This window comes from Euleptes europaea, chromosome 13 (assembly GCF_029931775.1).
Source record: "Euleptes europaea isolate rEulEur1 chromosome 13, rEulEur1.hap1, whole genome shotgun sequence".
In the NCBI taxonomy this organism is placed as follows: domain Eukaryota; kingdom Metazoa; phylum Chordata; class Lepidosauria; order Squamata; family Sphaerodactylidae; genus Euleptes; species Euleptes europaea.
The window spans coordinates 41,868,098-41,987,969 of record NC_079324.1 but is presented as its reverse complement, the minus strand read 5'-3'; the positions used below and the strand labels follow the sequence as shown (position 1 = coordinate 41,987,969).

The 119,872-nt window shown below is 43.8% G+C and overlaps 3 protein-coding genes across 3 annotated transcripts; 2 read left to right on the top strand and 1 right to left on the bottom strand.

Annotated features, from left to right (window-relative positions):
• Positions 1 to 6,771: 6,771 nt before the first annotated feature.
• On the top strand, positions 6,772 to 16,560 carry UNC119B (unc-119 lipid binding chaperone B). The gene is made up of 5 exons (XM_056859584.1): positions 6,772 to 7,012; positions 9,684 to 9,797; positions 10,811 to 10,925; positions 12,942 to 13,114; positions 16,343 to 16,560. The coding sequence occupies exons 1-5, from the start codon at positions 6,811 to 6,813 to the stop codon at positions 16,453 to 16,455; spliced, it is 717 nt and encodes a 238-aa protein (XP_056715562.1). The 5' UTR covers positions 6,772 to 6,810; the 3' UTR covers positions 16,456 to 16,560.
• Positions 16,561 to 28,693: 12,133 nt separating this feature from the next.
• ACADS (acyl-CoA dehydrogenase short chain) lies at positions 28,694 to 38,606 on the top strand. The gene is made up of 9 exons (XM_056859393.1): positions 28,694 to 28,853; positions 32,185 to 32,334; positions 32,530 to 32,641; positions 34,353 to 34,504; positions 34,872 to 35,042; positions 36,708 to 36,845; positions 37,700 to 37,795; positions 37,987 to 38,043; positions 38,360 to 38,606. Exons 1-9 carry the CDS (start codon positions 28,707 to 28,709, stop codon positions 38,510 to 38,512), a joined length of 1,176 nt encoding a protein of 391 aa, XP_056715371.1. The 5' UTR covers positions 28,694 to 28,706; the 3' UTR covers positions 38,513 to 38,606.
• Positions 38,607 to 45,854: 7,248 nt separating this feature from the next.
• SPPL3 (signal peptide peptidase like 3) lies at positions 45,855 to 101,001 on the bottom strand. Its single transcript, XM_056859355.1, has 11 exons — positions 100,906 to 101,001; positions 64,751 to 64,828; positions 59,144 to 59,232; positions 57,944 to 58,063; positions 56,845 to 56,923; positions 55,469 to 55,581; positions 50,787 to 50,893; positions 49,673 to 49,836; positions 49,194 to 49,393; positions 46,709 to 46,818; positions 45,855 to 46,120 (listed from the first exon to the last, which is right to left on the bottom strand). Exons 1-11 carry the CDS (start codon positions 100,926 to 100,928, stop codon positions 46,049 to 46,051), a joined length of 1,155 nt encoding a protein of 384 aa, XP_056715333.1. The 5' UTR covers positions 100,929 to 101,001; the 3' UTR covers positions 45,855 to 46,048.
• Positions 101,002 to 119,872: the final 18,871 nt, after the last annotated feature.

Here is a 119,872-nt window from a genome sequence, read left to right as displayed (position 1 = left end):
AAAGCAGACTTGGCCTTTGAGCCTCCTTGGATGGAATAAAACGTGTGTGCTAGAACTGCTGGGGATGGGTGGGTAGATGGGCTTTTTGACACTTGTAACTAAAAACATGGTACTTCCTTTCTGTTATGAAAGAGAGAAGGTTCACCTTTGCTGGTTGGTGAGTTGATTTAAAAAATGTCTTTGGAGTCAGGGTTGTCATTAAAGTGGGATGAGCAAATTGACTTGGTTGAGTTGCTCTGACTGAGAAACGTTCTTTGCTTGGTCACTGTAATGGCAGCCACAAGCGGGCTCCTTTGTCATGCCATCTATAACAGGGATGCTTTTGTTTGTTGGGGTGGGGGGCTTTTTCACATGTTACTTTTAGCTTCCATTTTTTCCACAGTAGATTGACTCTTGGTCCATCTGCTGCTTAGTATCATGACGAAAACCCGATCAGTAAACCGCAGTGTGTGTGTGTGTGGGGAGGGGTCTATGATAGCAGATCAGTTGGTGAACTTTTCCTTGGGTAGCCTCTGATTTCCTTGAGCCAGAAGCCTTGCCACCTTTGGAACTGAAGAGACATCTCTGCCTGTAAGAGTGACAGGGGGACCTTGGCCACAGCTTTTCTCCCTGACTTCAGACCTCTTTGGGCTGCTTCTGGAACCTCAAGACTAAGTTTTGATGGCCCATGCCTGTTTCACTTTCAAAGGGTTGGATGCATATTGGCTGCCTACGCAAAATCGTTTTAATTGCAACATATATGGTGTTTAAAATAGTTCTTAAAAACTAGTTGCATCCCAAGAAAGGCAAACGGAAAGGTGGCCAGTAATTCTTGTGTCAGTAGAACATCCACAACACAGTGCAAAGTTGGGTCAACTGGGCATCCATTCCTAAATCTGCTAAGAGATTTTGGAATGTGTCTGGGGGCATTAGCTGTTGTCCTTGTGGTATGGGAGGAGCGATAAGTTTCAGCATGTCTGTAAGCAGCTTAAAACGTACAACTCAAGGATGTGATGATAGAAGGTCATTCAGGTGCTAAAAACTGGATGTGTGTAAGCCTGACCTGCTTCTGATCCCTTCCCAGGTACTGTGCTAGGGCATGTGGAGAATGAAGTTAGAACTCCATTGCCAGCAAAGGCATTAACCGGCCATCTATTCCTCTTCCCCCCCCCAACTTGGATTCACACTTCAAAGAAAAGCCTGTCTAAATGTGAACCCCTGCTGTGCTTTTGACCCCAAAATGATTTTTGGATTAAACAGGACACGATGTATGTCTTAACGCCCCCCGCCCCCCAATCCCACCTCTTAGCTTTCTCTTCCCTTTTTCCCCTTGGCTTTTGAACCTCATCTAACAGTCTGAGAAGCTGGTCAGAATTAGGTACTTTTAATTTAAGGTTGAGTTCCCTTATTATGGTACATTATGATCATTTGCCACTGTTCTTCCATCTCCTTTTTTTTCTTGCTAGCTCTACACTTTGCTTAAAGCAAGAGAGCATAGTGTTTGATGCTTTAGGTCCCAAAACTATGAAGAGTGGATTTGGAAGCCATTCAGCCATAGCAACTCTGGCTAGCTGACTTGGCCTACTTACTCTTCATAGCAGATAGGTGGTACGTATGTGTTCACAGGTATTTGTTCTTGTGGCCATGAGCATAGGTAAGATGCTTCATTTTTTTACTGCTGTTAGTGTTTTTCCTTTCTCGTTACATTTTGGTTGCTGTTTATTTAGAGGCTTGTTTCATAAGTAAATATGAGAAGATTGCCTGATGTCTCTGTTTAGAATTCCTTCTACTTGGGTCATCGTGTTTCCACAGTCAACGGATTAAAAACAAAGAAGTTTTGCAAGAACAGCCTTTCTTAGAACAGAAATGTTGCAGCCATTAGTGGCACATGGTGGAGTCTTGCAACCCTGGTTCTGTTAACCTACTTTCTCCAGCCCTGCATTTCCATGTTTTGAAGAGACTGATAGCTATTCACCACTTCATTGAATGAGCCTTGACTACACCACTTCAGAAGGTTGTGAATCGCTAAAGGAGAAGCGTGCTGTAAGGTAGCAGGCTTTGGACCTGAAGATGCATGGACCAGGTTGCTTCAGTGAGGAAGATGGCAGTTTTGCTCAGATTTGGTGGTGGAGACTGCAGAAATTGACTCTTGTAGGAAGAGCTGCCTTCTGCGAGGAAATGCTGTAACTTAATTGGCTTGTACTTCATGATAAATTGGAAGAAGGCACTGATAGTATCTGCTGATTCAAAAGTCACTTATTTCAGCAAGAGAATAGATTCTCCAGTACCTGTGGCTAGGTGGGGAATAATAGCTAGCTAACTTTCTTTATTCCGTGCATGTACCATTTCGTTCACTATATAGAGAAAGGCTTGGGTAGTTAACCTGGTCTGGAAGTCAGAGAGCCCAGTTTTATTCACACAAGGATGGTTCTAGTTTGCCTTTCTGCAGTTGTTTTGGTCATAATGAGAAATTCTGAAAGCTTCCTTCCTTCTCTAATGCTTTTTATGCCATAGGGAGCTGTCTCATTGGGAGTGGGAGGTACCTCATAGTGAAATGAGAGGAATGCCAAAGTGAATGTATGCATTTGTTGTGCCTTTTAATTTTTGGGTAGTAAGATAGCAACTTTTGCTTATAACGAAGCTTCTGTTTTAAGGAACTTTGTTTAAAAACTGTATCTGAGGGTGCAGGGAGCAGGAGCATTGTCCTCTTTGAGCTGAACATTTCCCCTCATTCACAGGTAGAAGGAAAACAGATTGCTTTATTTTGCCCGTTGTGCTGAAATGGTCACAATCCTAAAGCCGCTTGAGGGCTTAGGCCTCCATTCCTATGTGGCTAGAAAAAGCTGGCAAGAGCCTCCCAGTTTGCCGTCCACAAAGTACCTCTAACCTGACCTCCATAAGGGAAGGTCTCTTCCTGCACTTAACAAGTTATGTTTGTGGGAGACCTAAAAGCTCCATTGTGTGGGTGTGTGGGTGAGAGTTTTTGTCTCCTTATGATCTGTGAACAGGCATTGAATAAGACTACCTTAAGCTACAACTTGGACTTCATGCCAACTCAGGTTATCTGTGCATGCCAACTGGTCACCTTTTGCTGTACTGCTTGTACAAGAGCCTAATGCAGGTGATGGTCTCTGTAAGGTATTGGGGCATTGCCGCAACTCTGTGATTTTAAATTACTATCAGTACCCCCTTCCCAGTGCCCTGAATTTAATTATACATGTTGCCCTTTTGTGGAGATTTTTATCCTCCTGACCTCCACACTTTGCTTGCAAAAGGTCTGTCTGCCATTGGAGTAGATGAGTAACTGGGAGCATACCATTTCCATATTGTTTAAGGTCTATGCTCCAGTTGCTAAAGAAGTCTCTGTAGCTCAGACCTAAGCGCTCTGCAAATTGTAGAAAATAAAGAGGACACCACTGGATCTAGCAGCATGGTGGGAGTCTTGGAGATTATAAAAGATTATAAAGTCCAGAGCTTCTGGAGTTGGCCTGCTGCGGTGTGTATTTTGGCCAAGGAACATGTTCTTTACTAGATAGCTATCATGAGGGTCAGATAGAGCTAAAACCTGATGGATTCAGCTGGATGCAAATTAAAATAATTACTTGAACAGTCCAGTAGAGAAAAAATATTACTGGAGCCTGTAAGCTATTTTTCCCTAGAGGGGAAAAAGGAAGTTTTAGTAAATAGGCTATTGTACTGGGTCACAGAGGGAGTAATGGCAGAGGCTTTCTCTGTCTTCCTGATTCTAGCTGGCTATTAGAATAATTTTTTTTAGATGGAAATGCTTTTACATGGCGCAACACGCACTTTGTCTGGTCAACAAGGATCCTTAATACCATTGTTGATAGGACATTTTAGTGTGTTTGTTGTTCCTCTTCCCCAATAAGTGCTTTATTTTAACAAACTGAAGTGCTTTCCATTCTCCCAAGAAAGTTTGCATGACCAGGTACTATGTTTGCCTTGCAAACATTTATGGCGGAGGAAGAAATGTCTAGAGATGTTGCCACCAGCTTAAAGCAAGTTTCTCAGAACAGTTGTTCAGTTTGCTGTCCGTAAGCATTATGGTCTCCATGAATCTAACCCAGTGTTATAAATAGATTTTTAATGTAATCTTCAAGAAATTTTGGGTGCAGACTGGCCCATTCCCCACAGCAGGAGGGAAGATCTGTAGAACTGTCAGGAGAGGCTCATCGTGGAGGAATAGGCTTTTTAAAGCATAAACATGCCTCCTAACTTAGAATTGACTTTCCAGTTGATGCTGTGGAGTCAGTCTTAAGATTACTTCGCATTTTAAGAGTTTCAGTATCACAGGCTACACTGCAAATCTTGTTTGGGGGGGTTAAATTCAACATACAGCTTGAGTTGGAGAAAGGCACACATGTCTGAGAATCCAGGAATAGGTTGTCAGAATCATTCTCAGACCGAGGGCTGTTTTCATTATCCTCTTGGGCACAGGGTAACGTTCCGTGTTATGCTCCTGTCTTGTTAAATGTACACTTGGTCATGGTCATTTGGGTGCCTAGTTGAGGGATTTCAGATAAGAATCACTGACCCAACTTGTCTAGAAAAGAACCTGCTTCTCTTTTCCCCCCGTTCAAACTCCTAAGCATGCGGGGTCAGATTTTGACTCTATCAAGCTGGGGTTGGGGGCAGATAGGCAGCTTTGAACTGTTGCCCAATCATAACTTACTGTAATTACTGTGCATATTGCATTTCACTCGTCCCTCTTTGGATTCCTACCCTTTCTTACGTATGAAGCATTGATACTGTTTTCGGGCAGCTGATATCCTGGGCTATTAGGACAACTCTGAAGGTTCCAAGCCTAGGTTGGAATGAAACTGATTTCCTTACCAGTCTTTTTTTCCCATCAACTTCAGAGTTACTACATAGTTTTTGGAGGAGATGGTGTTTATAACTGTCATTTGCCTTGTGTCTTCAATGATTTGCAGCAGTTTTTTCTTATTGGTTGGTTTTTTTTAATCACAAGTGTAGGCAAAGGGTGAAAAGCACAGGTGGATTGGCTTTGCAAAATGATTTTCTTTCCCTTCCTGGGGAAGCAGAATGGATATTGGTGAGTTGTTCTGGGTTGATTTCTCCCCCCTCCCCCCATTTGGTACATTTATCTGCTCTTTTTATTATTTGGGGGAGGGGGTGACTCCCAGGATGGCTGGTTGAGGGAAATGTTCTGAAATCTACTGCCTGGCAGTTTTAACCAGCAGTGTGTTAAAAGAAATAAAGAAAATTATATTGTCAATCTAATGAACTGGTGCTTTCTTTAAGAGGAGTGTGCATGTCTTTTTCTCTTTCAAATAAGATTTTAATAGCTTGCAGCTGCTTGAAGCTGGAGGCTCAAACTGCACTGCAGTGGGTATTGCAGATTGCCAGACTTAATTTAAAGCCCCACCACCGCAGTACATCATCCAAGCAACTGTCTCTGCTAAAAACATAGCTTTATTGTTGTTGCTCCGTTTGTACTACTGAAGTTTAAAAAAATAATTTCATACTACAGTTCCAAAGTGGTTTTGTTTGGGTATATATGAGATTTCCATGTTAATGGGAGTGCTTGTGACGTTTTAGGGGGGAAGGTCATTTAATACACTATAGAAGGCTGGACTTACATGGCCTCAGCCAAGTAAGAAATGAATTAGATGTTCAGTCACCTGGCCAAACTTAACACATCAGTTATTTTCCCTGCCAGCCTTCTTATGTGGAAAGAAGCCGGGGCAATTCAGAGAGGCTCATTTTCACCTCCCTGTACTGTCCCTGAAATCCTGTACACTATGAATATTGTTTTATGTTGGTTCATCTATGAGCATCTTATATTTTCTTGCAGATGGTCCCTCTGTAGCACAGGCTTGGCGTGATGCTTTCAGCATCCACTACCACTAAGTTGTAGCTTACTCGTTTTCACAGGAGACACTCACATGGGTTATAGCCTGACCTAAAGTGGGTCTTGTTACCACTACCACTTTAAAAAAATCCTGGGCAATGATGTAGAAAGATGGCCATACGTTTTAAGGCCATTTTTGCATGTTGGGGTTTAAAAGTGGGCCAATGAATCTACAAAACGGGCGTCTCGTGGATTCATGTCACTTTTCACACCACTTGTAGGGAAGCTACTACAGGAGCTTTTGCGGAACTCTGCCTTGGCATAGGGTTGCCAACCTCCAGGCAGGGCTTGAAGCTTTCCCTTTATGACATTTCCTGGCTGCTGGGATCACTTCCCTTGGAGAAACGACTGCGTTGGGGTGTGGATTGTATAGCGTAAAACCTTCGCTGAGGTCCATCCCCAAACCCCAGCCCTTCCAGGCTCCATGCACAAAATATCCAGGTATTTCCCAACCGGGAGAGTACAGCTAAAGGCCTGGTAAAGCGGCCAGAAGCATTCACTTTGCTGCTCTCTCCATGCCATTCTGCAGAGAGCATTGCACCAGAGTGTTAATACTGGTTATTCTGCCGCTCCGTTACCAACGCAAAGAGAAGGCAGGTTCCGGTCTCGTCCCAACGAATGCTTTATTTAGCCCGCTTGAAGGTGCGTTTGGGGTTGGGGGAGGAGCTGCTGTGCGGGAAACCGAACGAGAAGACCCCGGGGGGGGGAGGCCGGAGAGCCCCCTCGGGCCCCGCCCCCAGCCGCTCGGGCCCCGCCCCCCCAGCCTCGCCGAAGCGCTTTCCCCGTTGCCCGGCAACGCACCCCTCCCGCGCTCGTCATGGCGGCCGCGCCTGGCCCCGCCCCTCGGCTCGCTGGCTCCCATAGCTACCGAAGGCGGCTGCTCGGGGAAGGTGGTGGCGGCGGCGGCGGCCATCTTGGCGGTGGCGGCGCCGGGGCCGGCGATGAGCGGCTCGAAGCCCAGGGTGGCGGCGCCGGGAGCCTCGGGGCCGCTGAGCCGGCTGCGCGGGCGGAGCGGCTCCGGGGACGTGGCCGTGGCGCCGCCGCCGCCGGTGCGAGCCGTCCTGCCCCGCACCGAGGCGGAGCTGCTGGCGCTGGAAGTGATCCGGCCCGATCACGTCCTGGGGCTCAGCCGCGTTACGGAGAGTGAGTAGCGCCTGCGAGGAGCGGGGCCCTCCTCTCGGGGCGGCGGCGGCGGCGGCGTTGCCGTTGGTGGGGGGCCTCTTTCCTTCTCGCGCCCCGCCCGGCCGCCCGCCCGGCCGGCCGGCCTCAGTTCCCCCCCTCAGGGCCTTGGAAATGGGCTGATGAGCATCTCTCGCGCCCTCATGAGCCGCGCTCTGAATGGTCCCTTGGAGGACTCGGGGGCTTTCTTGGCCCGGCACCCATCACGGGGCCCGCAGCATCCGCCCTTGTTTTGTCCTAGGTGATTCTTCTCACGGCTTCTCCCCCCTTTCTGCGCTGCGTGACGCGCCCATCTCCGGACCCAGGCGTCGGTTTCCTTTTCTTGTTATAATTTTTCATTATTTTTATACTAAGAAAAAACCACATTATAAAAAACAAAGAAAACAATCGCATAAAAAATACAAAAAGAGCACTTTTGCATCATTCAAAATTACCCCCTACCATATGAATTATAAAACACACCGTGCTCTGATACCCACCACCCACCTTAACAGTGTGTCCCACCACCAATAGACTTCCGGAGAAGTGTTTTGACAGCATTTAAAATTATCTTATACTATTGTTACTATAAAAAACATTACATTTTGTCTATAATTCGTTAACTATACTTGTAAAATTCATTTTCGCCAGTTTATCCCAAAATGCGATGGCCTTTAGCCATGTTTTTTTAAACTCTTCCATATCTTTACCATGTGAAGAATCTGTAAGTGTGGCCATCCGCATATACATCCACATTTTCTCTCTCCAGTCCTTGATTGAAGGTTTATTTATTTGCTTCCAGTTTTTTGCTATTATATCTCCGGACCCAGGCGTCGGTTTTCTTTTCTTTTCTTTTTATATTTTTTTTATTATTTTTATAATAAGAAAAAACCAAATTATAAAAAACAAAGAAAACAATAACATAAAAAATACAAAAAGAGCACTTATGCATCATTCAAAATTACCCCATACCATATGAATTATAAAACACACCTTGTTCTAATACCCACCTTAACAGTGTGTCCCACCACCAATAGGCTTCCGGAGAAGTGTTTTGACAGTATTTAAAATTATCTTATACTATTATTGCTATAAAAAAACATTACATTTTGTCTATAATTCGTTAACTATACTTGTAAAATTCATTTTTGCCAGTTTATCCCAAAATGCGATGGCCTTTAGCCATGTTTTTTTAAACTCCTCCATATCTTTACCATGTAAAGATTCTGTAAGTGTGGCCATCCGCATATACATCCACATTTTCTCTCTCCAGTCCTTGATTGAAGGTTTATTTATTTGCTTCCAGTTTTTTGCTATTATATCTCCGGACCCAGGCGTCGGTTTTCGATCACCCCCCCTTCTCTTTTCGTTTGGGTAATCAGAATTCTCCAAAGCAGCCCCAATAATCCATCTCGACGCAACGTTCTGCTGAACAATTCTGTAGGACCCCTGAGCATCACAGCTTCAACCTCGGCTGCTTTCACATTGCTCAGAAATCCATCCTTTTGAGACCCAAGCAGAAACTCTTATATACAACCATGGTGGGGCTCGGACTAATTCTCTTTTGGAACTGCTTAATTCCCAGGTACCCAAGTGTCAGTTTTGCCCTATTCTAAACAGTTGCCCCATGCAACACCCCTCCAAGCTTTCAGAACTGAAAAGTAGCTTGGGAACTTTGTTTTCTTCTGAAATAACTTTTAAAAATTACTTTAAGTAGTTAGGCTGAATCGAGGCTGGAGATCTCTGAATATGGACAGCCTAGCGCTCCAAAATTATTATTCACAATGGTTAGCAGACCAGCTGTGAACCAAAATTAAAAATCCCAGTTTAGTACTCCTAAACAAACTGCATTCCAACATTGCAACTAACTGTCATTAAATCAAACCATAATTTCTCAATGTCTGAATGTAGTATACAATATTAACCTCAGTCGGGTTTGGTGTGGTTTGTTGTTGTGGGCATAAAAAAGTTCAACATCTTATTTTGGTACTGTTGGCAATATTTTATATATGTAGCTGCCCTTCGTTGTACCACCACCCCGGAATAAAGAAGCTTTTGTGTTGGCTTCTGGTCAGAGCTTTGTCTGTAACCAACGCCTATGAGAATTTGGAGTAGACTAAATGACACAGCACCCAAACATTTCATTCTCCCGTGTGCACATAATGAGCACCCTAATATTGATTCTGAATAACCCTTTCGAGACCCCAGTAAACTGATAACTAGCATTTGCTTGCATTGTGCATGTGTGATAGGCTCTGTAAAACCAATTCCATTGTTACTTTGAATAGTCCTGCACCCCAGCTTCAGCTGTTAGTGTCTCTGTGCTGAATGGCTTCTGTACTTGTCCAGCCTTCACCTAGCAAACTGCTTCTCTCAGTCTCCCTAGGATCAGACATCAACTAATTTGGACAACTTCCTGTTCTCAGAACAGCACCCGTCACACCCATGGCAATGGGAGGTTCAGTAACTGTCCTTTCTGGCTTAGCTGTATTGTTGAAGAAAAGAAACTATCAATCAGCCACCTCTTTCACACTCAGTGATGGAAATCTGGCATTGCCCAGTATAAGTAGACTCTTCTTTTAAAACAAAACCACACCTGACTTTAATTGTATGTGTGTGGGCATCTGAATGCCAGTTTTCTTCTTTTTCCTTCTAGATTATTTGTGCAGACCTGAAGACAACATCTACAATATTGACTTCACCAAGTTCAAGATCCGGGACCTAGAAACTGGAACAGTGCTGTTTGAAATTGCCAAACCTTCTGCTTTAGGTAAGCCATCTGAAAAAATAAGCAACAGGAAAATTGTGTGGTGGTTCCAGTCTTATTGCCCTGAGTTGCCACTCTCCAGATATGTCCCAAGTCACTTTATTGTCTGAAGCCAGAAAATCTAAATGGTATCTCTTTGCCACCCCCTATTAACATGTGGCACAAACTACTGGGATGTTTTCTTCCACAAAACCTTTGAAGAGTTTTACCATGCCCTTGAACAGGCCTTGTCTATATTGGACTTGCACAGGAAAAGTTCCTGGAAAGTGTGTCCTGTGACTCAAAGCTTGTCTCCCGCTGTGCTGCCCAAGATCTGCCACATCTGAACATCTTCTTGTGGTAGGGTTGTCTCTGCACTATGTTATCACAGTAACTTAAGACCATTACTTCGTCTTGTGCAGGTTTTGCACAATATGGCATAAATGCTGATGTGCTAATCCCCCCCCCAAAACCAAGCTCTTTACCTATCTTCCTGCCCCACACCCCAGCTGACCTAAATCTGTCTCTGTTGTAGCTTAGCATTGCTTTGTCAGTGAGCTAATTAGCTGGAAAGGCTGGATTTGGTGGTGAGTGACTTGATTGGACAAGCTCCCCTCTCTCAAAAGTGCACTACTCAGACACTGTGCCTCAGACACTGAGCCAGCGTTGTGTAGTGGTTAAGAGCGGTGGTTTGGAGTGGTGGACTCTGATCTGGAGAACTGGGTTTGATTCCCCACTCCTCCACATGAGCAGCAGACGCTAATCTGGTGAACTGGGTTGGTTTCCCCACTCCTCCACATGAAGCTAGCTGGGTGACCTTGGGCTTGTCACTGTTCTTTCAGCCTCACCTACCTCACAGGGTGTCTGTTGTGGGGAGGGGAAGGGAAGGTGATTGTAAGCCAGGTTGATACTTCCTTAAGTGGTAGAGAAAGTCAGCATATAAAAGCCAACTCTTCTTCTTAAGGATGGGTATGCCTAAACCCCAAATGTTTGCATTATTATCTAATTGCTAACTCTTTAGTCATTGGTTCTTGCAGAACAAGAAGATGACGACGACAATGAAGACAGCGGAGAAGTTGACTCCAGCGCAGGGCGGTTTGTTCGCTACCAGTTCACTCCTGCCTTTCTGCGCCTCCGGACAGTTGGTGCAACGTGAGTAAAAGGGATGGGGGGAGACTGAGGCCACCTTTGCTGATGACTTCTGCCCCAGCCCTGCCATTGTAGTGAAGTAATTCTGAGTAGGCAAGGTGGGCAAATCCATAAAGAATCCTAGAGTTGGAAGGGGCTTTATACAGGCTTACTTCAGCTCCGTGTTTGATGCTGGGAATCCAGAACTAGAACATCCACAACAGTTGACTGTCCAACTTTGCTTAATGCGGCACAGAACAGCCTCCCTCCAATTGGTTCCAGTGTCAAACTGCTCTTTCTGTTAGGTAGCTTCTCCTAATGTTCAGCTTACTGTGCATCTACTCTCCTGTACCATAAGACCATTAGTTCTAGTCTCGTCCTTTGAAGCAGCAGAGATTAAGTCTTTGCTCTGTTCTCTATGACAGCTCTTCAGGTTTTGAAGAGTGCAGTCATGGCTCTTCCTCAGTCTTTTCTAGGCTAAACATTTTCCAGATGTTTTTTTTCCTTCAGTTCCTCATAGGACTCGTTTTCCAGATCCCTGACCATCTTAGTTGGCTTCGTCTGAACTTATTCCAGTTTGTCTACCAGCTTCCTAAAAAATGTTGCCCTGAACTGAACACAGTACTCCCGAGGAGGTCTGACTAGTGCAGAATGAAGTAGTCATTACTTCTTGTGACTTGAATGCCACTCATCTATCAAAGCAGCCTAAAATCACATTGACTTGTTTTTGCTGGTGCATCATACTGCCAATTCATGTTCAGTCTGTGATTGGGTGAAATCCCAAGATCCTTTTTATGCGTACCACACTAAGCCAAATAGTCTTCATCCTACATCTGTGTATTTGATTTTTCTTCCACCCAAATGCAGTACTTGGCATTTCTTCTCTGTTGAATTTCATTTAGTTTCAGCTGAAATTTACAACCTATTCAGGGTCATTTTGATTTTATTTCTCTCTTTTTTGTAACACCTTCACGTTTTACAAGAATTCTCTCCACCCCTTCATCCAGGTTATTAACAAAATTATTGAAGAGTATTGGGCTCAGGACAATAGCCCTACAGCACGCCAATGAAAACCTCCCTCCAGACTGAGCTGGGTTCAGGGGTGCTGTAAAAAAATCAATTCTGAAACTAGAAAAGCTGAATTCTGCCACCTGTATAAATGAAGCAAGGGTTCATAATTACTCTGATTTTGTATAATTTATTTTACATAACGTACGTAGTTAGTCATGGAGAGGGGCCAGAAACTATTCAGAGAATTGGACCCCTTTGGTCCAGTGATCACTAGAAATCTCACTCAGCCCTTTAAAGTTTCAGGGGGCATTGCCCATGTACTTTCAAGCATATCTTCATAACCATAAGAGCCAGAAACTTGCATTAACCCTGTTTAAATAAAAGAATGACATTCTTAGGAAGCCGTGTTCTGTGGCTTTCACCACTTGTTGCACCTTTTGGGCTCTCATGCACCATACACACAGCCCTGCCTATCATAGTTCAGCATGGATGTTACGAGTCAGCATAACCCTAGTGTCACCTTTCCTACCTTGGTGTTCTTCTCCTGCCTGTCCAAAAGAACAGCCCTGCTGGATCAGACCAAGGCCCATCAAGTCCAGCAGTCTGTTCACACAGTGGCCAACCAGGTGCTTCTAGGACAAGACAACTGCAGCAGCATTGTCCTGCCTGTGTTCCACAGCACCTAAGATAACAGGCATGCTCCTCTGATCATGGAGAGAATAGGTATGCATCGTGACTAGAATCCATTTTAACTAGTAGCCATGAATACCCCTCTCCTCCATGTCCATTCCCCTCTTAAAGCCTTCCAAGTTGGCACCCATCACCACATCCTGGGGCAGGAAGTTCCACAATTTAAATATGCGTTGTGTGAAGAAATACTTCCTTTTATCAGTTTTGAATCTCTCACCCTCCAGCTTCAGCAGATGACCTCGCCTTCTAGTATTATGAGAGAGGGAGAAAAGCTTTTCCCTGTCCTCTCTCTCCAAACCATGCATAATTTCCGTTTTTTGCATAATCCGTTCTTTGCAGTGTTGAGTTCACAGTGGGAGACAAGCCTGTATCAAACTTCCGCATGATTGAGAGGCACTACTTCAGAGACTGCCTGCTCAAGAACTTTGACTTTGATTTTGGCTTCTGCATCCCAAACAGCAGGAACACTTGTGAACACATCTATGAATTCCCTCAGCTTTCGGAGGACCTTAGTAAGTATTTTTCAATGGAGGTTTGGTTAAGGGGGTCCGTAGAGACAGAGGGTCCGTAGAGTCCCAAGATTCCGACAGTAGCTGGGAACCTTTGCAAACAGCATCATGTTAATAAACCATTCAACCAAGCCAAATTTCCAGAATACTTAGGTTTTAGGGGCTTGGAGAGGCCAATTTCTCCATTGATTGTCTCCCTCCTTTCACCGTCTCTCAGCTACTCTCAATGTGCTGAGGACGATAAGCATGCTCAGTCCTGGTCAGGCTGGGATTTTGCAGAGGGGATGTTTTTTAATTTATTAGCTAATTTTTGTGTGTGTTTACTTAGGAAATTCTGTGATCATGCAGAAAACCTCACTTTATCTGCAGGTGGGCCCATTTTGTGATAGGCTCCTCATCATGAAATTGAGTATTACAGGGGACAAGCTGGAGGCCTGTAGAGAATCAAATAGTGGGCTGGAAAGGAACTTCTGGGAATCCCTCATGTGTATGCATGCATACACATCCCTTCCTCTGCAGAATATTATAATCTTAGGGACTTGAGCAGGCCAATTTCCTCATGCTCCTCTTTGTTCTCTCCCCTACATTTGAATGTCAACTGCTGAAGCAAGCTCAGTTCTCATGATCAGGCCATTTTGGGCCGTTTCCCTCCCCCCACAGTGCTTTGTTAATCTACAAAGTCATATTTTTCTGAGTATCTGGGGAGTCCCCCAAGTGTTCAAAAATTGTATTAGTTCGTTCATCCTGTTTGGCTGTTTTTGTGATTGGCTTGAGCCGCCTACTGTATTATCACTGGGCAGAGGGCCGTGCTATGAGGCACTCATTCCCCAGACACTCCCATACACCACTGTTAGGGAGAAGTAATAAATACCCAGCTTCTGCATTCAGAGACTCCCCCTGCTCCCTGCCAAAGGCCTGTCTTCCCATTCTTCCCCCAGCCAGGCCACCCACAGCTCTCCCTCCCTCCTGGGGAGCTGTGCTGCCTGCTGGGTTCTGGGTCTACAAGGCTAGTAGACCGCTGATGGAGATGAAGAATGTGGTTAGGAGCAGGGGATGCTGAGTCATTTGCTCACGGGTTCACTTCCTGGTTTGGTTGCAGACTTGTGTAAATCCAAGCAAGTTGCTTGTGCTGCCTGCTGCAGCTTCCCCATTGTTACCCGCTCTGTGACTCCTTGAAGATAAAATGGAGACCCAATTTAATGAGTCCCAAATTTAAATGACCAGTCGGTGTGCAGTTTGATGTTACAGGCAAAAGAACAGTGGTGTCTGTGACAGATTGGGAGAGAGAAATTCCCCTTTCCCTGTTTCATCCAAGATTCCTTTGGCAAAATGGGAGCTGACTCCGTTTACATTTTGTACTTCCTCCTTCTCTCAGTTGCTCCAGATGTCCCTGTTAAGATCTCAACCATGCCTGCTGCTCTATCACTTCTCATTTTAATTTCCCGGAATAGGCAGTAAAATTAGGGCTGGTGGATGCATACTATGAGTCATTCATTCCCCAGCATCAAGTTTCCCTTTCCCCAAATCTCCCATGCTTCATTTGGGGTGGGGGAAGAGAAGTAACACATATCCTGCTTCTACAGTTTACCACTTGAGCTTAGAGCTAGGCATACTGCAGGCCCCAACCTGTCACTATATCTAATAGGAAATTGGCCCACCCCATCATGATAATGAAAGCAGCAAAACTGGGGCACCCACAAAGTAGCAGTTGCTACAGACTTCAGGGATTCCCAGGATATGCAGCAAAGTATGGCCCTAAATGAACCAAAAGGAAGGGGACCCCACCCCACACGCAAATGGCCTTGATGAAGAGCATGAAATGTTGAAGTTGAGAAAATCGGCCTTTTCAGACCTCTGAGAAAGAATCCTGAAGTTGGATATTGGGGGGTGGGGTGAGGTGAGGTGAGGTGGGATTTCAAAATTGTATCCCCTTCTCACTACAGTTCCTTGTGGGTAATCCTGCCTGTAACTATTTCTAATAGTAAACTGATCGCCCCCTGTGCAAGTGATAAAAGCATAAAAGCCAAGATACCCACCAACAAGGTTGGTGTCTTTACACATTTAGGAGATGCCCAGGAATGCAGAAAAATAAAACTGTAAATTATGTGGAAGCGTTGAACTCCCCCTGAAGGAGCAGGTTTGTAGCTCGGCCATCCAAGATGAGGGTGGTAGCAGCTAGATACAGGGCATTTTCTGTGGTGGCACCCTGCCTTTGGACAGCCCTCTTCCTTGAGAGCCAGCATGGTTTAGTGGTTAAAAGCGGTGGACTCTAATCTGGAGAACTGGGTTTGATTCCCCGCTGTTCCATATGCCGCCTGCTGAGTGACCTTGGGCTAGTCACAGTTCTCTCGGAACTCTCATCTACTTCACAAGGTGTCTGTTGTGAAGGGAGAAGGGAAGGCAATTGGAAGCTGCTTTGAGACGCCTTACGATAGAGAAAAGTAGGGTAGGCCAACTCTTCTTCTTGAGGCTTGCTTGGAGCCTGTTTTACCGTCTTTTAGGTGCTGGACCAAAACATCTATTTTTACCCAGGCTTTTAACTAGGGGTTTTCTCTTTCTAGCTTTGTAATGGTCTGCTTCTATTCTAAGGTCCGTTTTATGGATAATTTTATGCTGTTTATGCCCCTGGGCTGGTTTTAATGGGTTTTTATATTGATAATGTATTATTTTAACTGTGAGCCACCTCAAGTAGGGCTCTGAAGAGGTGGCATAGAAATTCCCTAGATAAATAAATTATCCAAAAGGAAAAATCCCTCAAAAACCATCCCACTGAGGACAGAAACTACTCCAGAAGGGTCGCAATGTGGAGAGCAGGTGAGAGGCAGGGGTGGGGTTTGCAGGGGAGTTAGCCGCTTGCTCCAAGCCCTTGAGAACTTAGAGTCTTGGAGGAGAATATCTTGGTGGAGGGGACTGTGATTCATTGTGGGCTCCTAGTTTGTGTGTTCCACTTTCATTTGCTGTCCCACTCGGTTGCTGGAAGTGATTCCTGCTTCCTTAGCATTAATTGACCCGGAGCCGCAATCTAGTTTGGGTTCTTTCCAGGGAGCCTAGGTAATCTAGCAAGTGTAAGTATGCAATTCAAAGAACACTTCTGAAGCAAGTAGGTTGGCTTTCTTCTCTTCTGGCAGCTGTAGGATTCAAGCCAAGCATGGGGCTAGTTTCAGTTGTTAGTTCCAGGGTATGGTTTGTTATTCTGTTGTACATAACGGACTCCTCTCCTACCCATCGCAGTCCGCCTAATGGTCGAACACCCCTATGAGACTCGCTCAGACAGCTTCTACTTTGTGGACAACAAGCTCATCATGCACAATAAGGCCGACTACGCGTACAACGGAGGGCAGTAGCTGTCACAACTGCATCCTTCAGACTTTGTGCTACTAATAGCTATTCTGGATGCGCAGAAGGAGAGCAGAAGAGCCGATTCCTGCTCCATCGCCTCTCATGAAACATCCTGCAGGACTCAAGACGTAAAATGAAGGGAGACCTGAAGCGACAGTAAAAGAGCTCTGCTTGCAACTCTGCCCTTCCCAGCAATGTTACTTCCTTGGCCTCTGGTTTCCAATGATACTTTAGTCAGGTGACAGGTCAGACCATGAAGTGTTAACTGATGTAGCAGTCCTTGTCATTGGACAGACTTGGCCTGTATTTCTTGTGTATTCTCCCACTCCCCCCCAAAAAAAGACCACTTTCTGTCCAGAGACCATTGGGGGCAGGTTCTGCAGTGTTAGGCTGCTGCCTTTTCCAGGTACTGAGTGAAAGTTAGATAGGAGTCTCCCTTTGAAGGGTTCTGGGGGCTGGTTAATAACATTGAGAGCACCAGCAGTTCAGCCTACATAGGTGATTGTGACTGCCTCACAATGTTCTTGATGCCCCAGCAGTTCTCAAAGACAAAATTAGGACAGGAACTTAAAGTGAGTTACTCCCCAGTTAAAAGGCGCGGGACTGTTTCTTCGGCGGTTGTGGCCTTGCACGTTCGTCGGGCACTCTTTGTGCACCTGCTTGCAAAGAGGATGCCCAGAGCCAGAGTGTCAGAGGGCCAGATTGGACTGCGGGGAGGGGCGGGTTCCATTTCCTGTTCTGACATGAAGCTCCCTGGGTGATCTTGGCACAGTCTCTGTTTTAGCCTAACCTACCTTACCGAGGCCCTTGCGAGCATAAAGGGAGTTGGGATGGGGAAAAGGCCTTTTGTGTCCAGGAAATGGGAGGGGGCAGAGCTAAGCATTGCCACCTCCCCAGCTTCCTATCCCATAGGACATTTTGCTCTGTCTTGCGGGGGGTGAGCAAAATGAGGTGTAAGAGTGTTATCAGGAGCTGCCTGAAGGACGTGCCAAGTGGACATTCAAGTCTTCCCAGGGCTTTCTCCTTTATCCACTGAAAAGGCAACAATTCCTGAAGAGGTGTTATCATAATAAATGGTGGTGTTAATCAGCCTGTGTTTACCTGGACCCGGGCTTCAGCTCGTGCCATTATCAGATTGGACTCTGGAGGCTTTCCTAGTATGGTGAGATGCAGCCTTTTTTACTTAGCTATGAAGTGAAAGTAAGAAATGAAGGGATCTCCCTCCCCCCCCCCCAAAAAACCCTCACAATTCTGAGTTTCTGCCTGTTCTTTCCCTGCTTGGTTGGTTCAGTGTATGGTTTAGGAAACTGATGAGTCCATTGCTATTGGAGATGCAGCTTATCCTGTACATTAGACGCGTGTAGCCTTTGGGCTACAAGCCAGTTAATGAGTACCTGGTCCTGGGGTAAAGAGGAGTGTGTCTCAGCAACTGGGAAAGGAGTCTGCTTCTCTGTTTGTGACTACTTGCCACTGTCTTTCTTGTCCCTGTCTTCTCTTCCCTGCCCTAGCCCATTCTTTCCTTGCTTTAAAGCAAAGATGGTATTTCCTGTGCCAGAGGAGAAGCTGTGTGTCGGAGTGTGCCATTTTTAAAGGCCCTCGATCAGCTGCTGATTATCCTGTGTGGTGATCTGTGTAAGAGACAATTTAAGTAAAATCGGGTGACCTTAGAAGAAAGTTGCAGGCACTCGAGTTTGTCCCTTTGTGGGGAAACCTCATTCCCTGGCATTAAATCCCTGCTGGGCTAGTGACAATCCAAAAATGGGACACTAGGGGGCGATGGAGTGGCCACTGAAGGAAGCGCAGGATGGCAATTGCATGGTCTCATGTTTAAAAGAGCAGATATTTTGAGCAACCAAACCTATAAAATAGTAGGGGATAATAAAAGTGGGCAAGCTTCAAATGGGCTCCTTAGTTCTTTTTTTAACTTGGATAATGAAGAGTATTTTTCATGTACCCCTCTCATTTCTTCAAAAAGCACTGGTGATTCAAAGCTTGGATCTCTTGTACGTCTCTTCCAGCTCGTCTCCTGAATTATACAGATTTTGTAGCATTCTGCCTGCTGTTTTCCACATAAAGGTGCCTTTTTCTCCCTGTCTCCAAGGCCACATAACAGAGGAACATTAAAGGAGCTCGATTCTTGTTCCACAGAAGATGGTGGAAACCCCTGCAATCAATGTGGTTGAACACCCAGTGCCTTTTAAACATCATTCTATGTATGGCTCAGGCTTGACCATGTAGCGGATCCTGTCCGCTTCCCTGTACCTTGGTTGCAGTCAGAAGGGTTATGTGGTAATCTGACCCAGGAGTAGGTACAGTCAGCAATAAAGTCTTGTCCGGGAAGTTTGTTTCAGTGACTCGCTCTGTGTACAATGTCATCTGTTCTCTTGAAAGTCGATGCTTTGCCCACCCCACCCCAGAAATCTAGCTGCTCTCTGTCTGCCTCATGTGAGAATAAGCTACCACCTCAGCAATAAGTACCAGGAGGGCTGGAAGGGAGCAGAGTGGCTTGTTGGATGCCAGCAGCGGCCTGCTGCTTTACTGGACCAAATGTTGATCGGGGACAAGGATGCTAGAAGTGATAACAAGCCTAGATGTGCCACTTGGTGTTGTCTGGGACACTTACTGAAGAAGGGTCATCCTCAGTTCATGTGATGTCCTGCTCTTGGTTAGTGGTCAGTTTGTGTATTTCTTTTTCTTTTGCTGCCCTTGATAAAGCTCCCCAGACCATATTTGTTGGGATCGGTAGGGCTGTTGTAGAAACATAATATTCCCTCCGAGAGGGCTGGCTGTCATTCTGCTACAGTAACGGCATTTGTGGATTGCTTGCTAAGGAGACAAAGGGTGTGCTTCTGCTATATTGAACAAGGAGGAAGCAGATATAATGAGAGCCTCCATCTAAGCATTTAAGCATATACTTTGAATAACTGGGCCAATCACTCAAGCAGCTACGAATCCTTCCAAATTTGCCCTGTTAAAACTAACTTAATACTTCCTACACACCCATTACATGGGTGACAGAGGAGTTATGATATCTGGTACCCTAGGCCTGCCTAGTAAATATGGACCAAAGTGTTTGTCTCCCTGACTTGATTTACAGTCATCACTTTCCACTTGTGTGTGTGTTTCTTCTTATCCCTGTGAAGGATGAAGGGAGAAGTGTGGTGCTTGTAGCGCACTTTGAGTGGAATACAAATTTGCTTCTCACAGGAATAACACACAACACTTGGAAGCTAGGAACATTAGCAGAAATTAATTGGAGAGGCACTGATTGGTACGTGGTAGGGGATTGTGGTCAGAGTATCATGGTTCCCATCAAGTGTCTGCCCTGGAGCATCAAACTATTAGGCTGGGTATTGGTCTCGTAATGTTTCTGACAGACTACTATTTCCATGTTCTTACACTCCTGGTTGGATGCCACTCAGCTCTGCATGTCTCAAATGTTGGATGCAGTCCTTGGAGAATATAAACAACCACGTTCAATAAAGGAGACCTAGGAACAAGGGGACAGCTGTTAGCAGTTCCCATTTGTGAAGCACCAGCAAATGCCATGGTCAATTGTGTGGACCTCTTCTGGTTTTCGTTACGAGTATCCTAAAAGCACATCAGACTCAGGCAAGGTATTTCATGTATTTCTCCGTGCTACTGGTTTTTTGGGGGCTTGCTTGTGATGACAGTATAAGACTGGTTATACAGTACTATTTATACAGTGACCAAATTGCCAGCAAGGGGGTGGGGGGACTAGTTGCAGTGCTGTCAGAATGGAGCCCCAGCACAGCTTTATGACTCTGAATCGGACATGGAAACAATTTCCCACTTGTCTCCTCTTGCAGCTAGCTTTCTGTTCTATGGTCTTTGACTGAGAGTGTGTCCATGTCTTGGTCTATGTTTTTCTCTGTGTCTCTAGCCCAGAGAAGAGTTCTAGGCATTGTTCCCTTTACATGTAGGAAGAATAGTAGCAAGTCCAGAAGAGTTCTCCCAAGTATATTTTTCTGTCAAGGTATTTTTCCAAAAAGAATGGCTGAAGTGTCAATGAAACTGTGATTTCCCCCTCTTCCAACTTCCCTCCCCATGATTGACCTGTTATCTTGTTTCTCTCCTGGACCATAGTAAACCGTAGCTGACTTATTTGTATAAAAGTTATTTTGTCACAAGCAATAGTAATTAAAAACCCCAACATTTACATTTGATTCTTGTCTTATTTATTTCATGTTCTTAGGGGCAGGAGATCTACGTACTGTGGTCTTAGAGATCAGAGAATTCTGAAAAAGGAGCCACTTAATTCCAGCCTACACACAGAAGGGCAATAAGTAGTTCAGATGTTCTACCTTGAAACATAGTGACTGCCGATAAGAGGTTACTAAGGAGTTCTTAGCTTTACATTCCTGTTTAAGACTGCACAGCAATAGTGCTGGACACACTTCCCATTCAGAAATGTTTGGTTGCTGAAGCCATGTGGAGTGAGGCCAGAGTGTGTTTCCTTCCCATCTGACTATCATGTGGGTGGTCAGGTGGGGAAAAAGCATACCATTGACTATGCTCGGCAGATGAAGGAGGACCCAAGGATATAGCCCTCCATATGCATTTCTAATGCAGCTACTTCGTGGTATCAATGCCTACAGTTCAGGGAAGTGCCAGCCCCCAGGTTTATGTTTTTTATCAATTCTTACCTGTTTCCAGCATACTAATATAATGGGGTGGGGCTGTGGCTCAGTGGCAGAGCATCTGCTTGGCCTGCAGAAGGTCCCAGGTTCAATCCCCTGCATCTCCAGTTAAAGGAACCAGGCAAGTAAGGTGATGTGAAAGACCCTCTGCCTGAGACCCTGGAGAGCTGCTGCTGGTCTGAGTAGACAATACTGACTTTGATGGACCAAGGACATGATTCGGTATAAGACAGCTTCATGTGTTCATGTGATAAGAGGTGAATTTAATAAATGTACTGGAGCACTCCAATATGGTTACTGGCTTCCACACCACTCCAATAACATATGAGTTTGTGCAAAGTCAGAATCGTAGAAGTCTTGCCAAATTAGGATCTGGCCTGGTTCATTTGGCTTGGCATGCAGGGCTGGTCCCTCCCCCCCTCCCAAGGGACAGAAGTGAGCCTCTGAGGAGCTGGCAGCATCCCTGGGCCTCAGCTGGCTCCCAATCTGGCTGGAGAAGTATGTTCCTTGTCCATTTCCCTCCTCTCTTATTCGCCAGCTTGCCAACACCTTCACCACAGGCAGATGTTGCAGGGGTTTTGGTGACCAGGTAGAAAAGCTTGTCTACCCTTCAACCAAATATTTCAAAAGGACATTAAAAACTCCTAGCTGGGTCTGAAAAGGTATGTGCATCATTTCAAATCAAACTATTTCAGCCTTTTTTTCCAAAGCTCTGCCAAAAACGTCCTCTCGTTAAGTGGGATGGGGGGCTGAGACACACTTGAATTTTTCCTGGGTCTTCAGACCTCTTGCATAGAAAATGTGGGAGGGGACCAGCAGCAAGACAACGTTCAACTGATAAGAGCAGGCATGTGAAGGACCCTCCTCATCTACCTCCAGACTCACTGTGGGCAGCTGATATTAAAAGTATGAGGGGGCCAATGAGGTCGACCTCCATTCCCATATCAAGTGGTTGGCTTCCTTCTTTAACAGCAGATGCTCACCCTAAAGCATTTCATTCCCAACGGTAAAATGTTTCATAGACATTTTTCTTCCAATGCTTCCTAAAACTTCCTTTTTTTCTGTTGGAAAAATTGGGGGAGGAGTCCTAGGGGAAAAATGGAAAGAAACCTCCCCCCGCCAGACCTCCACATATCTAAGCCTGACAAATGCCTCTGGAAGACTGGATGGGTATGCAACAACCCTCAGTTCTCTTTTTGTCCTTGATTATCTAAATAAACATGGCTTCTGTACATGGGAATTTTGTGTAGCTTTCCTGACATATGTGGTATTTGTGATCTGCTTGTTTAAAGTTCCCGCTAAGACCATCTTCCCAAAGGTGGTTTTATTGTGCAAGAAATGAGGTGTGGTGATTATGCATTCTGCAGCAATAAAGTTTCACTGGTGACCTGAGCTGCATTTTTGTTCATCTATGCTGAACTGCCTGCCAAGAACTGTATGGTGTGTGGCAGCTGGGTAGTGACTTGATTGGCGGTGACTGATATGAACACCAGAGTTTAATTGGAGCCAAGACTTGAACCTGAAATATGTATGGGAAAGGTAATAGGGGGAGCCTGCATGCAGGTGTGCAGGTACCTTTTAATGGCGTAAGAATAATCATCCACCAGATGAATTTCCTTCACAGAGCCTGCCCCATCTCAAATAGTGCTGTAGTGAGGCTGAGGTTCTTTTTTTTATGTTGGTGTCAGCTTGTTCTATGTTTTCAGACCCACCCAGTTCTGCCCCAAGATTCCTCCTGGCTCAAAGTGAGGTTCTTAAGATACTCTGGAGTAAGGTGGGCATAGAAATACTGTAAATAATATTGTCACTCTTTTTATGCTTGAGTCAATGGAGGGCAATTGCTTAATTAGTAGGCTTGCAAGCATAGCAAATAATTTAAATGTAACAAGGAAATCATGATTAGCATGAAATAAGTATTCAGTTCACAATTCAAAAGTGCTAAAATACACATAGATGTAGGGCCATATGGCTGTAGAAATTATGAGGAAATGACAGATAGTTGGCTTTTCTGCTTTTACATGGGACCCATAAAATACAGAAGGACTGAAGGTTTGCAGTAATCACCTTGTATGTAACTTTTGCTGATCTTGAGCTAATACACAGACTTGCAGTCACCTGTCTCCAGTGACCATGATCGTTTTTGGCAACCCTCAATTTTAGCATCTATCTATGCATGCAGTAAGCCGCTGACCACACCTACAGTATGGTTTTGATAGTGCCGGGTTTAAGGCAAGTTGAAAGGGGAGAACGCATGCATGCTTGGTCTCTCAGGAGTAGTGGGCTTTCTCTGATGAGTAGATACTAGTCAGGGCCTAGTGCTGGGTCGGGGACTCAATCTAAAGTGATTTATGTGGTCTTTTGCACATCTGCACAATTACTTTTCCCCCCTGGCACTTTAGCTGTTTTCCTCTGATGTGTTAACCAGAACATCTCTTCCTCACCCCAGATCAGGATGTTGATGAAATGTTCTCTCCATCTGGAACAATCTCCATAGCCTAAATCCCTGTGGTTCTGCCTCATTTCTCCTTCTACACAATCTGTAGTGTTGTGACCTTTTGCACACATGCAGCATTCATACACTAGCAGAGCAGGAAAGCATGTAGTTTAAGATTGTTAGGGCTGCTGGACTTTGCTCTCTCTCCCTGGCAACTAAAAGCCACTTTGAACAACAAGGATTTGTTCTGCTTCTGGAAGACCTCTATGTTTGGGCTGAGCAGGGCTTCCAGACAGATTTAGTATAGTTTTTGCTTTTTTTAGTTTTTGCTTTTTTTGGGAAAGAAAAAAATCAAGCTCAATCTAGAAGCTTTGTAGCAACGATGCCCAGGCCGGCATATTTACAAACTCCCATGGAATCAATCCTAGCTGAAAAGGTTCATCCTGAGAGACTAGCAGGGTGAATGCGAACAAGATAGGAAACAGTTTCTGGTTTTCTCCCTTCTCTAAACTGTTTCCTTTACAGATTATATCACTCAGCTCTTGTGGATATTGTTTCTATTAATTTATTTATGTATAAAATAATACAACATTAACAGCATCAGTAAACTTATATGTATAGTAGAGGCATTAGTTAGAAAACTGTATCAGAATTTAAATATTAGTAACTTGAACAACTAAAAAATCTGATTTCATAACATAAACCAAAATGGCAAAACCCAATCTCAGAATTCAAAAGGTACACAATATTAGTTACATCTTGGGATGTAGGCTTGATGTTTTATTTAATTCCTTTGGCACCAGGCCCTTCCTCCTCACATTATTTTCTTTCCCAGTAAGGTCAGGGCAACGTGTATGGTTTGCCCGCTCTCTTCCATTTTAATTTCACAACAATTTTGGCAGTTAGGTTAGGCTTAAAGGGAATGACAGGTCCAAAGGTCACCTAGTCAGGACCAAACTGTTAAACAAGGCAGGTGGGCTTAGGGGTCTCCGGAACTCGGGTTCCCCTGGAAATGTCTTCTAAAAAACCAATGTGTTAAAACGGACTCTGAACTGTGCCGTGGGTGAAAGCGGGACTCCCCCCCCCAGTTTTCCCACGCTGGGGGGAGTAAATTCAAAATCGGCAAAATAACTCCTCGCAGCATGGTTTTCAGGTGGGAAAACTGCTGGTGGGGGGCAGGAGCCATTACTCTTCCCCCGCAGCGCAGTTCGGAGCCCGTTTGGCCTTTCCTGCTGTGTGGGTGCGGGCAACCCGAGTTGGGTCTGGCATTCCCTGACCCAACTCTTTAAAAACAGTAAGGTACAATTTGGCCCTCATCAGCTTCATGGTTGAATGGGGATTTGGACCTGGCCAGGCCCAGTGGGGCCATTTCTGCAGGGGAGGTTTTGCCTTGGATTTGCCGCTGTCCAGATGCACATTTTCCCCACCCAAATTCTCGAAACTCAAAAAATAAACCCCCATGCAGAGTTCTGAGAATTCAGATGGGGAAAATTTGCATCTAGAGAGCAACACACCCAAGGCAAAACCTCCCATGCAGAAATATCCTGGATCATCCTGATCTTTGCACCGTGCAGTAGTAGAAAAAGGCAAGAGTCCAGTAGCACCTTAAAGACTAACAAAAATATTTTCTGGTAGGGTATGAGCTTTCGTGAGCTGTGGCTCACGAAAGCTCATACCCTACCAGAAAATATTTTTGTTAGTCTTTAAGGTGCTACTGGACTCTTGCCCTTTTCTACTACTGCAGACAGACTAACAGGGCTACCCACTGTGAATTATTTGCACCGTGCAGTGTGCAAATGGAATTGCTATCAAAAGGATTGAGTAGAGCAGGGAATCGAATTGCGAGATGGTCAGCACGGTTGCTTTCGTTTACTTATGAAATGGGATATAAGCCAGGAGCAGAAAATGTAACAGCTGATTGTTTATCTCGACTGCCCTTGCCATCTTCAGACACATTGTCAGAGGAGGGTATAGAAGTTGTCCTTCTACTCCCAAGGAGTGGCTAAGCAGCGCCAGTTTTCTCTCTTCAGACACCTCTGTGCCACTAATTGCAAGCAGGTAATTATCAAAGATACAAATCCACGAAGTAAAAGCAATTGGAGGCTTGTAAAAAAGGTGCTGGTGGATTCAAAGGCAAAAAGGCCATCCCATCCTCGTCGCCAATTTGTTATGTCTGCTGAATAACGCCTCCACGCTTAAGTTCCAAGTTTCTTTAAGGTTTCTTTATTTCAGTCTGATAAGCAACTTAAAAACACATCCAAACTGCTGCACACCTCTCCCACAATCGACATACTCTTCTATATAATTATCTTACACTTCTCTTAAAGAGACATGCACACGCCTATACCACACCGAGTCCGGTAGCCCCTGTGTAAATGGAGTTTCTTCACAATTTTCTTTTTAACAGTTAATTAATCGTTATCCTAAACTGAAATAGACTTGAAGTCTATTTGTGTCTGGGGAAAAAAAAAATTTAGGAGTTAGGAGGCGGGGACATCCGGAGCTTTTTAATAGTAATGAGGAGGTGGAGGAGGCAGGGCGGGGGGAGGGGACTCGGCTGACTGGCAGGCAGTCCGCGTCCCTTCCCTGGTATGGCGGCGGCTGCCCTCTCGGCGTGTCGGTGGGGCTCTGTAGGCAGAGGTGAGGAGGAAAAAAATCCCTCGCCCCCCCCTCCGGCGCTGTCTTTTGGTACGCGCCCAGCAGTCGCGCGGGGTTTGTCGACCAGCCTGGCGCGTACCAAGAGAGTAAAGCGGGGGGAGCTTCGGTTGCGGGGGACGTTTGTGGCGGAGGTAGCGGGATTCGAGCCCCTGAAGGGCGCGTAGTGGTGGGGTTGAACCTCACGTCGTGTAAGCTTGGCCTAAGGAGGATGGCCGCGCAGGAAGCATGGGGGCTTTGGGCCGTGGCTGGCGGGGAAAGATGTCAACCCATCCAGTGCTGCCCCAGGTGCTGTACAGTCAGGAACAGCAAAGCAGTTTGGAAGGACAGCACCGCCAGAAGTAGTGGGAAGAGCAGAGGAGGTGGGGGGGGGGGGGGGAAGCTGACTTCACACTTGGGCTTGGCGTTTGGCCTAAAGCCTGAAACACGTGTGTGTGTAATTCCCAGTGGGTCGCCGTGTTAGTCTGTCTGCAGTAGTAGAAAAGGGCAAGAGTCCAGGAGCACCTTAAAGACTAACAAGAATATTTTCTGGTAGGGTGTGAGCTTTCGTGAGCCACAGCTCACTTCTTCAGATGCACTGGCAGGCACACTCAAAGCTACAAGAGTCCAGTAGCACCTTAAAGACTAACAAAAATATTTTCTGGTAGGGTATGAGCTTTCGTGAGCCACAGCTCACTTCTTCAGATAGCTGAAGAAGTGAGCTGTGGCTCACGAAAGCTCATACCCTGCCAGAAAATATTTTTGTTAAGTCTTTAAGGTGCTACTGGACTCTTGCCCTTTTCTACTACTTAAGAATATTTTCTGGTAGGGTATGAGCTTTCTGAAGAAGTGATCTGCGGCTCACGAAAGCTCAAACCCTACCAGAAAATATTTTTGTTAGTCTTTAAGGTGCTACTGGACTCTTGCCCTTTTCTACTACTTAAGAATATTTTCTGGTAGGGTATGAGCTTTCTGAAGAAGTGAGCTGCGGCTCACGAAAGCTCAAACCCTACCGGAAAATATTTTTGTTAGTCTTTAAGGTGCTACTGGACTCTTGCCCTTTTCTACTACTTAAGAATATTTTCTGGTAGGGTATGAGCTTTCTGAAGAAGTGAGCTGCGGCTCACGAAAGCTCATACCCTACCAGAAAATATTCTTGTTAGTCTTTAAGGTGCTACTGGACTCTTGCCCTTTTCTACTACTTAAGAATATTTTCTGGTAGGGTATGAGCTTTCTGAAGAAGTGAGCTGCGGCTCACGAAAGCTCATACCCTACCAGAAAATATTCTTGTTAGTCTTTAAGGTGCTTCTGGACTCTTGCCCTTTTCTACTACTTAAGAATATTTTCTGGTAGGGTATGAGCTTTCTGAAGAAGTGAGCTGCGGCTCACGAAAGCTCATACCCTACCAGAAAATATTCTTGTTAGTCTTTAAGGTGCTACTGGACTCTTGCCCTTTTCTACATGTGTGTGTGTGTGTGTGTGTGTGTGTGTGTGTGTGTTAAGTGCCATCAAGTCGCTTCCGACTCATGGCGACCCTATGAATGAAAGTCCTCCGAAATGTCCTAACTTTGACAGCCTTGCTCAGGTCTTGCAAATTGAAGGCTGTGGTCCTGATTAAATATCTGTTCACTCCCATGTATACCGCTGGACATCATATCCTGGAGACAAACAAGTGTGCTTTGCTGGGTGAGATCAATGGGCCAACTTTCTTTTTTTTTATAGCAAAGGCAGCTTCTACTGTTTTCTCCTGAAACAGCTGCAGAAGGAGGTGGAACAGTTGGGGGGAGAAGTGCCCGGTGGGCTAGAGGAAATGGTAATGAGCAGGGGTAGACTGAGTGCATTCCTAAGTAGAGTTACTCCAGTCTAAGCCTATTCATTTAGACTGGAGTAGCTTTCCTTAGAAATACACTGTTTCGTGACACTCAAGTCCTGTGGTGTTCAGGTTTGGCTAGATTGGCCAGGAAGTAAGAAAGCAAGTTTCACTCTGTCGTGACCCCAGATGATGGGAGAGGTGAGAATTGTGAGAGGGACACAAGGTGCTCTTCACCTTTCTTCACCGTTGGCAAGGGATCTTTGGGTGTGTTGCTCTCTCAGGTTGCAAATCCTCTCCAAGCAATTGCCTTGCTTGTAAAACAGATGGGAGCTTTTCAGGCAATTCAGCTGTTGCCCCTGCTGTAAAGCAGAGTGATATTTCTGCAGTGGCTATGGTAAAGCAGGGTGTGTGTGTGACAAAGTGTAATGTTCTGGGAGTGAGGTAGTTAAGGATTTGCTACATGCTGTTTTGGCAGCTGCACTGGATGTGCCAACCGCTAGTTATTTTCTCTCATCTCTGTCTTTGGTTGAATGCTCAGGACTTTAATCTTGTCCTCTTGATGGAAAAACCAGAAGGGTTCAGATTGGGTAATTCTTTCAGGAGCCAGTGCTTGCAGGAAGCTTGCAAAGACCCCTTCCAACTTCAATAGAGGATTTATTTATTTTTTATCTCGTCCCATCATGATTTCCTTTTCCAGCTCGAACTTTCCAATGTATGCGACAGCTGTACACTGTATACCAGACCGTAGAATTGCCAGAGACTCACCAGATGCTCCGCCAGACATGCCGGGACTTCGCTGAAAAAGAACTGGCTCCCATTGCTGCTGAGCTGGACAAGGAGCACCGCTATCCCGCTGATCAGGTACAGACCACTTGCCGTGTAGACTTTATGTAGCATCCTGGAAGACTCTAAAGGACCTCTTGCAAACCAAGCGGGTTTACCAAGTAGACAAGTGTGTGTCTTGAGACTGAGCCAAATGTCCCGATTGCCTTTAGTATTGTTATATTTGGCAGGATCTGGATCTTAATGCTGCCCAAATCAAGCAAAAAAAAAATCATATTATTACTTACCGGTACATCCTTACCAAAGATGAGGTATGTTTACTTTTATTATTTATTTACATTATTTTTAGCCGAATTTTCTTCCAAAGAACTCTGGGCAACTTTTAAAAACCAAGCATTCTACACTTGAGACTAGACTACTTCAATGCACTCTATGTAGGCCTCCCCTTGTAATCAACTTTGGAGACTCATTTTTGTGCAAAACGCCACAGCTTGGTTATTATAAGGAGCTAAGCAGAGCATGTACGTTGCTCTCATTCTGTAGAGACTCCCATTGGCTACCCATTAGTTACTGGATTCAGTTCAAGATATTAACTATTACATATAAAACCCTTCATGGCCTTGGTTCATGATACCTGTGGGACTACAGTGAGGGGGGAAAGTATTTGATCCCCTGCTAAATTTGCCCATTTGCCCTCTGACGAAGAAATGACCAGTCCATAATTTTAATGGTAGGTTTATTGTACCTGTGAGAGACAGAATAACAACAGGAAAAACCCCAGAAACCCAGAAGACAAAAGCCAGAGATTGATGTGCATTATAATGAGTGAAATAAGTATTTGATCCCCTATCAACCAGCCGGGTTAGGGTTAGGGTTAGGGTTCTGCTGTCGACAGAAGCAATCAATCCATCAGATTCCAAACTAGCCACCATGACCAAGACCAAAGAGCTGTCCAAGGATGTCAGGGACAAGATTGTAGACCTGCACAAGGCTGGACTGGGCTACAAGGCTATTGCCAAGCAGCTTGGTGAGAAGGTGACAACCCTAACACTAACCCTAACTGTCAACCTCCCTTGGTCTGGGGCTCCATGCAAGATCTCATCTCGTGGAGTTGCAATGATCATGAGAACGGTGATGAAGCAGCCCAGAACTACCCGGGGGGAACTTGTCAATGATCTCAGGGCAGCTGGGACCATAGTCACCATGAAAACAGTTGGTAACACACTACGCTGTGAAGGACTGAGATCTTGCAGAGCCCGCAAGGTCCCCTTGCTCAAGACAGCACATGTACAGGCCCATCTGCAGTTTGCCAATGCACATCTGAATGACCCAGAGGAGAACTGGGTGAAATTGTTGTGGTCAGATGAGACCAAAATCGAGCTCTTTGGCATCAACTCAACTCGCCGTGTTTGGAGGAGGAGGAATACTGCCTACGACCCCAAGAACACCATCCCCACCGTCAAACATGGAGGGGGACATATTATGCTTTGGGGGTGTTTTTCTGCTAAGGGGACAGGACACCTTCACCGCATCGAAGGGACGATGGACGGGACCATGTATCGTCAAATTTTGGGTGAGCACCTCCTTCCCTCAGCCAGGGCATTGAAAATGGGTCGAGGATGGGTATTCCAGCATGACAATGACCCAAAACACACGGCCAAGGCAACAAAGGAGTGGCTCAAGAAGAAGCACATTAAGGTCCTGGAGTGGCCTAGCCAATCTCCAGACCTTAATCCCATCGAAAATCTGTGGAGGGACCTGAAGGTTCGAGTAGCTACACATCAGCCTCGAAATCTTACTGACTTGGAGAGGATCTGCAAAGAGGAGTGGGACAAAATACCTCCTGAGATGTGTGCAAATCTGGTGGCCACTTACAAGAAACGTCTGACCTCTGTAATTGCCAACAAGGGTTTTGCCACCAAGTACTAAGTCATCTTTTGCAAAGGGATCAAATACTTATTTCATTCATTATAATGCACATCAATCTCTGACTTCTGGGTTTCTGGGGGTTTTCCTGTTGTTATTCTGTCTCTCACAGCTACAATAGACCTACCATTAAAATTATGGACTGGTCATTTCTTCGTCAGAGGGCAAACGGGCAAATTCAGCAGGGGATCAAATACTTTTCCCCCTCACTGTACCTTTCCCTGTATGCTCCATTATGACAGCTTGGCTCATTGGAACAGGGCCTTCTCCAAGTGCCACTCTACGAATGGGCAAAGTCAACAACTGTCCATAAACGTGCATTCTCAGTCATATCCCCCACCTTATGAGATGGCCTGCCTGATGAGGTCAGGAAGGCTCCCATCCTCCTAGCTTTCTGCAAACTATGCAAAACTGAATTATTCAGGAGGGCTTTTTTACACATGTAATCAGAGCTGGTTCAAAAAGATGCTTTGGGACTGTGGACTATACTACTTTGTATAATACATACTGTCTGCTGCGTATGTATGATCTTGCAAAGTAATTTCTGCATCGTCTGACGTGTCATGTTAACGTTTATGCCTTGTTTCAGCTGCATGTTCAGATTTCTGCAATCCAAACCTTATTGCTGTGTTTGTTGGATGTTCCATTCTGTCGATTTTATTTGACTTAAACTGTACAAACCAAGTCTCAGTGAGAAAGTTGAACTATAAGAGCAGCTGACTTCAGCAACCTGTGTCAATGTGCATAATTTGATGCAAAATTCAGCTATTTGGTGCTTCTGTGTCTGAACCTCCTTGCCCTTCCTCGATGAACAGAAGCAAGAGAGTAAAGATATGCAAATTTTATTTTCTTGCTTCTATTCATCATGGGGAGGAGCAAGGAATCCCTGTGTGGGGTGCACTGAAACCTTTGCTCTTGGCTGCTTAATTAATCCCACTTGTGAGATGGTGCCATTCCTTGTGCCCATGTGTTTTCAGGACATCTGTTCACATCTGTAAGGGTTTGGATTTTTAAGTGAAAGTTGAGGTTCCCAGGAAGCTGAATTCTGCCATATTATGTGCTTTTCTGTGTGTGGAATTGCAGGCTGCATCCGGCCATGACTTTAACAAAAACAACAGTTCGTGCTTCACTTTAAATGTGATGTATAGAATGCTGCCGTGCGCAAAGGCTCAATAAATTGAATTTTAAAGTAAACAAATAATAATAAATTTTAAAGTCAACAGTGGCAAATAAATTTTGAAGTCAACAAAAAAAAATTGCATGCTGGCCATGTTTTATATTACTGCAAGATGTGTAATACTGCAATGGAGCAACTTGCTATGGTTCTCCTGAAGGAATAAACTGTTGTCCCTGCTGGAGAGCCATCTGATTTCTGCCAATTCCACCCAAAGCTCTTTAATGTGGTTTTTAATCTGGACATTGTTGCCACTTCAGTCTATCCTCTGTTAATGAGCTTTGTCACCTAATTGTTTTCTTCATCCAGATCAAGAAAATGGGAGGCCTTGGTCTGCTAGCTATGGATGTGCCGGAGAAATACATGGGAGCAGGACTTGATTACCTGGCGTATTCCATTGCCATAGAAGAAATCAGTCGGGGCTGCGCATCTACAGGTGTCATCATGAGCGTCAATAATGTAAGATGAGATTCTGCTGTGTGGGACACCCTGGGATTCTTTCCCTCGGCCTGGAGACTGGAACTTCCCTTATACGTTAAACAGTGCAGATAACTATTGTGCTGTAGGGAGAGTGGGATTTGTGGCACTCTTGTTGATGGCAGCTTATAATTTGAGAGGTGACCTGAAGCTCATATACCTTTTATTTGCCTTAAGTCCCTCTATTTAGGACCAATTCTAAAGTTTGGGTCTGAAGACCAGAAGCAGAAGTGGATTGCTCCCTTCACCAGTGGGGATAAAGTTGGTTGCTTTGCCCTCAGTGAACCAGGTAACTTGGGCATTCAGATTCTGAGCTGGATTATGACTTTGCTCTGGGGCAGAGAGGTTTGTGGGCTAGAGCTTTGTTCATGGGGGATAGTGTATCTTGAGAAGTCACAGAACTGCAGATGAAGAGGGTGGATGTGGACTGGGGTGTTAACAATAGACAGGGCTGTATTTATTCTTGCTAAAAAAAAAAACATAACTGCACCCAGGTAATCATTGTTCTGTCACCTTCTTGTGCTCAGTTTGATTATTTCCATTTTGCACAATTTATTCTGGTTTCCCTAGTCAAAGGGAAGAGAGCAAGGTGGTATTTAGGGCACAAAGGACCTGACTCCTGGAACTCTAATTCAGCCCATCTCTCAACAGCTATTGCCTTCACACTGAAACATACCATTGCAGACATAAAGACTAGGAACTTGTGTTTTTTTTATGAAAACCGAAATTGTCAGGTTGCTAAATTGTGTTGCCAGTTTCTTGTTCTGCTTATTTTCTGTGTTCATACAGAATACATCCCAACCTGATGACAAGCTCTCTAAGATTTTGCCATATTGCTCCAGTGGCTTTTTAACTCAGGATGGACATCGACTATTCGAATTGGACAGCCAAAACACTCAGCACAGGAGCTATTAATGATTACTGAGGCTTTTCAGAGCTGGCTGAGCCTGTTAGGACAGTCATTGGGGTGCAGGATAGCAGCGAGGGAGATGTGGGGGGACCAGCAGCAGAAACTGCTTGCGAGTGTTGATGAGCAGCAAAAGAAAGGAAGGGGACCAACAGCAGAGGCCTAGTCATGGAATCATAGAGTTGGAAGGGACCACCAGGGTCATCCAGTCCAACCCCCTGCACAATGCAGGAAATTCACAACTACCTCCCCCACACCCACAGTGCCCAGAAGATGGCCAAGATGCCCTCCCTCTCATGAACTGCCTAAGTTCATAGAATCAGCATTGCTGACAGATGACCATCTAGCCTCTACTTAAAAACCTCCAGAGAAGGCAGGCGCACCTATTTAGTGAAGAAACAATGCTTGCTGAGCCTTGTGCAAGCTCCTGCACTACGATCATGATAAGGTGATATGATAACCCCTTTCAAGTACTTGGAAGGGCTGTCATATAGAGGAGGGTGCCGAGTTGTTTTCTGTTGCCCCAGAAAGTCGGACCAGAACCATCGGGTTGAAATTAAATCAAAAGAGTTTCCGTCTAGACATTAGGAAGAATTTTCTAACAGAGTGGTTCCTCAGTGGAACAGGCTTCTTTGGGAGGGGGTAAGCTCTCCTTCCCTGGAGGTTTTTAAGAGGTTAGATGGCCATCTGTCAGCAATGCTGATTATATAACCTTAGGCAGATGATGAGAGGGAGGGCATCTTCTGGGCATGGAGTAGGGGTCACTGGGGGTGTGGGGAGGTAGTTGTGAATTTCCTTCATTGTGCAGTGGGTTTGACTAGATGACCCTGGTGGTCCCTTCCAGCTCTACGTGTCTATGATTCTATTCTATGATTCTATCAGGTTGCCTAAATGTAAGTGAACCAGGTTTCCTAACTGCGTTAAACACATGGCGCTTATAAGTTAAGTGCTTGCTGCAATCAATTGTTGCCAGTGGAAGTGCTGAGGCCAGCTGTGGGGGAATGATCTTGAGATGGGGGCATCACAGTCCCTGGCGAGCAAAAGAGCCAGGTCTGGCATGTTTGGTTTTTGTCTTGCATGGTGCCTTGCCAAGGAAACGGCAGCGATGCAGGAGCCGCTTCGACAGTTGCCCGGCTCGTTGGCAATGAATGGGTCATAAATGGCACCAAAGCCTGGATCACCAATGCCTGGGATGCCAGTGCGACTGTGGTGTTTGCCACCACAGACAAATCCCTGAAACATAAGGTGAGCACTCTAAATGGGTATTTGCTTGGCGGGAGCACTCCAGAGCTTCACAGTCATACGTGGGAGTTCAGAACAGAGCACCAAGAGTGAAAGAGGCTGGGCTGCGGGGAACTTGAGAGGGATCTGAGAAACATTCCCCTCATTACAGTAAATCTGCTCTGACTTTTCCTCTGCCTAGTGGCTGGTTCCGTCACTGCTCTGCCTGGGGGTGGGGTGGAGCGAAGTGAATGGTAGGATAAGCTAGTTTTCATGCATCTTTTTGTCCCTTTGAGTAGGCCTGCACAACTTGCTGCACTAAATTCAGAAAGCCAGCTTGTGTATATTGGATAGTGCTGTGAACTATACTGAAAGTTGTTGGTTTTTGCAGGGCATTAGTGCCTTCATTGTTCCAATGCCAACCCCGGGCTTGTCTCTGGGCAAGAAAGAAGACAAGTTGGGGATCAGAGCATCATCCACTGCCAATCTCATCTTTGAGGACTGTTGTATTCCCAAGGACAACATGCTGGGGGAGCAGGGAATGGGCTTCAAAATTGCCATGGTGAGTGAATTTATATCAAGGGATCAGGAAGTGCTGTTGAATGGCAACTTTCCTGTTTGATTATTGGCACCCAGGGTTGACCTCTCTCTCTACCCACCCAAGGGACAATGCAGGCCTGCTAGCTGAAAGCTATGATAGAACACCCTTTCAGACAGTAGGAACAGGTCTTTGAATATTTATTTAATTTGCTTCATTTATAGTCCACTTTTCCCAAAGTGGCTCACATTGTTATCCTCACAACAACCCTGTGAGGTAGGTTAGGCTGAGAGAGTGTGACTGGCCCAAGGTCACCCAGCAAGTTTCCATGGTAGTGTGGGGATTGGAACCTGGATCTACCAGATCCTAGTCTGACACTCTGACCACTATACCACTCTTAACTGCCTTTGAATACCACCCTTACTATAGCTATCCTCTCTCTGGCAGAATTCTGTCTTTAGGCATTCCTCCAAAGATCATAGTGATGACAAGGTGCTCAGTGGAATAGAGTGGGTGGAGAGAAAGAATATGTGGAGGCAGATGTGGCTTTGGAGGAAATTGCTGTTGGGTTTTGGTAGAGGCAGGAGATGGACAGGAAGAAGGGGGAGAAATAAGAAATCCCCTTAAGTGTTTGTTTCCAGAGATGCTTGGCTGCTTTATCCATTGGATTGCTCAGGCATCGCCTGCTCCCAAGCAGTAACCCCTGTATCTTTTAAACATTTCAGTTCTTCTGGGAAGTATATTGTGCAAACTCTTCCATAATTATTTGGGAACAAGAGATCAAAGAAACAAGGTAGAAAAATGGAAGTAGCTCTCTGTTGGGGCTGCAAGGCTATGATGAGGCACTGTGTCCTCCGAGAAGCTAAGAATGGGAGATGTCCTATCAGTGGCTGGTTTTAAGGTCCAAGGGTTGGGGTCGTGAACATGCATATGAAGCTGCCTTGTAATTAGGCTTGTCATTGGCCTGCCTGCCCTGGGCAAGCCCCCCACCCTCGGCCCCAGTCGCCCACTTGGGAGAAACTGCAGAATGGGAGAAAAAAAAATGGCCTCCATAGTGATGATTTAGAAATGACCCCTTGTATCTATGGTCCTTGCCATTTGGGAGGAAATCCTAGAGTGTCCTGTCACATCCTACCAAAACTCCACCCTCTCATGGCAGTGCCCTTAAGATTTCTCAGTATTTGCCGAGGCAATGTTGGCAACCCTAGTTGTAAGGAGTCAGACTGACCATTAGCCCATCAAGCTTAGTATTGTCTCTTCTCACTGACTTGATCTTCAGGGCATCAGGCTCAGAAAAGTTTTTCTTAACCCTGCTATTTGAGGTCCTTTAACTGGAGCTGCCAGGACTGAACCCAGAATCTTTGGCATGTAAATTATGTGCTCTGTCTGAGAATTCTAAGCATCCTCTTCAAATTACAGTTCCCAGGATTCTTCAGAGTGCAGCCATATCAATTAGTATGGTACAAAATAACACAAGTAGCACATATCTGTCCTGCATTTCTCCACTTCCATCATGATTTATTAGGAAGCAGGGCACCCCTGGTAACTATACTGATAATTGTTTGTTCTTACTGGCAATTTCAAATTCCCTCAGTAGTTTCCATTCCCATATGTTTTAGAACAAGTGGGCGTTGGGAGAACCATGAAAGATCATTCTCTCTCCTTTCCCTACTCCCCCTTGTTTTTCAGCAAACCTTGGACTGTGGCAGGATCGGAATTGCCTCACAGGCTCTGGGAGTAGCCCAGGCAGCTCTAGACTGTGCTGTGGATTACTCTGAAAAGAGGATGGCCTTTGGTGCTCCCATCACTAAGTTGCAGGCCATTCAGGTACTGTTGCTAGTTGTCTTGGGAGCCGCCACAAATACTGAAACATCTAAAATTTCTTTTTTTGGAGGTAGAGGGTTGTGGGGGAGGTGGTATGTTAAGAAACACTTTTCAAAGGCCAGTTGGATCATGAGGGCTCAGCACTGGAATTGGTTTACAAATTGAAAAGCGTGGTTCCTGGAGCTTTGTTACAGCGTATTGGCCATGGAGCAGGGACGTTATAGAAATTTGTCTCCCTGTCTGGTCAGACAATTTGGTACCCGAGTCAGATGATCCAAAAGGTGCCCCGTACCCTCCCATTAGTGAACATGGACCATAGTCCACTGGGAAGGTTGGGCTTTGCAAACCCTGCTGAAATGGAAGAACTGCACAAGCACACAAGACGGGGGAGCCATTCGGTCACGTTTTCAAAGAAGGACTTCCTGGTGGATTGTGCTCCATAGGGCAGGTGTTTGTTTTCCATTGACTCCCCACCCCCTTAATCTGACCTAGCTGCGTTAGTTGGGGTGCCTTAGAATCTGCATTTAGTTTTGTATCATACTCCCATGAACATAGGATTGGATCTAGTGCAAGCATAAATGAGAGAAAAAGACCACAGTGCCCACTTTTACCAAGTCACTTACCATATCCCCACTTGTGTTTCTACACTCGTTAAGATCTCGTACAACCAAGTTCTGGGCCCTGTAATATATAGGGAGGGAAGTGCTCAGTGTTGCACAAAATCTTCCGCAAGCAGGACAGCATGAAACCCATTTACGTTTCCACATCAGTCTGTCCAAGCCAGTATTTATTAGTGTGTGTTTTTTAAAAAAAAGTGCTTGAGGATAGCTGTAATTCGGACATCTGTCTGCCTGTAGTTCAAGTTGGCTGACATGGCCCTGGCGCTTGAGAGTGCCCGTCTGCTGACCTGGAGAGCAGCTATGTTGAAGGACAATGGGAAGCCCTTCACCAAGGTATTGTATTGTGTGTGTGTAGGGGGGGTGTTCTGTCAGGCATCCTAAAAAGTGATGCAAAGGGCAAGATGCTCAATGGATTTTGGGTCCCCTCTCCTGCAAGGCCCAGGGAAGTGGGGATAGCTTCTAGGGCAATGGGCTTTCCCCATCCCACAGCACTGCTGCCCCAGCTGTTCTTTTTTCAACAACAGGAAGCTGCAATGGCCAAGCTGGCTGCTTCTGAGGCGGCGACTGCCATTTCCCATCAGGTAAGCAGATTTGTGTTGGCAATGGCAGAAGAATTTTCCGGGGGGAACCCTTTCCCTGTTGCAGGTGTTCTGTTGGTTTATGAAGGATGAACAGAGCCCTCAGCCAAGGCTTTGGAGTGTTTCCATCATTCAGACTGGAAAAAAACACAATAGCTGCACTGAGCGGGGGAGACTTACATGACTATTTCAAACTTGTAGATCTGGTGGGAGTCGGGTTGGTCCCCTGGAAACCCTTTCCCCAATTGTGCAGTCTCTGCTTCCCCTTTTGCTTAAGCCCCAGGCTTACCTGGGTGACCGTTAAATGCTTTGCTTTCAGGCTATCCAGATACTGGGAGGGATGGGCTACGTGACAGAAATGCCAGCAGAACGGCACTACCGTGATGCTCGAATCACTGAGATCTACGAGGGAACCAGTGAGATACAGAGGCTGGTGATCGCAGGGCAACTGCTGAAGGAGTACCGAGGTTGAAGTCACAGGGCTGGGGAAGGGGAAGACTTGTGTTTAAGTGCCTCTTGGTAGTAGACTGTGCTTTGGGCAAAAACACTTGCCAGTTGGGTGCCAAAGAGCAAGCCCTCTCCTTTAGCCACTGACCTTTTATGGGATGGTGTAAATTCTTATGGGTCAGACGACTTGAGAAATTTTGATTGTTCTGAAATGGTAGGACATACACCTCTTAGGCTAACAGTGGCTAATCAGAGCGCCATGAGCCTTTTGAGAGGAGGCCAGGAGTTCATTAGGTGAGTCTGTTTGGCCTGATGTTCAAGGTGCCTCTTTACAGAAGTTGCACAGCATTTACTGGGATGGCTACTTTGTACTGCAGCAGAAAGCAAGGAAGGGAAAACCAGGAAGAGTGACTTGTTCATGTCAGATGATGGTCTGATTCTCTTTGCACTATTGTATTGAATGAATTTCTGACTTTTTAAATGACATCTGTGAGAAGTATCTGAGTTACTTCAGCTGCTTGAGGGAGGTGGCAGAGTTGTGACTTACAGAGCAGGGGAAAGAAAAATGTACTTTGTACTGTCCTTTCATTAGTTTATTTCTGGAATAAAAGGGGGTTAGGATGACGTTACTGATACTTTCTTCCAAGTGCCAAAGAACTCCTGAACTGCTACGATCAGAGCTTGGGTATTGAGAATGAGGTTGCATTGGGGGGGGGGGGGCTGCAGTATTTAGCCTCTACCTCTCTGTCTTAGCTGGTTCATTGGATTATTCAGTATGCTTAAACTGCAAACTGAGATTAGTGTGAAGGTACAGTTGCATTGTATATCAGGATTAACCCATTGTTAAACCAGAGCATCAACAATTTGCTGTTATATAAAGAATCCAATAGTTATTTTGTAGACTTTGCTGCTAGGCGGATCATTTTAGGATTTCACAGGGCAATTAACATACCTTTAAATTACTGGATTTCAAGGGGAATCACAGGACTGGCAAAATTAACAAAGGGAGCAAAGGAGTAGCAAAATGCATGTGCACTCACACACAGCCTGGATGGGTTGTAATCTTCCTTCAAACAAAGCTCTCTGTGCCAGCAGCTGAACTTTTGGATCTAAGACAGTATGAGGCCTTCAGCCTCTCTCAAGAAAAGAAAAGTAAGCTACCACCCTCCTTTCTGAAAATGTCAGGAAAGTCCACCATTGGCCTCAGGGACTGACAGTTTTCTATGGGGAAAAGTAATAATTGCAATTGAATATATGACACATATCTTGTTCACCAGTTGTAGCCCTCAACCATGCTAGCCAAATGGAACCTTACACAGGCAGAGGCAAATGATGATGCGGGCATTCAGAGGTAATCAAGGCAGGAGAGGCGTTGTCTTTGTGCCCTGCTTGTGAGCTTTCCTGAGACAGATGCCTGGCTGCAGCTGGAAACAGAATGCAAGAGTAGATGTATTTCCATGCCTGTTCCAGCACAGATTGTTTTTTGGGGGGGGGGGGGCACAGAATGCTTTACCTCTATTGGTGACAAAATATTGCATACCAAAAGTGGATCAAACAATCACAACCTATGCTATTTTCCAGTGAAAAATATTCCCCTTCCCCCTTTAAAAGACCTGCTATGGAGGGGAACCCTCCCATCTCAACAACTGTTCATATCCCTGTCCAGACTTAGAAAGAAAAACTTTTTATAACCTTAGCACTAAATCACTAAACTGCTTCCTAGATTATGCACGAACACTAGCCTCACTGACACCATGAAATGTGGCTTCCAGCAGAGTCCAGTACTTTTAATTTTTAAAAAGAGGACAGTTCAAGGCCTTGCAGGTGAAGATAACAGTGTACTGGGCAAAGGATGTGTCTTAGAGTAACATGAGCCAAGGCCTCATATATGGAGCACCAGTCCCTATTCCCCTATGCCCACAGAATTCCTACTACTGTCCTAAAAATCCCATTCATCCTTCCCATTGCATTTTGTGACTGGATGGAACACCTCGCTGAGAATTGTGACCCATTAAACCATTTCTCAAAGAAAAGGGACTTAGATTAAACCATCGTTTTCACAGTTAGTGATCGATATAATTTAGCTTGTAGGAAGTCGGGTGGAAAATGGGTTATGATCAGTCTCTAGACTCCCTCCCCCTCCCCCGTATCACTTTTCTCAGCATCAGCAAAGAGACAGGCAAGCTACACACAATGGCTGAATTTGCCAATATCGACACACTCTGGTTAGCCCAATTTATTTCCAAAAGTTTTGGTTTCTGGCACCTGAACGCAGCTATGTACAGTTAAAGCACATCAGGAAAAGGGAGAAAATATCCTCTAAGGCAACAGATAACCCTGCACCACTTACACCATTTAGGGGTGCTTCTTTTGTACAAGCAGAAATAATGGAAGATGCAACTAGCAAATAAGAGCTTCAGGGTAGTAATAACAGGAAAGATGTCAAAGCTACACAGTGCAGTCTGCATGTGTGTGTTAGGGTAGGAGAAGTACCATGAACTGGCAGTCAGTTTGCAGTGGGCTAAAATATGAATGTCTTTCAGCTATCCCTGCTGTGGCCAATGCTGCAGCCACCCGGTTGAGAACAGATGACTCCCCTTTGGAGGCAGATTTTTATTACAGGCCATTTCAATAGTTGCATGTACAGACCTCCTAAAGGAGACGGCCAGTGGGGAAAAACCAAAAAGCTCAATGGAAAACAGGACTGATCTGTGAATTTAACACTACAGGGATCTCAGTGACCCATGCTGCACTGGGCTGGGAATGGGGTGCGGACAGCAGGGTCAATAATAGATACAACAATCAATTCAGAGGGATTAAGCATGACCAGGCCTCCATCACAAGTGGCAGCACCTCCATGGCTAACAAAGGTGTTAGAAACAACTGCTATAGTGAATGACAGGACTGGAACCAGAAATCCCGATTCAATGGTATTTGGGAAACTGCTATCAACTATAGCTCTTCCTGTGCACTAGAGAGGGGGGTAATAATAAATCTGACTTATGGATGTAAACATTACTGAAACCAAAGTATTGAACATGCGGAAGTGCTCTATAAATGCTTACTGTTCACCAAATAAAACAGCTTCTCGCCAACAACCAGACCACCCAACAGCCACACAAACCCAGGAGAGGAACCTGCAAGAGACCGAGATGCCAACTTTGTCCCCATATACACTTGGGTAATACTGTTATGACACCTAGTAACATCAGCTACACCATCCTGGGCTCATCAACATACACATCATCCAATTTAATATATGCCACCATGTCTACATTTGACAAACATCTCTGCCTGTGTGAGAGAATAAATGAATACAAATTGGACAAAAGAAACCACAACATCCAGAAACCAGTGGGAGACAATTTTAATCTCCCTGGACATACTATTACAGACCTGAAAGTCGCTGTTCTACAAACAAACTTCAGTGGGAATATATGTGAGAATGCTGAATTATAACTCCTCAAGAAATTAAACACTATGTGTCATCCTGGCTTAAACAGACTTGGATTTCCTTACTACAATCTAATAGGTCTACAGGACTCACTTTTCCCCCTTGTAATCTTCCCCTTAAGTAGGAGTCCCATAAATCTGAAGAAGGGAACTGTGAAGCATTTAAGCCCATATTGAAATAAACATTAATCTTTAAAGTGTCTCTGGGCTTTTGTTTTATTTTGCTACAACAGACTAGCACAGCTGCTTCTTTGCAATCACTAGTTAAATGCGCTTAAAATTGTAACTTCAGCAAGCTCAGCCTTCAATGTACAGTGCTTCAAGTCTATCTCCCTTTTTCTGCTTAATGTTACATGTTGGAGAACATGAACTGTAGAACTGCTTCTTCCTACAGGGAAAATTCAAAGGAGAAGATGCTAGCTACCAATTTTAAGCAGTTAACGAAAAGCTAGTTTACAAATCAACACAACCCAGTAATAATTTGCTGGGAGTATAATATTTTGTCTCTCCCATCATTTTCCTTTTAGTGGCTGCTGGGAGAGCAATGAAGTGGCACAAAGCATTAAAAGAAATTCTGAGTGTCAATTACCTGTAATTTCCACTCTGTTGGTTTTGATTGGAAAAACCCAACCTACAAGCAGCAAATAAGTAGTTTGTAAGATGCCGGGGCGTTAATTATTATGGAATAAGCAGATCTAATTCCACTCCTACATAATCCACTTTGCAACTGCTGGTTTCTGTAATGATTACAAATGAGCTTGATTCAGCATCAACCGGGGGTGGGGGGGCTTTTTCGGCTTCCAGTACATATTACAGGTGTCACATGAACACATGGAGCTGCCTTATACTGAATCAGACCCTTGGTACATCAAAGACAGTATTGTCTACTCAGACCAGCAGCAGCTCTCCAGGGTCTCAGGCAGAGGTCTTTCACATCACCTACATGCCTAGTCCCTTTAACTGGAGTTGCCGGGGATTGAACCTGGGACCTTCTGCATGCCAAGCAGATGCTCGCCACTGAGCCACGGCCACTCCCCTTAATATCTAAAGGTGTCATAAAGGTTGCTTCTACCTCAAGTGATCCAGCCACATTTCAATGCATGCACTACATCCCACTCTCTGTTCTCAGAATTCTGGTTGCTGCAGATGATGGAGGAATGGGGGTAAGGGCACCCCAAATACCAAATTAATATTATCAGCCACAAAAGCTCTCCACAACTCAAACTGGATTTAAATCAATTGGGAAAGAATATCCATCATCCTCAGAAATACTATTAGTTTGCTGTCAAGCAGTTAAATCACACCAACATCCAAGGTGATAACATGAACAATAAATCTGACTACAGTGAATTTTAAATAAAAGCTCTTGTTATTTTTCCTCTTTCAGACAAGGTGTAGCTTGCATGGCAGCAAAAGACGACTATGAAAGACCCGGACAGCTAATGGCTTCTAGTGGTGGCTGCAATGCTCTACCCTTGCCATTGAAGCAAGTATTGTTTTACTCACCTCTACCCTCTGCCCCTCCACAACCCTTACCCCAAAGTTCCAAGACTTCAGGATCCATGTGCTATGCAAAATTAACAAAATTTAAATTGTGCAAGTTAAATAAGGGTGCAAATACCTGGATGTGGGAGACAGGCTTGGTTATTATGACTGTGCTCGCCTTTGTGCTTCTCTCTGGCTGCTGCAAGGACTCTCCTTTGCTGCGGTGCTCCTTTCCCTTGCACCGAGCACTTTCGCTTGCACGAGGCTCTTTGAAAAACAAGTCTTGCAAAAGCGCTAATGGCAGAGGAAGCGGGTCCTGCAGTGGAGGATAGCTTCCACAAGGGCCAGAGAGAAGCTCATGGGATTAGAGCTGGAGAGAGGAAGGACATGTTGATAGTCTTCTTCTTTCTAAAAAATCTTACCAAATTGGCCTACTTTGAAATGTACCCTATCAGACACCATAGATGAAACTTCTGAAGGAAACCTTTTTTTGTATTCATTTTTTTTTTGGTCAAATTTAACTCAGGTCAACTGAACAAATCTAACACAATTATTAATTTAATTCTGGTGCAACCTTCTGTTTGAATGACATTTCTCAAAAAAATTACACTTTTAAAAACTCATGTTTTGTCCACAGGAACAATGGACAGGAAAAGAAGTGTAATGCATTTCTGATTTAATTTAGTGTGGAGTGTTCTGAAGAAATCTATACAAATCAGCTTAACCCAGTCAACCAAATCTGTGTACAAACTTTTCAATTTACAGAGGTGCAAATGTATTGAAACCCCCAGAATCTTAAGAAATTGACACATTTTGACTTATTCTTCCAAGGGGGATATATTGGAGAATGTAGTTTTCAGCTTCTGGCCTTTTTGTCACTCGTCAAGGTTATTTCTAGTTAATAGAAATACTGGAACAATCCTGCTAGATTGGATCACAGGTCCCATCTTGCCCCATATCCTGTTTCCAACAGTAGCTGGCCAGGTGGCTCAGGGAAACTCAGAGAATGGGAAGACTAAAGCCTTCCCACAAAAGCGTATGGTAAACAGTAAGGAAAAGAAGGAAGTGCTAACTTTAACCAATCTGCTTGGACTACAAAGCCTCTGATTGTAGTGTCAAGAGAAGGCAGGTTGAAATTAAACATTTTTTAAAATGGGAGGTTTAGAAGCACAGGCCTTCAGGCCACGCTGCAAAAAAAGTTTTAAAAACTCCTTTCATTTTGGCAGGCAGACGAAGACTCTAAGAATTAATCTTTCACAGTTAAAAATAACATAACAAGGACAGTTTGTTTTTTTAAAAAGTCCACGTTTTAACAGACTCCCAGGTACAAAGCAGTCAGCACAAACTTTGACCAATCACAACAGCAGAGGACAGGGTTTTTTTTTCTTTTCTCTCTCTCTCTTTTTTTTAAAAGGGGCAGGGAATGGGGAAAAATACAGCACACTAATGAAATGCAAAAAAATTACAAAAAAATAGAAAATAGAAAAAATGTATTTACAAGTCATACATTACTATGATCCAAACGCACAAAGACAACAGCTGCTATAATACATGCATTGGGTCAAGAAGGGAGCTACTAAAAACCTGTAATGGAGAAGTTGTAAAAATACCCACAAACAAAAGGGGGGCAGGCGTGGGGAGAGGAGGTAAACGGCTTTAGCTTTTTTTTCTCCCTCCCCTAAGTTTGCTACATTGATTGAAATCAAATAATCCCCTAAATTCCAGGAGTACATTCAGTACAAAATACTACACTGGTTTTTAACTGAAGGTTCACTCATGGAAGGGAAGGGGGACAGACAGCAGCGTATTTGCAGATCCATATACAAGAAAGCCATAGTAAACTGCTCTACATGCTAAAATTACAGCAAGCCCCTGTCTGCTACAAAGCATGATCCTAGCAGGTTTTTCCGTTGCATTTATTCATATATATATAGGTCTATAATGTTGTGTGTGTTTGTGTGTGAGAGTGTATGTATGCATGTGCGTGTGTGTATGCGCGTGGGTATAAAAGTCGTGCCCTTGTTCACTGCAATATGACATCTGGGTGGAAATGTAACTTGTTACAACAAAGTCTTTATGTTGTTTACTGCAAGAAGTCACTCAATGTCTGTGGATTTAATAAGTCACCTCACACCACAGAAAATATTTAATAAATCAAAAAAAAAAAGTTATAGTGACAGAAAAACTTCTGTCTCAGTTCTCTTTGAAACTGAAGTCAGACAGAAAACTGGTCCCAAGGGAGTTCTCCAACAAACTCCGGTCTCTACGACCATTTTCTTTTTAGTGTTCACAAGTTCCTTAACGATTCTGCACCATTTTCGCTGTAAAGTCTGTCTCCTCCTCTCCAAGGAGGGTCAGCTGCAAATCCATAAAAGAGGAAGGGAAGAGGAATATGAAGAAGGTGGCCGCAGTTGCTAAGAAGCGTCCCCATTTCCACGCAAGAAGGGGGAGACCCCCTCCAGACCCCTCACTCTTGTCTCCTTCTGACACAGCATGTCCATTTGTACAAGTTCCACCAATGGGTTAATTCTCCCAAATACCAGCTCAGCTTCAGGAGATGACCAATCTGCAAGCCAAAAAAAGGACCAAAGGAAGGAGTTCTGGTCACTTTCTATCTGTTCCATCATACCTCCAAGAAACGTGAGCTGCTAGACTTGGAGTGGAATGGTTCAGACCACATGCGGCGCAGATCACCCTGGGAAAGGAAGAACAAAAAACATGTTCATTTATGAGGCCTCAGAAAAGTTAATTTCTCTAATCTCACAGGGCTAGTTACTACTATCTGCTGCAAAAATATCCAGAATAAGAAAAAGAAATGATTTGCCTTTCAAACAGGAGTGACAAAATGCACCCTTTCCCCACCTCAAATCAAGCACCAGCTACAGGGAAATAAGACAGGAAGCCTCAAAATCAGTTTTTTTGCCATGTGCTGAAAATTCTTCTTTACATAATTCATGCTCACATTGGGCAGGGAATCCACCAACAATCCTCTGACAGATCAGCTGGATGGCAACCAGAAAGAAAGCTAAGACCTCCCACTCTCTGGAGATGGCTAAATTGAAACTGGAAGCAAGGCCCCTGCCGCTACATTCCCCCAAGGGAAGGGCCAGTCCAAGACATCAACTGGCTGCAGCACACAATCCAAAAAGGTGCACCCAGAATCCCTTGCTGTGCCAGAGGATGCTGGGACACAGCTTCAATTCTGTGTGTCCAAAAACACATTGCTGTCCTATGCCCACCCCCTTGGGGGTGCGGTCAGATACTCATCCCTGTTTTCCCTCACCTTTAAGTAGGCCATGGTGAGGAGTGGCAATAAGGTGAAGGGTACCAAGTAGAGCAGTGCAGGCTGGGCTGCCCGGTGAATGCGAGAAGCGACTGTTGCCGTTAAAAGACCTACAAGACAAAAGAAAGTCAGGAAATTGTCAGGGCCTCCTGAAGTGATGGCACCAGAGGTGTCAGGAATTTGGTTTCATCATTTCTTTTCTTTCAAGCCCAGCCCCTCCATGGACCTTACAGACTGAAGAGGGACAAAGGGGATTCCAGAAACCAAGTCACCAAGATCAAAGGATTCCCAAGCAAACTGGCACCCAGCTGATCTCTTTGCTTCAATTTTTCACAATTTCCCTGCTTCTGTATTTCCAATATCAAGAAATGAGCATCCATGCTAAATTATTACAGTCATCTATGTAACATGGTTCACAAAGAATGCCAAACCAGAACTTGGTGAAACATGGAAGTCTAGAAGGGTAATTCTACTATATACACATCATGAGCTACTTAAAGTAATACCTAAAATAAAAAGGAAACTACACTTCAGAAAACTCTTGTCAACAGCAGAACGGACTAGAAGAATGAAGTATTCTCTCTTGGTCTTGTACTTTCAGTTATGGTAATGAATCCCTTGTCTGCTTTGCCATTTGCCAGCTCTGATCAAAGTTTTATGTGAATTACCCATATTTGATATTAGAAACTATTCTGTGACCAACCTCCTCCCCCACGTTGGCATGATTCCAACATTAATACCACCAGGACATCCTACTCAGGTACAGCCATTCAGTCTTCACACCAGGCCATCTCCGATTGACCTTTGCTGAAACCACTGACCAGCTAGTTGCCCTTAGGAAGGTTATTTCAGGGCTGTTTATATGAATTGTATATTTTTGGTGGGGAGGACAATGGATAGGACGGAATTTATTCATTCAAAATCCTGTCTGCGAAACTGGTTTCATTATTTTCATCAATATTCTGTCCAATTACGTAGAAGAAGTTTGTTTTTATATGCCAACTTTCTCTGCCACTTAAGGCAGAATCAAACCGGCTTACAATCACCGTCCCTTGCCCTCCCCACAACAGACACCCTGGGAGGTAGGTGGGGCTGAGAGAGGGTGACTCACCCAAGGTCACCCAGTTGGCTTCATGTGTAGGAGCGGGGAAACAAATCCAGTTCATCAGATTAGCCTCCGCCGCTCACATGGAGGAGTGGGGAATCAAACCCGGTTCTCCAGATTAGAGTCCACCGCTCCAAACCACTGCTCTTAACTACTACACCACGATGGCACATACGTACACAATTCCACTTAATTTATTTAGAACATTTTACACCACTTCATCCTATACTCAAAGTGGTCCTGCAAATTAAAACACACAACACCCCTGGCAAAATATCAACGTACACAGTAAGGCAACAACACCCAAAGTCCTCAACACTTGTTAGTCTCATGGAGGTCTCGCATTCTCTACAAAAACATGACACAGCTTTCCTCACCTCTTTCAAGCAAAACTAATCTAAAACTGGCCCACATCATTATTCAAAAATGCCTCTACCCAATACCAGAAGGGATTCTTTTCTATCCAAAGACCCAGAGAGGCATTAATAATTCCGGCCAACAGTCCAGTCAGTTTCTTATGGTGGGACTTAATTGACCATCACGGGCAAAGACAAATGTGCCTAAGCTGCCTTCCCAACCACAAGCATCTTGTCAAAATCTGTCAGAATGAGCAACCTGAGTTAATCCAAGGATCTGCGCCAAGCTGTTGCTTCCAACACTGCCAGTATTGTCACTGTATCTAAAATGGCAAGTACGCTGGACCAGATTCAAGCAATTCTGTCACCAAAGAATTGAGCAAAAGCATCACAGCAAGCACCAGATGGCTCACCCTCTGTTGGCTCAAGGCTCTCTCTCTCTCACACACACACACACACACAAAGCAGTTTGGCTGGATGTGATTCAGCTTGACACAAAGGTGGTAGTAAAAAAAGGCCTTTGCCACCCATCACTGCCACCTCATGGGCTCGTCCACAGACTTATGGCACATTAGAGAAACATCCAAGTCTGATTGATCAGTTTCCAGTTCCTCAGCTTTTCAGCGAACAGTAAGGCCAAGGCCCCACAAAACTGACAGCAAGGGAACAACCCAATCAATTGCCTCTGGTAACATTTCATACTCTGACAAGTGAAATCAACGGTGTCATTACTACCATCATCCAAACAATCCTCTGGAGAATTCCAGAATCCTGAAAGATCTCTTAAGTCTTGGGTAAGAGATCATGTTAACTGGTCAAGTGCCTCTACAGAGAAGGGCAACTAAATCCAGATGTACCTTCGGCAGCTAATGATCCACCCTCATCAGTGGCCACATCTCAACATCCCCGACCAGATCGCCAATGTCTCGCTCAGTACGTGGCCTTTTTCATGTGCTAACTCCATGGTTGCCATGGTGACTACAGAGTGGATCAGACAAGGGGGACCCAGGACCCTCCCCCTTACCTACAAAGTATCCAATGAGTGTGCAGTGAAAATAGGAGACTTTTTGCATGCGACCAGAGATGTTGCCTGGTCCTGGTGCACCACAGGAGTCACTGTTGGCTTGTTTCTTGTAGTTGTCATAGCGCAGCACAAAGCACAGCAGGAGGCCCGGCATCACAATATCACCGATTCCCAGCATGGAGAAGTGGCTGCCTGTGGAACTGAGAAATAAGGAGCGACATTTATAGGGAGCACAACACTGCATGCTGCAAAGGCCCCAGCAGCTCTCTCCCTCCAACCCCAATATTCACATCCTTTGAACTGTCGAGGCTAATCAGTGGGCCCAAAGCAGATTTCAAGCTGGTAAAGATGGAAATTCTATAGCTGCCCCCCTGCAGGTGCCCATGATCACTTTTAAATGACGGTGTTTGCCACAGAAGGTGAAAAGAGAGGGAATTCTCAGCAACATGTTATGCTAAAAAACACAAACACAGCCATACCTTGGAAAGACAAGTTTGCCAGGCAGTGACAAGCGAGGGACATCTCGACCTACATTTGGTCCAAGGTGCAGTTTCCGGGATAAAACATCTAGGGGGTTATCAGCAGGTTGTGTGGCCACTTTCACCATAACGTTGCTGTTGAAGATATAGGCAGAGAAGAAGACCTGGAAAAGAGGACATGGTAAGGACATCTTTTGATATTCCCCCGTTGCCCACGACTTGTACATAATGGAGAAATGACTGAGGGATCACAAAGAATCATGGAAGGCGATATGACATTTCCCCAATCAGTTGATATGACTCAGGATTGGCAAAATCTACTTGCTTTGCCAGATTCTGCCAGTGTCAAACAACTGATTAGTCTTAACACTGATCCCAGAAGGGAAGATGTGGATGCTACATTCCAAGAAAAGGAAATGTGAGTGAGAGTGGTCTGTCCTTGAAGGGCATGTGGATCAATCTGCATGTCAGAAAGATGATGCACAGACATGGATCCTGTGGCCTCTCCAAGAATCCCTAGGGGACGCAAAGAAGGAGAGACAGGGAAACAGAAAAGCAGAAGCCACGTGCACCAAGTGGAAAGAGACCATCTAAAGCAGCCCTTTTCCCCACCTCACCTCCCAGAGAAACTCTGGCTCAGGAGCATCCACATCCTTACTTGGATGTTTTCGACTTTGCTCCTAGTGAATGCCAGCAGACTAGATCTAGGAGACTGCAGTGGCCACACCAGTGATGAGACCTATGCTTGTTTTTCCTGCCTTTCAGCTCTTGGGGCAGACGGAGATGGTACCTTTTTGAGGTATGATCTGGCTTACCCTTTCCCGGAATACAGGAACACGTCAGAACCTGAAACTGGTTTCCCAAATGATATGACATTGGGAAAGTCATAAAATAATACAGAAAGCAAGGGGAAAGGATGCAAGTGAACTTCACGAGAAAAAAAAGGCTTTTTAAAAAGTTATGAAATACAGCAACAAAATGGGTTATAAACCTGCAGGTCCATTACACGACCAAAGACATTATTTCAAGATACTACAGGTGATGCCAAGCTCCAAGGCCATAAAAGCACGTTTTGCATCTGGTAAGAAGAATATTTAAATAGCTGAAAACTCACCCAAAAGACATCATAAATTAATAGTCCTGAGAGCAGCAGACAGGAAACCTTGAGGCTCGGCAACCGGACAAAGGCAATCATGGCGACACAGAGGCCCATAGCCAGAGCTACAAGACAGAAATATAAGTGCTCAATCACTATTAAAGAACTGTGAAGCAGCAAAGGGTTACAGACTACTGTACCATATCTGTATTATTTTGGAGAATGAAAGTGACAGTGAGACTATCACTCCTGCAGACACCTTCTTGGATACACAGCCCTATGTGCCTAGGGCTGCAGGTGCTGGGTATCGCAACAGTAAACTTTGTCATCAAAATAGTTCAATTAACTTCAGTGAGTTAAGTTCTAGACTTTTTTTGGACAAGGAACAAACAAGGAACAAACACAGGAGAGCTAGGGATTGGTTTCTCTCTGAACCATGAGGGGTTTTCAATATTTGAGAAGTGACATTGTCAAGATGTCCAATACAATGGCAGAGAAAACCCACACTCACTCAACTAAACTGCAGCTAAAATGGAACACAGGGAACGTGAATATAGTCATGACTGAAACTGTACTGATGTCCCAGTGCCTACAATGGCATTTTTACAAGACTACACAAGTAATTCTGACGCGAGATATAGGGGATGTCCGAGAGAACTTGAAGACAAACAGCAATGCCAAAAATGCCAGTTCCTCACAGTTGAGAATGGTACACCTTATTCCTAAATTAAACATTTTGGGGGGAGAGGGGTAGAAATCAACTTCCTTCCCATCCTTTCAGTTGACAAGAAACAATGCAATGGTAACATAAAGAGTAAATCAAGAGTAAAGACTGAACAGCAGATAAGCTGTGAACCAACAAAAACTCGGCAGATAAGATATCCTGGTTCAAGTCTCCTCTTGGTCTTAAGCATGCCGATCGCTCCAATTCAACCCCCAAACCTGCAATATGACTGCAGGAAATATGACTTAACTTATCGGATGATGGCCATACTCATTACATATAAAAACTGTGAACACACTAAAGATCTATATAAAATCTTTTGATCACTACTGTTTGGTTGCACACAAGACTTTCACCACAAATACACACATTAGGAAAATCACACCGTGTGTCAATTTCACTGTGCACACCGCCTAAGAGATTGAAATTCCCATGTTAGAAAGTACATAGTTTCTCCTCACAGATTCATCCACAGGGATTGTGGTGGTGCTAAATCAAACTGTCAGGAATGCCTGGAGATAAGCCAAGATACTGGTGTTCTCAGTCTCCTCCTTCTTGGAGTTAGTGGTTTGTTTTCATTCCACCTCTTTGCTCTCTTTCAATATGCTTGTGTAGAAATACCGAATTACAGAGCACAAATGTCTCTGTGTGGGGCAGTTAGCTTTCATTCAAAACGTGATGAGCTCAGTCAACCTTGCTTGTGAGATCAGAAATGATCACACACAAGACAATTACTCAAGGCTTCAATAATTCAGAACTGGCAAGTAAAACACTTAATTGTTGGTGTATCCAGTGAAGGCCGAAGCACCAGAGAAAAGGGCGTGGTCTTAGCCACTTACTACACAAACTTCATTGTCTTTCAATGAAGCAGAACAGCAAACAGACAAGAAAATGCTGTCCTTTCAAGAGCTTTAGCTCAAAATCTGTGCTAATATTAGCTCAGACCTGTTTATCTTGAGAGAGGATTCAATTTTACCACAAGCCTGGGAAAATTAACTTATTTTTCTGGAGATTAATACTTCATTTCATAAGGTCACAAAAGTTTTCCTTGAGACAGTAAACAGTAAAAAAAAGGGGGGGGAGAATAAACCCTTAATTGTCATTAATACAATTTCTGTGAACAGAGCCTCAGTACTTTCAAAATTAGTTTGAAACCTCATTCTCCTCCTCGGTAACCTCCTCAAGATAATGTTCTCCTTCTCAAACCCACCACCACCACCAATTTGGCAAGCAAGACATTGCACTGCAATCTATGCAACCAACATAGTTCCCATATATTTCAACAGAGTGGTCCCCCAGCAGGGGATCGTAGCCCCCTGAGGGTTACGGTCAAGCTCCTTATCTACTCATGAAGAGTGACATGGTGGGAGGAGTGTCAATGCCAACAGGATTTGCTCAACCACTTTGGGGATGGGAGTCAGCCGCCATTACCAGTAACTCCATTGTTAAAGTGTCCCTGCAAAAAAACAAAACCAAAAAACAAAAACCCTCTGCTGACAAGGGTTATACTATTATTACTTGTTATTATTTGGTTATTTATAGTCCACCTTTCTTGCTGAGACTCAAGGCGGTTTACATAGTGTAAATCAAGTACAGTCAACAGGATGGGGCATCCAATGAGCAATACAATACAATTTGGACTACAGAAATCTGAAAACAAACCAAGCAGAAACAAAGCATGAGCTTTTAATCACGATGTATTAAGTGGTGCAGAAACTATCTAGTCCGGAGCATACCGATATTGTTAAATAGCAATACAGTGGTGTAGGTCACAATCCCTATCAATGCAACTTTCTAACCATTTCATTACAGTACAGATTTACCTGTGCAAAAAGCCCTCCTGAATAATTCCATATTGCATTGTTTGTAGGAATTCCTAGCCTTGTTAGGGAGGTCATTTCGTAAGGTGGGGGCCACAACAGAGAAGGTACGAGAAGGGTGGTTATCACTTTTGCCCATTTGCAGTATAGGACCTGAGAAGGCCCTGCTGGGATGAGCAAAGTTGGTATGGCAGAGAATAGGGAGAAAAGCGATCCTGCAGAGGGCCCAAGGTCCTGAAGAACTTTGTATGTAATAGACGATACCTTGAATTGAGGCCGGTAACAAATGGGCAGCCAATGGAGTGAACGCAGAATGGGAGTGAGGTGCCTGTTCCACCGAGCTCCTGATGATTACCTAGATGCAGTGTTTTGAACTAACTGGAGTCTCTGAATAGACACTGAGAGAAGACTGACATAGAGCGCATTACAGTAGTCTAGTCTGAATGTTACCATGGCATGGATCCAGGTTGCCAGATTGGCCAAGTCAAGGTAGGGGGACCATCTTCCAAGTTGGAAGCATTTTTCGCAGCTGCATTAACTTTCTTCTTCGGCAGTAATGCTGGATCCAGTATGATCCCAACTGAGAGAGCATTAGCTGAACCCCGTCAAAAATGGAAACCACAAGTCCCTTCAAGACATCCGCCTTCCCAACCAGCATCACTTCTGTCTTGTCTATATAATTTGCTCAAGTGCTCAACTGAGAATTGATACACTGAATATAGGGATACAGCGTTACTGGATATTAACAATGCACACTCAAATGTTTACACAGGAATGGTATACTACTAGATATTCATAAGGAGGCTGTTCATCACCCATCAGACCAGAAAAGCAAGAACAATAACTAATGAAGAGACACCATTTCTTTTCCTACTCATAGAAAGCAAATCCTTTTGTGGCTTGAAAAAATAAACAGCCTATCCACAACAGATCGGCTGATTGTTATATCTATCATATCTGCTATGACTATTTGACATACCTGGTTCATTAGCCCTTCCCCCCAACAGCTCAAGCAGAATACCACACTTAAGGATAAACCCTCCCGTAGAGTCAAGTAACTAATCCTGCCCCCTAATCCTTGCTCTACTGTGCCACTGGGAGAAGGAAAGCGGTACTAAAATCCCTGTTCACAAACTAGGCAGAGTTTCTGCTCCACAGGGTATCCTTTCCTCTTGCAGACAGCCAGAAGTTATATAAGGAGCTCTTAAAACCCTTTTGCATCTTGCAATTTCCTGCAAAGCCTGATAGTCCCGCTGGGGGCAGAAGGGAAGAGGAAGTATGTACTCAACACACTTGCAATTCACACAAGAGGAGGGAGGGGCAGTGGCTCAGTGGCCAAGCCTCTGCTTCGCATTGTAGAAGGTCCCAGGTTCAATCACCAGCATCTCCAGTTAAAAGGACCAGGCAGTGATGTGAAAGACCTCTAACCCAAGACCTCGGGGAGCTGCTGCCGGTCTGGGTAGACAATGCTTACCTTGATACACCAAGGGTCTGATTCAGTATAAGGCATCTTTGTGTGATCGCTCTTCACACTTGGGTTTATCTGGCCACAACACCACTGAGGTGGGCAGCCACATGCCTAACCAACCATGTAGAGGTATACTCACAACAGAACAGGCAGTCACATTCTCTTTCAAACTTTAGGGTGTACACTTATTCCTAAAAGTGTGTTATATTGTAACATACAAAATAGCCCTTCGCAGGAGTATCTAATTTATATGCCAGAAATCCACCTTCTGTATGAGTTCTATCTGAACCTGCCACCTGACTGGAAGGAAGCAAACTCACAGCAGTCACTCGGCTGAGGGTGGATAATGCCACTCCAGGATTCATCAGAATCAAATAAATGATCCAATCTCAACCCGCGCAGAGATGCAGCAGAAGGAATCTTATTTAGAAAATGCATACGCATCCTCTCCAGAGACCTGCTCAAGATTGCCAGGGATGTTTTCTTTGAGCACACTGAAGGCTTTCATTCATACATTCTTCTGGCAGCACACTTATACTTTAGGATATTTATTTCAATTTAGAACTTACCACATTATGCAATATGCTCTGCTCTGGGAAATGCAGTTGATTCTGAGCAGATTTAGCAACCCATTTTCTCCTACTCAGTCATAGGACCAAACACCACAATTCACACATCTGCCACTTACCATCCATGAGAAGCCAATGCCCAGTTAAGACCCAGATAAGGACAAGCATAACAGAGAGAGAGAAGGAGAGCAGCTCAGCAGCAGTGAAACGTCCACAGCAGCCAAAGGAAATCCTGGGGAGGAAAAAAATCAAACAATGCGAGCTGGAAGATTTAAGGGGCTCTGTTAAATGAAAGGGGGGGGACATAATACACAGAATCTCTAAATCTTATCTAGAAAAGACTCAAAAACTTTAGAGCACATAATGCAGAAGTGACAAGGCCTTTATCACTGGAAAAAATACTATCCAATCTAAACCCATTCATTTCAGTGGGCTTAGACTGGAGTAGCTCTGCACTGGATTGCACTCTAAAGCTTAAAGTTCTTCTCACTTATTACTGGTCTGCCAAGATTCTAAAGGTAGAGGAAAAAAAGGGTTTAGTTTGATTGTCCTTGGGCCTTCTGTTAAAAAGGGCTCCAGCATTTGTGCCAACTTACAATATGGCCTTCAGCTCACAAGGAGAACTTATTTTAGAGTGCAGCATTACATCTAAGTTTGGCAATGGTTCCACGGTCACTGGAGTACTGGAAATACCTGAATGTCTGAAAGAGCTAATGACCTAGGTTCAGCTTTACAAGCTCTCTCCCCACCACACAATGGAATTTCAACTAAAAGGATGCCCAAACTTGTTTATAGAGAAGCATCACTATTATGCCTTCAATCTGATGGCATTGTAATAATATGTTCCCCAGGCTGAAACAGGTAATAGGTGAAACTTGTGTCTGGCTAGCAAAGTCACAAAGTTCTAACACTAAAGGAGCACAAAAAAGCAGGCAAACAAGTGAGCTGCATTCTGTCCGTCTTCTGTTGTACTATGCATGGTGGAAATCACGGATCTCAGGTGGCATGCCTACCATGAGACAAGGGGAAGCGGCTGTCCCAGGCAGTGGTTTCTGCACATCACTAAAGGCAATGCAATGGGAAACAGACAATCCACATGGCCAACATCTGCTGGGACGTTCTCAGCAACGCTCCTGAAACAAAGAGGAACTAGACAAGAGCGCTAACACCCCTATCATACTTCAGAAGTGTTTGTGCCAGAGAGCAGATTGTGCCCCATGTTGATCAGCCAGAGAGTTTTGACTCTTCAGACAACCAGAATGCCTCAAGAATGGCTTCAGCCAGCCTGGACTAGAGCTCACAGATGTAAGCAGAAGTACGCTCCACTGGTCCTACTTTGCATAGTAAAACAGAAACGCAAAAAGCAATGGCCTGACTCACTCGTGTTTCCTCTGCCTGAACTTGCTTTCAGAGCCAAAGCTGTACAACCACCACAGCCCTAGCTTTTTGAAACAAGAGAGTCTTTGCAGTACACAGAAGAAAAGAAACTCCTTACTTGTTTTGAGGTGAACAGGGTCGTGTTAAATACTGGCACATTGGGAGCAGAAGGAAAGCAAAGGCTATTGTTGCAAGGACTAGAGAAGTGGAGAGGGGAAAAAACCAGAATTAGTACAGATCTACTTTCAGTATTGCAAGAACACCAGAGAAAATTAAAATATTAACATTAAGCAGCACCAGTTGCGAAACCTTTTGCTTTATGCAATTTGCTGAGTTACATCTGTGGCTCACATGAATCGTCATTGGTAAATTATAATCATGGACTGAATAAGAAATATACAGGACATTTCAGGCAGCACTAGAACACCAAATACCTCACAACATTTAAGTCTAGCTATGAAGCTGTTCTGAAATGCCAAATTTTTGCGACGGAGCCAACAATACAGTACGCCAAGTTGCAGGGAATTTGATTTCCATGCACACAGTTTTAGTGCTTGCAAATATTTTTCGTGATACAAGTCTAAACACAGCAACACAATGAGCGCAATCTTCTGTGTTCCTGTGTGACTCCTATTCATTTAAGTGCAACTTGTACAGCATCCTAGAGGACTCTGCTCCTTGTCTGAGTTACCTGTCCCTGCTTTACACAGACCACCTATGTTAAGAGGGTCAAACCTGAAATTTAAATCCTCCAGTTCATGGAGAAATGCCAATCTATGCAAAGGATTACACACAGACAAAGCTTCCACACTAACCAGAGAAGCAAACTCAGACTTTGCTGAAACCAATTTATGTTAAAGAGGTCAGTTGATCTCCCTTCAATAGATCCAATCCTAAAATACTAATTAGAGAACAGAACACTTACACCACACAGGTGCACTATTATGATCATCACCCAATTAGAGGAATCTTATAGCCCAACACTTTGATGCATATTCAGTACAACCAAAGGTTGGATTCTTCATGGCCACAATTTTGTCATTTACCTTGAGGAATATTTAAATTTGTTCCAGGGTATTTTTTTAAATTTAACATCTAAAATTGCTGATGAGTTTTTGTCATCCTCACAACATAAAAAAATAACTTTTGCAACCTGACTTACAACAACAATCCTAGTCCTTATGCAAGACCAGTAAGTGTTAAGAGAAGACAGTTACCTGCTGTGCATATGGTAAAGACAACTTGAACTGAATCAAAAAAGAAGAACATTACTAGGAGAGACACAGATGCACCAATTGGAAGGAACAGCGCCTGTGTTGAATCAATAGTCTGGATACCTGCAGAATGTAAACAAAAGAAAACACTTATTTTGGGGCATTTTGTGACAGACAGGCACATTTTTTCTTGGTGTCCTTTACTCTTAGGACAAAGCACCACACTGGACATCAGATCTGACAGTTTTCTGACCCTAAACTCAGAAAAATGGGAGTGGATTCAGAGCAAGGCAGGGCAAGGGAGGGATTACCTCCCTCTCCCCCAACACTGCTCTCCCTGATCAAAGTCACCAACCACCTGCAGTCAGCCCCAATCGGGAAAAACAACAAGCAACCTGCCTTTATCTGCTTCTGTTCCTAAATGCAGTTCAGGGTGCAGTAGTTTTAAGACAACATGGGTAAATAAAGGATTAACCCCTTCCCTTGCACAGTACAGCAGTCTCCTAATAACCACACCGTTGCTTTTTAAAGTTGTCCAACCTCCCCCCACCCCCAATAGCCAGGAGATTTAACCAATGGACTCTAACTTTAGTCTGGCTCTTTACTTTAGAGTTCTGCTTTCTTTAAAACAGATCTAAGCAATGTTGAGTATATTTCACCAAAACTGTAAAATGTTTATGTTCAGGTCGGTTTTTCATTTCTATCTGTTAAAGAGTGCTTTCTTTCTTTTAAAAAGATAAACATCCACTTACATGCCTATTGTCAACTACTGCATGCCTGCAGGGTGGGCTACAAAGTTAAGTAAATGTTTATCCCTGTTTAGAATTGCTTCTTAAGCCAGTTTCAAACACACTTCAGACTGCAGGCACCAATGACAGAATAACGTCTCCAGAGAATTTCACCTAGCTAAAGTTAAATCGTTTTTATTAGCATACACACTGCTTAAATTTCAGGGCAACCTTTTTTTTAAAAAGGTAAGGCAAAAGGAATGACCAGAATTTGCAGCAAAGAACTGGCTGCAATATAGAAGAAGCACAAGCCTATGTTGGTTTCACAGCTATATTTCAATGGGATTTGTGCAGGAGTACCCTGTTAATTCAGTGTCATGGAGGAGCAGGCCATCTATGGTCACAAGCCTGCCTGACAGATAAGCCCCAAGTACTGCATCCCTCTTTACTAACCGAGCACTTCTCTTAGACTTACTGTTATTTGTGCTGTTGCCATTGAAAGGCCCAGCTGAGCCGCTGCTGTCCTTTTCCTTGTCTTGATTCTCAAAGTCCATATTAAGGGACCTGTGGGCAACAACAAAAAGTACATAAATTGTTCAAGTTTCTAATTAACAGAATAGTTTAGCGGATCAGTGTATCATCCTTTAATCAACACTTTGTACACTATATCGTACTACTATAAGGTGGCCCAAATGATATCGTAGGTAAGCAACGGGGGGGGGGGGTTGTTACTGTTGTTTTTGGACACAAAGGCACCTAGGCCACATTGCAATCAAGCAAGCAATCTCTTCTTTCGTTTAAATGTAGCTTTCCATCAACCATGAGATGAAACTGTGCGCAAAAAGAGAGCAGAATATAGAAGTGGAGCATACAGATCAACATTTTCACCCAGACAGAAAAAATTGGGTCCACATGGTACAAATTAGGGGACTAAATTGAAGAAATGAACATTTTAAACAATACACATTCAGCAGTCAAGAGAACACAGCAAGGCATATGCATGCACAAGTGGGACCTTCATCTTAGCAAGCACAGATGAGAATTGACCTCTTGTCCAGACCCCAGCCAAGCCAGGACAACCCCCTGCCTGCAAGATCTAAAAGAGAGGTTAGGTCATAAATGCAGCACAGGTTTGATTTCAAGGAATTCATTATTATTATGGCCTCCCTCAGCTCTTGCTAATATACTTTCACATTGGGACTCAAACAAAAGGTAAAAGCACTAGATGTGACTCTTGCATGTCCAAAGGCAAGTTGGATTGCTATTGTAGAAGCTAGTTTGTTGTCTTTAATTGGCAACCAACTAAAACATCAACATTACAGTCCAGGAAACAAAGTGTCTTCCAAGTGAAAGCAGATGGATGACAGAGGGTGTGAGCTCAAGCTGAACAAATCCAAGGGCAAAATCTAACGGCATGAATCAAAACTCTCTGGAGGCCAGTTCTACAGCCCATTATCTGGTCAGTGGCACATGGGCCCTTTAAGTTTTAAAGGGCCATTATTTCCTATGGGGTAAACCTGGTGCCTGGATTTCTGCTGTTACTAACTCTGCCCATTTGCTGCTCGGTATTTGCTACTGCACCAGCAAGAGTCATTCTACAACTGTCACAACAACTGTTATTTAATAAGCTCCAATACACCTTCCTGAGCCCTAGAGCAGGCTCCGCCGGGTTATGAAACAGCTTCCTATGAGCAAATAGACTTTCATTCAGAGCAGTGAATGTTTTTGTCCCTGGTGAAATGCTCTCAGAAATCTCTTTACTCAAGAATATTGGGAGAATAAGAGCTGTTATAAATACTACATATAGACAAGAATTCTGCATCCAGACACTAACACTGAACCTCACAGCCTAGAATTCTGCCCTTCTAAGTAGTGTCAGTTGGATTCTGGGAGGTCCCAATGAATGCTAGGATGTCATGTACATGACTTTCTCATTCAAGGAAACAATTTTGCTTGTGTACACTCTGCTGGGCCTGTTCCTGGGGCCTATTACATTGTCCTATACTTTCTCTTCTAGATTACCCGTCACATGTGTGTTCAAAGGCCCTTCCTCGCTCTGTTTGAAAGATCACTTGGCCATGACCACCATCTTCTGACATGCTGTCCTTATTATAAAAAAAATCCTGAAAGGACTACTCAAGTCACCACCCATCTAGCTTCCTCTTCCATCTTAACATGGAGTCTCCAACAGGTTCTTGCATAGCTGAATGGCCAAGCCATATGATCCACTAGCGGCATGTACATTTAGCCTTTTGTCGTTCAAATTTGCCTTCCTTGCGGCCATAATGTCATTTAGCAGAATCAGTCAGTTCTGTTAAGTCATACCATACCTCAAGGAGGGCACAGACACAAAAGTCTCCTTCTGATGTTGCCCCTCAAGAAACTGATTCTAAGCATGGGGTGACAGATGATTCTGCCTAATCCCCTTTCAAAGCTATTTAAGGCAGCAGCCGTCAATGCACTGTGCAGCAGTGAATTCCATAAGATGATTATACACACTGTGTGTAGAAGTACTATTTCTTTTTTCAATGTTAAATTTACTACACAATTTTAAATTGATATATATTAAATGCTATATTTTTATTTTATAGTGTTAGCTGCCTTGGATAGAATTTGGAGAGTACAAGTCATAAATAAATAAATAGGGTGCCTCCAAGTTCTACTGTTATGAGACAGGAAGAAATTTTTCTCTACAAACCTTCTCCATACCATGCATACTTTTATGATCCTCTATCATAGTTCCCCTTTTCTCATCTTTTCTCTAAACTGAAGAGCTTCTAACTCTTTAGCATTTCCTTTTAAGGAAGGTATTCCAACCACTTCAACATTTTGGTTCACCTTTTCTACCCCTTTTCCAAATCTAAAAATATCTTTTAAAAAAATGGGCAACTAAACTGTACACAGTATTCCAACTGTGGCTAAACTACAGATCTATACAAGGGCATTATTATATTGGCAATTTTATTTTCAGTCCTTTCTTTAGTAATCCCTAGCACAGGCCCTATTTTATTCTGACATGACCTTCCTTCCCAAGGTTGTTGGCAGATTAGACCTTAATCAGGACCTCATACTACCTAGGAATGTGAATTTCATTTAATAAAGCAACCACTTTTATAATTTAATCATTAACAAGCTCACAATCTATTCCACACATGTGCCATTATCTCTGTTACTGATTTTTGTTAATTTTTCTCAACATGTTACCATACCCTGGTGTCAGTCTTGTTCATAGACATTTAATGGTAAGGTCAGCAACACAGAAAACCCCTTGGAAAACATTTCAAATGTTTACACCAGCATATAACTGGTAAACAAATCTGTATGTTTGGTTGTTTAAATGTTTAACATTTTACACCCCCAACCCTACCCATATTGTCCCCAACATCTCCAGGAACACAGAGCTTACTTTACACTCACTGGATAGTCAAAGAGCCCTGGCCTTCTATAGCTGGACAGGTTTTTATATGCCAACTTTCTCTGCCACTTAAGGGAGAATCAAACCGGCTTACAATCACCTTCCCTTCCCCTCCCCACAACAGACACCCTGTGAGGTAGGTGAGTCTGAGAGAGCTCTAAGAGAGCTGTGACTAGCTCAAGGTCACCCAGGTGGCTTCATGTGTAGGAGTGGGGAAACAAATCCAGTTCACCAGATTAGCGTCCGCCCCTCATGTGGAGGAGTGGAGAATCAAACCTGGTTCTCCAGAGTCCACCGCTCTTAACCACTACACCACAGTGGAACAAGAAAGTCACTATCCAGTGACTTCCCAGAGTGTGGCACTCTGGATCACAACTCTCATCAGGTTGATCCAGCAACTTTCCCTGCCTACAATCATAGTACCTTTCATTGCCAACCTTGGCCTTCTCTAGAGAAATCCTGATACGGAAGTTCTATTGGTCAGATACCTTGAATCCACCTTTAGCTTCCGTCAGGCACTATGTATTCAGTGTGCATACCCCCATCAAGGTTGTCTCTTTTTAATCCACTGCTCACAATTTTTTTTACTTTCTGCTCCATATGTATACAAATCTTGCTGACTGAGAATCTACTTCATGCACCTAGGGTATGTTTTATTTATTTATTTACATTATTTATAGTCTGCCTTTCTCACAGGGACTCAAGGCAGATTACACATAGTGAGTAAGGACAATTGACAAAATGGGACATTAAATAACTAAAGCATTAGGACACTAGAAGCCTGGAACTACCAAAAAACCCAGAAGCATAGCATAAGTATTAACAGGATGCATTAAGTGGTACAGAAATTACATAATAGGATCCTACTTACAATACACTATATACAGAAGTAAAGACCACTAGTCCCAATCATTTATCAAAGTAAGCTTGTGAATCATTTTGTACTTTGCAGTTTTATTACCTGTCCTCTTGAATAGTTCAGTTTTGCATAGTTTGAAGAAGGCTAGGAGAATGGGAGCTTTCCTGGCCAACTTGGACAGGCCATTCTACAAGCATACATCCCCTTGGAGGACAGAGTCCGTTGAATGTGGAGATGTATGATGTGAGGTGGTCCAAACTTTATTTTGGGGAGTAGAGTGCATGCAACTATTTCAGTTCCTTATTCAAATGTTCTTTGCAATACACTGAAAACTGCCCCCCTCCATTCAACTGCACAGCTGATCACTTGAAGAACATTACTAAGAGGTATGTAGCCTGTCTTTTCTGGAAGATTCAGTATTTCCTTGGTACAAATGCCCCCATTGATTTCCACTTCATTTAATGTCATGCCCCCTCAAAAGCTTGCAAACAGCAACACAAATTTTGAATTCAAATATTATAGGCAGAAGACAGATGCTACATTCCACAAATCGTGCAACTAAGAGATTGGTTTTTTACTCTCCAGACATGCACACGTGTTCTTTTTCTACACTGCAGCTCCTTTGTACTAGAAAAAGTATGTATGTATGTATGTATGTATGTATGTATGTATAAATAAATAAATAAATAAATAAATAAATAGGAATAGCCAGCTGTCCTTTATATTTGGTCTTCCCCTTGCAAACGTGAGCTTAAACTGAAGATGGGAATGTGTTGGTCTCAGAAAATGAGGAACAAAGTACACTACTTAGAGTTGAACCCCTAAAGGTTCATCAATAGCATCCATAAACCAAATTTATCAAGAAATTACCCAAAGGCGTAACTTTATAAATTCTGGCAGGATACTTTCAACTTGTATTTCAAAACCTGCTGTATACTGAAAGGTTACTCAGAGGACTGAGGGCTTTTGCGCTGATTCAATGTTGGTCTCGAGCTCCTAAGAACTGCTGAACAAATACTAACTCCCAGAAACAGGAGAGCTGCAGCAATCCTTGGTTACTTTGAATAGCCCACCTTGGGCAGAAAGGCAGCATCTACATTTAAAAAAAAATGCACAGAAAAACAGACAGAAACATCTAAGTGTGCCACAGAAGATGAATTTTCAGAAAATTATCCAACGCCTTTCAACCTTGCTGCTCTTTTAAGGATGGAAAGAAAAAATACTTTTCTAATTGTAAAAAGTAAATACGTTTTTAAAAACCAGAAAAGTAAACACACAGATGGATAATTGCAAGTTGCCATTGGCAAACAAGTTTTTATGCTTTTAGTACCTTTTTAAAAAAATACTGCTGTTGTAAGTCACAATCATGAACTACTGTTTCTATCACTACGTCCCCTTTGCCCTTCTAAGACGGTCAGTACTTTACAATTTCAAGGTTTGGAGTAATAAGCAGTCACAATCCTTACCCCTTCTTCTTCCTGTAGGCTCGTTTTTGTATAACACAGTACCAATATAAAAGTGGTGGCACTGTTGTACACATGATGATTTTTTTTTAATTGCAGGTATATATGCAAGCAGTGAATGCCAGTGTAATGTGGTGTCAGATAAGGAGTAGGCAGGCCTGGGTTAGTATCTCCAAATGGGTGCCCTTAGGTCTATCACTCTCTCTTAGCTTTACCTACCTTATAAAGCCATTGTGAGGATAACATAAAAGAAAGATAAGCCAGGCATGCTGCTCTGAGCTCCTTGGAGGAAGGGTTGGATAAAAATAAGAGAAAGACACGACAGACAGAACAAAATATTCTTACCTGAAGCTGCCATAAACTATGAGGAGAATGGAAATTAGGAACGTAGACACTTGACTGGAATCCACAAGGGAATAAGCCCTGAATGAGAAACAAGAGAGATACAGAATATTATAGCAGAGCAGCCTTCCATTAAATCCATATCATAAATCTTTGTCCAGTTCTACAATTATTAAAAAATGTTCATTAAATCAACAGGGTAACTCTTCCTAATGCTTTAGCAATGAACAGAGTATAACACTGATTAATCCCCCCCCAAATGTGTAAAAATTACATTTTAAGATACCACACACTCAACTGATTCATTTTCTTAATGCAACCATTTATAAAACTTGATTACCAAAGAAAGATACCCCAGCAGCATTCTGCATGCACACAGCAGATCACTTTGTTTTATTTCAAATAAGCAAAACCATCACTGTGTCAGATGATCCAGGACTTGAACTAGGAACCTTATGGCCTGAGGCTAGGACCTGGGCAAGCAATCTCTCCAGGTGAATAGAATAAGCAACAGTCTTGCAGTTAGCAGACAGCAGGCAGAGTAGGCCTTCAAGGTGGCTGGCGTGCTGTCCTCAGGTAGTCCACAAAGCACAACTTTGAGTTTGCTGTATATATACTTATCCTCCAGTGTTACTTCAAACTGACACTGACTGAAGTGGGAGATGCGTAAGTTCTTCTTACCCCAAATCTCTGATCACTGGGAATGGTGAAATACTGAACAACAGGCACTGTACCAAAGCTAAAAGGCCAAGCATCTGATCTATAGGCCATCAACTCATACCAAATTTAATTGATCAGGCAAACAAATTTTAAACAAATAGGTAAACCTACTTAAATTTGCTTATCATTAAAACTTCAACATGTGTCTTTTTCAGATGGGAAGGAAATACAAGAAGTTATCACCATGCAATGATAACTTATCACTGCTTGCTAAAAGTGAAGGTTCTTTTAAAACATTTTTCACTACATTTAAAATTAACACACCCAAACCAAAATAGTCTCAAAAACCTATGCCCTTAACTTGTAGCCCCAGCAATTAAAACATGTCCTCATCGATCCCATCCACCGATCCAGGCTGTGGCCCTTGTTGCCCTAGCCCCTCACTTCCATCTCCTGTCACATGAACACATGAAGCTGCCTTATACTGAATCAGACCCTTGGTCCATCGAAGTCAGTATTGTCTACTCAGACCAGCAGCAGCTCTCCAGGGTCTCAGCCGGAGGTCTTTCACATCACCTACTTGCCTGGTTCCTTTAACTGGAGATGCCGGGGATTGAACCTGGGACCTTCTGCATGCCAAGGAGATGCTCTACCACTGAGCCACGGCCCCTCCCCTGTCATCTCCTCCCACCCCCACCCCCAACAGTCAATAAATTTAGACTGCACACTTTTCTTGGAGCAAAGATCCTTCTTTTGCTTATATTACTATGTAAATCACTAGGTACACTGATTGTGCTGAAGAACAAACTATTGCTGGGAATCTGAACTCTGCGTTTGCAACTTTCCTTAGCACGAGTTTCTAGATGACTGTTTTCCCCATAAACACTAAAAACCACTGTCCTCCCAAGCCATTGTTCCCAATACAGCTTTGTATAAGCAGCCCTAACATGGAGACTTATAAATCACATCAGCACAGCTTCTGACATAAGGCTGCCTGCCAGTTAAATCGAGGTATCTAGGACTTAGGTTATGTGGATTAACCTTCTTTCACATGCATAATGCAATAAGATATCCCCATGGCCCAGATGAGCTCAAACGTGAAGGCTAAGCTTCTTTTGCACAACACAATGTGAAAAAAGAGTTTCAGTTTTAAACACTGAAATACCTTCTGCCTGAATTGCCAATGCTAAGGCTTGCCAAAGCGACTCACTCATTCAGTGACAGGTGGATTCCAAACAAGCAAACAGCAAATTTAAAAAACTGCATGTCTTCCTCTTGTGCACGTGTACATACACTGAGCAATGATGGAAACGCAGCAATTCACTGTACATTAGGCATTCAGGAAAAAAGTAATGAAGAGACCCTCAAATATTGGGAAAAATATATGCTAAGACATTTGATTTAGAAAGCACAGTGGTACAGCTACTCCACAGATGTGGTTCAGTGCAGGAGCAGCCTAATAACCTTATTTTCTCTATAAAAGGGTAAATGGTTAGGTTCTGCCTGTCACCAGTGGGAAGGCACAGCCATCTGTAAAAAGAGAAAAGAGCTAGCTCAATTGATGCTATAATGACCAAGGGGACTGGGCTGTTCATGAACTGAAAGGGCTGGTGAAATGCATTGAAGAGCAGGACAATAAAGCATTCTTGCTTCCTCTAAGGAGATGTTCAAAGAGAGACTAGGAACACTGCAACTGTGACAAACCCGGGAAAGCCACACTACTGTCTGTGTGAAGAAGCCTCCTATAAAATATTCTGCAGTTTTTACTACCTTGCACCCGCTAATCAAAGAACTTTGCTGGGTACTGACACACCATTCGAACACCAGATACCTCGTCAAGCTTCTGAGACTTTATCAGGCCTTCTCCACACTTTCAAATATACCTTCACAGCCACGAGAACTAGAACACTGGGAGTGTTTTTAAATTAAAGGGATTTACTGTAAATTTACAACAGCTATTGGAGCATACCAGAGAATTGCAGAAGAAAATTTGTTTGTGTGTTAGAGATTATAGGAAAGTGTTTGATTGTGTAGATCATGAAAAGATATGGGTGGTTATTAAAGAAATGGGTGTACCACAGTATCTGATTGCAGCAATGTGCCAGAAAAGAATGCATATTATCTCCCTATCTGTTCAATCTATAAGTAAAGCATATCATAATAAATTGGATTCAATATGGATTAAGGTGGAGTGAAAACTGATGGCAGGAACATTAACAATTTGAGATACGCAGATGACACCACACTACTGGCAGAAAATACTGAAGACTTGAAATGATAATTGATGGTTAAGGAAGGAAGTGCTATAAGCTTTATGTGGATAGTAATTTTTTAAACCAACATTAAGGAATCTAGTCTGGCTCATGAGTCTCTTCTTAACTCCTTTTCATTGCTCTCTGGATACAAATTAAATGTAGAAAAAACAGTTCTACTACCTTCATCGATGCTATGGATGCCACTGATACACCAAGCTGGATATTGAAGATGAATATAGGCCTATAAAACCTATGTGGGTATAACGATATCCACAATAATATTATTAATTTGACTTATCTTTAAGCCAGTGATATATGGCATTAAACAAAAGCTTAGATCATGGAAATTTAATCTATCCATCTTGGGTCGTATTAATGCCCTTCGATATGTTAATATTGAAACTGAATTATTACTGAATATCCCTTATGTTGTTAGTGACAAAATCTTAAAAGAGTGGAAGGAATCTTTAACGAATTTGGAGATCTAAGAAACCCAACATACATTAGACAGTTGCTCAGGCTAAAGGGTTCTTTAGTATCCATGATACTAAAGTGTATCATGATGCTGCTAAGCTAATTTCAGTTTGCAGGTGGTTGAATATAGACAGCATGTCATCAGAACTGGTAACTAAACAAACTGAGGATCAAAGGCCACCTAAAACTTTGCTTTGGGCTTACGAAGAGACAAGGAGGAGAGTTTACAATAATGATAATCTTTTAATTAATAACTTTTATTTATAGGATAGATACAAAAGAAAGCTTTTCCTGATATCTCGCCTCTACCATTAGCAGCCAGAGATTTAGACAAACATCAAATGTTTCAACTTGCTACCTTGAGTAAATGGGAAATATTCAATATAGATTGTTATAAAAACTTGGTGTCATATATCATGGTTCGAGTATTTGCAGATGAAAACTTTTTGGGGGCAAAAAGACTTACATCTGATATCCCCTTAAAGCAAATGAATGAATTTGAAAACTTAAATTTTTGCCGTATCAGAAACACTTTCTCTCAAAGTTGTATAATTTGATTATTAATATTGCACCTACTGCTACAAGTAATCTTACTTGTAAGTGGGCTCAGAGTCTAGGCCCGTGTTGGCGAACCTATGGCACGGGTGCCACTTCCGGCACGCGTAGCCCTTTCTGCCGGCACTCACGGTTCCTCCAATCCGCTGGCCTCTCCGGCTCTGCCCCACCCCGGATGGGGGAGGCTGTAGCCCAGGGGTGGGGAACCTCCAACATCATTGGCGGTGGCCCCCGGACTCTCCCACAGAAGCTGCCGCCATTGCTGCCGCTGGAGCGTGCGCGGCCAGCCAGGCGGGTGGGAGAGCGGGGAACAGAAGCCGAGCGCCCACACTCGGCATGGCTGGCGGCTTCTCCGGCGCCGTCTGGGCCTGTGCAGGCGGAGGGGCATGGCTGGTCGGTGGGTGCGAAGGAGGCGCCCTCTGCCCCACCCTGCTCGCCTCTCACAAGCCTGCCACCGCGCCCCACCGAGTGGCAAATCCAAGGCAAAACCTCCCATGCATAAATGGCCTCTTTCTTTTTCTGTCTCCCTCTGTCCTTTTCTTTCTCTCCCTTGCTCCATTTCTTTCTCCCTTTCTCTCTCTTTTTCTTTCTTTCTCTCCCTCCCTTCCTTCCCTTTCCCCCTCCCTTCCCTTCTTTCCTTCCTTCCTTCTTTCCCTCCAGCGGCTTCTCCAGCACCCTCTGGGTCTGTGCGGGCGGAGGGGCGTGCAGTCCTATTCCACCTTTGAAGTGCCCACAAGCTATCCTCCAAACACCTTTCCATTTGTCTTGATATGTAGAGAGAAAACACTAAGGAACTAGTTGCCAATCTCCATGTACTAGCTGGAGATCTGCTATTACAGGTGATCTCCAACCAATAGAGATCAGTTCCCCTGGAAAAAATTACCACTTTGGCAATTGGACTCTATGGCACTGAAGTCCTTCCCCAAACCCTGCCCTCCTCAGGCGCCACCCCAAAAACCTCGCACTCATGGCGAAGAGGAACTTGGCAACCCTAGCCTCTCCCTCTGGGCCCCCTCTGGGGGTGGTATTCAGGTTAAATTGCCGCATTGGCACTCGGCAATAAATAAGTGGGTTTTTGGTTGCAGTTTGGGCACTCGGTCTCTAAAAGGTTCGCCATCACTGGTCTAGGCTATGAAAATGAAGATGATGTCTAGAATTTTGCTTTGTCTAGACTAGAGTGTGTTTTCTGTCTCTTTGAACTTCAAAGAAACTAACTTTAAAATCATTTATCATTTATATCTTACACCAAAAGATCATTAAGTGTAAGGGAGTGTCTCTAAAGATCAGTACAGTTCCTTGATTTTACTTGAATAAGTGTAAGGGAGTGTCTCTAAAGATCAGTACAGTTCCTTGATTTCCTGTTAAGAATTTAACACTTGCACCTACTTGTACCGGGTGTACACTGAAAATCAGCTGAAGAAAGTTTAGTCTTACCAAGGATGATGTGCACAATTGTTAACTGATTATGCCTTTGATAAGTTCAGCCTAGAGATGTGAGGGTCCAGGAAAAATGTGGGCATCCTCCAGTCCCCAGCCCCCAACAACTGACAGCTTTTTTCCAATTATGGGAAGCACTGAAAATATTCCAGTCAAATTATTTCTCTTTGGAAGGAATGGAATGCTTTTCAAAACAAGATTTTATTATATCAAAAAGTCTAGTATATTTTTAGGCAAGACAATCTCGAGCACTAGACAATTCATGTGTGCACATAATCATGCAACATTAAGGATATGTTTATTGTTTAAAGGTGACTCTGATCACAGTAAATATGCTGTAATGTATATAACAATACACTAATGAAGAGTTCAGTGGGGGGTTTAAAACTTTTTTATTTTTATATTATGGGGTACAGAAAAAAGGGGGGAGGGGGAAAATAAAAAAATAAATCAAGGTATGTCCAAAATGTGTCAATAACCAAGCTTATTAAATAATTTACATTCTCATCACTTCATCAGTTGATCTAAGCAATAAAAGCATTCGAGTTCAGTGTTTTTGATGTGACTGTACCAGACTGTATCCTGTCCAAATCCACATTTTCTTTTTGTTTACTATAACTTCACCGCTCTACTTGCAGTCTGCAGAATGAGGAAGGTGTTTTGAATAGGGAGCACAAACAGTACCAATCTTTTGTCTATTTACCTGCCAGTATGACTGCTCTTGCTGTCAAAAGGGTGAGGTGGAATCACCTTGAATAAACTGAGCTAAAATGGCACACCCAAAGATCTCATCAGGAGTGCCAGAGAGCTCTAAAGGTAAAAGGTAAAGGTAGTCCCCTGTGCAAGCACCAGGTCATTACTGACCCATAGGGTGACATCACGACATTTACTAGGCAAACTATGTTTACAGGGTGGTTTGCCATTGCCCTCACCAGTCATCTACATTTTACCTCCACTCAAATTCCCCCTTCTCTTCCACCCCAACTTATGTGTCCTCTTAGTGGAGATCAATGGGGGCAAGAAGAGGCACCCAAGAGGACAGAAAATACTTAAGCATCACTTTCAATTTCTTCCTCTCTGCACAGTGCACTCAGGGAAGGGTAGTACACATAAAGTCTGATAGTGTCAGACATGCAGACTGTGAAGGGGGGGAGAGAAAAAAGACGGAGACAATGCAAGTATTCCCTCTCCTTTCACACGCCTCGGGTCACCACCTCAGCATGCCACAACAAGGCAAATAAACTGGGGTGGAGCAGAATAAGGGAGGGGGAATTCTGCTCAGATTTACCATAGGAGCCAAAGAATAATCTGACAGCTGTGATGCTCACCACACTTTGAAAGTGGACTTTCTGAGCTGCTGGAGCCTGCATTCCAAACCAAAAGAGTATGAACTTCATTAGCATCTCCACCTGCAGGCTGTTTTTTTCTTGGATACAGTTAGGAATAGTTTTGTGAAGCCCTATGAGCCCCCACCCCCAGTTTCAAACTGAAAATGTTTCGGGGGAAACCCTTTAGTTAAGCTCTACCATCCATTGCTGGTGGCTGGGATTCCTGGTCTGATCCAACAAGGCACTATTTAAGGTGCTCAAGAAAGAGCCTCCACTTGAAATCACTTAACGCAAATTAGTTCTGCTTTGCCTGTTAAGTGATCTTGAGCACCTACACTTGGTTCTGTGAAGTTAACATATATTAGTAAGACTACAGGGAGTCTGGGGGAAGTAGACTAAGCAAGATCGAAATCAGCCTGCCTCTCATGTTACAGTATTGTGTTCAGCCACTCTGTCTAAACTGTTCTGTGATATTAACAGATTTATAATGTAGGGCACTCCACCACCACCCATCCCTTAACTTGTAAGCACTTGCCTATAAAATGTGCCACTAATGTGTTAAAACACAGAACAGTTAAGCAACTACAAGGGAAGTTCACAATGTGATGCTGTATCCTTTGAGGAGACTACTGGGTGAATGGTTGTTTGCTAATGGCTGAGGGGGACAAGGCATGCAGCCCCCACTGAGGGCATGCCCAGAAACACACAACAAGTACTGTTCTATAACAGCTCTGGGTGTCAGCCTTCCATCTTTTACAAAGACTGCATTCTTGTCTACACAACAAGCCAGCAGTCAGCTTTCTAGCCTGTCACAGGCAGCTCTACAGATCCTTACCTACAGAACAATTCCAGGAATGACTCTGCTGTTCATACTCAATACATAGCTCCAAACATTAAGCAGAAGTATGGAAGTATGTCCTTCCAGCCTGTCGCAACAGAACTGGTTAATTTCTCTATCTTTAGCAGGGAAGAAGACAAAATACCTTGCTAAATCAAACAGTTTTCCACTAGGGAAAAAAGTCTAGAATCAAAATGAAATCATACCATAGCCTGGCATTAGTAAGCCATCCGTGGCACACTGTTGGCCTGAACTATCTCTCCCCTGCATGTTGTGGTGGTTAAGGTGTTGGACTAGGACCTGGAAACCCAGGTTCAAATCCTCACTCACGCCACGGAAGCTTGCTGGATGACCTTGAGCCGGTCACACACTCTCAGCCTTGACCCTGGCTAGTATTTGAATGGGAGATCTCCAAGAGATACCAGGGTCATGACACAGAAGCAGGCAATGGCAAACCACCTCTGAACATTTCTTACCTAGAAAACCATACGGGGTCGCCATAAGTCAGCTGTGACTTAACAGTTAAAAAAAATGTATACAGGTACAGCAAGTGTCAGTCCTGGGCCAACTCTCGTCCCTACCAGTACCAACCCCCATTTCCCAATCCTAAAAGGGAGGATTAGAAATGTACAAATGAGGAAGAAAAGGTAATCTCCCCATCACTGAACATTTCAGTGTTTTGAGCTGCAAGCGTTATTGTCTCCTGCTAACAGGAACTTTTAGCACATACATCTGGTTTGCGCCAGTAACTGTGACCACAAGTGTGACCATGATTGTGGCTACTATGCAAGACCTGTACTTTGCCTCCAATTGCAAAAAGACCAGTTTGACAATCGCCTCTAAACCTGCAGATTGATAATATAAAGATCTAGCTAACACATCTGTGAGGACCAGTTTTAATTGGTGGAGCTGACAAGTTTGTCTTTTTGTAATCCCCTTTCCTCAGGGCACCATCAATATCATCCTATTTTATTCTCACAAGAATCCTGTGTAGTGGGCTGGGACAAGACAAATTTGGAAATAGGTCCACATAAGTCACTAGCCCGAAACAATTTTAAGCAGCCTTCCTGTTTACATAAACGGTGCTAGTAGGAATAAGGAACTAATTTATGTGACGTTTCGCCGCAGCTGCTGGCGAAACGTCAGGAAAGAAAATACCAAGACCACGGTTACACAGCCCGGATAACCTACGAGAACCAATGAACTCTGACCGTGAAAGCCTTCGACAATAATTTATATAAAGCTTTCCCAGCCCATCACCTAAAGATGGAATAAGACAAAATGCACTTAAGGCTCTGGAATAACCAATCCGTGATTAGAATCTCTATTGTTTTATGCATATCTTGGAGGATTTTATCCCTTTATACCAGTTTTTAAATCTCCACTACATTTTTACCTTTTGTACTATCGGTCCATAACTATTTATGTATGTATTTAATTTCAATTTTTTAGGACATTTGATGGTCTATGACTGCAAATAAAGTCTGAAGGAAGGAAGATGGATTCTTACTTGCCAAAGTGACCAGACAACTGGTTGTTGACAAGCCTGGCCTAAAAGATTGGACATCCTTGGGTGTCACTATGAGCTTCAGGGCTAAGCAGGGATTAGAACCCAAGTCTCCTATCTTTAAATACATCATGACCTACTGTAGCATACCTAATATAAAAATGAAAGACAAAATATTCCCCCCTAAAAAATCTCCTAACAAGGAATAACAGTTGGTCAATCAAATTGCAAGTTATTTCAAAAGCAACCCCTGTACTGAGATTTTGCAAATTTAATTTGGTTGAAAGATGGACAAATTAATCTGTTCAACAGATTTGGTGTGTGTTTGTTTTTTACTCTCTTTGCGCCTTCCACAGAGAGAGAGTGGAAGTATCGATACATGGGAACCATCAGTTCTGAATTTTCCAGGAGCAGGAAAGCACATATCATCTGAACTACCACAGCGTGGGGGAAGGGAAGTGGGAGAAAAGAGGGGTCAGACACAGATAAGAAATAGTAATGATGTTTCACCAGAACATGCACTAGAAGGCAGTGACCTCAACATCCTGTTACACACATACACACCCTCCAAACATGTTGTTACCCAGACTTATGGTATTTGGGAGGCAGAGTGAATACTACAAAGACATTTATAGTGCGATATGCAGTTTTAATCTCAGCAATGTTTCTTTAATTAGCCACATTACCTAACAGGATCAACACTGCTCCTTCTGACATGTGCCGTGTTCTCAGACTTCTAGAGACCAACAGTCAAGTTTATTTCATCTTTCCTGAGATTTTTTTTAATGATCTGAACACAATTGGATTATGAAAACAGTTCTAAACAGCTGATTGGCCCCAGCAACAAAAGCTCCATTTTATATGAAGCTTTTGAAGACATCAATGAAATCAACAGTGGAATCTATGCCACCTATAGTGATAGCTATATAGCTTTCCATTTTCAAAGCACTTCACATAATTATGACAAAATCATTAAGCGGGTCAGTATTATCATTTCAGTGTTGAAGATGTGGGGGAGGCACTGAAATGAAAGAGTGACTTGCTAAAGCCCCCTTGTAAGTTCGTAGCAGAGGCGAATTCATAGCAGAGGCGAGATTCAGAGTTCCTGACTTTTAACTCTTGTCTCTTAGCCATTATGCGACACCAGCTCTCTATGTAAAATAAAAAGTCATTTAGATTTAGGAAAGTTATTTGAACCCAAGAATTACATCCACACAAGTCAAAAATATTTCCTTTTAGAGTTCCTAAATCTCTGACCTAGTTCTAATGAAACAAAATGCACTACTGCCATAAACATAATGAGGCGGAACAGTCTTCATGCAAATCACACCATCACTATATGAAGTAATTGTATTGTTCAAAAGTGGTTGCCTGAGTGGGAATACAAAGAACCATCCCTGCTACAATAATGCAAGACATTATTCCATGACACCTGTAAAACACATGAAGCTGACTTATACTGAATCAGACCCTTGGTCCATCAAAGTCAGTACTGTCTACTCAGACTGGCAGCGGCTCTCCAGGGTCTCAGGCAGAGGTCTTTCACATCACCTAACTGGAGATGCCGGGGATTGATACTGGGACCTTCTGCATGCCAAGCAAAGGCTCTACCACTGAGCCACAGTCCCTCCCAAAGTCATGTTATGCAAACCAAATCTGAACTGTGTCAACTGCATGCCAAGTTTAGGTGAATGACCCATTTTTAATTGCAGCCAATGTTAGGAGAGCATGAAAACTGAGAAGTGTTAGAGAAGTTTATATTACATATTTTACAAGAGGTCAGAGTACCAAACTAGGACCAGGAAGACCCAGGCTCAAATCCCTTCTCTGCCATGAAGTGCTCTGGATGACCTTTGGCAAGTTATTCTCTCAGTCTAATATGTCCCTTAGGGTTGTCATCAGGATAAAATAGAAGAAACCTAGGACAAAACATAGGGTAAAAATGTAATAGATGAATAGTCTCTGCTCAGAATAAAGCAAAGGACTAATTTGTTTATTTTGCATAGGAACACTGGACCATCTAACTTTGTTTCACCAGAGCACAGAGGATGGAAGCTAGACTGCAGGGATTCATGTTGGAGGATAAGAGCAAGAGTCCAGTAACACCTTAAAGACTAACAAAATTTCTGGCAGGGTATGAGCTTTCATGAGTCACAGCTCACTTCTTCAGAATGCAGGTACTCATCGTGATCTATGTTGGAGGATAAGAAAGCTTGGTCTGCAAGAATAAGCAGCATACTCTAGCAGTACAGATTTGCAGGGAAATCTGGCTGCGGTACGAGAGGAAGGAAGAATGGGTCAAGAAACACAGAATCACAGAGTTGGAAGGGACCACCAGGGTCATCTAGTCTAATCCCCTGCAGAATGCAGAAAACTTACAACTACCTCCCCTTCACACCCCCAAGTGACCCCTGCTCTATGCCCAGGAAATGGTAAAAAGCCCTCCAGGATCCTTGGCCAATCTGGCCTGGAGGAAAGTTGCTTCCTGACCCCTCAAGTGGCATTACCCCAGGGAAGCATGTAAGAAAGGGCCACAAAAACCAAGCATTGGCACAACCCTTCCTGCCCTCCCTCTCATATCTGCCTAAGTTCACAGAATCAGCATTGGTGACAGATGGCCATCTAGCTTCTTACTTAAAAACCTCCAGGGAATATAGCCTTGGTTACTCACCGTGAGGGCTTATTCTCCTCTGAGGTGAAGGGCATCCTGAGCTGTGGGTTGTTTTCCTCTCCATCCGGGTAGGCAGGACCAGTGGCGTAGCGTGGGGGGTGCAGGGGGGGCCGGCCGCACCGGGCGCAACATCTGGGGGGGCGCACTCGCAGCTCTCTGCCCCTGCCTGGCTCACTCACTCACTCTCTCTCACTGCAGTGAAGACGTCTTCCAACCATTCATAAGCCGCGGTATCCAAAAAACCCTTTCAAAGCGGTGTTTTTTGTATAACATTTTCAAACTCTCAGCAGGCCTCCAGGGGGCGGGAAAGCCGCGGCCCCGCTCCCCAACTCACGGCAGGGCCGCCTCAGGCATTAATCTCCCTCCCCCTCGCCGCTGAGGCAGGGCCGCACGGCGGAGCCCACAGCGTCGGCCTCACCCGGCCCAGCCCACCTTGGGGGTGGGACTCAGCAGCTCCTCCCTGCCGGGCCAGCGGAAGGGGGGGGGGAGTTTCAGAGGAGGCTGGAGGGCGGCGGCCGTCTTGTTTGTGGCGAGCAGAGGCGGCGGGGAAGGAGGGGTGGGGGGCGAAGGCGAGACAAAGCTGAAGGGCGCGGGGCGGCGCTGGGCCCTGAGAGAGGCGCCGGTCCCGCGAGGGCCGTCCCACCGGCCCGGGAGCGCCGCCTGCAACAGGTTCCTGGGCACGCGAGGCCGCCGCACTCCTCCAGGCCTCGGCCGTTGGTCTCCGCCTCGGTCCCGGGTGGTGGGAGCCGGCGCCACCCGCCTCAATGCGGTTCGGGGCGAAGATGATGCCGGTAAGTGGCCTCTGGGTTGCCATAAGTCGGCTGCGACTTGACGGCACTTTACACACACACACACACACACATTGTTAGAGAAACCACTTGTGGATTAGAATTTGATGCTTAGTGAGAATTGCCTCCTGGACTTTTCTTTTTCAAACTCATCTTCCACTTATTACTAATTGGTGAATTTGAATTGTATACAGTTAATTTAGTTTTGCAGCATGGGCCAATTTACTATACATCTTTGCCTCCTGTGGCCAGGATGTGCACAGAGGTGTATAGCAAGCATCATATCAGTAAACAGTAAATATATGTTTTGGGCATATGAAAATGAATGGGGGGGGGTACATGAAGTCCCAAAAGGAAGCCAGTGGCTGCTTTCCACCTAAACAACACAGGAGGAGTATGGCCCAAAGACAAGCAGGCATAAGGTTTGTATTGCATCTTCCAAACACCTCTTAAACACAAATTATTAAGTACAGAGGTATTTGCAAGTCCCACAGCTGCTTGGTATACCGAAGGCCCCAGGTTCAGTCATTTTACTTTAATTACATCAGCACAAACAATACATGTGCTTAGGGGGTAAGGGTTTCTTTAACTAATCTAGTGGAAGAGACTCGAGTGCTAAAATCCACGGGTTAGGGGGCGCAAATTACTTGCCTTGCCCCGGGTGCTGACAACCCACGCTACGCCACTGGGCAGGACTGAAAAAACTTTTGACTTCCTGTATCCCTTAGCAGGAAAACAGCCTGAGGAAGCCAGTTACCGTCTATACTAGCTACGTTAACAGTAACAAGAACAAACTTTCAAACAAACCTTGATATAACTTATAAATGTATTCGAACCAACAAAGGAGGAAATGGATATCCTAAGGTTTATGGGTAATCAGATTGTAGACACTTAACTGAGAGTTGGTATGTGGAACTACCTGCATTTTGTTTACATAGGAAAGTGACGTCTAATCTGAGGTGTCTATTTGATTCATTATAAGAAGGGAGGGGCAGGATGCCCTTCGCCTCAGAGGAGAATAAGCCCTCACGGTGAGTAACCAAGTAGGTTGATGTGAAGCGTCGTCTCCTGTTGTGACCAGCGCCCTTGGGCTATCTGGCCACCTAGAGTGGCCCCCCAGCCTGAGAGGCTGGCGTCTGTGAATATTTGGATAGGATCTTTGTGAATGTATTGTGTGGACTTGCGGAGGTTCGAAGGGTTGGACCACCAGCGAAGGCTTGGGGGGAATAGAAATTCTTTTGATCTTTTTCCTTGTAATGTCTAGTTGGTGAGGATGTAGAAGCCACTGTAATGGGCGGGAGTGGAACCGTGCCCATGGAACTATTGCAATGCAAGACACCATATGACCCAACAGGGCCACTAGGGACATGAGCATAGCGGTCTTTGACTTGGCTGTATTGTGAGCCAAGGATGTCAGTTTGTTTATCCTTTCCTGAGGAAGAGATAAGGAATTGTTTTTTGAATTGATTTTGGCTCCCAGATGCATCATCGATTGTGATGGGCGCAATGAGCTCTTGTGGAAATTTATAAGATACCCATGTTCCTGGAGGATCTGGATTACCCTTTCTGTGTGTGCGCAAGATAGGGCTGGTGTTGGAGCACAGATCAGGATGTCATCCAGGTACGGGTGTACCTGGATTCCCCCCTGTCTGAGGCTTGCAATGATGGTTACCAATATCTTTGTGAAGACCCTCGGAGCAGAGGTCAGACCGAATGGTAGGGCCCTGAATTGGTAGTGTTTGTTTCCATAGGCGAATCTGAGGAAGGGTCTGTGTAATGGGTGGATTGGAATGTGGAGGTGAGCCTCCGTGAGGTTCACCGCCATCATGAAGGTGCCAGGGAGTAGAGATTCCACTATTGATTTTACCGTTTCCATACGGAAATGTCTGTGAGCCACTCTCTTGTTGATGTATTTTAAATCGAGGATGGCCCTCCAGTCCCCATTTTTCTTCGGGACTGTGAAGAAAATGGAATATACTCCCTGGCCCTTCTGATGGCTGGGCACAGGCTCTATAGCTTCGATGTGGGTCAGATGCTGAATGGCTGTTAGTGTCCTTGAGTGTTTCCCTTTCTTGAAGGAAACTGGGAAACATATGAAACGGTCCCTTGGCTGGGAAGAGAACTCCAGAAGGTAACCACTGGCTATAATTTGTGAGACCCATTTGTCCGGCTTGGACATGGCCCATCTTGTTGTAAACTCCTGTAGTCTCCCCCCCACCTGAATGTGACTGGCATCACTGAGGGGTATTTTTTGTGAATCGTTCTCCTTTTTCCGATCTGGGCTGGAACCCCTGTGGTCTGGAGAACCTGCCTCCCCTGCGAAAAGATCTGGTATTGCCCCAGGATCCCCAAGAACCTCTCCTATACTCGGTTCTGAATCTAGGAGAGAACTTGGAGGAACGAAAGGAAAGATATGAGGAGGGGCGATGATCCTTTTTGATTTGCATAGGGAGAACTTGTTTTTTGTCTTTTGTTTCTACGAGTATACTGTCGAGTTTCTCGCCAAATAGGCATCCCTCCTTAATAGGGTATGCCATGAGGGTAGTTTTAGCCTTAAAGTCGGCCGGCCAGGCCCTAAGCCAAAGGCCCCTTCTAATTGAAGTAACTGATGCCATTGATCTTGCCACTGAAGACATGGTATTGAGAGAAGCATCAGCCATTAAGGTTATGGCATTGTGAACCCTTTCAAGGCCCCCTATGACCCTGAGATTATCTTCTGGAACGAGTTGAATAATCTTTTTTATCCACAAGTAGGAGGCCCTGGCGAAAATGGAAGTAGTGGCGCTGGCCTGGATAGCCATAGCCGATCCTCATGAGCCTTTCTTGGTCCAACTTTCGGTCAAGTTGGTCTCTCAATGAACCCACTCCGTCTTCTGGGACCAAACCGGGTGACTGTAGGTCCAGGACTGGGGCGTCTACCAGGGGGAGTTTGAGCATTGCCATAGCGTGTGGTACCAGATTGTATAGTTTCCTGATGTTAGATGGCAGTTGCCTATTAGGTACTGGGCGTTCCCATTTATCTCTGACTGCATTAATAAAGAACTCTGGAAATGGAACGGAATTAGTGGTTGGCTTTGGTCTAGGAAAGCATTCCTTGACACCTTTTTTCCATTTGGACTTGGGTTCATCAGGCTGATCTGTATCCTCATTAAGATCAAGGGCAAGAATAGCCTTGGACAAAAGGGCCTGATAATCCTCCCCCGAGAACAGTCTGTTATGTTGGTCTGTCTCCTGAGGGGGATCGTCATCCGAATCAAATTAACCCTCCTCTTTTTCTTCCTCCTCATAGTCAACGGAAAGAGTTAGGGGATTTAGAGTTTTCTACTTGAGTATCCCTATTCTCAGAAAACTTAGCCTTCATGGCAGCTTTAGTGGGCCATGCAGTATTTCTCATGTTAGTGGGCGTATTGGGATCATAAACTGCATCAGCAGAAGCATTGGGTTGATTAGAATGAGTTAAAGGGTTAGGGTTAATCCCGTAGGGGCCCAATCCCATGGGGGGAGGAAGGCGAGCCTGAAAGGATTGAAAGGCCTGCCACTGACGTTGTAGGGCATAGTTAATCAATTCGTCAGCATTCTGCCATGAAATAAAATGGCTGCCCTCCGCCGCCTGTGTATGGGGGGAGTTGCCAACTCCCGTCGGGAATGATCCCATTGCCGCCTGATTACCAGTTCCCGTCGAGGAGGATGCAGACGCCGCCGCGACCTCTGACGATTCCTGCACTCTGTAGACTAGCGCTGAAGTTTTTGGGGAGAATCGGGTGATTTACGCCCGGCCTTCAGCCCGGCGCAGAACTTGCCGCCGCGCCTCCTCTTTCTAGTGCCCGGCTGCAGTGGCGCGGTTTTTTGCGCCTTTTTGATCTTGGTCTGAGCAGCGGATGTTTCGGCTGAGAGGGTCTCTCCCGGTTTGGCTGAACTCCCTAATGGTCCACCTGAATGGCCGTTGGAAGAACCGGAGCCCGTGGGAATGGCTTGGACCAATCCCCTTTGATAATCCTTCTCTGAAAGAAGGTCGTCTTCTCTCACTAAAATGGCGTTGGCCATTTTGAAAATCTACCCTAGGTACCGTCGCAGGGAAGGAAGGACGAGGGAATGGGGAGAGAAGGTAGGAGAGGGCTGAAGAAATTATGACCAAAGGGAAGGGAAGACACACAAAGGGTGGAAGACACCTGAGACAGGTAAATCTAGTTCTAAAATAATCCTACTAGAGTCTTGGCACGGAGCTGTGCGAAGTTGCCTGCTCTACCTGGATAGGCAGGATGGAAACTGGCTTCCTCAGGCTGTTTTCCCGCTAAGGGATACAGGAAGTCAAAAGTTTTTTCAGTCCTGCCTACCCGGATGGAGAGGGAAACAGCCCACAGCTCAGGATGCCCTTGCCTCAGTGGAGAATGAGAGCCCACTACCTCCCTCAGGAAGCCTGTTCCACTGAGGAACTATTAGAAAGTTCTTCTAATGTTGAGCTGAAAACTCTTGATTTAATTTCAACCCGTTGGTTTTAGTCCGACCTTCTGGGGCAACTGAAAACAACTCCACACCATCCTCTCTATGACAGCCCTTCAAGTATTTGAAGATGGTTATTATCTCACCTCTCAGTCGTTTCCTCTCCAGGCTAAACAAATCCAGCTCCTTCAACCTTTTCTTATAGGACATGGTCTCCAAACCCCTCACCATCTTCATTGCCCTCCTCTGGACACGTTCCAGCTTGTCTATATCCTTCTTAAATTGTGGTGACCAAACTGAACACAGTATTCTAGGTGAGGTCTAACCAGAGCAGACTAAAATGATACCATCACTTCGCGTGATCTGGTCACTATACTTCTGTTGATACATCCCAGAATCGCATTTGCCTTTTTAGCTATCACACTGCTGACTCATGTTCAGTGTATGGTCTACTAAGACCCCTAGATCCTTTTTGCACATACTACTGCCAAGACAAGTCTCTCCCATCCTGTAATTATGCATTTGATTTTTCCTACCTAAATGCAGATTTATCTCCATTGAAAGACTCATCAAGCAAGTAACAGCAAAAACAAAAACAAAAAGCTAGCATTCCAAATGAAGTTCAGTCACTCATGTTTCCTACTAAGTGGAATGTTAGGATTAAAAATCCTCCTATAATTGGAGAGAATGAACCTCACGTCTGAGTCAGACTTGAATGTTCCACATTTTGCTTGCTACCCTCCTCTTTTAGAGATGGTTCAAATATAATGGCATTATGCTGCGATTCTTATTTGGAAAATATTCTGATGCATGCAAATAAACTGGGATCTGATTCAACATCTTTGATTTATATTCAGTAAAGAAAATATGCCATGTTAATTTTAAATGCTGTATGAATCTCTGTGTTTCCAATTGCCAAAAATAGTTAATTTTATTAAACAAAACATTTTTAGAAATGAAAAAATATTCATGGAAAATAGAGCCAAATATCAATGGCACTACTTGAAAAGCCTTGTGCTTCCACATTCCCTTTTTCATTACATGGTTGAAGCCAGTACGTAATTAGCAATTTAGTGCAAACCATAGACTGCTGTTACATTTGAAAATATTAAACTATAGTTGATGCTCCCCTACCAACACAGGATGATTTCAAGCTACAGTTTGAATTTGGTTTGCAATCTCAGTTTGGAGAGGTAGTGCAAGCCATAGTTTTCCAGCTACAGCTTGTGTAAAATCTCAAGTCACTAACTGACGAGCATGTGATAGGAGGAAAGAGTGTGCAAGCACAGGGCTCATCCTCGCATGATTTGGCACTGTCTAAACCAAGGGTGGGGAACGTCAGGCCCGGGGGCCGTTTAAGGCCTGTGAAATCATTTGGTCTGGCCCTTTGTGGGTCCTGGCAGATCTCTAGCTCAGAAGGATCTAAGACTGGCAATCCGCCCACTCCCGTGGACATGAATAGCCTCTATTCAAGGCGGATGTGAGTTTGTCTTGCCGAGAAAAGGAACCTTTTCCCCCCATGCAGAAGAGTCGTTAGCTATGGAGCTGTTGGGACAGCCCAAGAAACTGTGTTAACCCTTTCCCACCCGGGCTATGGAGAAATGTATTCCCTCTGTACTACAAGAGGGCTGGGGGTGGAAGTGGTGACAATGGAGGGGTTAAAGGGGGCAGGGCCAGAATGCGCAGGGGGCACGAGTTCTTAGCCAGTGTATCCTCATTTCATCCCTGCAGGTGGAGGTACCAGGAGCCGGCTATAGAATCTGGCCCCGACCATGCGGAGCAGGAGCAACTCTGACGCGTGGCTGGACAGCTACGCCTGCCTGGTACATCAGACCATCCTGTGCAACCAGGTGGGCGAGTGTGCCGGTTGGATGCCGCCTGCTTGCCCGTGCTGGGGGGGGGGGTCATCTGGGGCAGCTGCCTGCTTCGGGCTTGGTTGGCTAATTTTTAAGTTGATGGTTTTGTATGGCCCAATGAATGATGTTATAAATATCCAAATGGCCCTTGGCAGAAAAAAGATTCCCCACCCCTGGTCTAAACCATTCTTATAGTAAAATTTTGTTCAGATAGCTGAACGCAGCAACTCAGTTGCTGTGCCTGTCAAAACTTCTACTTCTAACCTTCCAACATAATCCTGCTTTAAATTATGAGCAATTTAATAATTACTCTTTTGAGTAAAAAAAACTTTCAGTGCAGCTACCACAGTTTTATGACCTTAAACATGAAGAATGTATACATTTAGGCACTACTAACATTCACACCCTGTTCAGACTTAAAAAATATAGGCTTGCATAGCCATGTGACTTCCATCTTCTCAATAACTGCACGGTCAACGTTTTGAGTGTTTGAGACAACCACAATTGACAGCTGGCATTCTATGACTCTCTAGATCTTTGGTTGGAAGGGAAAGATAGGATGCTACCACTCCCTCTACCATCTCAAAACTTACAAGATTTGCAAGGGTTAAAGTTTGTCACCTGCCAAGCAGCAAGCTGGTTTAAGGGCAGCTGCATATAATGAATGTTCTTTGCAGGGAGGGAAGGCAGAAGGAGGTTAGTGGGGGAAATAATATTTAGCGTTTAGGCAGTGATTCACGACATTTGGCCTTCTTTTCATACATTACTTCAGTAACAACCCTGTACAGAGAAGCCAGAATTACTCCACTATTGCTGGCCAAAGCTGTGAGAAAGTTGCTTGCCAAGCCCATTTAATGAGTTTATGGCAGAAGCAAAACCAGGTACCTTGTGAGTTCACACACATTTAGCCACTACACGACACCTGCTCTGCAGCAGAATATGAAAGAAGCTATGAGGCATCCCACCAAAAAACCTACAATGACAATTACATCAAATATAGACCAAAATGGGCAGAATGTATCAGCGTTCCAACAGCCTATTCCAGGGGTCCTCAAACTTTTTAAACAGGGGGTCAGTTCACTGTCCCTCAAACACTGTTGGGGGCCGGCCGCCCCCCCCCAAAAAAAACAGGAAGGCAGCCAGGCGCCCAGGCAAAGAAAAGTTAACTTGCGGCAGGAGGACGTGCCGCCCCTCCCCCAGGTGCCTCTCCATGGCCGACACTCCCCCCTTCGCTGGGCTGAGAGACCCCCCGCCGCCGCCGAGCGCCCTCCTTTCCCACCTCCTGGAGCGGGAGGCGGGCTGGGCTGGCCCCCTGCTTGGCAAAGAGCACCTGAGGGGATGGGCAAGGGAGGAGGCCGGCCGGAGACGGGGGCCTCTCAGCCCTCCCCTCCCCGGAGGCATCACTACCCAAGCCCCCCGCGCTCACTCGCCCGCTCGCCTCGCTCCTGCTTGGCTTGCAAGCAGACGGGGATGTTCTTCTTCCAGCCCGGCATGGCTCCTTTAGGGCTGCAGCGGCTGCTGCGGCAGGAGGAGCGGCGGCGGCAAAGGGCACATTGCAGTCCGAGGCGGCGGCTCCCGTTCCCCAAGCCGCCCACGCGCCTGGGGAAAGGAAGGCGGCGGCTCTTCAGGGCAGCCGTGGCGGGGAAGGCGCAGAGGCGGCGGCGGCTCCTGTGTCGGCGCGGGTGTCGCCACTCCGCTGCTGCCGACGCTTTATACGGCAAACGGCCGCCTTAGTTTGGGGAAGGGACGGGCGTGGCAGCGGCGGCTCCGGAGGGAGGAGGGGGCCGGATCCAGGACCCTAACGACCGGATGCGGCCCATGGGCCGTAGTTTGAGGACCCCTGGCCTATTCGATGGTGGCATGTCACAACTATATCACACAGTGTAACTGGCTGGGGCTCAAGAAACCTCATGATGCAGAATCGATAGCCTTCTGTGATGCTGCAGCTGCTGGAATCCCCATCACACATCCCTAGCATTTCAGCGCTTTATGCCTGCGGTAAGGAAGATCTTTTATCATTAATTCTGTGTTTTCCAGAGTTCAAAGGCTACTCATATCAATGTTAGCTACCAGCTGAAAGAGATGATCTGCTGGTTTAGTGGATAAGGGTGTGGTGTTCTGAAAAATTCCTCGTAAGCAATGCCAACCCAGGGCTGAAGGTTGCTTGCATCACAACTGCTTCCTCTCGCTTTCTATTCTTGGACTTTGCCTGGTACCTTCACAGTTTTCATTTTATGTTTAGCCTCTCATTCTAAACCTACAGTTTTCAGCATAAGATCCGTGGACTGCACAGGGAACACAACTCAAATCACCTATCACACAACAAACACCCAATCTCCTAACACAGTGTGATATGACTTCCTTGGTATTTTCCGCTCAGTCCAACAAAGGATTCCAAGTTTTCCTTTTTTACAAAATGTGCAAAGTAGTCAGTCCTGCTCACAAGGTAGAAAGTTTTCCAGAGAGAGACGAGTGTGTACATACACACACTTGGAGACAGAATGTCTAACATCTTATCACCTTACATTTGAATTACAGCAATCTTTCTGGATTTAGTCATGGCAGCTGTATGGAAAATGCAACCAATAAAGAGAGATACACAATTTTTGACTGGTCATAGTCACCATTAGACGTAGTGTGGCATAGTGGTTAAGAGTGGCGGATTCTAATCTGGAGAACAGGGTATGATTCCCACTCCTCCACATGAAGCCTGCTGGGTGATCTTGGGCTAGTCATAGTTCTCTCAGAACTCTCAGCCCCAACTACCTCACAAGGTGTCTGTTGTGGGGAGGGGAAGGAAAGGCGATTGTAAGCCGCTTTGAGACTCCTAAAGGTAGAGAAAAGCGGGGTATAAAAACCAACTCTTCTTCGGTACATATAGATACCTCAGAGAGGGCTCAGTATCTCTCTTCACACAAGACAATGAAGATGTTCTGATGTAGTGATAATCCCTCTCACTGAATTCAAAGCACGGTAAGAAGAGAAAGGCTGCCTCCCCTTTCCCTATGTTCTCTGTGCATGACCAGACAAGTTGACAGAAAACCAGAGTTCATTTCTCTGAAATCTCCACAGGGCATAAATAACAAGGAGAAGTTGGACTCCAAAAAGGTTTGTGGTTGCTGCAGTGACCACATTCATGGAATGTTCAACATATACATAAGACAAGTTTGTACTTTCAGCAACAGAGGCTGTTGACATCACATCACCTCTGCCTGACTTTTATCCTTGGACAACTCATGAGATTCAGTGTGATGCAGTAGCGCAACACTGGGATGTAGAAGACCTGGGTTCAAGGCCCCTCTTTGCCAATGAGGTTTACTGGGTGACCTTTGGCCATCATTCTCAAACCTCAAATGCTTTCTCTAACTTTATTTTTTTTTAAAAAAATTTCAATACAGGGGTACAGAAATAGAAGGGGGAGGGGAATAGTAAAAAACAAACAAACACCGAAGTATATATTGACAGTGCTCAAGCTCACCACATTCATCATGACCCCAGATTACTAAGAATAGTAAAATTAAGCTAATCAACCTCAATATCCATTTAATACAATTATTAATAAAAAATTATGTACTGCTGTTGCCTCTGGGAAAAATAAGTCTTACTTGTCTACTTTGGCTTTCTCTAACTTTAGATTACTGCAGGCAACAGCCATTTCACATGATGTTTCTGCCGGACATGCCTTCCCTTAAAAGGAAAAAAAAAGTACTGCAGGTGCACAACACAAGACAAGCATTTGTCATTTTTACCTACACAAAAACAGTATTTATATATGAAAATTGCCAGGTATGAAACACTCACATAGGATACTGCTTGAGGATGACCCAATCTTCTAGACCTCAGCCTCTCAAAAACAGGTCCCAAGTCTTCCCTTTCTAGTTGCTGTCTAAGCATTGTAGTTAACTTTAGATTACTAACAACTTTGAAGCCATACAACTAATCACTGGGCTGAATCCAGCGATCCAATAGTGAGTGCACTGGTGGACGTGGATTTTTACCGCATTCTACCCCACCCCATAATCCCTTTCACTGGAAAATTTATTCCCAGGGTTGCAGGAGCCACTTGGCTAATTGCTCTCCTCCTTCTTTCATCAGTGGGTCTGTCCTAGTGGCGGGGATTTCACTCCTTCCCTCAACCTGACCGCAGCTGCCTAACCCAAGTGACTGCTTGCCAATGCAAATCCAGTGAACCTGGGAATTAATTTTCCAAGGATCTCAAGGGTGAATCCAGCCTTGTATCACTGGGAATCAAAACTCTAATGCATGTGAAGAATGTCTAGCCATACCACTGACTGGTATAGCACAACAGCCACTAATAAAAGACAACTGCTAACTGGACCTGGGAGTAGAAATGTACGTTTTCCAAAAAATTTAAAGCCACTGGAAAAGAAGCATTCTTGCATTTCAACCCCATTAAATATTTTCATACTAGCATTAACAAAATTACCTTTTTGAGATATTTTTCTATTAAGCAGACTTCGAATTTTAAAAGCCTTCCACCGTGCATTAGAAAATCTGAAAGAGGTGCCATTCCCTTAGTCACACCCTAGAAATGCCAATTCCTTCAACCACCTCTTATTACAACTACTTCATTTTATGGGCAACTTTAAATAACTATATCAATTTTTGGACTTTAGCTGTGATTATTCAAGACAAAAGATCCCAAAACACACGTGCAATTATAGGATACAAGAAGGGGGCCTAAGGAGCTGAGGTCCCACCACTGTCCCTTGCTTTTTCACCTCTTTCTCTACCTAGCTGCACATTTTTAAAAAATATATTTTTCAAACAAAATATATAAATATAAACATCAAATTATTACATTTTACTGGAAATGACTTCATGATTACAATCCAATTAGCACCTTCTTTGAATTACAGTTTTCTATTTTCTAAATATATTTGCATATCTGACAATGCATTTCTCACTTACATTCTATTATTTTAATTGGTTAACAGCTGTAGAATCAAGGAATACTTTCAATTTTTCATAAAACTTAAAGGTTGATCGGTTATGCACTAAAGACGTTAATTTAGCCATGGTTGCTATTTTGTTTGTCCACTCAATTACATCTGGATAGTCCTCTCCTTTCCACTAACTGCACGTTTTCCTCATTCTCCCCAACCCTGTAATCTGTGTATTCTCTCACCACCACCACCCATATTTGTGTGGCTGTCTGCTGATGAGCAGGGTGTAGACAAAATCACTTTCTCTTCCCTCAGCACATGATTTCATTTTGTTCACCCTCAGAACTGTAACCTGACCATGTTGCTGTTAGTCCACACGGGTCCTATGATCCTGGGAATAAAATTCCCCAGAAGGAAAGGACTGCTAGGGAGAAGAGAATGTGAGAATAATCTATTACAGTCAGCACTTTCCATTGACAGTTCACTGGATCCAAAGCACGGCTTTTTAAGTCTGTGCTTTTAAATGCGTTTTCACCTCTCTCCCACCCACCACAGAAACAGCAAGAAGTTTTGCAGAGAACTTTTAGCTCAATGTCAGCTAGGCAATGGGATACCAAAATCTACTGAGAAAAAAATAGTTCTCTGAAGCTGGAATGAAAGAACACAGTCCTCTCATGCAAACATGAGATACACCGCAGGCTAAAGGCTAAAAGAATAAATTAATTAGGATTTAATTTGCAATATAAATGATATGGCGCCAACTTACTACTTAAAGTTTATTATTCATTTAATTTGTTTCTACCCCGCCTTTCTTCCCAACGGGGACCCAAAGCAGCTTACACCATTCTCCTCTCCTCTATTTTATCCTCACAATAACGCTGTGAGGTAGGCTAGGCTGAGAGTGAATGACTGTCCCAAGGTCATCCAGAAAACTTCCATGGCACAAATGGGGATTCAAACCTGGGTCTCCCAGATGCTAGTCCAACACTCTTAACCATTACACCACACTGACCCTCAATGCCTACAAATGCCTACAAATGTAGTATATTCCAGTTATTTAATAAACCAAGTTTCCATTAACAAGTAGTGTTGAAGCAAGACAAGTATGCAGGGATGCACACCAGCAGTTTAAAACGTTGTTTTGCTTACTCTTCACCAATCACCACATTTTGAATTAAAGTTATGATGCAGTGATGCTGCTTAGAAAGCTTTAAAACAAAATTCAGTTCCTTATTCACTTTTGATGTCGTAACACTGAATGAGCATGAGAAAGCACGGGAATGTTATGGTTGAAGAAGAAGACTTTGCTGAGTGTGCACATGCTCAAAATACATTTGTAAGAACATGCAACTTTTCCCCCTTGCATTTTTAGTTTGACTATACTAGACTGCAGAAGGAGCAGAAATGCAGCTCACTGAATGACCTTGGGCCAGTAAATCCCTCTCAGCCTAACCTATCTCACAGGATTGCTGTTGAGAGGATAAAATCCAGGAAAGGAAGGACGATGTTGTAAGAGCCCTGGGTCCCCATGGGGGGAGTAAACATTGCAGTAAAAGTTATACTGTCCATGTGTTTAATGCCATCGGGTCCATGTATTTCAGGGTCCCCAACCTTTTTGAGCCTTTAGGCACCTTTGGAATTCTGACACAGCGTGGTGGGTGCAGCTACAAAATGGCTGCCACAGAATGGCTGCTGCAGGAGGTAGAGCCAGCCACAAAATGGCTGCCACAGTTTATTTTCAGTCACACAACCAAGACCCTTGTCTGGGGTTGGCAGCGGCTCCAAAGAAACGTTTTTAAAAGCTGCACAGGCCATCAAATCTTCAACGGCCCATCAGAAGTCTTGCTGGTCTAATGCCCCACCTGGCCCTACCCACTTTCAAAAATACTTGGTGGGCACCAGGAAAGGTGTCGGCAGGTGCCATGGCACCCATAAGCACCATGTTGGGGACCCATGATGAATTTAATATTATCCTAACTAACCACAGACGTTCTGTTTCTTCTTATCCCCCTCAGCGTCAGGAAATGTAATAAATGGAGGCAACGTTCAAGATATACTTCAGAGGTGCCGGAAAGCCCTTGAATTTCTGAAGCAAACTTGTCTGCTAGCATTATATCCTATATTCCTTAATATCCCATAACGTAATCCTGTACTGAGAAAAGCCTTTATGTTTCTATTGTGCAGCTATCTGTGCAGCTGATAAGAGAAAAAAAAAGCCTTTCATGTGAGCTGGGAAACTCTTTCCAAACAGTTCAACGCTTGGATTAGCTGGTACAATGTAATTTCTTTTCCATAAAACCATATTCTTGACCAGAATCTCTGGATTGTATAGCACGACCAACATTGACGAAACAAGGCTCCTTTCTCATTATATTTTCTCCAACACTTATCTGAACCTGAGCTTATTATGTGTTTGAGCCTTACTGGGCTAAGATACCATCTGCTCATTAACTTAAAAGCTTGTTCCCTTATATTAACACACAAAGACTTTAAACAGAGCACGGACCAAACTGTTGGAAAAAATGAAGAAAAAGTTTTAGTCCAAGTTAAAGTCCCCAATAATTTATACAGCGTGGGCATACCTCCTTTGAAATAAAAATGTCTATGCCTAATTTCCCCCCTCAAGTAAATGGTCTAAGAATTCAGGTTTTGATTAATTTTGAACATACAAAATGTTAGAGCTGAAGGTATTTGAACATTGGTATACAACAGTTGAAGTGTATTGTGTATAGCTTCATTCGTTAAGAAAAGTCTTTAAAATCTACTAATATATTTTTAAAAATTGATTTAGATTACATTAGAGTTCCTCCATGTCTCAAATGAGCTTTCTAAGGATTAGGAAGTGGGAGACTGGCAATTTGAGGGCCCCATGTTTTGTTATTCATTTGCCCCATATCAACAATACGTTATCAGGAAATGGGTTTTGCTTAGCCGCTGTGAGGTAGGAACTCAAATTTTTCCGTACCTCTCATTTTCAATGTCTATCTACAATCTGAGGACTCTCCACGCAATCTGATGGATACTAGTATTTATCCTAGCTTTTTTTTTACTATTTTGTTATTTATTTACAACATTTATATCCTATCTTTCTGCCCTTACAACGGCCACCAAGGTGGCTAACAATTTAAAATGTTATAGAATTACCTTATAGAACCATTAAAATGAACACCCCTCCCAAACATACCTCACTAAAACAACTTTAAAAAGAGTTAGAAAATAGACTTAAAATACATAAAAACAGTTAAAATACAAACAAAACATTAAAAGATTGGTTAGGAAGGAGGGATCATTGAGGGCATGCCAAACAAAACAAAAAAGTCTTCACCTGATGGCAGAAGATGGCAACAGAAAGGTACATGCAAATCTCCCTGGGGAGAGAGTTCCAGAGCTTTGGTGCAACAACTAAGAAGGCTCTCTCCCAATGGCGGCATAACATACTTTGAGGTCACAGCTTTCCTTTCAGGAAAAAAGGCCCTCCCTCTTTATAGATGCTCTGAAACTTGACTGATATGTTCCTAGAAAAAATGCTCCTTGACTATGCAAGGACCCTCTCACTAAAAATGTGTTGGTTAAATCCATTCATAATGGAGTAGTTTTATCTTTGTTTGTTTCTCCTTGTACCATGATTACATCTGTTTTACCTTGGGTAAGAAATCTAGCTCCCTGTTTGAGCAGGTACTTTGGCCATGTAAAGCTAATATCCTGAAGTCAAGAGGTGTCATGTTCAAACAGCGTGAGTTTATAGTCAAGGTATCTACTATATAATCAGACCTGTCTTTCCCTCTGTAGCAAACTCCTACCACAAAGAATGAAAAAAATAACACCTCTCATCGCCTCCCTCGTCCAATCAAAAGCCAGCAGGTCCAATTACAGGGTCTATCTGAGCCCAGGAGGAACTCCAAAGAGTTATATTCTTCCTATTTGGAAGCCAACTGAGAGGACTGAGTCTACACCCAACCCAACTGTTCTAAAGAAAAGCAAGAGATGAACCAGCACAACAGCTAAGGTGCTTGCTTCTCTCTGTGTTGGTGAAAGGATTGGCTTCATGTCTTCCATTTGTGTTTCAGGTTGCATGTAAACAGAACAATTTCCCATTTTCAATTATTTGGAAGGCTTTCCCAGAAACAGTGTTGCTGGGCTGGATTCAGAATGACATCTATTCAAAGCATAAGTTGTGACTTTTGAGGCTGATTCTATGGAATCAGCATGTGGTATTAGAAGCTTCACCAAGAAGGTCTATTTATTTAAAGATCCACTTATTTATTTGCACCTTTCTCAGGTTCTGTGATTGAACACATCTGCTCTCTTATTTTAAAAACCTCTGAAGAAGGATTCTGCAAAAGCCTTGCATTTTACATTCTTGATCAAGAGCAACACTTGTTTCAAAACTCTGTTTCAGTGATGCATAAAATTTTACTATCACGTCTCTGGGATGTGCCAATGATTTTATCTATGAATGGTCAGGTTTAATAGGCTGTTTCTTCAACTCCATTACCTGACTCAGCCAGTCCACCAGAAAATTTTTCCATATCTTATTCAGCTGCACTACCACTGAGCCCCAGAAATGCAGGTTGTTCCACTGAGACCTATTTTCCAAGCATTCAGCTGTCAACTGCCACTCCTCTTCTGCATTCTACCCATAAAGTGCTTTCCACAAAGATGAAATCTCACCCTGAAGGATGAACTAAGCTCTACTGCTACCTGTGCAGTTTTTACCATCTCATCAAGGTTGCATTAATATCCTCCACCTACCCTGAAAGTAGATTTTCTGATCTAATTTAATCCAGAGCTCAGTGTGGTGCTCTTTAATCCCTCCAAGAGGTTTTGTAGCTCCTCTTCGGTGATTGACACTGGCTGCGTACCAACTGTGGCACTGTCTTCCATATTATTTTCCTCTTGGTTGCTGTTTCCCACCATTGATTCTTCAGGAGTCAGAGGGCTTTTTACAAAACAAATCTTTCTGTTTGAATTAAGAAGACGTTTTAAGCCTTTCTTTGGCTGATTCACCTATTTAATAGCTTCACTTTTCAGCTGTACTGATGCTAAAAATTAGGAGGAATGGAGACATTCGCTCACAAGTTCTAAGTGTCCCCCAAATTTTAATTTTAAACAAAATAAGTTATCTTAAGGAGACCTTTAAAATAACATGGTAATACATTACCTGAATATAATAAAGACATACGAAGGCACCCCCCATTTTCTGATAGTATATACGGAGCAATCAGGGCCTTTTCTGCAGCTGCACTCCATTTATTTTATTATAGCTCAAGATAGCTTATGAACTCCCTTCTGAGACAGAAAGCTTTCTAACGCCATTTAAATGCTCAAGGTGGCTTATGAACTCCCTCCTGAGACAGAAAGCTTTTTAATGCCTTTTAGATGTTAGGCAAAGTCTACTCTGTTCACCAGGGCTCCCCCCCCCCTTTCTTCCTTTCCTGCCCTTGCTCACTTCATGGTAATTTGGTGGTTGTGCTGTTCCAGGCCTAATTTTAAGCTCCTTTTTCAGTTCTGAATTAGAATTTTTTAACATGTTTTAGCATATTGTTTGAATGCTTTGTTTTGTTGTTTGTGCACTGCATGGATTCCATGTCAGGAAAAACAGATTAGAAATTTGTAAGAAGTGAATTAAATAAACAGCAATAGAGAAATGTAAAATTCATGCACAATAGGATTCTCGAGACGGAGCCATCTTCCCCTCACCAAATAAGACCAGTGACGTGAGCTTTCTGGGGAAATTTCAATTAGAAAATTTTCTGAGCAAATTTAAATCAATAATTTAAATATTTAAACAATGTTAGCAAAATTTAAATAATGTTAGCAAAAGAAGGCAAATACTCCCTGCAAGGGGGGGGCATTGACCAAGCTTCCCACATATAGACCATGTAACATGATTGATTTGCAGAACAACAGTCCTGATAACTATAGATAAACAGACTATATTTACATACAGCCACATCACTTGATAAGACATCTAGAGGAGGATTCTCATAGATCAATTAGATTGTGGGGATGAGTGTTCCCCCCTTTATCATCAAGCTGTTATAGGAAGAAGTTATTTTGTTTTAATGATGTTTCCCTCAGTGTGGTTTTAAGGGTCAAAATGCTTTGCTGCATTCCCCTTTCAAACTTTCTTTACCACAAAAGCAGACTGAATGCACATGACTGTGTGCAAAGATCTATGAAGTGGAACAGATAGTAGGTTGAGGGGGACACAGAATTTAGAGTAAGAGTACAAGGCCAAGTTCAAAAAGTATGTTGGATTTGCTGCTGTTATCAAGCTAGGGAATCCCAAAGTATTTCATGTACTTTAACCATGCCTTCTCTTAATATTCAATAACACTCTACGTTGTAACAAAAAATCCATAAATTGTTACCTGTAAAACTTCATCTATGTCAACAATAACCCTTCAAATATCTTGATTACATCAATTTCCTCTAAAGAAAATTGCCATATTATTGCATAACTGCACAATCCTGAAGATACTAAAGACCAGTTTTTTTAACACCAACTTCACAAGTAGGCAGGAGGTGCTGTGTAGTTCTTCTCTCCTGATTCTTTTACACTGCAGCTAATAAAGGCAGGAAAGCTAACTTGCTAGACCAACAGAATACTTTGGAGGCAGAAATTCTCAACACCTATTAATAAAACCTGACACCGCGTCACTTCCCAGATGTAATGTTAATACAACCAGCCTCCCTGAGCATTTTGACATATTTTAAACCCTGACTGGACTGCACCACATGGACTAACACAGCGCAAAAGCTTTCCATGCCAAGAACATTTTCCATTACAAGAAAGAGTTATGCCTAGCAAATGGAAGGAACTTAAGAACAATGAAACACTACTATCCATATGGGGGGAGGGGGAACACATTCATACCCCACTACACACACCAAGACTGCTTTAATAAGTATTAATTATTCCTTCCCAGAAATAAATGCATGGAAGTAATTAACGTTATGGAAGCAAAAAGAGACATTTAAAGCAAAAAAAAGGGAAATGGTCAGATTTAAAAGTAGATTGTTACCTCATTTGTCACAGTGTACAGAACTGAAGTCCTGAATCATTTATGCATTGTTGCACAGAAAAGACAGACAGGCAAATATTGGTGAAAGCGAAGCTCAAGTTTCTTCTGAGACATGCTTTGCCTAAAGTCTCATCAATACAAAAAGAATTAAAGCTCTATTCATCTATTATGTATTTAGAAGCAACGTAAATCCCAGCTAACCAACTTCTCTCAACTTGCAGTGAGTAGGCAAGAGTGAACCCTCCAGGGATTAAACATTCATGACTAGCTTTAGCATATTAAAACCCAAAGCACCCTGTTAGCCCCACTTTTAAAAAAAACCTCAAAACATTTGAGATGACTTAAAAAAATAGCACCAGCACCATCCTAAGCAGTTACACCTCCTTGACTTTGATGGACTTAGAAGGGTGTGACCCTGTTCTGGACTGCACAGTAAGAGTACTAGTTAAACCAGTGGAGAAATATCTGATAAAATTCAACAACTCAATTCAACAGAATTTATTACTTATTGAAAAACCTATATCTAAAAACTAGTGTGAACTTAAACAATTAAAGGAATACGAAACATCAGTTGAACTATACTAAAAACAAAAAGACATCTGCACAGCATAAATTAATTACAATTCAAAGTCACCTACCAGTGCAAACACAGTTACTGCATCGTTGTAGTCAGCTAAGCACCAATTCAGTCACACAGATTAGGGGTGTACACCTTGCATATATACAGTACACATTATACAGGACGTGGTTACACATTCATTTCTCCACATATAGATACAGCAGAGTTGGGATTGGCTCATATACACATTTAACGTTTCTAGGATGCGGTATCAGTCCAAAAGCTCTCAAGGCAGCTCAAAAAAATCTACTAAAACACCATCCAAAGATGACAAAGGAGACTTATGTAGCTGCTTCAAACAAGAGCTATACCCTTTTAGTATAACATATATGAAATGACCTGCCATTGCAATTGGGACAAGAAGAGAGTAATTCGGGGGTCTGGATCTCTAAAAGGGGGTGAAAAAGTGCCTAGAAACTGATTTTGAAGAGGCTGGTATAGTAATCCCCAACATAGCACCCACTAAGGTGTTTAATAGCACTTGTTTGTTTCTTAAGTCTTGGGGATAAAAACTAAAGAAACTTCAATTCAACAGAAACAAACAGGGAGCTTCAAGTTGCTTTCTAACCGCTAACTACCTAGCAAAGAACTGATGCCATCCCAGGCAGACCCGTCACAATCACTCAACTTGGCAAAAGTCATGGACTGTCTTATGATGCTTGGCTTGGAAATCGCTTCCTCTGGTTGTGCAGAAAATACATCCTTCCCTTGGAAGTGTGATCTGATTTAGCATATTTATTTTGACTTATATTTAGTAAACAAAACTCCAGCGTTAACTTCATTTCTCAGTACCAACAAAGAGCCCCAGGGCGCAGAGTGGTAAGCTGCAGTACTGCAGTCAAAGCTCTGCTCACGACCTGAGCTCGATCCTGACGGAAGTTGATTTCAGGTAACTGGCTCAAGGTTGACTCAGCCATCCATCCTTCCGAGGTCGGCAAAATGAGTGCCCAGCTTGCTGGGGGTAAAGTGTAGATGACTGGGGAAGGCATTGGCAAACCATCCTGTAAATACAGTCTGCCTAGTAAACATGATGTGACGCCATCCCATGGGTCAGTAATGACCTGGTGCTTGCACCTTTATCCTTTTACTAACAAATATTTGGTCTGAACTCTTTGGGGGGGGAAGTAATCAGTTTCGGTTTAAATGTTATATTTAACCAAGCTAAAAGATTTATATGGTAATTATGTTATTGGACTAGTATTTGCAAAAATGTAAAGACAATATAGCATGTGCTTTCCTTGCATTGTATAATCAACAAACAAAAAACCAAAGCCAGTGCAAACGCTGACACCCTTATTTCAGCATACCCAAAGAACTGTACACGACAGGCTCCATATGTGTTGTCCACTCATCTATTTCAACAGAATTTCATTCTCTGCCAATGGAGGTCACTGGGACACCTCAGGTTCACAGTAACTCCTCAGCATCACTCAAATTACTTTTTTAATCCCTATCAGATTGGCGATTGCAATATACCTTCCACAATGTGAGAGGAGGAAAGACTTTTGGCTTTGGTTTGACTTGTACAGCCAGATAGAAGAAGTAATAACCTGATTTTTAAACATTTAGATTATGTGTATTTGTGCTTTAACCCCCCTGCCCACAATGATAAATCAATAAGACATCTATGTATTACACAATTTCTGGGGATCTTCATCTGAAAAACATTCGTTACAATTTTGAAACTGCCCAGCTTGCATGATACTGTGTTGACAACAATATCCACCCACAGTTATTAATTTTATTAAACAATAAAATCATTAGAAAAGGAAAAATTCCCCCTGGGAAAAATATAAAGCACTGAAAAATGTTCCACCCCACATCTGTGAACAGCATTCTTCCAAGAGTAATAAGGATCACTCCCATTTCTCTAACACCTATGCTAAGTGCCTTAATTGAATTCTCCTTGCCACATCATAAATAATCTCCTCCTCCCAGCACCACTGCACAGGTATAATATACTGCATATTGAACAAGTCATATTTTCAAAAGCAAGCTAAGCACTAAAGGTACAGTGTTTTTTCCACAGAGCCATGTGGTATTATACTAACCCCTACGGCACCCTCAGACTCAAAACAGTATTTTGCACCAAGACATGCTCCTCTATGGTTCGCCACTCTAACTTGTACAGTAATGGATGCTCTCACATTCTGACATTTATTCTATGGAATGCTATATAGGCCTAGTGTGCCAACTTAAATGGCATCTGTATGGGGCCTCGAACTGGTGACATCCTTTCAAAAACAGGATACACTGGCTAGTCCTGGCCTGTAAAATCTTTCTACTGATCACTTTGCTTGGCAAAAAACATCAAAACAATAAATAAAACATGAGACAGTATATAAAGCCATGTTGTCTGTTCAAGCAAGTCTCAGAGGACCTTGAAATAAGGAATGTCTACTGTGTCCTCACCATTCTCTTCTACTCTACTTCTAAGGCTGAGGGACTTGCCCACAGCTGCCAATATAACCGTAAAGCTAGGAAGTGGCACCCTAACACTACCTCTGGGTTAGAACCTAGAATTTCCCCCATGCCTCTGATCTCTTTAAAATTGAGTTTGCAACTCTAAATACTGACCTGTGAGGTCCACGAAACTCAGTGGGACTCATTGCTTAAACATAGAGATGGATTATGAGATCTCTTGATGGAATTTAATGTGGAATGGTCAACTCATAAGCTTCAAGCAAATACAGCTCCTCTTCTCAGTACCTCTTAATTCTGAGTTTCTTTAAAACTGAAAGCATCAGAAGGAAGAGTGTTGGATCAAGATCCTATTAAGAGCATGTTTTGAGGAATACCACCGCTGGATGCTGAGAGGCACCAAAGGGCAACTATTCCTACATTTCCTTGCTTCAGAATTTCCAGAGGCTTCTGGCTGGCCACTGCTGCCAGCACAACACTAGAGTAAGTAGACCTTTATTTTAGCACAGTATCTAAATGCATGATTCTATGAAGTTCTTAGTTCAAATATCATCTCAGCTACAACTCATTAGGCAACTATTTCAGGCACTATTTCAACCTCATGTGTAATACTGGGATAATTCCAAACCCAGCTTCATTTAATTTAGGATAAGAACTATTTGGATCCCAAGGCAGGGTTGCAAGACATGATACAACAGCCCTGCGAAAGCTAAGGAGGTCCAGGCCTTGAACAGGATACCATCTTGGTTCTGATTTATACTTGGATGGGATACCATCCTGAGTTCCACAGAGGAAGAAACATAAAATATAAACATAATAAATCCCTTATAGGACTTTTGTGAAAATCATAAATATACTTTATGAGCACTAAAAAAAGCTTTATAAATGTGAAGAGTTATTTATCCAAAGAGATGGGGGTGCATGTGTTTGTATACATCTATACTGATTGATCAATGACTGGCTGCAATCCACTGGGCACTATCTTCAAAGCTTTACTGAAACCTGCAGAACTTACATCCAAATTAACATGCACATAATGTGTGCTCAGTCATTTTTTTCTTCATTTTCCAACATGCCCTCTACCTCCAAAATATGTATTTCAGAGATCTACATGGGATTGGCGGCATTTTTAAAAAACCTCTGAGTTCTCCTCCTCCAGATACTTTGGCTTCTCATGACGAGCTGGCAGACACCAATGAAAGACCATATCTGCGATGGGTGTGTATGTGAAGCTAGAGCATCTTACCACTCACCCTATCTTTCACACCCACCTTGACATCACAAGAATGATTCTGAGTAGAGTTTCCACCTTTTAACCTGACAAATTAGATATTCATCACGTCAACGTGGAGAGACAAGTAGGAACTTGTAAGGGGCCTTAAAGTACCTATCTTTCTTTAAAGCTGAGGTGACGCAAATCCCTAGGAAAAATATTTGTATTTCCCTAGATTTTTTTTCCATCCAAGCAAACATTATTTTTATCATATTTTTTGCCTTGCTAGTTCTTCAAGCCCTGAACTCAGGGCTGCATATCCAGAATTAACACCTCTGATTTTATCCTGATATCTCTGTGAGACTGAGACACTCTGACTGTTCCAAGGTCATCCAGTGAGTTTCAGGGCTCAACCATGATGTGAACCCTTCCATCTTCAATTAAAGCCATGCATTCTAGCCACTTCACCACACTTGCTCTTTCCTCATAAAAAAACTTGAGAGATAATTTGTAAAACTTGACATTAGAGTAACATGAGGTTGATGATGATGTAGACTACATCATGAAGACCGAAAATTTATCTGCTTTATTCCCTTCATTAAAGTGGTAAAATACATCTTATAAGCTTAATATTGTCCATTAGACAAGTTTATGGCGGCACCAACTTTCACAGGCAAAAGCCTACAGCCTAACATCCTAATAGAAATGTAACCTACTCTGCCAAAATCAGCAAGTGTAGCTTTTTCCTGGCATGAAGATAAAGCATTATATCTACTGCCAATCACGCTGCTGTGGAAGGCATGGGAGCAGGTCAGGCCAGTTCTAAAGAGTTGTCAACTGGAGTTTCCCATTTTTCAACAGGTCACTGCTGCTGCATCATTAACAGGACCTTGAATCGCAACCATCAGTAAATGATAAAAGGTTTTGCCCATGAAAAGAAACGCTCCCCCCTGCCCATCGCTGCGGATCAAGCTTCGGCAAAGATGCACAGGAGCTATACCGAGCCCGGTTTTTGTTTGTTCGCTGGTCAGTTGGCAACTCGTGCTCCCAGTGGCCACGAACTCCATCCCGAGAGAAGAAAGGCAGCCTTCCCGATCCCCCACACATCCCACCCCGCTCCGGGAGGCCCAGGAAGGCCGAGTGGCGGCGGCGGCGGCTCACCAGGAGTAGGTCTGCTCCGCCATGGTGCCAGCGGCGGCCGCTCCTCCTCCTCCTCGGCGGCGGCGTCCTCGTCCCGGGCGTCGATCTCGCTCCCTCGGCTCGTCGGGGCTCAGCAACGGCCCCGCTGTGGCTCCCGGCCCAACATGGCGGCGGCCGTGAGAAAGGGGGGGGGATCCCCGCCCGGACGACGAAGGAAAAGGCGGAGGCTCAGCAGTGGCAGCCGCACCGCAGGGCCGCACGCCAGCGCCGGGCGGGCCTCATGACCGGGCGGCAGCGGCGACAGGCGGAGAGGAGGGGAGCCGCGCGAACTCCGAAGGCGAGGCCGCTCTCCGCCGGTCCCCTCGCTGGTCGCCTCACGGACGGACGGACGGAGGAGGAGGGCGGGCGGAGAGGACGCGCGGAGGCGGGACCTGCTGCCGAGCGTCGCTTCCTGGCGTGCGCACGCGCGAACCTGCGCGCGGCGGGTCACGTGCTCACAACAGGCTCACGTGTTTGACGCAGCCGCGTTGGGCCATTGTGGGAAGGAAAGTGAGGAGGGAGAAAGTGGGAGATGCTGTTTTTTTGGGGGGGTGGGGGGTGCGCGCGCACGTCTGCCGTTTCAAGGGCCCGCCCGCACCGGCGCTTTACTGGCGCTGAAGGTGAACGGGAAAATGGAGGCGGCTCGTGTGAGCTGCTCTGCGCCTGCGCTCTTGGGTGGGGGGGGGGAAGTCGGGGACGCCGCGGTCCGGCTTCAGTTTGTCGTGGGCTCTATGGCCGTCTTTCCCTTTGTTCTGAACTCCTTGCCGCTTCTCCCCCTTGGGGGGTTACCGCATCATGTATTCCCAGTGATGTATTAAGAGTTTTAAAATGTTATTTTAAAAAATCACATTTATTTATTTATTGTAATTTTTTTATTAATTTTTATAACATAAAAAAAACAAATACAATAACAATACAAAGAAAAATATAACAAAAGATATTACAAAAGAGTATGTAATACTTATTAATACATCCATAATTACCAAGTCTTTGAGATCAAAAAGATACCCCTTCAACCCTCCACCCACCTTACAAATGTGACTCATCACCCGACTTCCAAAGAAGTGTCTTAACAGTTTTAATAATATCTATCAACAGTAAAATATAAAAATCTTAAAACTAATTTCTGTAACTCACTAAATAAAGTAGTAAAATCCATTTTTGCCAGTTTGTCCCAATATGTGATGGCCTTTGCCCATGCTTTTTTAAATTCTTCCATATCTTTTCCGTGTAGGAATTCGGTTAATTTGGCCATCCTCATATACATCCATAATTTCTCTCTCCAGTCCCAAATTGAAGGTTTATTCACTTGTGAAAACATCGCTTTTAATGGGTTCTGGGATGCCACAGCTAAAAAATGGTTGGAAGACGTCTTCACAGCTGAAGGGCCCAAACAAAGTGCGAACAGTATTTTTTATAACGTTTTCAAACTCTTAATACATCGGTGGGAATACATAGAAAGTGCAAACAGTATTTTTTATAACATTTTCAAACTCTTAATACATCGCTGGGAATACATAATGCGGTAACTCTTGGAAAGACCGAGGTTGTCGCTGATTCATAACCAGAAAAGGGACCGTTTTAAACTACGGTAAGAAGGCGAAATACTTCATCTCATCAGTCTGTGCTAGTTTTAGTTTAAAAGAAAGAAAAAATATATATTTCTGTATTCCGTTAACATAATAAACTGCATTTCTAAGCTCAGCACCAGTCACTGAAAGATATGCTGATAAAACCAGGATGAGGAACGGGAGCAGCAACATACAAAACAAAAAGCCCTCATTTAAAATATAATGAACATCTCTTATTTACTTACTTGAAACATTTATTATAAACCTGCTTTTTTTCACAGTAAAGAGAGACCCAAGGCAGATAGTAACAATAAAAATAAAACCAAAGTGTAATACGAACATTAAAATAGCCAGAGGTTTTGGACCATAAATGATGTGTATGTGTGTATCAAGTTGCTTCCGTCTTGTGGCAACCCTATAAATCAGCGTCCTTGCAAACTGACCGCCGTGGCATCCTTTATAGAGTCAGCCCATCTCATCATGGCTCATCCTCTTTTCCTGCTACCTTCAACTTTTCCTAGCATGATTGTCTTGTCTAGTGACTCTTGTCTTCTCATAATGTGACCAAAATACAATAGCCTCAATTTAGTCATCTTAGCTTCTAGGGACAGTTCAGGCTTAGAATCATAGAATCGGAAGGAACCACCAGGGTCATCTAGTCCAACCCCCTGCACAATGCAGGAAATTAACAACTACCTCCCTGCACATCCCCAGTGACCCCAACTCTCCCCTTGATTTGATCTAAATTATAAAACCAGGTTAATTTTTCTCAAGAGATTATTCCAGATGGGATACCACTGCAGAAAAGGCCCTGCTACCTTTCCCAAAACCATCTCTGGGGCTGGTGGAACCACAGGTTATGATGAGAGGGACTGGGCAGGGATACCTGGGAGAGGGATGTTTTCACCCTGTTGTTTGTTCTGGCTTCAGGAGCAATACTGCTCTTTAAACCTTTGTGTTCAGCTAGCTTGGCTTTAAACTGTAGGTAACTTTGTAGGTCAAAATCAGCACTATGGATTGTGTCTAGGAACAACACTAGAACTTGGTACATTATACTGAGTTCCTTTTAATAGCTTTTATTTTGAACAATACAGTATGGCACCATTAGAAAGACAAATAAACTAACAGAGGCAGGAGGCCAAGTCTAATGTACAGATTTCAATACATTGTAGAAAATTCAGGAGCAACAGAATAGCAGCTCATGTTGGAGCAAGCTAATAGCAATTTCACATTCCCCTGCTAAACAGCAAATTGCATTAACAACATTGGCATCTGTTGGAATAGAGTGTTTCTTACACCTTGTAGCTTTTGTTTCTTTCTGATGTTTTCTGAACCAGCTAGTGTTTTTGAATGCTTTCCTATGATAGCTCTGCATATAATCTGAATAACAGTTCAGTCAGGGCAATACCCAGTTCCTTCTTTCTTAGTCCCCAGGGCATTAAAGATCTCCAGTGTAGGGGGCTACATAGAATCATAGAGCTGGAAGGGACCACCAGGGTCATCAAGTCCAGCCCCCTGCACAATGCAGGAAATTCGCAATTACCTCCCCCCCACACCCCTAGTGACCAGAAGATGGCCAAGATGCCCTCCCTCTCATCATCTACGCTTATAATTGATACAACAGCCATTCCAAAGCCACCAGTGATGTCAAATGTATTGGAAATGGTTTGGTGGAAGGAAACACAGAAGTTACTTTTTCTTTTTTTGTCATCAAGTCACAGCCAACTTATGAGAATCCAATAGAGTTTTCAAGGTCACATACAGATGTTAGAGGCGGTTTTCCATTGTCTGCCCCTGTAGCAGCCCAAGACTTCCTTGGTGGTTTCCCATGCAAGTACTAACCAGGGCTGACCTTGCTTAGCTTCTAATATCTGACAAGACCGAGCTGGCCTGGGCTATTCAGGGCAGAAGTTACTACTGTCTTTATAAAATGCTGTAAGCTGTTTTGAAGATCTCACGGTCAAAAAGTGGGATTTAACTTTAACTAATTAATAATAAATATCATGCATTCCAGTAATTTAAACCTAGTCATAATCAACACTGGATATCTTTAGTGAGGTCAGTTTTTCCCAAGAGTCATAGCTGGAAATAATCAACACTGGATATCTTTAGTGAGGTCAGTTTTTCCCAAGAGTCATAGCTGGAACACTAACTGAAAAGTTGGTCAAGGGTATTTTGTACTACAAAGGCCACTTGGGATTCCATACTCAAGGCCTGATCGAAAACTATCTGCAAGATGGAACCTGTCTGCTCCTTAAAGGGGAGCCCACCCCATCCAGCACATTTTTAATAGCACCCCCCTTGTCATGTCTAGATTTAGCTTAAGGGCGCTTTCACACATCCTGAATGATGCACTTTCAATCCACTTTCAATGCACTTTAACTATCATTTGCAAGTGGATTTTGCTGTTTCACACAGTAAAGTCAAGCTGCAAAGTGCATTGAAAGTGCATTATTCGGCATGTGTGAAAGTGACCCAAGTTTACTAGCCATCACCAGCTCTAAGGTCTTGTGGAACACATCCACCTTTTCACCTGGACTCAATGAAAAAGAGAAAGTGAGTTGTGTGTCATCACACCCAAACCTTCAAATAGTCTTATATAGATATGAAATAGCATAAAGGAAAGTCTGCAACCCTGCTGTGTGCAAATATCAGGAAACACTTCAGAAATTCCCCAGCATACCTTCTGGAACCTGCTGCCAGACAAGCATCAGCGTGTGGCACCTCCCGCCTCAATGTGTAATGCAGAAGAATAACTTGGTTGGTGATATCAAAAGCTACCCAAAGGTCTAAGAGAATCAATAGGATCATACTCCCTGCATTTGTCTCCAAGCACAGGTCATCAACTGCCAGTGACCAAGGCTATGTCACTGCTATACTCAGCCCGGACGTTGGAGTGAAAAGGGTCCAACTAATCTGTTTAATCCAAGAATGCCTGGAGTTCAGCCCCCACCACCTTGTCTAAAAAGGCAGAGTCATGATAGTTGGCACAATTGTCTGGGTTGAGGGGAAAATTCTTTATAAGCAAAGAAAACATTTCAGGTAAGGGGAGGCTCCTGTAGGAAGCTAAAAATAAAATAAGTGTTGTATTGTTCTTTTCATGCTTGTTATTACTTTATTATAAGTCTGTTGTTCTTCACCCAATCGAATACCTAGTGATGATGTTCGACCATGCCATACTTGAAAGTGACAATTGCTATACAGAAGAGGCATTAGACATGGTTTCCCAACTTGATGACTCATAATTAAAATAAGTAATGCCAATCATGACAGTACTACAGTTTCTGGGTCCTTCATATAGGCTTTATTTCAGGATCAGTTTGTGCAACCACTGGGAAGGCAGCCAGTGACCATTATTATTATTGAGCCCAGATGAAACTGGAGTCATGGAGAACCTTAAAGGTAAAGGTAAAGGTCCCCTGTGCAAGCACCGGGTCATTCCTGACCCATGGGGTGACGTCATATCCCGACGTTTTCTAGGCAGACTTTTGTTTGTGGAGTGGTTTGCCAGTGCCTTCCCCAGTCATCTTTCCTTTACCCCCAACAAGCTGGGTACTCATTTGACCAACCTCGGAAGGATGGAAGGCTGAGTCAACCTCAAGGCGGCTACCTGAAACCAACTTCCGTTGGGATCGAACTCAGGTCGTTAGCAGAGTTTGGACTGCAGTACTGCAGCTTACCACTCTGTGCCACGGGGCTCTTGTCAGAAATATTTAGAACACAGTTGCAATTGTCCATGGTGGGTTTAGCAATAACATCATTATGTGGCTCATGTTGGACATTCAAACTGACATTTGGCATGAGCCCAGTTTTGTGATCCTATTCAGAAAGTGTGACCAGCTGTATATATAGTGGTCCTGTGAACTGATTCACCAGCAGCACATTCATTTCTGGGAAGGAGTCCAAGGCCAGCCCAAGACATTTGCCATCCTAGGCAGCTGCATCACATTACCCCATTATGCATACTCCTGAGTTGTGCCCCTGCAAGGAATCCCTGGGTACACCATTCTAACTGTGCTTGTTTTCATTGGCATCCCTAAAATACCACCCGCCGACCAAGTCACACTTGAAGAAGAAGAAGAGTTGGTTTTTATATGCCGGTTTCCTCTACCTTTTAAGGAGAATCAAACCAATTTACAATCTCCTTTCTTTCCTCTCCCCACAGTAGACTCTTTGTGAGGTAGGTGAGGCTGGGAGAGATCTAAGAGAACTGTGACTGGCCCAAAGTCACCCAGCAGGCTTCATGTGGAGGAGTGGGGAAACCAACCTAGTTCTCCAGATTAGAGTCTGCTGCTCATGTGGAGGAGTGGGGAATCAAACCCTGTTCTCCAGATTAGAGTCCACCGCTCTTAACCACCACACCACGCTGGGCCACTTAGGCTCAATTTTGCTTCAGGAGTTTGAGCTGAATAGCATCAATGCAGTGGAAATGACTGCGCCTTCGGAGAAGTTTGGGAGGTTTAATTGATAAAGCTTGCCAGTGAAAGTGTAATTTGGAGTTCCATTTCTTGTTTCCCTTTTCCTCAATCAGATGGGGAAAGAAATGATCATGTACAAAAGGCCAATCAGCTGCATCTCCCGCCCCCCACTTAAACGGGAAGTGCTGAATTTGCTATATCAGAAGATGCTGCAGGCATACAAAGTGGATGTGCCATTCCTGCAGTCCATGCATCTCGTTACCTTGTCATCAAGAACATCTTGGGATAGATTCGGTATGACTTTGCAGCTTGAGGTATGAGAAGGAAGCTAGGGTCCCTTGGGATTTCGGTGGAGGCCAGCTTTTGTTCATGGTGGGAGCCCCTTTCCAGGTGTGGGAGCTTGTGTCATAATCCAAATTCTACATTTCCCCCTCCCACATGCACATGCTCAAAACTATCAGAGTGAGAAGAATATTAGTTCTTGCTGTTCCTGCTCAGCCACAACCTCCAGCTTCCTCCTCTCCACCAGTAGTATGACACGGCTGAAAGTGCTATGCTTTGTTAGGCTGCAGGCACAGGGCCAATGAGAAGCAGCAACAGTGCCGCCACTGCCTGCCATGCTGTCCTCATTAACCCTCTGTGAAAGGAGATAACATCCTTCTCTTCTACCTCTTGATCTGTTTTACCCATTTTGCATGCAAGGCAGGAGCTCCTATCATCCCATTCTAGTTATACCTGGGAGCCTTTTCGCTTTCCTTGTTCTCTCAAAGGTGCACAAAACAGATTCGGAGCAGTCAGGTGATCCATTGGTTTCTCTCAGCTTAGGTATTCCTAATGCTACATAAGATGTCTGTCTACATGTGCCCACTTCTAATATTCCAATATGACACACATTTTAGGGGAGCCTATCTATTGCTACAGGAGGAAAAAATATACCTTCAACCCTCCGGTATACTTTGCATAATGGAAATATTGGACCTCTTTTTGGGAAGGAAGATATATGGGGTCTTTCTTGTTTAATACAAATTAAATCCAAAACTATCACTCAAAAGGGCTGGTTACCTTGTCATGTGTATACTTTTAACTTAAGACCCCATAAGGACTCATGTAATATGTCTATATTTGTCACTCTACTGCAATTATGTGTGAACAGAAAAATAATTATATCGGATGGATGTTTTATGCGACAATATCTTTTATTCTTTTTTTTGTCCTGTTAACAGCAAATGCTACTTTACTACTATGAAAAAAATGGAAATTAAAAAAATGAAGGAAGAGGAACATCACATTTAAAGACAAATATTATCCAATCATCAGGTAACTACAAGGAAGTTTGTAGCAAAACAGATCTTTTAGAGTTTTGTCTGTTTAATTCCAAAAGATACAGAAACAAAGTCACAAGCAGATTTGCTTTTCTTTATGCAAAATGTACTACTGAAATAATCTAGCTCCTGGGCAAAGATTTGGCAGCTGTCAATACTAATCTCTGCTCTCTCCCCCTTTTGAAGTATCTAGCAAGTGCCAATTTGCGTAGTCCTAATCCCAAGAATGACTGGCTGGATGTCAACTGGGTCAGCTTTCTCAACATCAGGTGGTCTGAGTAAAATCTAAACCATTCAGTACCATCCAAATAAATGGGACAGAATCTGGCCTTTCATTTAGAAAATAAAAATGCATTTTTTGTTGTATTTTTGTTTGTTATCAGGACATAAGTAACATAACAGATGCATAACGTGTGTGATATAGGGCTATTCTGCACAACAATGCTTTATGTTCTAAGGCCCATTGCTGCTGAAGTTGATAATGTAGCGCAGCAGTAACGGGGCTTCTAGATGGCAACTTTCCCCCATTTCCTCTGCCCAGTAACCATGGTGGCAGGGTTGCCAGGTCCCTCTTAGCCACTGGTAGGAGGTTTTTGGGGTGGAGCTTGAGGAGGGTGGGGTTTGGGGAGGTGAGGGACTTCAGTGTCATAGAGTCCAATTGCCAAGGAGGCCATTTTCTCCAGACGAACTAATCTCTATCGGCTGGAGATCTCCAGCTATTACCTGGAGGTTGGTAACCCTACATGGTGGCCATCCCCCCTCACACACTAAATAGTGTGGTGGGGCTTTTATAAGTTTTTTTAAACTGGTGATTGACATACCAATATACCATTAGAACAAGATATCAATTGGTGATTTTTTTAAAACACTCGAAAAAAGCCCCTTGGTCAGGTGTCAGGAGGTGGAATGGCTGCCCCAGGGACAGGAACAGAGAAACTGTCTGCTTTGCGGCAGGACTGGGAAGACCAGACCTAGACCCATCCAGCAGCCAGCCCCGCTTTGGTTTTCCAAAACATCACAGCGAAACAGGCTTGGGAAAGATTGCATTAAAATTGAGGAAAACCCAGGTGGAGCACTGAAGTTCCATGATATTGTGAGGGAAGCTGGGGGAAATCCCACTTTCCAAAAGCATTAGCCTGGGGCAAATAATTAATGTGGAAATAGCCATACTGTTATAGTTGAATTGCTTTCCTTAAAGTTCTAGGAATAATAGTTGGATGGCTTTCCTTAACCTTCAAAATTGACTGTGGTCAGATTTTAATATTTTAGAATTGTTAGCTTTTGACTAACTGTTAGATTTTTTAAAATTATATATTTTGTGGAGGTGGCAAATCTGATGGGCTCAGCTTTAACTGCTGGTTAAATCTGGGGCTGTAAACAATTAAATAATTGTTATTTGATTAATTAATCAGTTACATGCAGATGATTTATCAATTACACTTTAGTACATAACACTAAAACCTCAATATAGATACCACTTTGAGATGAAGGAAGTGAAGATTAATATATAATTTGATTAAAAACGCTACCAATCATTGTTAAAAGAAAAGGCAATCTGGCATGTTATCTTTTTGACTTTTTTATTTCATCATTTTAATTATCTATTACAGTAACACACCAAAACCAAATAGCTTTTTAAAAAGTCAGTGCTCCCTTAATGCTCAGCCCTTCCAAATAAATTTATAGATTAGCTGTACCAATTTAAACTTTCACCCAAGTTTCTTGATAGTTGGTATATTCACCTGTTTTTGCACATATCCCCCATCCACGTGCCAGCAAAAGCAGAGGTGTTAACAATTTGAACCTTGGACTTCAGGCTAGTTCTCCACTTTTGTTTTTAATGGTCACCTTTAGTGTGGAAGAAAAAAAAATAATTTACCCATTCTAAGGAGAACGAGTACGGTACAGATTGTTTTCAATGGGGAAAGTCCATTGAGGAGCAGACAAGACTGAACAGTGTTTAAAATAGAAAAAGTAATTCCACTCATTATCATTATGATAATAATAGTAATTAGTGTTAACCTTTTTCACAACTTTCCCTAGAGAGCTGAAGAGTTCTGTAATGCATACACATCATCACAATGTGGTGGTCATAGGCTGCAATTTTCAAACCACTTACTCTGAAGTAATCTAATTAGAATCCCTCGGGCATCTCGCAAGGCTGCGAGATTAGAAGTTTTTATATTCTTAATAAACGCAGGCAGCGGAACAGTGTGGCACAGGAGCAGTGGTAGATATCTACATCCTCCTTTTAGCTTTTGCTTAAGACTAAGGGCCTCTAATGGGGAGTGCATCCCCTTCCATGGTAGGGGCCATATACTCTGTTTAGGAAAGCCCAGCTGCTGACCCTAACCTGGCTCCAAAAATCAGTGATTCATATGAACAAGGATTCAATGTCAACACCAGTCTTGAAAATAAGTTTGTAGACCACAAACATTTTATTAATTCACCTATATTATTATTTATGGGGGTGCTAATTGTCTAATCCAGAAACAAGGAATCAACCCCTTTCCAGATTACAAGAACTTTCCTGCTTGGTTACCTGGAAGAGATTATAACTTGCTCAAAAGTGATTGAGTTAGGGATGGTTTAAAAGCTGGGTCTGGCCACCAAGGAGCATATCCAAATGCCCAGCTTTCATGGACAACCACCTTAGTCCCACTTCACAGCAGCCAGGCAGCCATCTCACCCTGCTGTGCCTTTCTCTAAAAGGGCCAGCTCATTGCCAGGTCCTACAGCTCCTTCTGGAAAAGAGATTAAATGGACAGATTGACATGAAATAAAAAAAAACATATAAAGCTGACTAATTACTTGCTATTTTACCCATTACAAAGTTACTTTCCCAGCATCATTGTAGGTTTTCCCCTTTGGACCAAAAATGGTGCAGTCTGTAATTTCCATTCAAACTAGCACCAATCAGCAACACAAAAGGATAATCAAAAAGGGCACTGTGAACAAAAGGATAATGTTTACTTCTTGATTTGAAGCCACTGCCTCACCCCTAAGTATACAGCATGAATATAACAGTTGGATTAAGTTCTTAGTTTCTCTCTCATGACTCACAAACACAAGTTCGGATTTTCTATCTTGGATTTTTAAAAATCCAGGCCCCCACAGTGACATTTCTAAGATTATGAGTTTCTCTGGTACAGTTAGCACAAGAATAGGGAAATTCCACTTTATCTGGATTTCAGAGATATGTTTAGGCATTTTACTTCATGTAGTGAAGTCTGTAAGTCTTCCTCTTCTATGGCTGCAGTTCAGTTCCTTCCACTTTTAGCACAAGCTTCCACTTTTAGCACAAGCTCCCTTTTCTACAGCTTGAGCTTCTGCAAATTTCTTTTCCAGTCACAGAACTTTTCCTGCAGTTTCTGGATAGACAAAGCCCTTGTTTTTCAGCTTTTGACTGCACAAGTTCACAAGCCAAGCCCATCAGTTTCTCCTCCACCTCCTAAACCTTCTCTGCTATCTCTAACACCAACAGGATGTTCTGCAGCTATGCTGCTGTACTTGCCCTATTGTAGTGGCCACCACAGTTTATTGAGTTGAGAATCTGGGCACGGCATCAGTTTTGACATCTTTTCTCAGCTGCTGCACAACATATATTTGCTGCAGGGATTTTGTCTCAAAGCCTTTCCTGAAATGCCTCAATTTCCTGCTAGTTTTCTTGCAAGAGTGGTCATTAGCTCTATCTTAGATCAGTCCACCCACCTCTGAAGGTTTCTTCAATAATATACAATTTTGTCTGATAACTAATGGTATGCCTTCGCCTTATGCCTGAGTAGCGCAAAGTCCCAGGGAGAAAACTTCTGAATTTAGTTTGCATGAGAAAACACTGGGGGGGGGGTGTTACAGAGTCTTTGTAATCCTTGTCTTACTGGCAAGTAGAAGTACAGCCCATGTGGAGATAAAGAAACACCTGAATGAGGCAGGTGATTTTCTGTCCAATATCAGACCCCAAAAGAGAAAAGGATCCTGCACTCCCAAGATTATTCCCTTTTCAGTTCAATTCTATGGAGACTATCTCTTGACAACAATTTCCCAAATGAAGATACATCTATAGTAATTAAAGAACATTATTATTCTATTTTGTCAAAGGCCAGATCTCTACAATAGTGCCACCCTTAGACAAAACCATAGCAGTAGAACTATTCCCAGAAATCAGGTAGCAATTAGGGATTATTTCAGATTTCTCATCTCTGTTGTTTTGGTTGGAATAGGCAATGTCTGATGTACGAAGAAGAAGAGAAGAAGACCCTGCAGGGGGTAGCAAGAAGGCCGTTAGACAGGATAGTAAGGTCAGCACCTTCTCTCCTGTTAAGTGTCTTTCCTTGTCTGTCTCTAGATTGCTACTCTTAGGGCAACAAACAAACTATTAAACTTTATAGGGAATTACAATGTGGAGAATTTCACCGGTTAAAATAACTCATGTCACCTATACTTAGGGTTCCCAGGTCTCTCTTCCCCACCGGCGGGAGGTTTTGGGGGCGGAGCTTGTGGAGGGCAGGGTTTGGGGAGGGACTTCAATGTCATAGAGTCCAATAGCCAAAGCAGCCATTTTCTCCAGGTGAACTGATCTCTATTGGCTGGAGATCAGTTGTATTAGCAGGAGATCTCCAGCTAGTACCTGGAGGTTGGCAACCCTACCTATACTGTAGGAAGCCATACTATTTACTTATTTAAAATACTTATATCCCACATTTTCATAATATCGGAGGTGGCTTACAAACCACCACCACCACCCCGTATACAGTTAAAAACATGGTTGACGCATATAAATCAGGTTAAAACTGCATTGTGTACATTAAGTTAAAACTAGCACTACTGTGGTCCTTAAAAACATACCGCTGCTTCTGTGCTTGAGCCCATCAGTAACATTTCAATCCTAGCCACAAACAGAATCAGATTCTGTTCTCTTTCTGCCAGGGTAAACAGCCCTGGGGCAGAGCAAAGCCAGCAAGCGTGGGAGAGAATAGGCTGGTTAAGAGCAATCCAATGAGGCTCTGTCTCCACAGAGCTCTCTTCCATCTGCTGGAAGTCTTTTGTCAGGCCGAGCAACGTCACTGTAGTCCTACTTCATCAGCAATAGAAGTGAAGCAGCAAGCACAGAACTGCATCATTAGGCAGAGCTGCCTTTAGCACTTGGGGCAAGAGAACAACAGTGCACCACCATAAGCAGGAAGGGAGGAAGGCATGCAAACTAAGAGGGCACTCAAGAGCCCTCTGCCAGATGACTCATGCAAGCAAGTCAAGCCATGTGCCAAATGCTTTTTGAAAAAAGATGTCACGCTTTCCAACTCTTGGTAGCATAACTAAGAGGCAGCGGCGGAATTTTCTATTGTAAAGGTTTAGTCACATAGGGACTGAACAGAAAGGGTTTTTAAAATGTAATTCTTTTGTACAAAGGTTTCATCCAGCTTCCTCTGACCCCTTCAGTGCCCCATCCCCAGCCAGCATCAGAGTCTCAAGCACCTAGGGTAACCAACCTCCAGGTGGGGCCTGAGTTCTCCTGGAATTAAAACTGATCTCCAGACTACAGAGATCAGTTTCCCTGGAGGAAATGGTAGCTTCTGAGGGTGGACTCAAAGGCATCACATCCTTGTGGAGCTCCCTTCCCTTCCCAAACTCCACCCTGCCCAGGCTTCACCCCCGCATCTCCTGAAATTTTCCAAGCTGAAATTGGCAACCATGTGTAACAAGATTGGGCAGGAGAATTACTTCTTTGGAGCCCTCACAGACAGGCTTGCATAGTTTCCCCATTGCTGCTGTGGCTGCTAATACAGCACTGCAGCAATGAGGTTTCCACATGACAGTTACCCCTGTTGTTTTCCTGACCCCATTTATTTAATTGGTAATTGAATATTGTCTATTTATTATGATCTCTGAATTTCCAGCTTTCATTTAAAAAGTCTTTAGCCCCTCTGGTTGCAGAGATATACCTTTCCCCTTATATCTCCACAACGAAAGGAGCTAGAGACTTTTTGTTTTCTAACTAAAGCTGGGAATTCAGAGAAGCTAACTTGTTAGCTTGTTAAAACAATATTCAACTGCTGATTAAAAAAAAACAACAAGTCCCCCCCTTAAAGGCAAGGAAATTACAGACATAAGGGCAGAGGAAATGTCTGCCATGTTGGTGGGAATGGAAACCTTCCCACTTACTTGGCATCCATCCAGGCCTTGCTGCAATCTTTACTAGAGCTTTGGAGCAAAGCTGGTTTGGGAAAGATTGGTGATAAGCCAGGGGAACATCAGGGGTGGGGTGTGCATGAATACACTACTATGCTGCACAGAATCAGGAAAAAGGCTTCTAGGGTTGCCAACTCCGGAAGCTTGGGAAATTCCTGGAGATAGGGGGCAGTGCCTGGGGAGGACAAAATTTGGGGAGTGGAAGGAGTTCAGCGGGGATGTGATACCATATAGTCTATGGGTTGGGAGCGTCAGGCCCGGGGGCCATTTAAGGCCCACAAAATCATTTGGTCTGGCCCTTCGTAGGTCCTGGCAGATCTCTAGCTCAGAAGGATCTAAGAGTGGCGATCCGCCCCCTCCCGCTGACAGGAACAGCGTCTATTCAAGGCGGATGTGAGTTTGTTTTGCTGAGAAAAGGAACCTTTTTTCCCCCTTGCAGAAGAGTCATTAGCTATGGAGCGGCTAGGATCGCCCAAGAAACTGTGTTAACCCTTTCCCATCCGGGCCGTGGATAAAAGTATTCCCTCTGTACTACAAGAGGGCTGGGGGCAGAAGTGGCAACAATGGAGGGGTTAAAGAGGGCAGGGCCAGAATGTGTGTGTGGGGGAGTGTTCTTAGCCAGTGTGTCCTCATTTCACCCCTGCAGGCGGAGGTAGCAGGAGCCGGCTGTAGAATCCAGCCCCAACCATGAGGAGCAGGAGCAACTCTGGCGTGTGGCTGGATGGCTACACCCGGCTGGTGCAACAGACCATCCTGTGCCACCAGGTGGGTGAGTGCGCCACTGGTTGGGTGCCTGCCCCCTTGCCCGCGTGGGGGGGGGGTTCATCTGGGGCAGCTGCCTGCTTGGGGCTTGGTCGGCTAATTTTTAAGTTGATAATTTTGTATGGCCCGCGAATGATGTTATAAATATCCAAACGGCCCTTGGTGGAAAAAAGGTTCCCCACCCCTGATATAGTCCATCCTCCAAAGGTGGCATGTCCTCCAGAAATGATCTCCATAGTTTGGAGATAAGCTGCAATTCCAAGAGAATTCCAGCCCCACCTGGAGGCTGGCAATCCCAAAAAACCCACTTCCCAACAGCATTGAACTCAGCGCAAATAACCCCTGTGGAAATGGCCATATAAGGAACAAAAAAGACAGAAGCAAACAGAGGAGAGTCCCAGCTAAGCTCTATTATGTCATCCTGCCACAGCGCAAAGATAGGCTGATGCTTTCACCTATCTGAAGGACAAAATCTACTTAATGCTGTTATTATAAAGGGGCCCTGAAGCCCAGCAGTAATTAGTCCTCTGTCCCCATTTCCTGCAGTTTTCCCACACTAGGAAACAAGTGCCAACTGCCCCCAGTAAAGAACAATCAGTTCAGTAAGCTAGAGCAGAAACATATGGCAAAATGTCCCTTTTGTACCTTGCTTTTGCAGGGAAAGGAATGGGCACAAATGAGTGCACAGGTGGCAATACAGACAGACAAGAGTGGGCATGTGCTGTTCCCCCCCTCCCAAGAAATTAATCTTTGGTGAAAGGAGCTCCATCTGGTATTGCAGCTGTTTCTCTACAAGTTTACATATGCAAAACACAAAATTAAGCCCATTCAAACAAACTAATTTACTTTGGTACCTCTCCCTATCATTTTTGTTCTGCAACTGCAGACTAACATAGCTGCCCACCTGAAACTATCTTCCTAACTGAAGCTCAAGGCACATAACAGTACTATACAGAAATACAGAGTAGATCATCTGTCCCCAGAGGCTCACAAGTTAATGTGAACTCTCAGCTCTGAGTTTTTCTTGGTACAGAATGTGAGTATCTTTGTCACAGTTCAGTGCCTATACCTTACTTTGGCCACATAAAATGTCCTTTGTCACAGCTGCAACTCCCAGTAGAACTTCTGCTCTAAAATTTCCTCCCATCATAACTTCTGCATTATTAAGGCTTTTAAGTATTTTTGCTGTATGCTGGGGTGTTCAGGGTTTTACCTAAACAGTGTGCGGTGGGGAGGAAATCAACTGATCATCCTCATGTTTTCCCAAGTCTAGACAAAAGACCAAAGTTCAGAAACCAATCTCAAATGACAATTCTGGCAGCCCACTCTCACAAGAAATCCCTATTCGTGTGAGCAGTTTAAGTTGTGTTAGTAGCTGAAGGATAGGCCTTGCACAAAATTGCAGTTACCCCATCCAACAGTTCACTGCTCACGCAAGTAGACCATGTTTCTCAGTGGTTATCTGTGAGATTGAGCCCCCTGACATACTGCCTGTATTAGCTGTAAAACATAATGCATAACCTCAACTTCTTGCTAGGGTTGCCAACTTCAGATTTGGAAATACCTTAAAATTTGAGGGTGGCGCCTGGGAGGGTGGGATTTAGGGAGGAGAGGGAACTCAGTAGGGTATAATGCCATACAGCCCACTTTCCAAAGCAGCTGTTTCCTCCAGGAGAAGTGGGGAAGGGTGTTTTAAATAAATAATAAATAAGTGATCTATGTAATCTGGAGATTAATTGTAATTCCAGGAGAACGCCAGCCTCCACCTGGAGGTTGGCAACCCTACCACTTGCACACCCTAATAAAGAGGCAGAGTGAAATAAATATATTAGCTGCTCTGGAATGCTACTGGATGACCTGCAACAGGAGCTGTGATGAAAAGCAACAAGGCTATTACTCCCTTACTGACAAGGACATCCAGGGAACCCCCAGAGGGATTACATATCTATCAGGGCCAAGTTATTACTGAATTGTATCTGTTGTAAAAGCATACCTGGGGGGCAACTGGCTGACCATGGCTGAGGGACTAAGAGCTGGAGTAAGCACAGGCCCAGAGAGACAACACAAGTATGCTGAACCATAGGAACGTCAGGAAAGACCTCCTGGATCAGACCAGTGGTCCATCTAGTCCAACATCCTGTCTCACACAGTAGCCAACCAGTTCTTCTGGAGGTCCAGCAACTCAGCATAGAGGCTGAGGCCTTCCCTTGATGTTGCCTCCTGGCTCTGGTATTCAGAGGTTTACTGCTTCTGAATGTAGAGGTTCCCTTTGTCACCATGGCTAGTAGCCACTGATAGACCTATCATCCATGAATTTGTCTAATCCCTTTTTAAAGCCTTCTATGCCTGAACCTATCACTACATCTTCTGGCAGCAAATTCCACATTTCAATCACTGCAGTGTAAAGAAGTGTTTGCTTTTGTCTGTTCTGAGTCTACTGCCCATCAGCTTCATTGACCTCGAGTTCTAGTATTTGGGGAGATGGAGAAAATGTTTTCTCTGTCCACTCTCTCTACCCTGTGTATCATTTTATAAACCTCTGCCATATCTAGGGATGCCAGCCTGCAGGTGGGACCTGGGGATTCCCCGGATTTACAGCTCATCTCCAGACTACAAAGATAAATTCCCCTGGAGAAAATTGATGCTTTGGAGGATGGACACTATGGCACTGTATCCCACTGAGGTTCCTGTCCTCCCCTGGCTCCATCCCCAAATCTCCAGGAGATCCCCAACCTGGATCTGGCAACTCTACCCCCCATCCCATGCCAGTGGCCAGGGGGAGACCTGGCAACCCTAATCATGTCCTCTCTTGGTTGTCTTTTTTCTAAGCTGAAAAAGTCCAGGATGTTCAGCCTTTCCTCATAGGAATGGTTCCCCTCTTCTGTGCTTCTTCCAGCTCTGCAATGTCCTTTTTGAGATATGGTGACCAAAACTGCCTTTCTAAAGTAACCAGGGCCATCATCTATTTTTGCTAGAAGGCACAGCCAAGGGGCTTAATTTGAGCAGGGCTTAGCTCTAAAAACCTGCTTTCCAGTGCCAGGATGAATTCTTTTAACTTAATTAATAATGAAATAAAAGATAATAAAACCATACATTTGAACAGGGGTTCTTAAGCACCAGGAATTAAAGTAGTTTGGAGGCACCCCGGTGCCTCTCTTTGTTTGGAAACTAAGCACTAGACATTGCAATCTGTTTCTCCATGCCTGAAAACTGGTTTTATAACTAACTGGTATCAGAGTGAGCTATCTATAGTCAATAGGTGGGAGTAGAAACCTAAGGTGGGGTTAGTAGCAAAACAAGGGAAACTTAAGCTGCCTTTTACAATGAAGTAAGTAATTATATGCACTGTCCCACAATAAGCAGAGGGAGGATTGGATCTGGCAGCATTCCTTGGCTTTGTGTACTTAACACAACAATTATTCATATGTATTACTCACCAGCTTTTAAAGCCCTCTGGGGCAGGTCCCATTAGGACTTTCAAATTATCTTGTGCTCTCCAGATATAGGTTGCTCTGGAGATGGTTAGAAGGAAGAATAAGGATGAAGACAGACACGACATGCAAAGAACAGCAGATTCCTCGCGCCTGGTATGAACTTGGCCTCTTTCCAGCTATGCCATTTGCATGACAGACGTATAGTCCAACAGGGTGAATGCTGAGCCTGCTATCCATCTTCTTCCTCCCTATGCTTCAAACAAGGTTTCTGTCCCTTTAAAAAATATTTACAGATTTATATTTTGTTTTAAACTCAAGGTCCCAAAGCGGTGAACAAAAGACATAAAATAGTAAAAAAGGCATCAAAATATTAAAAACACTCAAACATCCAAATGACTAAACCATATCCCAAGATAAAGCCACTTAACAAATTCAACTGATACAAATCATACATTACCATGTGTAACAGGAACAATGGTGCAGAAAGACCATATGAAATACATTGCTTTTAACCAACCTTTATAATGCCAGCAAGGATGGTGCCAAATTACTTTCTTCAGGTATGGAGTTCCAAAGTTCAAGGGCAACTACTGAGAAGGCCTTTCTTCTAGCGGAGGCCACATACCTCACTTGCTGCTCTTAAATTTCAGGAAGGGTCACACAGAAGGTCCTACAAATATACAGTGGACTAAATTCATTGATGGCTTCAGAGGCCAAAACTAGGATATTGAACTAGGAACAGAAATGACCTGGTAGCCAGTGCAATTATTTAATCAAAATCTGATGCCCCTAAAATTAATCTGGCTGTAGCATGTTATACTAACCATAGTTTCTAAACCATCTTCAGAAGAAGGCCCACATAGAGCTCACTGCACTAGATTAACCTAGAGAGCGCTAAAGCATTAATCATCATGGCCAGTGAATGAGTCAGCTGTGAATTGACAGCACTTTCCACCACCGAAGTCCTGAGACAGTAAAAGCTCATGGCTGAAATCACAAATGTTTTCTAATGATCAAAGGGTTCAGTGCAGAAATCTTTAGGAAACCTAATAGCAAGCTTTCCATCCACTACCACTGATCAAGTGGAAAAAGGACGAGACAAAAAGACCTATGTATCCTAAACTCACCCTATTCTGCAGCTCCACCCTTTCCCCCTTTCGTCTCTCCTTTCCACCCTTTTCTTCTATTTTTGTTCTCCTCTCCCCTTCTTCCCATTCCTCATCCACATCCTGCCCACACATTGTCCCTTCCCTGTG

What these genes read in the sequence shown, in the direction of transcription:
- UNC119B (XM_056859584.1), top strand. Translation starts at nt 6,811, where the DNA reads ATGAGCGGCTCGAAGCCCAGGGTGGCGGCGCCGGGAGCCTCGGGGCCG. An exon ending in CTCCGGACAGTTGGTGCAAC is followed by an intron (nt 10,926 to 12,941) that starts GTGAGTAAAAGG and finishes CGTTCTTTGCAG; the next exon opens with TGTTGAGTTCACAGTGGGAG. An exon ending in TCAGCTTTCGGAGGACCTTA is followed by an intron (nt 13,115 to 16,342) that starts GTAAGTATTTTT and finishes TACCCATCGCAG; the next exon opens with TCCGCCTAATGGTCGAACAC.
- ACADS (XM_056859393.1), top strand. Translation starts at nt 28,707, where the DNA reads ATGCGACAGCTGTACACTGTATACCAGACCGTAGAATTGCCAGAGACT. An exon ending in ACCGCTATCCCGCTGATCAG is followed by an intron (nt 28,854 to 32,184) that starts GTACAGACCACT and finishes TTCTTCATCCAG; the next exon opens with ATCAAGAAAATGGGAGGCCT. An exon ending in TCATCATGAGCGTCAATAAT is followed by an intron (nt 32,335 to 32,529) that starts GTAAGATGAGAT and finishes ATTTGCCTTAAG; the next exon opens with TCCCTCTATTTAGGACCAAT.
- SPPL3 (XM_056859355.1), bottom strand. Translation starts at nt 100,928, where the DNA reads ATGGCGGAGCAGACCTACTCCTG. An exon ending in TGGCAACAGCACAAATAACA is followed by an intron (nt 58,064 to 59,143) that starts GTAAGTCTAAGA and finishes TACATTCTGCAG; the next exon opens with GTATCCAGACTATTGATTCA. An exon ending in CCCTGTTCACCTCAAAACAA is followed by an intron (nt 55,582 to 56,844) that starts GTAAGGAGTTTC and finishes TTTCCTCCCCAG; the next exon opens with GATTTCCTTTGGCTGCTGTG.